The sequence below is a fragment of the Eumetopias jubatus genome, unplaced genomic scaffold (assembly GCF_037043125.1).
Source record: "Eumetopias jubatus isolate StellerSeaLion01/CBP00866 unplaced genomic scaffold, mEumJub1_p1.0 scaffold_9, whole genome shotgun sequence".
In the NCBI taxonomy this organism is placed as follows: domain Eukaryota; kingdom Metazoa; phylum Chordata; class Mammalia; order Carnivora; family Otariidae; genus Eumetopias; species Eumetopias jubatus.
The window spans coordinates 129,600,644-129,743,117 of record NW_028274815.1 but is presented as its reverse complement, the minus strand read 5'-3'; the positions used below and the strand labels follow the sequence as shown (position 1 = coordinate 129,743,117).

At 53.0% G+C, this 142,474-nt stretch overlaps 3 long non-coding RNA genes across 11 annotated transcripts; 1 reads left to right on the top strand and 2 right to left on the bottom strand.

The window, feature by feature from the left end:
* Nucleotides 1-43,625: 43,625 nt before the first annotated feature.
* LOC148163616 (uncharacterized) lies at nucleotides 43,626-47,061 on the bottom strand. 2 transcript variants are annotated; one of them, XR_015769035.1, is made up of 2 exons: nucleotides 45,549-47,061; nucleotides 43,626-45,322 (listed from the first exon to the last, which is right to left on the bottom strand). It is a non-coding gene; the product is annotated as an uncharacterized LOC148163616 (long non-coding RNA). The 2 variants fall into 2 exon arrangements; XR_015769036.1 differs by having other exon boundaries at nucleotides 45,570-47,061.
* A 229-nt stretch (nucleotides 47,062-47,290) lies between these two features.
* Nucleotides 47,291-116,561, bottom strand: LOC114225502 (uncharacterized). 8 transcript variants are annotated; one of them, XR_015769030.1, is made up of 8 exons: nucleotides 114,213-116,549; nucleotides 111,291-111,406; nucleotides 61,268-61,367; nucleotides 58,954-60,935; nucleotides 57,801-57,939; nucleotides 53,980-54,124; nucleotides 53,495-53,647; nucleotides 47,291-49,754 (listed from the first exon to the last, which is right to left on the bottom strand). It is a non-coding gene; the product is annotated as an uncharacterized LOC114225502 (long non-coding RNA). The 8 variants fall into 8 exon arrangements; XR_015769034.1 differs by having other exon boundaries at nucleotides 53,593-53,647; XR_015769033.1 differs by having other exon boundaries at nucleotides 53,593-54,124; nucleotides 114,213-116,550.
* On the top strand, nucleotides 73,412-77,651 carry LOC114225503 (uncharacterized). Its single transcript, XR_003612580.2, has 2 exons — nucleotides 73,412-73,732; nucleotides 76,875-77,651. It is a non-coding gene; the product is annotated as an uncharacterized LOC114225503 (long non-coding RNA).
* Nucleotides 116,562-142,474: the final 25,913 nt, after the last annotated feature.

Genomic DNA, 142,474 nt, shown 5'->3' with positions numbered 1-142,474 from the left:
GACAGCAGCGGGCAGCTGGAGAGGGAGCGAGCCCCCTGGGGGCCCAAATGAGACCTGACAACAGCCTTCCCGTGCAGGCATTATCAACCCATTTCACAGAGGTGGAAACTGAGGTCTGGAGAGGTAAGTAGGCCGCCGAGGCCAAAGGTTCGTGAGCACCGGCTCCTCGGAGCTGCTCTTGACCTGAACTTCTGTGACAACTCCACCCACCACTTCCTCTTGTCCTCAGAGGCAGCTGGGACCTCGACCTCTCTCACACTCTCGGCTTTGTCCTCCTGCCTTGGCATCCCCAGATGGCCCAGAGTGTGCCTCAGAAATGTTGTTGTACCAGACAGAATCTGCAAGCCCAACGGGCTATGCTGTTCCTGAATTAACCCTCCCATCCCTGGCCTGCTTCCTTATCCTATGCCAGCCAGCTGGAGGAAAACAAGAGGGCCATGAAGCCCCAGAGCACCTCCCTCACTACCAGGTGAAGCAGGTGCCAGGTGCAGGAAGGGACAGAATGGGGTCTTGGGGTCTGGAACCCCAGAGTCCCAGGTTCTCATGCCTGGCTCTGTGAGTCCGGCCATGGCACTTCCTCTCTCTGAGCCTCACTTTCTTTGTCTGTAGAATGGGCACAACCATCATAATCTCCACCCCTTTCAGCTGATGTGCAGAATAGAGAGAGCACGGGCAGGGGGCAGGTGCTCAGAAAATGACAATTGTCCTTGCTATGTGGGAGAGGTGGCTGAAAGCCTCTCCCCCAACCCCAATCCCTCAAGCCCAGTTTGGCTTCTTATGGTCAGTGGTGAGCTCCTCGTGAGGAAGCAGAGTGGGTAAGAGCATGAGCCCCAGTCTTGACTGCCTGGAGTCAAATCCTGCCTCTGCCACCTGCGAGCTGTGTGACCCCCGCTAAGTGACTTAACTTCTGTGGGCCTTAGTTTCCCCATTCCTGAAGAGAGGTAATAATAGTCCCCGTCTCTCTGACTTGTTGTGACGATCAAACGGGTTCACAGATGTAAAGGCTGGGATCCTGCCAGCACACAGTGAGAGCTAGGGAAGAGTTTGCTGCTCTTGAGACCCCGAAGGCAGAAGGGACCTGGTCTTCCGCACAATTTATAAAGGCCTCAGGGCCAGGGAAGGAGTGGAGGAGCTGGGGGAAGAATGCCATCTGACCCAGGAGGGATTCTGCAAAGCAAGATCCGTCATATTGGCAAAGGGCTTTGTGCGGGTCCCTCGAGGGAAGGGCTGCCCCACATCCGTGCTTCCGTGAGAGCCCAGCGCAGCGTTTGGCCTTCTCCATAAGGTGGAAGGATCATCCTTCCAGTTGCTCAGCCTTGAACCCTGAACTCATCCCCGATTTCTGGATTTCTGTCACATCTGGTGGAGCAGCGTGGCCTGTCAGCTCTACTTTCTGAACAAATCCAGAACGCGAGGCTCTGGACTTCTCCTCTCCCCACGGCCACGGCCACGGCCACACCCTGGGCCCGGTCATTATCTCCTACGGCCTGGACCGTCGCAGATACCTCCTCCGTGACTGTGGCCCTTCCCTCCTTGCCCCTGCAGTCCAATGCTCCACACGCAGCTAGAGTGGGTCTTTCAGAACCTAGAACCTAGGCCACGCCTTCCTCTGCGCAGGACCCTGCACAGTTCCCCGCACAGTTCCCTGCACAGTTCCCTGCACAGTTCCCTGCACAGTTCCCATCTGCCCTAGAGAAAAGCCCGAGGCCCTCCAATGACGTGCAAGGCTCGGCCCCTCGACCCTCTGCCTTCACTGCTTCCCACGAAACCCCTCACTCGGGCCGCCCCAGCCACACTGGCCCTCTCCTCATCCTCACACAGGCCAAGCACAATCTCAGGGCCTTGGCACCTGCTCCTTCCTCCGCAGGGGACGCTCTTCCTCCAGATAGCCCCCTTGCTCCCTCCCGCATTACCCATTAATGTGGAGCCTGCTCTCCACCTCCCAAATGTCAGCTCCACAAGGACAGGGGCTGGTCTCCATGCCTTGTTCATTGTCGCGTGTCAACACACCCAGGCAACCAATAAATAGGGGTGAACGTGTCACCTTCGCCGCTGCTGGAGAATGACAGCCGGAGGCCAGGAGAGGCCGGGACCACAACAGGCTCTGGCAGCCGGCTGGGCTGGAGAGGCTGGGGGCCCACTGGGGGTGGGGGTGGGGCAGGAATGGTCCCTCCCGGATGGAGCGGAGATGATGGGATGGGGACGAGATTGGGGGGGAGGACGGAGCCCTGCTACCTGGCCTGAGGGTCTGGAAGGATGGAGCTGCCACTGAGTGGGAGGGGGAGCCGGGGGGAGGGGCAGGTTTTGATCGGGGACGTGTCAGCTGAGAGCTGGCTCTCAGGCTTTGCTGAGGCCTGGCCACTGTCCCCGGGGCTCAGGAGCCAGCGGAGTGAGACACTGAGCCCCCGACTTCTTGGCACTTTCCCGAGAACTTGAATGCCAGAGCTGCCACAGACTCACCAGGAAGCCTTGAACCACCGCGTGCCATCTCTCCCCGGCCTCGCTTTTCCCATCTGTCAATGGGATGACAATCCCTCCTCCCAAGGCTCTGGTGAGACCCAGTGATCTAATGCCTCTGAAGCGCCTGGCACCTGGTGGGCACTTGACCAGAGCTCATTTGTCCCCTGTCCAGCCCCCAGGCTGGCTGCCCCCCAGGGGACTGTGCTGTGAGCATTATTTTTAACTGTGGCTCCAGCAAGCTGGGCAGTGGCTCTGAAGGCCGCGGGAAGACCACAGGGTGAGCAACATCCCAGCTCCCTCGATGCCAGGAGGCCGTGGCGTGGAAACATCAGGGGAGGCCACCCTGGGCCCAGGCTTTGGTAACCCTTTATATGGAATTATGTCATGTCACCCGGTGCTGTTTATAAACAGCACTGACCTTTCCCAAGCAGGGGACTGGGGGAGGGGGCTGCAGCCCAGTCTCCCCGCCCCTCACCCTCAGCCCGAGCTGGTGGGGTTCCCTCCCATCAGCCCTCATTCACAGAGCAAACTTGGGGCGGCTGGCCTCTGGCCAGACTTGGCCTGCTTGTTTCAACACCTCTGAGCATTTTGCAGCTGACCAGCCCTGGGGTATTTTTAAACGCTGGCCTCGGCCAACCTCTTTGTCACATTCCAGTCGGGGCTTGGATTTAGTGCATGTCCCAGTTTAGGGTAGTCCGGGGGTGATGGCAGGGGGGCAGGATTCGTTGACAACAAACATTTAACAAAATTCCAGGACCTGTGGTCCTACTGTGTGCCGGGCCTTGTAGCAGGAATGGAGAGGCACCAGGTGACCTCACTCACAGAGCCTGTTCTCAAGGTGGTCCTAGTTTGTCGAGGACGCTGTGACTGAGGCTAAGTGGAGGCTAAGACAGCAATGACACCTCAGATGTCCACAGGGCCCAGCAGGTTACGTAAATGAGTGAAGGGGGACCTGCGGGAGGTGACAGGGAGGGGTGGGAGATGCCGTGGACCTATCGGAAGGGGGAGCCTCCCCCTCAGTTCCGGCCTCTGTCAGCGCGAGAGACTCAAGACCAGTATGCCCAGACCTTCTGACTTTCCCAAAGATGCTGCAAACCTAGGTTTATGTGGACTTTCCTGCAAACATTTCTTGACTTTCAAATGTTGGCAACAAATTTTTTTTTAATGTTGAAAACATTCTGAGAGCCAAATGAAACCCGTTTGTGGGCTGGACTCAGCCTACAGAGTCAAGTAGATGGAGGCAAACAATTTGTGCTTTCTGATACAAACAGATGCATTAGAAAAGGCTCAACAAACTCAGACTGAGCACCTGCTCTGAGCTTCCTCTACTATTCCAGGCCCCGGGGAAACAGCGGGAAACAGGATGGACAACATCCCTGTCCTCGCTGCTTTATTTCCAGGGCTGTGCCCGAGCCGGCTTGTACTGGCTTGTGAATCCTGCAAGCTGGTTGTTAGACACAGCCATCATTAGGAATTAAATTACATGAACTTACAATTAAATAAATTATAATCAAAAACAAAGGTAACAACTACTCAAACTTATCACTCTCTAATTGTTTCATTATTGTCTATATTCTCAAGCTTATTCACATCTATTGCATCTATTATATCATACAATATCACGCTGTTAATATGATGGAAAGAGTATATAATGGCCAGGGCGCTGCGCATCTCCCCTCAACTCCAAGTTCAGTGAATTCATGTTGAAATTGGTCATGGTGGGAGTATTTACACCAAAAATTGGCAAAGGTAAAATCAGAGCTCCCCCTTGCTGAGAGCCAGTTGTTAAACATTTAGCAGCAGAACAGATTAAGACAAATATACTGATAATATGTAATATGTCAGATGCCTACGATGAAGGAAAATAAAGTAGGTAGAGGGTTTGGTGGTGATGCAGGAGAGTATTTTAGATGGGCAGGCCAGGAGGAGATGATACTCGAGCAGAGACCTGAATAAAGTGAGAGAATGAGTCAGACAGATATCTGGCAGGAGGAGGTTCAGGCAAAAAGAACAGCAAGTTTCGGCCTGGGGACAGGTACAAGCTTGCTAGTTTGGGACAGGGAGGAGGCAAGAGTGGCAGGAACAGAGTGAGGGAGGGAGGGTAGGGATGAAGCTGGGGAGGTAGGCAAAGGTCAGATCATACGAGGTCTTATAGGCCACGGTGAGGAGGATGATTTTTACTTTAAGGGAGATAGGAGATCTAGAGGGTTTTGAGCAGGGGAATGGCAGACGTAATTTATCTTTTAAACAGTTTCCTCTGACTGTGGTGGGTGGAGTGGAACAAAGCTGGAAGCTGGGAGAGTAGGGAGGAGGCCACGATCACATTCCAGGCAGGTGAGGAGGGTGGCTATAAAGGTGACAAGGATTCAGAATGTGTTTGGCAGTCAAATCAATAGGACTTCTGATGAATGGGATGTGTGGGGTGAGGGAACAGGGAGTCAGATATGCTCCCCAGGTTTTGGCCTGAGCGCCTGTGTTTGTCGGGGGCGGGGGGCACCATCTCCTGAGATGAGACCAGAAGGCGGGACCAGGACCTAGGAGGGGAATCGGGGGGCTCTGTTTTGTGATGTTTGAAGGGGGTGGTACCCAGGTGGAGGTGTCAACTGGCCAGTTGGGCACTGGAGTCCGGAGCACAAGGTAGTTCTAGAAGCAGTGTCTTTCTCTTGCTACAGCAACCCCAAGCCAGGGGAAACGCTGCTGGGGGTTGAGGAGGGTTCTGGGAAGGCCTTACACTGAAGAAGTTGTAAAGTTTAAGGAGAGGCATCTGGCAGGTGGAGAATGGAGGAATAGCATTCTGCAGGAGGGAACAGCAAGGCCAAAGGCCAAGTATAACCTTTTTGTAGAATGGTGTGGGAGGGGAGGCCAGGGTGGGAGAGGAGGCTAGCGAGGCAGAAGAGCAGATCTGGGAAAGGACTGTTTGCTCTACCAAAGGAGGCTGGAGGGTGCCCTCAGGGTGCTGGGGTGAATTGTGAGCAGGTGTAGGCCACAGAGAGCACCTTAGGAAGGAAACACTTCATCCCCTTCGGCCCTTACTTAACGTTGCATGGGATTCAGAGCCTCCCGCGCCCCGCTCCCAGCATACACAGCAAAACCCCCTCCTAGTCAGCCGGAGCCTTGGCCAACCCGCCAGTGTCTTGGAGAATTTATGCCAACGAGCCAGGAAAACAAAACAACCCTGAGGGGAGGGAGGAGGGTTAAAAAAATATTCCGGAACCTTTGGTTTCTGGATTCCCATCATGCGGAAGGACCAGAAGTTCACTTCCCAGGACTGACCAAGGTGACCAAGCACGGCAGGGAGCTCGGGTGTTTACAGGACCTTTGCGACCATCTCTGGGAAGAGGCACTGGGGTCAAGGGGTCTGGCCCTGGGACTTGGGGCCCGCCCTGTCCCCATTTCGGGTCTGAGTTCAAGGCAGGCTTTTCTGCCACGTACTTGCTGTGTGATCTTGGGCAAGTCATTGGTCTTTCTGAGCCTCAATTTTCTTATCCAGTGGGATAAGGGCTAATAATGGCATCTATAACCCTGTCACTCACCTGCGCCCAGCGATTACTAGGGATGAAGTTGAGATAACATAGGTCGATAATCGAGCCCAGGGCCTAGCTCATGCTACTCTCCTGATAAATGTCAGCTGTCAATCATTATTTGTAATGCTATTATTCATTATCGAGCGCTTATTTATGCCAGGCTTTGAGCTGCACGCACTACCTCATTTAAGCCTCATTCCCTCCCTGGGAGTGAGGATTATTATCAATTCCATTTTACACACAGGGAAACAGAGCCTTGGAGAGTGGACCAGGCTTGGCGAGTTAAAATTGCTAGTGGGGGACACAGCTGGAATTGGAACTTATATCTGCCCTCAAAATGTGTTCGTGTGTTCGTTCTGGGTTCTGTCTCCTGTGAATCAAACCAGGCTCCAGAATTTGGGGAAAGAGTAGTCCGTGTGACCCTCAGCATCCATCCACACCAGTGGGCGCCCCTGCCTTTCCCAGAGCCAGCCAGCTCAGACCACACACATGTCCTAGGGTGTAGACAGGACACGAATGATGGCTGCCCCAGGGCAGCAAAGGGCCTGGAGAAGCAGAGCCCTAGGCCAGCCTGAGGCCTTCCTCTTGAATCAGGAGTCCAGCCGGGCACCCGCGGCCCATCAATAAACGTGCCCCAAAATAGCTTGCTGGGCCCGGCCAGGACAGAAGACCAGGACGTCCTGTTCCCACTGGCTCTGGCCGGAGAGTGACCGTGTACTTGGCCTTCCCCATTGGAGGCTATTGGAAGGGAGGGCAGAGCTCATCCTGCCTGAGGACTCATGGGAATAAGCTGGGCACCAAACCTCCCGACCTGGGCACCGTGGGGCTTCCGGAAGGCACTGCTGGTGAGGGAGATGGCTTCGGGGGCTGGGGGGGGGGGGGTTGGACTGGGCCTCTCCTCTTAGTAGGCCGCTTCCCGGGCCGTTCAGAGCGCGGACGCCAGCCTCACGAGCTGTCAGGGTGCCCTCTGGGCTTCATCCGCATCACCGACTTAGCGCTCACACCCGCCCCGGAGGGGGCTCCCGTGTCCCTCCTTTCCAGATGGGGAAACCCTGGCTCACCCACCCAGATGCACACAGCCAGTTACACAGCCGCCCCAGGATTTAAACCCGGTTATGTGTCCCGTTGCAACTACAACACACTATGGGAAACTCAGTGGCTTAAAACAACACAAATGGTCGGAAGTCCCAAATGGGTCTCACGTGGCTAAAATCCAGGTGTCAGCAGGGCTGTGTTCCTTCCGGAGGCTCTGCTCCTTGCCTTCTCCAGCTTCCAGAGGCCACAGTCCTCGGCTCTGACCTCTGTTCTGTTGACACATCAACTTCTCTGACTGGGGACCTTCCTGCCTCCCTCTTAAAAGGACCCGGTGATGACGTGGGCCCTACGGGATCACCCAGGTTGATCTCCCATCCTAAGACCCTTAACTTTATCCCATCTGCAAAGTCCCCTTTGCTGTGTAAGATCACATTTTCCCAGGTCCTGGGGATCAGGACGTGGACATCTTTGTGGAACCCTCATTCCACCTACCATGAACCCCGAACCCACCCTTTTGGGCTTTGCCTGAGAGCACTCCAGGCTGCAGGGCCAAGAGTGGGCCGAGGAGACGTAGCGTGGTGGTCGGAAGAGTGGGTAGCCTGGGTCTCTCCGAAGTAAGCCTGGGGCCCTTATGGGAGAAGGTTCCTGGGCGAGAGACGGCAGGCCCAGAGACGATGAAGTGGGCCAGCCTGGGACATGGGGACCCGGGGGGGGGGCGGTACCCAGAACACTACTCCCACTGACTGGTGCCAAAGGAGAAGTAGGCCCAGGTGGCCAGAGCTGTTGACTTTCCAAAAGAATCTGGAAATCCTGGGTTTAGGTGACATCTCCAATTTTTAGGAGTCAGCAAATGATACCAAATTGAGAGGGGGCAAGCCCCTACTCACATGTATATACACACGCTGTGCATGAGGTCACACAGAACACGTCTGAGGCCAGACGGGACCCATAGGCTGTGAATTCCTGACCTCAGGCCCTGCCCGGGGAAGGAAGGCATGTCCTCGCTGAGGGGAGGAGAGGCTGGGACATCTGTGCGGGAGCCAGACGGAGCTCCCCGGCCTGCTCTGCCAGGTGGCGGAAGCCTGGACAGAGGGTAGTCAAGAAAGGGACAGCGGGCTTCAGCAAAGAGCAGGGGCAGACAGAAGCCAGAAGACTTGAGCTCCACTTCCGGCCGTGACCCCCGGCAGTCAGGTGGGCTGTGTGGCCTGGGACAGGTTACCTGGCCTCTCGGTGCACTCCCCAGAGTCACACATTCTGGTCTATGAGCCAGGTGCCATTCTGGCCCCAGGGACTCAGCACCGCGCAAAGCAGGGCAAGCACCTGCCTCCTGTGGCCGTGGATGGGCCACTGATGTGGAATGAGCCTGGGGCTTACTGAGGAGGAACTGAAAACCATCCAGTTCCTCCACTGACCCCTGGTTTCCCTGCCTTGCCCTTAGTGTGAGGCTAACGGAAGACTTTCACTCATTCATTGAGCACCAACTCAATGTCCTATAGTCTATCCTCAAAACCTCTGAGGCTGGTGTTACTGGCCCCATGTCACAGGTGGAGATGCCGTGGCCAAGACACACAGGCCACATTCGCCAGACTTGGGAAGGAGCCTCTGCCCCAGAAACTATTCTCTTGGCCCCTGTGCCTTAGGCCTCAGCTATTTATCAGTCCTGGGGAAGCTCTTAGGGTCACTGGCCGGGGCAACCTTGCAGGTAACATGAAGGAAGTGTCCTCTGTCCGCTAAACTTTGTTCTGAATTTGCCTCTTTCCAACTTCAAACAGGCGCCAAGTCCCGACCTTGTTGACCAAAGGCCCTTGGTGCCTTTAGAGATTTCAAACAACTGGTCATCTTTCAGCCTTCTGGACTTGAGACCTGGGCAGTTTTCAGCCTCTGCACCCGAGGCTGGGCTGACTCCCTGAAAGCCATTTTTTTTTAAAGATTTTATTTATTCATTTGAGAGAGAGAGAGAGAGAGAGAGAGAGGACAAGCAGAGGGAATGGTGGAGGGAGAGGGAGAGGCAGACTCCCTGCTGAGCAGGGATTCCCTCCGGAGGGCTCGATCCGGGGACCTGGGGATCATGACCTGAGCCCAGGGCAGACGCCTAACTGACTGAGCCACCCAGGCGCCCCTCCCTAAACCGTTTTAAAATAACAGTGGCCAAGGACAGGACCTACTGTGCGCCAGGCACTCGACAGACACGGGCTCACTTAACCTTTCACAAGCCTGTGGGGCGGACGACTAGGACGGCTGAGGGAGCTGAGAGGCTGGGTGGGATGAAGTCACGTGCCCAAAGCCACACGAGCCTAAGTAGGACGGATCCAAAGCCACCCTGGGAGCCCTTGGGTGGGGAGAGGTTTCTGCTCTTCACCAAGAACCTCACCCTCCTTGTACCCACTTCACCGGCAGGGCGAATGCCTGAGAGCTGCAGTTTTCACTAATCCCCTGTTTGCGGGCTGCTTCCTGGACTGGGGGCCAGGTTGCTAACGTGTTCAGGGGGTCCCTTTCCAAGCCCCTTCTCTCGTCTCGTAAGTGGGCTTCCGTGGTGGGGAAATCCTGTCCATTCCCCGCCCCCCGCCCCCCCCATGGAGTCTCCTTTGTGGGGGAAGGCGACAAGGGAATTGATGGGGACGCCTTGGGCAGGTTTTGGGGTCCCTGATTCTAAACGCCCAGGGAAAAGCTGGCAGGAGGGTGGGTGGGGAGTTGCCCAATTCAAATTTGGCCAGTTCTTACCAGCTCCAGAGTTCTAGCAGGCGGTGGAATCAAAGGAGCCCCCGGCTGTTTATTTCCCCCCTCTCCTTTTTGGAACAAGGAGATCAAAGCAAATCCTCTGCTCTGCCCACCTCCTCCCTCCTTTTTCCTTCTCTCTCTCTCGCAAGCCTGAGAACCAAGAATCCCAGAGCTGAGAAGGTTTCCCCGGCGCAGCTTTGCCCTGAGCCCTGGGCCGAGCATTTCATGGGAACAATGGCACAGGTCGTGCAGATGATGAAGCGACAGCTCGTACTAACCCCACTGGCAGAGGACAAAACAGAGACCCTGGAGCCACTCTTCACAGGTGGCTCAAGCCTCTCTGACTCCCAGCTCAACACTCTTAACAGCTCCTCGAGCCACATTCCTCCTCTAGATTTGTATTTCCGCCTCGAAAAGTGAGCACAAAGGTACCTAACAGCAGAAATCCAGCTTCCCAGGAATGTTCCCTGGACCTCTCTGCTGTGCCCAGACCCGAGTTCAGGGGCCCCAAACTCCAGTGACCTCAGGGCCCGGGCAAGACACATGGATGATTGAAGGTGGTCAGGTGGGAGACAGTAGGGAGGGGTGGGGACTCTGGTGAATCATAAAGGCCCCGAGTTTCGACTCAGCACCAGCCCATGGCTGTCTTGGGAAAAGGAGGGCCCATTGTTGCCAGGGTTTTCAGGCAAGTCAGAACTCCAGAGGTTTCATGTGAAATCTCTGGATTTTTTAAAATATGGCGTAAGACAGAATTCTATTTTATTTTTTTTATTTTTTATTTTTTAAGATTTTATTTATTTGACAGAGGCACAGCGAGAGAGGGAACACAAGCAGGGGGAGTGGGAGAGGGAGAAGCAGGGAGCCCGACGCGGGGCTCGATCACAGGACCCTGGGATCACGACCTCAGCTGAAGGCAGACGCTTAACAACTGAGCCACCCAGGTGCCCCAGGATTCTATTTTACTTTAGTAATAAATAAACTGATACTGTACTATGCTGGCACCCTGGATTAAATATTCTATTTTTCCCAGCGAGTTGAAATACTGCCTTTGCCATAGTCCTTCCCACCCTTCTTCTATTTCATATTTTCTTTGGAAGCCCCGACATTAGTTTATCCAATGAAAAGACCCCATGGGCCACTACTTGAAATTGCATTAAGTTGATATGTGTTGGCACATTTGTCGTCATTAAGGATGTGGAATCTTCCTGTCTTAGTCTCATCTTATTTTGTGCCCCTTAGGAAGATGCTTTAGTTTTCTTCCAAAGTTGATTTTCAAGTGATGGCAAAATTCCAAGCTGTTGGAATTGCACGGGCCAAGGAACACCTCCTGTGGGCTGCGTTTGGCCTGGGGGGGCTCCCTGTTGCCCCCCTGAGATTCAGGGCGGCCTCACCCCATGCGGGAGACTCAGCATGCTGTCATTCAGTGATAACCCTGTCCCAGGCGGAGAGATCTCCAGGGCCAGGCAACTCTGGGCAGTCTGGGCTGAGAAAGTCTGGGATGTTCGCCGTTTGACCCACCCTGTGGGAAGGCAGGGCACCCACTTCCTTCACTCACGGCCAGATAAGCCTGTGGAGTCTCCCACCAGCTCATTTTTGACCAACACTGAAAATAATAAATGGAACCTAACCCAGATGGTTTGCTTTTTAAAAATCAGATTTATTTTTTAAAAGATTTTATTTGAGAGAGCGCGTGCGCATGAGCATGGGGGGGTGGAGAGGGAGAAGCAGACACCCTGCAGAGCAGGGAGCCCTATGTGGGGCCCGATCCCAGGACCCTGGGATCATGACCTGAGCCACCCAGGCGCCCCTAAAAAGTGAATTTTAAAAAATATTAGAAAATACAGTCAATTGATTGGGGAATGTCTCTCAAGGCCAACTGGGGCCAGGCACTGCCCAAGGAGCTGTGGACGGGGCACATGGGACCGGCTCCTGCTTTGTGGGTCTTACGGTCTAGCGGGGAACACAGATGAGAAACCCAGAACCACGAAAAGCCAAGGCACATCGCAGTGATGACTGATGCATGAAGAGACGAAGAAAGTTTACAGGATCAAGACAGACCAGAGGACCACTGTAGACAGGGGCTTGCAGATGCCTCTCAGCAGAGGTGACATTTTGCTAAGACCTGAATGATGGAAAAGAGGCAGCTGTGACACCCAGGAAAACCACTGTGACATTTGGGCATCTATAACTGCCAACTTTTTCACCTAGCTATATTTTTGTATATTACGTACATAAAAATGTACTTAATTTCTATTTTACATGTTTATATTTTCCAGAAAAACGAAAGTGGCCACACATCGTGTTCTATAACCACCTTCTTTTCCCACTTGGAGCCTCAATTTCCCTGCCTGGAAACCAGAGAAGATCTTCCTAACTACCCCTGGTGAGGGTGAAGATCACCCTGAGTAAGTGGCCTCTACAGCTCATGTGACTGATCCCAAGATTAGCCATTGTCGGTATTTTAAAAATCACTTTTCAGTGGCAGCTCTGAGAGGTAGAGATTATCACTTCCATTTTGCAAGGGAGAGTTTAAGGCTCGGAGGCCCCAAACGTGGAAGGCTGAGATGTGACGCCGCTTGGGAGCCGGCAGCACGTCATTCCTCGGCCCCCCGGCCCCCGCCCCCCGGCCCTCAGAGCAAAACCTCAGCCAGACATTGCCCCTTCCTCCCCAGAAAGGAAGTTGAGACTGAAACCAGAGGCTTCTTTTTGGTGGTTGTTGTTTTTTTCCTCTGCGTGATGTTGTTCATTTTTATGAGCATCACACTTATCTGATGTCGCAGGTTTGGGGAACCCAAACCGCAAACACAAATATGCCGTGTTATTCTTTTAAGGATTGTGCAGCAAGATAAGGGAGTTTGGTGCTGGGGGATACCACGCAGGGTTTGTTTCTGCAGAATTGGGAGTGGCAGGGTTTGCTCTCTGGTTCAGTCGTCAGCATCTTTGGGGGGAGCTTGGTCACTGGTCACCCGGGCCACACTGCGTGTGCTGAGAATGCATGCCTTGCCCAGCACTAGCCAGAACAGCCAGGCTGTGGGCACAGGGGAAGCCCAGTGACAGCACCAACACCCAGCATCAGCATCTCCTGAGGATGCTGCAGAAAAGCCTGGTGGCCTGGCGTACCTGGGGCTCGGGCATGCTGCTGGTGTCCATCTTGGTAGATTCTGAGTTAACCTGAAGATCCTGTTTGGTTTTCCTGTGCCTTTTTTTTTTTTTTTTTTTTTCCTGTGCTTTTTGAGAACCACACTCAGACACCTGAATCCCCTCTCTGACCTAAGCGTCACCGGGCCTACAAAACCTTGCTTCCTGCTTTTCTGCCCAGGCCCCCAGGCAGACTGTTATCCACACGCAGCCAGAGGGATCCTGTGAAAACCTAAGTCAGGTCACGCCCGTCCTCGGCTCAAAACCCTCCTGTGGTTCCCTTCTCACTCAGGGTCAAAGCCAAATCCTTCCTGTGGCCTACCAGGCCTCTGTCTGCCTGGTCTTCCCTCCCTTCCTCTGCCTGCTCCTCCTTCATCTCTCCCGCACATTGCACTGGCCCCCACCAAGCCCCTTTGCCTCAGGGCCTTTGCACTTGCTGTCTTCTTGCTTCCTTCACTGAAATACCTCTTATCAGGGAGGCCATGCCTAACCCCCACCACAAGTGTCTTTCTCAAAATAACTGTTTTCTTATCCCACCTAATTTTTCTTGCTAGCTCTTTGTTACTGCCCAACATCTTAGATATTTATTCTTTTGTTTATTATCCTTTTGTGTTTCTCTGGTGCCTGGAAACTGCCTGGTGCATTGAGTAAGCTCCATAATTTCTTTTTTTGTGTGAATAAATGCAAGAATCTTGGGGCCAACCACTTCACACCAAAGGGGTTAGCTCAGATCACAGGACAATGAGAATCATAAAGGACTTTTAAACCGGGGACTTACATGATCACTTGGTGTAGGAACGATCACTACAGCTTCTGAGAAAGGCCACATGCCCTGAGTGTGAGGCGTGCCCCGTGCGTGGGCCACCAGATAGATGGTGTGGAATACAGACTTCATATCAATGCCTCCCTGGTGGGGATGTCTCAGGGATTAAACCAGATGCTTTGTGTGTGAGGCTTAGCCCCACGCTTGGCATGTGGTTAAGCACAAGCAAATGGTCACTAGAAGTACCAGCTGTAGTGAGCCAGGGAGCGTGCAGACAAGAGGATTAGCTGACATCCAGGTTCCTGGACTGAGCAATGGCCAGGAGGAGAATGCATGAGATTGGAAACAAAGGAGGAGGAAGTCTGGGGGTGGGCTTGACGTCACGGGTACCAGGGTCAGAGCAGGAGAAAGGATTGGGGGTTCTGCGAAGGGTCTAAGGGAAGGCGTCCAGTTGGCAGGGGGACTCGGCAGAGAGGCCTGGTGTGGAGGTATCGATCTGGAGATTCTTGGTGCAAAGGTGGGGACTGAAGGCTTGAGAATGGCCCTGAGTCAGAGATGGGGTGCAGAGAAGGAGCCGAGGCGGGGAGGGAATCCTGAGGGACTCCCAACGTCCCTCCTCTGCTCAGGGCTTCCATCCTGAGACTGCACTGATCTCCTCAGGCTGGAGAGGGAGCCCCCTCCTCGAGCACGCCGGCTGACGGTCCCTCAAATTAAAGAGGATCTTCTCGGCCAGGAGAAGAGCCGACAGGGCTTGAGGACTCCGCAACATCAGCCACACCTCTGTTAACCAGAACTCTTCTGTCCCGTCCTCGCCTCAACTCCCGGCGATCTCATCTCCAGTCCCACTACTAGTATCCGTCACCCACAGCTACAATCAGGCTGCGTAACAAACGAGCCCGAACCGTTTATTCTCTTGAATATGGAATGGCTCCCGGTCAGCTGACCCAGGGTGGGCTTGGCCAGGCGGCCCTGCTGGTCTCGGCCGGACCCGTTCCCAGAGCGCTGTTCGGCGGGAGGTCAGCAGACCCGGGCTGGCCTGGCTGGTGTGGCTCTGCTCCACACGTCTCTCATCTTTCTCTGGGACCCGTGGGCCATCCTGGGTGTGTCAGGTGACGGTGGCAGAAGAACAGGAATCAGGTGGGAGCACGCAAGTTCTCCTATTAAAGCCTAGTCGCCGACGGACGAACGGTCACTTTCATCTCACTGGATTGGCCAAAGCAAGTCACGTGGCTGAACTCAAGGGGGGATATGCTCCGCCCTTCTGTGGGAGGGGCCACAGGTCTCCTGTCAAGAGGCGTGGATACAGGGAAGGGCCAAGAATGGGTTTCTCTTTGTTCTCCCTTCTCTCCCTCAAGAATATTCATCTTCAAGATCCCCCTCCCCAGCCCGATGAGATAAATCAAGTCTCGGGACAAGCCCACACACTGCTGATGGTAGTGTAGAAAAAGAGAAAAAACACACGGCCCTGATAACATCATTGAATCTTTGAGCTAACAAGCCTTACACGACTTGTGCCCACTCGATACCCACTTTCCCTTGTGTCTTTGTTTACGGAACTCTGGTTGTATTTGGGGTGGCAGGGGTCAGCTGAAAGCACCCACTCTTCTAGACTCCCTCGCACCTGGGAGTGGTCATGTGATCCTGGTATGACCCAAATTTGGCAAGAGGGGTTCCTGGGAAAGATTTTAAAAGAGAGACCAACATGGTGGGCATGCTGCTCGCCTCTTGACCCTTCTTCCTGCCTGTAATGCAGATATCAGCTGGAGGTGGAGTGGCCATCTTGCAGCCTTGACCAACCATGAGGACAAGAGGGCTGAGCAGAAAGTGGGAAAGAACCTGGGCCTCCAGTGGTATCACTGAGTCACTCAGCCCTGGGTGCCTACCCCTGGATTTCTAGTACAGGAGACTGACTAATGGTCAGGTTTTGTGTTACTTGCAGCTGAATGCATGCCTGATGGACCCACCACACTGTTTCTGGTTTCTGACCATATGAGATGCATTTTCTTAATGATTAAGCCAATTTGCTTTGGGTTTTCCTGTATTGCATTTGAATGCATCTTAATGAATATCTGAGTTTTGCAGTGAGTTGACTTCTGATAAACTGAGATATGCCTGATCTTGGACTTGGGTGAAATGGGGGGCAAGGGGGGCCACTCTTGTTCTCCCTGGGAAATCAGATGGTGAGACAGAGGCAGTATGATTTCCTGGGATCTTTCTGCTAGGACCAAAAGGACTAAGGACTCAGGGCCTTCTTCCACGTTAGGTATCTGTGGAGAGTTCTGACTAATGAAGGTGGTTGGATTTTTGGGTTTGAAGAGGGAGGCTAAGGTTCCAGGGGGCAGATTTACCACCTGAGGCTCTCGGCCAGAGCTGGGTCTGCCTGACTGTGGGACTGTCTTCTCTTTCTCCTTCCTGGGCTCCTGTCTTCTCATCAGTGGAATGGGATTACTCAAGATCAAAGCTTTGCAAACATTTCATTTCAAAGTAGGTAAAACCCTTTTATAGCCGAACCTTGACTTGTTGTCCAACCCATAAAAAAAGATAAAAGAGAAATTGCTCAGAGTAAGGCAGGTCAGGAAGCCTGCAGCCTCCTCCCCAGGCCCCAGGGCCCACAGGCACCTCGCTGCAATCCTGGGCTCGCCCTGAGGCTTTTAGGAAGCACCAGCTGAGGTTATCCCAAGGCCTTTGGAAAACCCTGAATCAAAGAGGGGAGTCTCTGATCTTGCAAACATCCCTCAAACGTCTTGCAGAAGACAGGCACACACTCGGCAACAGAAAACCAAACTTTCCAATGGTGCAAAAGGACAAGGAGCAGAGTCACCTCCCTCCCATCTCTGACTCACCGGCCTCCTGCCTCCCCCAGAGATGGTCTGTGCTCTTGCAGCAAATATGGACGTGTATTGCCCCCTCGCTCCTTAAAACACATGCGCGCGCACACACTGTGGTGTTCTAGAATCACTATTTGCATCTTGTGTTTCTCTGTTAACATTACATCTTGGTGGTTTTTCCAAATCCGTGCTCAGAAATCTGCTTCATTCACTTCATTGGTTGCATGATATTAGAATACTATTTCATGTACATGGCTAAAAGTCCCCTATTTTTGGGTATTCAGGTTGTTTCCAGGCTTTTACCACACCAAAGACCCCACAATGAAGCTCCCTAGGTCCGTATATGTGCGTCTTGGTGCATCTGTGTTATTTTAGACACTTGGTTTCTCTCTCTCTCTCTCTCTTTTTTTTTTTTGCTTATTAGCATTTTCAAATTTTTATTCCATGAATATGTTCCATTTGTATAATAATTAAAAAGATATGTTTACAGGCCCAGGCCTCCAACTTCAGCCAAGTTAGATAAACAGCCCCACGCATAAGCACAATTCGGAAAGAACAAAAATGGGCCTCTGCCACCGAGGCCTGTTTGGCTGGGAGGTTGTGCTTCTAGAGAGTCGTGTGTCAAGGCCCAGCCCTGCCTGCCGCGGCGCACCCTGCAGAACAGGGTTGGGGTTCGAGACCTAACCATGCCATCAACTTGCCAGGTGACTCCAGGCAAATCACTAAGCCCGGCTGGGCCATCAGAAGGGTGTTTACTGCATGCCAGGCTCTGAGCTAAGGTTGATATGGTGTCTGGGGACATTGGTGTTATCCCTACTTCTCAGATGAAGAAAAAAAGACTCAGGGGGGATGAAGCACTTGCCAGTTTCCTCTAGGTCAGTCAGGGAATCACCATCCATCCAGCCCAGGGGCCCGTCCTGATTCCTCCCACCTCCCCTGAAAATATCAAATCATCCTAAAGCACCAGCAGCTCTATCCTCAAAATATAGCCCTGTCTCTCACCAAATCCTCACTGTGGCCTTTAAGACCCTCCGTGATCTGCCCCCACCAGCTTTACAATGCCATTCTCATCCCTGACCCTCTCTGCCCCATCACACACAGCTGCATTCTCAACCACAGGGCCTTTGCACTTGCTGTGTTCCCCTCTTTAGCTGCAGGTCTAGGCCCAGGTTGAGACAAGTGAGATGCCCAGGGTGAAAAGTTTAAGGAAGCACTCACTCTTAAGTGCCAACCTGCCCTTGAACGAGACCGAGAGCGAGTGTCCCCTTACATTCTGCTCACTGGGTCACTCCCTGGCATCACCCTCACCCAGCACTGCTTCCCAGACATGGTTCTTCTCATCCACGGGGTCTTGGCTTAAGTGACCTCCCCTGCTCAGAGAGACCTCCTTGACCATCTTAGTGAATGCTGTCCCCATTACCATCTGGCCTACTGCATTGTCTTGTTTCCTTCATGGCTCTTATCACAAAAGTGACTGTTTTGTGCCCATCTCTGTCCCCTGGGTTAGAAGCTCTATTGAGGGTAGGGACTGTGTTTGCCTCCTTCTCAGAATGTCTCCCCAGTGCCCGGCACTGTGCCAGCATTCAAGAGATACTCCATATATGTGTGGGATGAGTGAACGAATGAGCTGGCCAGCCCTGAAGCACGATTCGAACCCAGGTTGGCCTGATTCTAAAGTCAGTCCTCCCGTCCGTGACTGAGAAACACGGAGTTTAGATCCAATCGGCCAGGGGACCCTTGACTGTGGCCTGTGTCACAGCCTGTCCTGTATGTCTCAAGGACAGGCTGCCTAAGGAAACTTCGGGCGGGGAGGAGCTTGGCCAAGTGGAGGGGACTGCTCTCAGCTTCAGGCCTTCCTTCACGGGGCCAGCTGTGCCCCCCCGCCCTGCCCTGCCCTGTCCCATTCTAGTTTTTATTTTTAGCGGCAAGTTTTTGGGCACGGAGAACTCTCCTTAGGAAAAGTCCAACAAGAGGATGAGGGAGGCGGTTTTGAAATCCGGTGGGAAAGTAGGTCAGGCCGGGTTGCTGGCCGGGGTCCAGACGATAAGGCCTCGGTGGAAGTTTAATAACGTGAGTGGCCGTATCCATGACATAATTCATAACTGAGAGGAAATGACAATTAAGGAGCAATTGTGCAACGCGGGACAAGCCTCCTTCGCAGCTCATAAAAGCAGAGGAGGAAGAGGCAACGCTGTCATATTCTGGGGCCACTTGGGGCTCAGCCTCTGCATCGGGGGGTTCACACCCATCTACCCTTCCCTCTTTCAGGCCTCAGGGAACTGGGAGGAGACAATAAGCACATACTATGTGAGCAGATGGGCTCAGGGCTGGGGTGAGAGCCACGAAGCTGGAGTCTTGCTGTGGCTGAGAGATTCGGACACAGCTGCACCATTTTGATGTTACCTTGTCAAAATGGAGAATCGCTTTGATTATTGAATAAACTGTACAACAGACACCCCTGATCCTTATTCCATCTCCCTCCTCCCCACTCCAGTTACTATGGATTTTCATTTCTCCTTTATACATTCTCTATTTTTTTATCTTTCCATGAGCACTCTTTGCTTTTATAACCAGTTACACACACACACACACACACACACACACACACACACACACACACACACCAGGATATCCACCCGGGCGCGTTTTTCCTCCTTGAACAAATCAGGTATGTGCCCACCCCAGGGCCTTTGCACTTGCTATGCCCTCTACTTAGAATGCTTTTCCCCCCAAAACATCCACAGGGCTCACCTCTCAGCTCCTTCAAGTCTTTGCTCAAATGTCATATTCCCATTGACGTCTTAGCTGACCAACCTTTTAAAAACAGCAAACCCATCTGGTGTTCTCTACCTCTCCTGTTTTATTTTTATCTGTAGCACATACTACCAATCAACCCTCTCCATCTGCTGTTCACTTATTTTATGGTCTATTTGGTCCTCAGTATATTAGCACCACAAGCAAAGGGATTTTGATCTGTCTTGTTCGCCGCTGCATCCCCAGAGCCAGGAACCATGCCTGGAACACTGTGGGTGCTCAGGAAATAATGGTGAATGAAGGAAGGAAGGAATGTTCGCTATGATTCCTGGCTTATTAAAAAGGCTGACAATGTGCTGGTTTGGTTTGGAAGGCTGCCTTAAAATGGTCCCCAGGTCAAGCCCTTCCTGGACGCTGCTGGTGGGATGAGGAGTTGAAGCAATCGGGGCTGGGGCTGTTGGCCCAGGTGTTTGCAGCTGACATTCGGTCCGAGCGGTCGGAGGGTCCTGTGAAGATTTTATCTCCTCCCTCCTCCCCGGGAGCTCTTTGGCCACTTCAGATAAGATTCTAAATGCATCGATCCGCTGACCCCGCCCATCTACGAACAGTCTCACGCGACAGCACAAGCCTCTGTACGCACAAGGGGTTCTATGCAGAGCGCGTCACAATAGTGCACATGCACGCACACACACTCAGTGCTCCCCCACACACTCAGACACACCTGACCTGGAGGTCCAGACCCTGCGACACACGCTCACATATGCATGCAATTATGCACACTCATTTTGTTATTCACACACGCAAACACACGCTTACATGCTCAAACGTGTTTGTACACACAGCACACAGATACCTACTCACACCCACACCCACATGAACACACATACACGTGCTTGCTCGCCCTCTTAAAGCTGTACATTCACACTCTCACATGCGCTTAGACGTGCAGCCACCCCCACCCGCATGCACACACTCTGGCGTCCCACCCCCCGGCCCCCACCAGCATCCGCAGCCGGGTTCCCGGCCCTTCCTGAAGGTGGAGCCCTGGGGAGCCAATCCTCAGCTGTATTTTGAGAAGTGGGACAGACCGCTGGCCCTGACCCCAGTCCACCTTGGATCTCCCCATGCTGACCCCGCACTGCCAGGAAGCCACCCAGCGTGGGCAAACCGGGTTGGGGCCAGCTCCGTAAGCAGCGGGTGTGTGATGCCCACATCAGCCCTGACTGTGCCGCCTCGGGGCACGTCTGCCTGGCTCATCTGTGCCCAGGGCACCCGCCCACTTCCTCCCCATCAGAGGGCAGGCTGGTCCTGCTGACATCAGGCGGTTTCTGGGCCTGCCTGGCACCCAAAACAGAGGAAGGAAGCAATCTTCCCCAGCCGCGGGGGCCAACTGGAGGAGCCCGGGGCGCGCGCGGTGCCCTGGGCCCCGCTGTGGCCGGGCTGCCCGCCCCTCGGTTCGGAGGACGGGGCTCTCTGAATTAGCCCCCAGAGGTTGCGAGCACCTCCCCTGGCGTCCGTGAGAACAGCGACAACAGTGACTGATACTCATGGAGCTCTTCCCGTGTGTCAACCACCGCTCCGACTCCCCGTGGCCTATCTCATTAAATGCCCACCACAGCCCTACTGGTGCTCGCAGCATCCCAGCTTACACAGAAATGAGGCACAGAGAGGAGTGGGGACTGGCCACGGAGAAGGATCTGATCCCCCACTCTCCATCCCCCGCATCCCCGCCGCGGCTTGCACGTGTGTTATTTCTTTGGTTTGCTTGCTTGTTTTTGTGAGCCTCCAATACCCATGGCCTTGCACAGTGCATCTGTCTGAATCTCGGCAACGATCTCACGAGCTGGGCACCAGTATTAGCCCCATTTAAGAGAAGAGGAAACTGAGGCTTAAGTGACCCTACTGGGGCGGACAGCAAGGAAGGGGCAGAGCGGGGTTTGTCTCTGGGTCTGAGGGCTCTCTCTGTGATGTCAGGTCATCCCTCTACCAGGACGGGGGAGGGGAATGGGGGCTGACGGGGGCCTCGGTGGCCATAGAATGTCAGAGAAATAATAATAATAATACATTTATGACGACACCACTTTTGTTACTTTTCAAAATAGTGGGAAATAACGAACCTGCCCTAAAATCCATAGACATTTATGGGTTCCAGTCAATGAGTTCTGACAGATGCACTCGAGACTCAACCCCCTAAAACAAGATACAAACACTGCTACAACGAGGCTTCCCCAGGCTCCTTCCCAGGCGACGCTCGTCACCCATAGCCCCAGGTCACCACCAATCCGAGCGCCGCCAGCCCTGGGGTATGTGGGGCGGGTTCTGTCTCATCCAGAGTTTCAGAGTGAACCATGCGGTGTGGGCTCTTTGTATCTGGCATCTTCCAAGCAACATGACACCTGCAAGGTTCCCCCCTCTGCTGCAAGGATCCACAGTTAGTGTCCTTTATGGCTGAGTGGCGTCCTCCCCAGGAGAGCCTTCCCTGGCTTGCTTATCCAGCCTGCAGGGGAGCGCGTCTGGGTTTCTGACTGTTGCGAACATCCATGCACACTGAGCACCTACTTTGGGCCAATTGCGGTCCCGACCCAATGTCCTTTGCAGGCACCGTGTCTGGTAATCTCCACGCCAGGTAGATGCCACTGTCTGCACTTGGGGGCAGGAGGAAACATGGGCTCAGGGCAAGAAACCCAGAGACACACAGCTCACTGCGGCCAGGGTGGGATAGGAACACCGGGCAAGGGGCAGAAGGTGACAGGCAGGCAACCCCTGGGAACGCATGTTTAGTGGAAAGTGAGCTGGAGCAACCACAGGGATATCAGCAGACTGCCTTTATTAGGCACCCACTATGTTTCTGGGCATGGATCCACCCATTCAGTCCTCCCAACAGCCTCTGTTATCCTGTATCTCCACTGGAGAAACTAAGGCACAAGGAGGATGAGTCATAGCTCCAGAGTCACATAGCTACTGAGGAGCGGAGCTCAATCACTCAGGCGATCAAGTCCTTTAACCAGAAGGCTATGCGGCCACAGTAGTCCTCCTATTTGGTGAGTGCCCCTAGTGGGGCTGGCTCAGGTCCTGGGCTACCCCGGAGGCATTTCCACTCACAATTACCTCCCCTCCTGTCGGGGAGCTCCCCCGGACCGGGAAGTTCAGGATCCAAGGGCCTGGAGCTGGGAGTGCAAGCGGAAAGGTTGAAGGTCAAGAGCGGGACTCTAAAGTTTATTTATTTTTTTTTAGTAATCTCTACACCTAGCGTGGGGCTTGAACCTACGACCCTGAGATCAAGAGTCACATGTTCCGACTGAGCCAGCCAGGCGCCCCAAGAGCAAGACTCTAAATAATAGCCTCTGAATCGGGCTGTGCCGTTCGCCGGCTGTGTGACCTTTGATCAGTCGCTTAACCTCTCTGAGCTTCCTTTCCTTATCTGTAAAATCAAAGATGATGGCGATGACGACCTCAGGAGGATGCAGTGAGTACAGCATGGTATTATTAGAGCTGACATTTACCTACATTTTCCTCCACGGTAGCCTTGCAAAGCACACGCTGTTTAATCCCCATTTTACAGATGAAGACACTGTGTCTCTAAATATCGTCCCCATGGCAAAAATCTCCACACATACATCTTCTGCCAGGATGTCTCACCTGAACTCAGGCTTGACTATCCAGCTGCCACTCAACATGCCTAATCAACAACTCAGACATCCAGGTAAGAAATAGAACTTCTTACCCTCCCACACGACCCCGCCCTTCCTGCAGCCTTCTTGGCTCTGGAAAACGCCACCTCTATCTTTCTGGGGGCTCGGGCCAAACCCTTGAGTGTCCTCACCGACTTCTCTGTGTCTCTAACCCCCAAACCCCCTTCATCCCATCCATCAGTCTTCAGAAGGCAGCCCCACCCGGGCGTGAGTCACCCAGTGCTTACGTGGATTATGACATTGCCTTCCAAACTATCTCCCCCTTTCTGCCATTTCTCCCTAACCAAAGGAAGTCAGATCGTGTCTCTTCTCTGTTCAACACCCTCCTGGGGCTCCCAGAGTGTTACCCAGAGTAAAAGACAAGGTCCTGACAGTGGTCCCTAGGTCCTGCCTGGTCGGCCCCCACCTTGACTCTCTGACCACTCCCCTCCAGCCACACTGGCCAGCTCCCTACCCCTGGAACTTACCAGGCAGGCTGCAGCCCCAGGGCCTTTGTACTTGCTATTCCTTTTGCCTGAGACTCTCTTCCCAAGAGATAACAACATGGCTCCTCTCTCACTTCCTTCGGGTCTTCACTCAGATGTGAATGTATCCAGGAGCTTCCCTGACAACCCCATTGCAATGAATAAGCCCCTTTCACCAGCACTCCTTGCCCCCCTTTCTCTCCAGGGCATCCGTCACCAACTGACATGTGGAATTTTAAGTTTTGTTAATATCGTCATCATGACCAGTTTTGAAGTCTCTGCCCACTGTGCTGTACAAGGGTGGGATTGCTCTGGAATGTCCATGGCAGCACCCTCAGCACCTCCATGTCTGGTTCGAAGAGCCTGCTCAATAAATATTTGTCAGATGCACGAAGGGGGATCAGAAGGGGTTAACTGACCTCCCAGGCCATCAGGTTAGGACATGTTATAGCCAGGATTGAACCCGGGGTCCATGTCCCAAACTGTGTCCTTAATCTCCCAAGGCCTGGTTCCCAAGTCAGCACCCCAGAGATGCTGGGTGGCTGTCAGTGCCATGATTTTTAGGGCGATGTGCCCATCCTTCCCCACCCACAAGGGAAGACTAGGGTGCAAAAGGGAGAGGTCAGGCTGACTGTGGCCTCCAGCCAGTAGGAGGTGACTCATCAACCCCATGATGACAGGTGACATTCCATCCTCTTCCCTAGGGGACTTTGGCCCGAGATAAAGGGAGCCCTGCTTCTGGGAAGCAGGAGGACAAACTGGTGGGAGAGGTGGCTGGGCCGCTGCTTGGGGGATTGCATGCCTCAGCCGGGGGGGGCCACAGGGTCCAGGGATGAAGTGGGGACAGCCCAGGTTAGATTGGCCAGATGGATTCCCGAGCCTCCCTTCCAAGATCAGAGATGTGGAGTCCTCTTACCAGGAAAATGGAGCGAAATTTCCCCTGTGAAGTCAGCACCCAGCCTCTACGTCAGGCACCCAGGGGGAAAGCGTCTTGGCGACCTTCCATTTACCCCCAGCATTTTTGCATGGGTCAGAAGGACTTGAGCCAGTCGGCACACACATCTTGAAAAGGAATTTCAAGGGGCCCCAGACTCTAGCCAGATAGGCTATATTTGATATAGATCTTAGTTTTTAAAAATCCTAACCATACAAATAATACTTGAATGCAGTTCGTTGCAAAAAAGCGCAAGCAACACACTTCCTACTATAGGTTTCCTGCCTCCCTAGGATTGCCTTTGGCCTCAAGTAACAAATAACAGTGGTTTTGCCAGCAGGAGATTCCATGTTTCTTGTCTGAAAGGAATTCCAGAGGTGGATTCATTTAGGGACATCATCAATGAGCAGCTTCCCAGTCTCCCACGTTGATACATGACTTTCAAGCCCATAGCTCAAGTGGGCTGCTTCCCTGTCTGGCATTGTCCACTCAGCCCAGGCAAGAGGACAGGGAAGGGGCGAAGGGCGTGCCAACCGAGGCCCCGCTTTGATCAAGACATGGTAGCTTTTCCAAAGTTTCACGTGGTAAATTTCCAGTCACTTCTCATTGACCAGAATCAGGTCACGTGGCTACCCCCTTGTACTCGCGTGCCTGCAAGAGGAGTTGGGGAGGTGATTCGTTTGCTTGAACCCATTGCCATCCCCTTCAGAATCAGGGTCCTATTAGGGAGAAAACGGGGTGGTGGATGATGGGCAAGCACCATTGGATCTGCCTCGGATTTGCTCTGTGTTAACTGCATGGGGACAGGCTATAAATGTGGTTTGTACCTTGCTTTTTTTTTCACCTAACAATAGGCGTTTAGAGATTTACCTTATCCTAACGTTGATCTGCTGTGTAGTATTCCATGGGATGGATGTACCACAGTTGATTTACCTAATCCCATGTTCATGGAAATTTAGCTTTTCCCCCCAAAATGTTCACCATTCTAAGCAATGCCTCAGTGGATGTTGGCCTCATGCAGCACTCTTGATGCCCAGATGCGTTGTTACAAAACTAGAACGCTCAGGTAGAGAAGCGTGTCCATTTAAAATCCTGGAAGTGTTCCCAAATCAACACCAGGGTTTTGCCAGTTTATACTCCCTTTGACTGTGTACTGAGAGGACCTGCTTCCTGCACACTCACCAGCCAGGATATTGTCACTAAGATTCTTTTTTTCCCATTGAGATGGGGGTAAAAAAATCATTCTTGTCACAATTTGCATTTCCATGATTAGTATGGAGGTACTATCTGATTATCATATTATGTACTTATCATATTATCATTTATGTATTGGTTATCTGTATTTTCTGATGTATTAATTTGCCTTTTTTTTTTTTGAGAGAGAGAGAGAGGGAGCAGGGGGAGGATCAGAGGGGGAGGGAGAGAGAGAATCGTAAGCAGACTCCACACTGAGCGCGGAGTCCTACATGGGGCTTGATCCCACGACCCTGAGATCATGACCTGAGCTGAAATCAAGAGTCGGATGCTTAACCGACTGAGCCACCCCGATGCTCTTTCTGTTAATTTGCCTTTTTAAATCATCTGGTCATTGTTTTCTATTGAGCTGTTGTTTTCCTTCCTGATAGGCATGAGACCTTTTTTATTCTAGCTATATAAAATCTTTTTTCAAAAAATCAACTTTATTCAGGTATAGTTTATGTACAATAAACTGCATCCGTTTAAGGCAGGGTTTCTCAGTCTTGGCACAATGGACATTTTGGGTTTGATACTATTTTGGGGGCCTGCTGTGCATCATGGGATACTGTCAGCATCCTTGGCTTCTACCCCTAGGTGCCATTAGCCTGTCCCCTGCCCGTCATGACAACCACAAACGTTTCAGGACGTTGGTAAATCCCTCCTGGGGGGCAAAGTCATCCTTGGTTGGAAGCTCTCATTTCAAGTGCACAGCTGTTGAGCTCTGAGAGATGTGTGCCCCCAAGAACCTACTACTACCTTCAGGAACTTCATATTTAGGTAGCAAATATGTCCCTCAGCCCGAGGCTTGGCTTCAAATCCAAGACCTGCCCCTTCCTATTGGAATGACCCCAGTAGCGTTGCTACGTGACTCTGAAACCTCAGTTTCCCCAGCTGTGAAATGGGGATGATAATTCTGACCAGGCAGTGATTTGTGATAGTTGAAGGACCAATGCTGTGGCTGACACGTAGGAGCTGCTCAAAAATGCTAATTCCCCTGTCCTTCTGCACTAAGTACGTATTCATCTAGTCAGTGCATACTCCCTGAGCACCTGCTACGCGCCAGGCCCTTTGCTAGACTCTGGACACAGTGGAGACCAAGACAGCCAGGGTCTCTGTGCTCAGCTCGGGGAGAGAGACAGTAAATGAGCAAACAAAGGATGCGTGAGAGCGATGTTTGTAAAATGGTCTTATGATGCTGCTGATCGGTGCCAAGCCATCAGTCAGATGATGCAGTGATGCAGCCGCCTGGGTGAGCCGTGGCTTTTTGGGGAGAGCGAGAGGAGGAGCTGGAGCAGCAAGGAAGGGCGATCTGGGCAGAGGGAACAGCAGCATGAAGGTAGTGAAGCTGGAACCAGCCGGACACATCTGAGAAGAGCAGTGGTGGCCGGGACAGAGCCATCACGGGGAGGAACAGAGGTGAGACTCAAGGTCAGAGAGGTAAAGAGGTGGGGGCAGAACATGCAGGGCCTTGGCGACTGCGGATGAGAGTTCTGGGTTATTCTAACATGCATTGAGAAGCCACTGCACAGCTGTTAGCTGGGGAGAGACGCGAGTCCCTCATTCACCCAACGTTGAGCTCTCGCTCTGCCTCCTTACCCTGGAGGAGACACATGGGATCATGGTGTGCCAGTTCTCCAGGCCTCTGCCTGGATCTCCTCAATAGTACCCTATGAAGGACACAAATAACCAGCTTTTCTCTAGAGGGACCCAAGGCCTCAAAGCCCCATTTCCCATCCATGTCTTACACCAACCCTGAGAAGCCACTCGGGGCTATGGGTGCCTATTTGACAGATAGGAAAGCTGAGGTGAAGCTACACAGAGGGGAAGCACCAAGATGGGCCTTGAACCCAAGGCTCTTGCTGCTAAACCTGCTTCTCCTTAATCCCTCGAAGCCCTTAGGGTGGAGGGGGAGGGAAGGATGTTCTCCCCCTTCTTTAGATGCCCCATGGAGCAGGGGCTCGCGTCCACAGTGCCCGTATCAGGCAAGGCTCCTGGGCTGCCCACAGGGGAGGAGAGCCCTACCCACCCCCTCAGGAAAGCAGGGAAGGGCAAGTGCTCGGGTTTGGGCCCAAAGCCAGATAAAGCTGCGGCAAGGCAGGAAACGCGGTGGGCCCAGAGCCAGGTGGGATTAGGGTTTGGGACCTGCCCCACCTGTGGGGCACCCATGGCGCTTCCTCCTTCTGGCTATGGACTCTACACTGTTTCTGTGCCAGTGCCCGGGATTCCCTTGGCTACCCCATCAGGTGGGGTCTTGCAGCCCCAGACCCAGCATCTGTTGGGATTCTGCCGGGCCAAGCTAGCCTCACTGGCCCCCCCTGTCACCTGGACCAGGCTGGGAGTCCCAGGATCTTAGGTGCAACAGGAGCCCAGAATATGTGTGTGGAACTGAACTGGGGCGTGCCTCAGGTTCTCCAGTTTGCACTTCCAGCCTCTGCCGTTTCTTCTCGTTTGCTGTGTGCCAGGGATGTTGCTCGTGGCTGGGGATGAAACAGGGACCGCCATGCACGGTCCCCTCCCTCAGGGAGCTGGCCGCCTCGCACCAAGCAGGGAACACTGTGCTCGGTGCTGAGGGTGAGTGTGGCAGGGCCCACCAGCATCCACTGTCCTCCATCATCTTTTTCCTCAGAAGGAGAGAATTCTGGAGGGTTAGCAGGGCACATGCTGCCCAAGGAGTGGTTATACTTCTCAGCCTCCTTTGCAGTTAGGTGGAGTCCTATGACTAAGTTCTGGCCAAGGGAATGTAAGTAGAAGTGATGTGAACCCACTTCTGGGTCCTGCCCTTAAAAGTAACGACACTTTCTCTCTTCCTGCTGAGCGGAACGTGGACGTGTGATGGAGGGGCTTGGGAGCCATTCTGGACCTCACTTGGAGGCTGTGGAGGGCAGAGAACTAGATCGAAAGAACCAGCGTTTCTAGAATGAACTTGCAGAGCTAAAGCAACTCACCAACCTTGAACCTTCCACCTCCATGCTGGAAATGATGTTCTGTCCCATCGAGCCACTGCCGATCTCCATCATAGTGGCTCAGATGGTAGCCTGCCCGATATGGAGGAGCAAACACATGTTGTTGGGAGGGCCTCAGAGGTGTTTAACCTGGCCTTGCGCGGATAGGTGTGGAGAGCTTCCTAGAGGAGGCAACTTTTAAATGAAGTCTTGACAATGAGGAGGAGGATTTTTCTAGACAAAATTTCCAGGCAGAGACATAGCATCTGGGCAAATCTAAAGGGGTGAGGGAGAACACGGGGCTTTCAAGGCACCTAAAGAAGCTGAGGGTGGCTGGAGTGTAGAGAGGAGGCACGGGGGCAGAAGAAGATGGGGCGGGGGCGGTGCAGGATCCACTCCCAAGGGCCTGGAAAAGCCACATTAAAGCATTTGGATTTAGGCCTGAAGGTACAGGGGAGCCATGGGAGGCTCGAGGCAGGAGGGGGAGGTGATTTGAAAGCTCTCTCTGGCGATGGGGTGAGGAATGGATTTTTTTTTCGTTTATTTGAAAAAGCTGAAGCTCTGCGATGTGCCAGGCACTGAGGATTATCAGTGAACAAAACAGACTTGGTTCCTACCGCGTGGAGTTTGCAGCCTGGTGGGGTGAGGCATGAGTCACATAATCGCACACATAAATACGAAGTGTGGTATGGTCAAGGCAGGGAGGTGTGCAAGGCTGTGAGGGAACGCAATGTGGGGGGGTACCTGGAGGAGTGAGGGGAGCTTCCCTGAGAAAGGTGATGGGGACCAGCGGCGGGAAGAATTCCAGGCAGAGGGAAGAGCGCAGAGGGCAGCACGGGGAACAGGGAGGGGCAGGCGGAAGATGATGGCAGACGTGGAGACAGTCAAGCGCAGATGGTGAGAGAGAGCAGGGAGTCTCGAGGGCCAGCCAGCTTCCAGCTTGAGCGAGGTGGCCGACAACAGAGGCTGAGGACGGGGAAGTGATTTGAAGAGAAGACCCTGAGTGCAAATATGGCGTGTTGGACTTGACATCCCTATGGGCCATCCAAAGTGGAGATGGTGAGCCAGTGGTTGGATACAGGGGTCTGGTGCACAGAGGGGCTCCCTGGTCAGTTGTGCTGCCCTCCCAGGCCAGAGCTTGCCAAGTGCTGGCCTTTGGGGCACGTAATATATGCCAGGAACTATTCTTCTGGTAGACACAGTGATTGCCCACTCACATCCTCTTTGCTGGCAGGATCCAGTTTTGCTGGATGTGCATCTATCCAGGGTCTCGGGGGCAGGGGCCATGCCCCTCCCCAGCCTCAGAGTGAGTTAGAATGGGTCTGAGCCAGTTGTGGGAATTCTCACTTCTCTCACCAGTGGTTGGTTTGGAATTGGGCACGTGACGTAATCTTGGCCAATGAGAAGTCTGCAGGGGGGCTTCTGGGAATGATCTTCTTCCTCATAAAAGGAGACCCACGGCAGGAGGAGGAGATGCCCCTCCTCCTCTTTGCTTGATGCTCTTAGGTCTGTATGTGATGCCTGGAGCTGTAGCAGCTACCTTGAAACCATAAGGACACACATCCATAAAGTGCTAGGTGGGAAATGGAAAGAATGTGAGTTTTTGTTGACACCTTCCAATTAAACAACCTTTTTAGATAAAATTATGAATCTCCCTTCCCCTGTTTCTTCTTTTTCTTTTTGCTTCTCCGAAGGTGACTGACAGCAGTGGCTGATTTAGTTATGCTGCTAATTTACTTCCAAAGTTTTGTTTAGCACCTTAGAAATATCTTTTCTTAACGTTTCTTTTTCGCCACCTTTAGGCAAGCGTTCTATTCCTTGTGGCTGAACTCATTCTGATTGATAAAGTGCTTCATTATGCATTCTCTCGTGTAACCCTCTCAATGACCCTCTGAGATCGACACTACTATTGTAGCCCATTTTACAAAAACAAGAAACAGAGGCTCAGGGCAGGTGAGTGAGGTTCCCAAGATCACAAGTTACACAGCTGGGATTTGAGTCCAGGCTGGTCTGATTGGAGAGTGCAACTGGGCTAATGCTACACTCTCCTTTTAAAAGTCTTTCCCTTAACATGTTTTAGTAGGAAGCCATAGCTCTGTTCTTATTTTTCCCTGGAAAACTGTGATTATGGTTGGTGGGAAATTTAGAGTGGGCTGCGTTTCTCTGTACATAGTTAATGGCTTTGATTATATGTTTCTGGCTTCTTCATTCTGAGAAAGGCAACCATTGGTTGTACAATATAATCAAATCATTTCTTATGTAAACAGCCGTCTGGCACAGAGTCAGCGGCAGTTCCATCGGCGGGAAGGTGAAAATGAAACTGTGCTCCCAGCTCCGGAAAGCAATCTGCTATTCAGCAGGAAAAGATCAAGGGTTAATGACACGGAGTTGGGCAAAGGCTGCTCTGTGGCTCTGAGCATTATCAGGAGGCGGGAACAAAGAATGGTTGTTAAATGGGTTTGTTACAAAAGTTATTTCCTAATGTAATTCATGAAATGCTTGCCAGAACATTAGGCACATCCTTCGAAAGCACAAGGGAACAAAAAAAAAAAAAAAGAAAGAAGAAAGAAAGAAAGAAAAAAGAAAGGAAGGAAGAAAAGAAGGCTTCTAATGTCAACAGTTATAAAACTCTTAGAAAGGGTTAATATCTTTAATATACAAAGAGTTCTTGCAAAACAATAAGAAAAGGTACACACCTTATTATAAAATGGACTATTCACAAATAAAGAAATACAAAAGGCAGGCAATCCTATGAAGGCAAGATCCACCCTGTCAGTAATCAAGGAAAGGGAAATAAAAGCTGCAATGATATGTCATTTTCCACCTATCAAATTGGCATAGAATGGCAGTGTGCACCATGACATCCAACGGGCAGGAATTTCAAAGCAACCCAGAAATTTAGCTTTGGGGCATTTACCCTGAGGATATGATGGGCCAAACATCCTCCATGGACAAGGGTGTTCCTTATAGCAATGTTTATAACAGTGAAGAACTGGGGGAAGAAACCCAAAATGCTACACTATGGAGGACTCGCTAAGAAAACTTAATTAAATACTATATTAAAAATTAAATTGCATTAAATAAATATGAAAATTGTATTACATTGTCATAAAGTACTAATAAAAATGGCAATCTAGAAAAATGCCACAACGTATGGTAGAGAAAAAAATGCTCACACGCACATTCTAATTTGTACTAAGTTGTGCGTGCTTTGGCACATGTTATCAAAGAGAGTGTTCTACAGGAGGTTTACTGAAATGTCAGCAGTGTTTATTTCTGGGTGGTAGGATTTTCAGTAATTTGTCCTTTAAGTCAGACTTTCTCAGCCTTGGCACTATTGACACTTGGAGCCAGATAATGTTTTGTTTCAAGGGACTGTCCTGGGATACTTAGCAGCATCTCTGGCCTCTCCCCACCAGATGCCGGCAGCACCCCCACCCCCAAAAAAACAACGCAAACTGCATCCAGACATTACCACGGGTCTCCTAAGGAGCAAAACCACTCTCCGTTGAAAACCACTGTTTCAAATACTTTTCTACATTATTTAAATATTTTAGCAGCAAGCACGTATTGTTATCATAATCAGAAAAACAAACAGTTTTAAAAAACATTCGGTAAAGTCATTTGTGGCTTTGTGAATTGGCTGTGGGTTCGGTCGATGGAATTCAATCAGAGAGCAGAAAAATCTGTTATCTTGCCTTTGATACAAGGTTCTGGTGAAATATCTAGACATTGGCAACGTTTTCCCTGGACTGGGAAATTTGTTCTTCACTCAAAGAACAAATTCTCCAGATTTTAATATAATTAAGCTCCGGGAGTGGGTGTTTTGACTCTCTTGCCCCCTTCTCTTGGTGACTACTCTAATTTGAGAGAGTAGCCACACCTCGCATGCAGCCCTCCTTTTGAGGGGAGCTAACTCTCTCTGGCTCCAAACATAAGCTAATTTTCTAAATCTCACCGTCCAACTGTGGCTACTGTGTCAGGGATGGACACGGAACCAGTTTGGTCCCTTGAGTCTAGAGGACACTCAGTGTTATGGGCTTCTGGAAAAGATGCATTCCAAGTACTCTTAAAAGCCACTCAAAGAGATCTTCTTCATCTTAACAGAATGAGGCCTGGAATTGCTGTACCCATTTTAACACCATGAAGAAAACCAGCTAGAGGAAAAAAATCAACACACAGGATCACACAACTGGGTGAAACACAGAGGAAAAGAGCTAGAGCCCTGATCGAACCACTCCTGAAGCTCATTTTTTTGCTAGGCTTTTGTTTATGGGAGCCAATACATTTCCTTTATAGTTAAGTTGGTCTGAGCTGAGTTTCTATTACTTGCAGGCCCAAACAATCTGTTACAGCCCCCTTTGATGCCCCCCCAACTTATTTCATGTCATTTCAGCAAATGCTTTGGACACTTACAGGAGGCCAGGCCCAATGCCCTGATCCTGGAGGAGCAAAGACGACACAGTCCCATCCCTGCCGAACATGCTGTATGGCTGGAGGGCAGGGATGGAGAAAGGCGAACAAATAGGCAGGGCAACTTGTGTTCTGATGACAGGGACACAGGGACACAGCCCAGGCATGGGGTGGGGAGAGGAAATCCTGGCTGAGCCCATCTTAAAGGGAGAGCGGGGAGAGGGAGCAGGGTGTTTGGACAGAAGGAGCAGTGGGTTTGCCAGGCTGGACGTTTGAGATTTTACTGGGGCTCAGGGCAGGGAACCACTTAAAGGAAGAAAAGAGCTGCTGGGGGAGGGGATGTGACCCCCAAAGACTGTAGGGGACCCGGTACGAAGAGGGCCCAGGTAGAAGAACCCTGCAGCTTTGGAGTGTGGACCCCTGCCTCCCCTATCCCTGGTGCAAACCAGCTCTTATTGGAGAAGGTGGGGGCTTGGGGAGTCAGCACTTCACAAAACCCAGCTTTTCCATATTCCAAGGATGGAAAGACCAACAAATCACTAAAGATGACACTTCATGCCTAATATTCTTTCAACAGCATTCAGTGCACACAAGCACTACTAAGGTGGAAGGCAAAAATTAACCTGGACTCATGGCCTGGTAGGAGACAGATAATCACCTAATGACTCTAAAAAATGTAAACTTCAGCCGTGCTCTGGGGTGTCTGATAGGGGTGTTTGACATTCCAGGAAGGTCAGGGAAGGCTTTCTGGAAGATGTAACACTTGAGCTGAGAGCCGAAGGATGAGGGGGTTCTCCGGGCAAAGCCAGGGAAGACGGGGTTTTAGGCAGAAGGAACGGCTAGTGCAAAGGCCCTGTGGCAGGATGGAGTATATGAGGATGAAGGACTGATATTTGAATAAGCCCTTTGCCTTTACCCTGTGCTTTTCATGGGTCCTGGCAGCAAGCATGTATGTTATCATGCTGTCTGGTAGGCCTTGTTATTCCCATTTAACAGATGAGGAAACTGAGGTATAGAGAAGCAAAGTGACCCACCCAAGGACACACAGTCAACCAAAGGCTTTCTGTCTGATGGAATGTTTTTCTTCTTCGGGAATTCAGCCGTTTTCAAAGCGTGGTCAAGGATCTCTGGGGGTTCCCAAGACCCTTTCAGGGATTTCACATGATGATTTGCCTTTTTCACGCTCATCTCATGTGAGGATGAAGAGTTTGAAAAGTTCACTGATAGGTATTTAGATTCCATATTTAAGTGAAATTTCAGAAACCGCCACTGGTAAGTATTGGTGTAGCGTCAAAGAAGAATATCACGATATTACAGCGTCCCCCGTTTCCAGCAGACGCAACTCTGACGATCCAGGTGTCTCCTCTTAGGCCAACCATTCGGGAAAGTTGCAAAATGTGAATGGGGCCACTAATGCCACTTTTCCTGCTACGTTTTTTTATTTTGAAATATATAGCTATTTACTATAAAAATATGCTAATTATATTAACATGGACTGGATTTATTACTTTTTGAAGTGAGTAAAATATTTTATAAATTTCTTAGTTTTACCTTCCAATGTGGATATCGATTGATATAATCCACTCGAACAAAAGCTCCTTGGGTCTTCGCTCAAAAGGGATCCTGAGACCAAAATGTTCGGGAATGCTGCATTAACTGATCCTTCCTCCCTCTCCTCTGCGCTCCCTGCCCACCCTGCCCACCCCGCCCCCGGCCCAGCGCGGGCCCCTCCCCCACATGAGGCAGCCCAGCCAGTTTGGGCTCAGTGCCTCCTGGGAAGGGATGGGACACTAAAGCAGAAATCCCAGGAGGCTTCCTGGCTTTGGAGTTTCAAAAGCCAAGGGGAGCAGGAAGGACTCGTATTTGTGAAAAACAGCGTCTTGCAGAGAGCAAGCCTCCTCCGTCTAGAGCCAGAGGCAGATTCCGGGGCTGGGGCAGAGAGGAGAGGGGGCAGTGTGGCCAAGGCCTGGGATTGAGCTCAAGGAGGCCAGCACCTCAGTAGGAACGACTTCTCTGGGATTCTGGGAAGGCAGGCTCCAGCCAGCCCCTAGGAGTGGCCAGGAAACAGCCAAGGGACCCGGGGACACAGGCTGTGGGGAAGGGACAGCCACAGCACCGCATGGGGCCTCATAGGTGAGAACTAGCCCATCCCAGACCCATGGCCCTACCCTACTCCCGTCCCCAACACCTCGGCCTCACGAAAGGACAGGAACCCAGGAGAAGTAGGGAAGGGGTGACGGGAAGGAAAAGGAAAGAATTGATCCCCCGATGAAGTTTCCACCAGCCTGACAGAATGATGGCACAAAATGGAAATTAAGTTCCACTTGCAAAAAAACTACAAAATCCATCCAGCTTCACAGTTTGTGAACTGGAAAAACCCCACTTGTGTGAAGTGTGACAGCTGGGCCAGCCCTCTTTCTCTTTGGGCATCAGAGAGGTTGTGTCACTTGCTCACGCTGCACAGCAGGAAGGGGCCGAGCTGGAATTTGCACTCGGGCCTGTCTCTCGCCCCCAGGCCCTTGACCACCAAGCTCTGCTGCTGAGGGAGGTTGTTCATCCCCCAGGCCTGGGCAGCCTCTGCCAGAGTGCGGGGCTCAGAGCCTGAGGCCGGCCTGGGGTTGTGACCCCCGGGATTGCAGGTTTGGACCCCACGGGGCCCTCAGGTGGGGCAGAGGGCTGGTTGTCAGCGTCAGGCGTGCAGGGGCGAGGCCAGGCCCTCTTGCCCAGACCTTGCCCCGGGGTGCCCCCTCTGCCTCCTGAGCACCCGGGAGGGGTGGGTGAGGCCAGCAGGACGGGTTCTTCAAGGTTCTCTGCCTGAGCTGGTGGTTTCCTGCACCCTCATGTTCTTCCTGGAGAGAAAGACACAAAGATGCCCCAGAAATGGGCCCCGAGAGGTCAAGAATTGGCCAGGGGTCACACAGAATGTTGTGGGGAGAGCCAAGGCTGCGCCTGAGGGAGGCTTGAGGGGAAGCAGAGACCCTGGGGGGCAGAGGTGGGTCCCCAGGAGGATGCAGGGGCCAGGTTCCAGGTGGGTTTCTGACCTAGGCTACTTGGCCATTGTCCCTGATGCTCCCCCTCTTGCCACCCACATCCAAGCCATTGTAACTGTCAGTTTTATGCTTTAAATATTTCTCAGACTGGACCCCATCTCCTCACCTCCAGGCCCCCTCCCTCCCACCCACCCGAGGCCAGGCCACTGTCCTCTCCCACGGGACTGCGGCAATCGCCTCTTCCCTGCTCCAACCCTCACCCAACGACAGTCCCTTCTCCTCATGCAGCCAGAAAGATCCTGATCTCACCCAAGTCGTATCCAGTGCTTCCTCCCCCTACAACCTTCCATGGCTCTCAACTCACTCAGGGAAAAATACGAGCTCTTCACGGCGGCCACAGGCCCCTGCCCAGCCTCCCGTCTCAGAGCCATGGCCCACCACGACCACCACCAGCCCCCTCTGGCCCGTGGCCGCAGCCACATGAAACAACGGGCAATTCTCAACGCCCTTCGCTCTGTCCAGCCTCCAGACTTTGGCACATTCTGTGTCCTCAAACTGGAGCCCTGTTTGCGCTGTTTTTTATTCTTTTTTTAAGTCGAAGTGAAATTCACATAACACGAAATGAAGCATTTTCAAGGGCCAGTGACAGTACCTTCACAATACTGTTCAATCATCACTCTAACACTTCATCTTTTTAGTTGCCTAGATGTTACCTTCCAGAATGTTCCCTCCCCCAGGAAGCCCATCGAGACTCCACCTTCCCATATTTTGGCTTCAATGCCTCCTTGTGTTTCCCCACTGCAGCTTTGACCTGAAAGGGTTGTATTTGCCTCCATGTATCTGTGTCTCCCTCCAGAGTGCGAGCTGGCTGGACGCCAGAACCACGTCTGATTCTTTTCAGTGTCTCTGGCACCTACACATTGTGTGGCCTTGGACTAACCAGCTGCCACGATGAAAGGGGACAGAGAAGGGGTGGGGCCAGGGACTCGGTGACAGACAGAACAGACACTGTGCCCATCCCTGTGGAGCGGACGTCCCCCCCACCCCACCCCACCCCGCCGCCAGGGGAACACAAGCTGAGACCTGACAACTTCAAGATAGCATCACCAGGTCTCTGATGGCAAATCAGGGAGCACCTACGGGACTCCTGACCCGGCCTGGGGCTGGGAAGGCTCCCTGTGGGTGGCGTCTAAAGGGACCTGAGGTACAGAGAGGGGTGAACGGGATGAGGGGGGAGGGCCGGGCAGGAATATTCCCGAAAGAGACAACAACACGGACAGAAGCTGAGCCCAGTGGTTCCCAACCAGGTTGATTTTGCTCCCCTGGGGAGTTTGGCAAAGTCTGGAGATATTATTGGTTATCTGGAGGTGGGGGTGGAGGTCAGGGGTGCTGCTCAACACCCCCCAGAGCACAGGGCAGACCCCACCACAGAGAATATTCCCATCCCAGGTCGAGCGACCCTGGCCTACCTGCCGGCCCTCAGGGGAACTCGCTGAGTCTGGCGGGAGTGAGGGTACAGGGAGAGCTCAAAGAGAGGGAGGAAGGAGGGTCAGGCAGCAGCAGCCTCATCGGGGCTTTGCATAAGGGGACTGGAGGCTTGCAGGGGTGTGAGTGTTTGGGGGGGGGTGGTGCTGGGGTGTTGAGATTCCAGGCAGAGAGGATTTAGGCGGGAGAGGACCTTGCCGAGATTCAGGGTTCAGAAAGCTCCCTCTGGCCACACTGTGGACTGGACTTTAGGGGTGCCATAGTGGAATGTGGGAAAAATAGGTTTTCTTTAGTGCTGCGGAGTCAGGGAGGGCCTCCCTGAGAGGGTGACGTTTGAGCCAAGAATGAGGTAGTTGTGCAGTCTAGGGGCTGAGAAACCTAGGCAAACATGCATAGCAAGTGCAAAGGCCCTGAGGTGGGGACCAGCTGGGTGGGTTCTGGAAACAGGGTGGCTGAAGGGGAGAGATTGGTGGGAAATGCTATGTGGGGCCTTGGGGGCTGTGACAAGGACTTGGGGGTTATTCTAAGAGCCGACAGGAGCACTCGGGGGCTTTTTCACCAGAGGCGGGACATACTATACCTTGGGTTCTAACAGGATCCCTCTGACTGTGTGGAGAATGGATCACAGGGGTGATGGCAGAAGCAGGGAGACCAAGGGGGGAACCACTGCAGTGCTCCAGGTGAGCAGCGATGGGGCTGTGCCCAGTGGAGGCAGGGAGACAGAACGAGTTATTTAGGAGGTTCGATGTCGGATGAGAAGCAGAGCAGCGGGAGTGGCTCAGAAAGTCCTAGCTTGTTAAAGGGCCTGGATATGGATCCCCCATGGGTGTTTCTGGGTGCCCTGAGGGCCGCACCTCCCACCCCTTCCTGAGCTGTTCCACCCTTTCCATGGGTGCTCATAACTCCAGCACCTGCCAGGAGCCGGCCCAGGGCACGTGCCTGCAGGATTTTCTCAACGCTCCAGCCCTATCGGGCCCCTCACACTGGCTTCTTAAATAAAAGTCCAAAGAGGAAACGTCCCATGTTCCAAAGCCAGCTCTCAGAAGCACGGCTTTCTGCTGTCTGACAGGCCCGGGTTCGGATCCTGCCTCTACCATCACACCCAGCTGTGTGGCCTTGGGCAGGTCCTTCATGGCTCAGAGCCTCGGCTCCTCATCTGTCAAGAGGGCACAACATCCTCCTCCTCCTCCATCCTCCCTCCGAAGGTTGGTGTGAATTCCAAAATAAGATAACCTGGGGAAGGTCCCTGGCACATAGCTGGAGTGTTCAAGAACTGTCAGTGAACACTATTAGCACAATGTTATTATCCGGGCACAGAAAAGCATTCACTTTAAAAGCTCCCCTCCCCAGCTGGAAGGGCTGGTTCGAGCTTCAAATCACCAGAGACATTGGAACTGACGCGGGCCCACAAATAGAGGCCAGTGCAAAGCTCCCAGGAGGACAAACCATGGGGATGTTACCGTCACAATTGACAGCTGGCGAAAAACTGTGGTTTTCGAGGTGCTGCTGAGGAAAGGGGAGGGCTTTGGACCTGCAGCAGCCCAGCGCCGAACCCCTCCCTCATGCAGATGCTGTGGGACCTGGGGCACGTTCCCGAGCTTCTCAGAGCCTCAGTCTCCCCATCAGCCAAGTGGGAACTCTAAGCCCCTGCCGAGGTTGCTGGGAGGCAGAACTATACCCTCTCTGCTCTGCTCTCCAGACACGGGCAGTGACAAGCCTGCGGGGACAGCATCCCGGCCCCTTTGAGAACCAAGGGCTACTCCGTGTCAGGCGCTTGCCACTAGTGTCTCGTCGATGCTCACACCGTCCCTTCATCTCCTTCTCGCTGCAGACGAGGACGTGGAGCCCCAGCACCGAGGCCATACCAAGCGTGGCACCCTCCCTGTCAAGGTACCCCTCTCAGCCCTCAAAGACAGTCACAGGGACCTGTCATCCCACCCAGGAAGTGGGGTCAGATGGTGGCAGATTCACGGGCGTCTGTTGCATAATTAAGTGAGGGTGAAAAACGTTTGTCATTAAACAAGGGAACCAGGACATCGTCAGCCCCCACAACAGCTGGGATGGCTCAGGAAGGGGAGGCTGCCCTTCTAGCAGCCTGGAAGATTCTGCCTGGGCTGCGTCTACAGAGGTCCCAGCCCCCCCCCGCCCCCCTCCCCGTGCCTTCCCCACACACCCCCAGCACCACCTCTGAACTGCATGGCCTTGGGTCTGACCCTTCTTCTCTCTGAGCGTTGGCTACCCAGCCAGCAGCAAAAGCAGGGTCTGTCCCCGTTCTGTCTCCCCAGTTCCCACCTCAGGGCCTTTGCACTTGCCATTCTCCCTGATGGAAGGGTGTTTTCCACACCTAGACCTTCCCAGGGAGACCCCTTTTCCTCCTTCTGGACACAGTTCAGATGCCTCTCTTCCTAGAGTCCTCTCAACTGCCCTGTCACTGTCCTGTCACCCAGTTCTGTTTTCTCCAGAGCACTCACCATCCAAGATCATCTTGTTCATCTCCGTGTTGACTCATCTGTCGCCTGTCCTAGAGCTGGAATGTCAGCTCCAGAGGACAGGGAGCTTGTCGCGTTCACTGCTATGTCCACAATACCTAGTTCAGTGCCCGGCACATAATAGGTGCTCACTAGGTATTTGTTAAATAAACAAAGGCCCCCATGTCACTTTGTCTCCTTCTGTTTCACTCTCTAGTCCACAACTGTGGGGCCATTTTATAGATGAGAAAAACTGAGGTGGGTGAAAAGGGACACACCTCGCCAGGGACAGCCTCCACATCGAAAGTACTGCATGACAGCCATCGAGCCTCATCTCATAATCCACGGTTCGGGGACTCTAAAGCCAGGCCGACCGGGTCAAATCTCAGCTCTGCCACTCCCTGGCTGGGTGGCCTTAGACCAGTGACTATTCCTCTCTGGACCTCAGTTTCCTCATCTGTGAAAAACGGGATGGTTATACTTAACTCCCAGGGTTATTGTTGCAAGGGTCAAATGAGTTAATACGTAAAAAGTGTTGAGGCTAGTGGTATCCAATAAATGTCAGATACAGTGTCCCATAAAATATTTGTTGAATTAAGGAGGTGTGATAATTGTCCCATTTCACAGGCAGGGAAACTGAGACACGGGGAGGTGAAGCTAATTAGGCAATGGAACTGGGTATCAAGTCCATGTTTTTCCAACTCTAAAGGCCGCCCTTGTGCAAAGAAGGTAACGCTAGCCAGAAGCTGGCCTCAGGCCTCCCAGATGATGGAAGACCAATACTGCCTGCCAGCCCCCATTTCCTGTAAGGAGCCCCTCCCCACCATTCCCAGTCCATGGGGTTTGAGTGGGGCTGACCCCACTTCCAGCTTCAAGGATAGTCACATGATCTTTGTCACCAAACCCTATGGTCACAGAACCTGGCCATGGGTCATAGAGTTTGGTTCAGAAATGGCTACATAATCCAACCCAAGCCAATGAGATCCAGTCCTGGGACTTTCGTAGGAATAATTGAGAAAGAGCACTCACTTTTTCTGGGTAGTAGCAGTAATATTAATAGTAGTAATAAAATAATAGCTAATATTATAGAGCATAAGGTGTGTTAGGTGCTGTTTAGAACTTCACATATATTAATTAACTCAATCTTCCAGAGAGACAGAGAAAACTGATGATATCATTCAAACACCTGGATCCAGCTATGCCTGAAGCAAGTATACCCCTGGATTTTTTTTTTTTTTTTAACATGACCCAATAAATTCTCTTTTGCTTAAACTGGTTTGAGTTAGGTTTCTGTCCCTTAGAACCGAGAGAGCCCTGACTAACCCACCTGCCTTCCGGACATTATCTAAGCTTCTGTCTCTCCATCATTACTGAAGCCAGGGTGGCACGCCCATTAACTGTTTTATGCCCATAGCTGACTCACAGGTTTCCGCTCTAGTACTTGGTCCATCCTGCCCATACAGAGGCTTGCAGGTCTGCCCCCTTTCCCACGCACCCCAAGCCGAAGAGTGGGTGTGCAGATGTGTATGCACACCCTCGTTCCAGGAAGGTGCTCTATGGGGTTTGCTTCGCCCCAGAACAGACCTCATTATTAGTGTGATGACTATTAATAAAGAGTCCCAGTTTCCGCGCCAGGCCGGCTGCTTTGCATACATGGTGATCTCACCCAGTCCTCCCAACAACCCTCCGAGGCAGGCTTGTCATCCCCATTTTAAAAATGAGGAAGGTGAGGATCCAAGAAGCCAGGCCTGAGTCACACAGATCCTGAGCAGCAGAGTCTGCCTTCTCAAACGCCAGAGCTGGGCCCCCTCCAGGACATGGGGTCTGCTTACCCTGCTGTTTGAGCTCCAGGTCAACTGGGTATATAACACAAATGTTGAATCTACACGAATGGAGAACACACACACGCAGGTATTGTAGAGGTGTGGGATCTCGAAGTCTGCAGATGTGTGTAATATATGTGTAGACTCCATGCATGTGTATAGTGTATGTGTAAAACTAAGTGAGTGTCCATGTCTGTATGTGTAGCATCTACATGTGTGTTGAGTGTGAGCGTGTGTGTGTGTGTGTGTGTGTGTGTGTGTGTGTGTCTCACATGCGTGTAGAATCTCCTTGGTTCGTCCCATACAGCAGGAGGCAGTTGGGTGATCAGAGAAAATAGTGACCACGTCTTCCCACCTCTATGGTTACTGCACCAGGCCAGCCACTGTCCCCTCCCCTCTGGACTACTGCAGTTGCCTCCTCCCTGGCTTCCTTGCTTCTGCCCCTTCCCTGAACCCAGGGTCCATTCTCTGTCTTGGGCCAGAGGGATCCTATTAGAACCTAGATCAGATCAGGGCCTCCTGTGCTCAGAACCCTCCACGGTCCCAGGTGAGTTGGAGTAAAGCCAAAGTCCTCACAGGGGTACATAAAACTCTGCCTGGTCTGGCCCCTGTGATCTCCCTGACAGTATCAATCTCCCTCTTTGCACCTAGCCTCAGGACCTTTGCACTTGCAGTTCCTCTGCCTCAGATATGACTTCACTCAAGGGTCAGCTAAGTGTCACCACCCCAGAGAGACCTTCCCTGATCACCCAGTTGCTCCAGCTTCTCATCCTGCTTTGATGGGCTCAAGATCATCCCCACGCAGCATTCTGTGCTGGGCTATTGCTTGTCGGCCCATTGCCGGGCCTTCCACTAGGAGCTCACCTCCACCAGTGCAGAGACCTTGCCCCCCCCCCCCCGCCCCCATGACCACTTAGCACAGGAAGTCCTGGTGCCTGGCGCACAGGATGTCCTCAGCCAGTAGCCAATGGGCCACAAACCAAGCCAGGATTCAGGTCAGCCTTTGCCTTGTCAAATCTCCTTGCTGACCATACACAGGCCTCTCCCCACCACTGTCTTCTCTCCTCAGCCCCTCCCTGAGCCGGAGGCCTCCTGTCTGGCTCCCAGAAAAGGCTCAGATTCCCACACAGGGCCTCTCAGGTCTCTCCCAACCCTACAGTCCTGGCCTGACTATGTAGCGTTCTATTCCTTCAGGTCCACGGGGTCAGAGAGCGACGGCTCAACAGGCCTCCCCACCTGACCTCCCCTTTTGGGGCCACCACCACCTTCCTAATGCTCACAACGGTCTCCACTCTGCCCACACAGGTGAGACAGGGAGAAGGCAAGGGGCAGGAAAGCAGCCCCCCTGCCCTGCCAGGCCCATGCACCGGAGTCCAGAACCCTCACGGAGGGATACAATGGAAGATGCCGGGCCTGGTCTTTGGAGCTGACCTGAACCACCGGCTTACGCTACTCCATTTCCTGGCCGTTTAACAAACAGAAGCTTTCTCTGTTTGCATTTAACGGTTTATGTTTAAAAGGAGCAAAAAAGGGAAGTGGCAGGAGCAACTCCCCCATCCTAGGGCATTTATCGATGCTGAGCCCAGGTGGGAAATTCTGCCTTCCAGGGCAGTCCCTCATGCTCTTCAGGAACCCGTGTTCTGGATAGCCGAACGTCTGGATAACGGAGGATGACCTCCTTAACCAGGGAGCTGAGAAGTGCAGCCTGTGGTTGACTCTGACCTGCTGAGGAGCTCTGTGAGGCCAACACTTGCTTTTTCTGTTTTTCAAGCTTTAAAAAAAAAATTTTTTTTTTAAGTCATCTCTGCACCCAACGTGGGGCTCAAACTCACGACCCCGAGATCAAGAGTCACGTGCTCTACTGACCGAGCCTGCCAGGCGCCCCAACACTTTCTTATTTTAACAGCTTTATGGAGATATAATTCACATACCACACAATTCACCCCTTTAAAAAAGTGTACAAGTCAATGGTTTTTTAATATCTTCACAGAGTGGTGCAACCATTACCACAATCTATTTCCCTCCCCAAAATACCCCAGGTCCATTTACAGTCACTTCCCATTTCCCCTCACTCCTACCCCTGGTGACTACTGATCCACTTTAGATCAGTTCATATACATGGAAGCATACATTATCCAGCCATTCTTGTCTGCCTGCTTTCACTTAACAGAATGCTTTCAAGGCGCAGCCACACTGTGGCTGAACCAGTGCTTTACTCCTTTTTGTTGCTACGTAGTATTCCGTCGTACGGCGACACACGTTTTACCCTCCATCGGTTGATGGACACTTGGGTTGTTTTTGCCGTTTGGCTGTTATGACTAGTGTTGCCAAGAACATCCATGTGCACATGTTTGTTCAGATGTAGGTGTTCAATTCTGGGTACACGCTTGCAAGTGGCATTCTGGGTCATGTGGTAACCGTGTTGAACCTTCTGGGAAACGGCCGGACTGTTTTTTCCAAAGCGGCTGCACCATTGTACCCTGCCACCAGCAGTGTGTGTGCCTTCCAGTCAGTCCACAGGCTCGCCAACGCTTGCCACTGTTCATCTTTTTGATTATAGCCATTCTAGGAGGTGTGGGGTGATAGGCCGGTGCTTTTTCTCAATTAGCCAGAAACATTTAAAAACTGGGAGAGCTGAGGGGTGCCTGGGCGGCGCAGTCGGTTAAGGGACCGACTCTTGGTTTCAGCTCAGGTCATGATCTCAGGGTCATGAGTTCGAGCCCCACATGGGGCTCCACGCTCAGCAGGGAGTCTGCTTCTCTCCCTCTCACTCTGCCCTTCCCTCCCACACTCTCTCACTCTCTCTCAAATCAATCAATCAATCAATCAATCAATCAATCTTTAAGAAAAATTGGTAGAACTGATGTAAAGATCTGGATTTCTGGCTTCTCTTGGCAATAGCTCCTGGTGCGAGTGGGGCCCATTCGCAGAGGGAGCTGGGTCACCACCATCCCCAGGCCACCGTAGTCCTCCTCCAGCTGCCCACCTCATCGAGAGGGCCTTGGGCCTCTCTGCCAGTGAGGTCTGTAACACTCTCTGAGCCCAGCTGAGGTTTGCAAAGATGATGAACGGTCATCGTTTGGCCTTTCTGGAGTCATCTTCCCTCACGCCAACCAGGAGGTTAGCTGTGAGTGTGGGTCATGGTATTCCACCCAGACGGGCTGTATCCTCGTGATGACCCTGGAAGGATTCATTGTCCCTATTTCCAGATGTGGAGATAGGCTCCCAGAGGAGAGGGGACAGGACTGCCCTAGGTCACATGCTGGTGGGGACCAAGGCTGGGATCTGGGGTCAGAGGTCTGACCCCACAGCCCTGTGTTCTCCTGCGACATCACAAGCTCCCTCAAAGTCCTCTGGCCCTTCTCCCCACACCCAACACCTACCTTTACCTTTGCAGGGGAGGCCTTGGGGGAAGATCTCTTTCTTGAAAGAATTACATTAAAAAGCCTAGAAAGGCCACAGTGTTCCCAGCTCAGAGTCTCACCAGTTCTGATCTTACAGGTATGAGCAGTCTCGGTTTCACGTGTCAGGCCTTCGACTGACTGACCGTCCTCAGGGGTCCGTGGGCTCCGGGCGGCAGGGCCCTTCCCTGCACACTGACTTCCACGGGCCCGGTACAAAGCACCGGCGGACGCAGACTCTGCTACGGGAATATCTGTTTGATAGAAATAAGTGAACCGATGATACCTTCTAAAAAGGAATTCCCCATTTTTTTTGCTTCTTATTTTTCTACAGAGGTGTTTTGTTAAATATCTAACTAAACGTGGTTGAATTTCTATACCAGACAGCTTGGGTTCAAATCATGACTCCTTCGCTTATGAACTAGCTAGCCTCTCTGGGTCTCATTTTCCTCATCCAGAAAATGGGGAGAAGCACCATACCTATCTTGACTGTTAACACACCTAAGTGCTCAGGACGCCACTAGGTTTGGTAGCCAACCATCACCAACACCATCGTCAGCATTTCTGTTTTCATCTGTGAACCAGGCCAGGGGCTTACAGGACCAAGGTCAAGGGAGGTTCGATGCTGGGGTGACTCAGGTTCCGGGCTGCATCATGGAGGGTTCACAGGAAGGGCCATGGTGAAATGACCAGGAACTGAGTGTTCCATGGCATGAGGGGAAGTGAATGAATGGCGGTTAGCATGAGCTGGAAAACACACACTCACCTGAGTTGCTCAATCCATCTGGTGACGGCAAGGCCCCCTGTCCCCCTGGGGGAGTCGGGTGCGGGATCTGGGGCCGGAAGGGGCTCAGGGTGCAGTGTGGAGGTGCTGGGGAGTCTGGCTGCATGAGGAAGGAGGCCCAAGCCTGAACACTGGAGGCTCTGGAGCATGTAGTAAGACCCCCAAGGCCTCGAGGGGAAGGTCCTCAAGCCGCGGTGACACTGCGGGGTCTTTGAAGAAGGAGTGAATGCTGCCTCTGCTGTTCATGGCTTCAGACCAGGGTGTTCCTCAGCCTCCCGCCTTCCTGGAACCCCTCTCCTTTCCTCTCAAGATGGGGAGCCTGGAGTCTCCCCCACCTCAGCAGCAGAGGTGGCTCATGCTTCTTACAGCTTCATTACCTGCTTTGGTTGCATCCTTTCTTTCCACCTTAGTCTCCCCTCTGGAGGCTGCCAGTCTCGTTCTGCACCTGCCACCCACACTGGGTCAGCAGAGTTCCTCTGTCCCTTTCCCCAAGGAATAACAACAACAGCAGTAATAGTAATAGCTCACGTTTGTTGAGCACTGACCATGCACCTGTTACTGTAATGGAAATAATTCATTTAATCTTCATAACACCCTGTGAAATAGGTGGTCCCATGACCATCCCCAGTTCACAGACGGGGAAACTGAGGCCCAGAGAGGCCAAGTTTGAGTGTCATGGAGAAGCTGATAGGTGGTCTCTTGGGAGTCCTCCTGCCTGAGCCCTGCGGACATTGCCAGGCCACAGAATGTGTCTGACAGCCAGATGAGGATCTGTGTGTCCAACCTCCCTGGCAGTGAAAGTGACCTCTACTCAGGAGGCAGGTGGGAAATGTCGAGAGCAATTTGGAAACAACAGCTTATCTACAGGATTTGGCACATTGGTGCAATGCTCTTGGTTGTAAGGAATAAGAACCCAACCTAAAGAGGCTTTAAGAACAAGGAAACTTATTATCTCATGGACCCTTGGAAGCGATGGGGAATCAGGGACTGGTTAATTCAGCAGCTTAGTGACATCAGCAAAGACCCGGGTCTCGGGACTTAGGCTTTGCCCTCCAACTGGTTTTCTTCATTCACTCAAATTGGCTGCCATTGCTCCAAACATCATGACCTCTCCCCCAACCAACACTAGAGAGAAAAGAGCCTGTTTCTTTTTTTTCCCCTTTAAGAACTTTCATATATATATATATATATATATATTTTTTTTTTTTTTTTTTTTAGAGGGAGAGAGACAGAGAGAGGGCACATGAGCAGGGGGAGGAGCAGAGGGAGAGGGACAAGCAGACTCCGTGATGAGTGCCAGCCCCACACCGGGCTCGATCTCACGACCCCAAGATCATGACCTGAGCCAAAATCAAGAGTCGGATGCTTAGCCGACTGAGCCACCCAGGCACCCCTAAATTTTTTTTTAATGTTGGTATCACTGGAAACTCCACAAATGTTGTTTTATAAATACTCTTTTTTATTGTAGTGACAGCATTTAACATGAGATCTTTTTCACAGATTTTTAAGTGTGCGATACAATGTTGTTAACTATAGACATGATGTACAACAGATCTCTAGACCTTAATTCATCTTGCATAACCAAAACTTTATACCTGTTGAATAGCAACTCCCATTTCCCAATCCCCCAGCCCCTGTGAACCACCATTCTACTCTCTGCTTCTGTGAGTTCCACTATTTTAGATACTTCACATAAGTGGAATCGTACAGTAATTGTCCTTCTGTGACTGGCTTACTTCACTTAGCATAATGATCCAGCAATCCCGCTTCTGGGTATTTATCCAAAAGAATTGAAATCAGGATCTCTTCAAGAGATATCTGCACTCCCCTGTTCACAGCAGCTAAGATGTAGAAACAACCTAAGTGTCCATTGGCACATGAATGGATAAAGAAAATGTGGTCTTTACATACAATGGAGTATTTTTCCATCTTAAAAAGGAAGGAAATCCCACATTATGGTTAATGAAATAAGCCGCTGACTCTCTTGAAGAGCAAGGAACCCTTTCCCGGAAGCCCCCAGCAGATTCCCCAGAGGGTATCACGGGGCCAGAATTTCGTTCCACGTGCAGCCTAAGCCAATCACCGGCAAGGGCAAAGGGGTCACTGTGATTGGCTTAAAACAACTGGAACTGGCCACGCCCCACCCCACCCCGGCCCCCGGAACTTGACGGAAGCCCATCTTCTCTGAGTCTATGGGATGGTGGGCAGGGAGGGCCTGAGCAAAATGCATTCAGTAGGAAGGAGGATTTGGGAGGAACGACCGAAACAAGGAGTAGCTAGCTCATTACAGGATCAGCACATCCACCTCGTGCTATCTGGACCCTCGTGCTTCTGTCTTTGTTTCTGTGTTTTTGTTAACCTGATTCTCCCTCCCCTCATAAATTCTGCAAGCTCCCCTGTTCCTCCAATAAATTCCCCTCCCAGCTAAGCTGGCCAGATGTGATACCCACCCCCCGCCTCCAACATCATCCTCAGCCCGTTATCACCACCTTATGATTGCTGGTATATATCCAGCGCTTGCCACATGCCAGGTCTGGTGCAAAGTGCTTTCCTTAAACCAGCGGTGAGTTTACCCCACAGGAGACATGTGGCAATGTCTGAAGACATCTGTGCTTGTCACAGCTCCAGGCATGGGTGCTACTTGCATCTAGTGGGTAAAGAAATGAGGGTTCTGCTCAACTATCCTACAGGGCACAGGATGGCCCCGGGACAAAGAATGATCCGCCCCACAAATGCCGATAGTGCGGAGATTGAGAAAACCTCTCCTAACCAATTCTGGAGGAAGAAATTCTGATTAGGGCACTTCACAGAGAAGTTCTGCTCCAGAATGCCCTTTATGTCCAGGTTTGAAAAACTTGCCTGACATTATCAAGCAAAGAATGGTCAAGAAGCATCCTCTGCGTGCCAAGGCCCCTGCTGAGCAGCCATCGGGCTGAAGGCCTGGCCTTAAAATGAGCCCATTTTACTTCTTTAGGTTATTCTATTTGCCCCCCTGCCTTGTTTCAGAAGTTGCTCAAGGCAGCTAGAACCAGTGATCATTACTCGCGTCATCCAAGAGTGAGGAAAGAAACAAGCACATCAGCTCCGTGGGTAAAGATTCAGAGCAGTTCCTCGAGAGGTAATTTCACACAGGGCCACGCAGAGAGGGCTAAGCAGTGAGATGGCAAGAGATAGATTGTGAAGAAAGCTCATGTCTTTGTCAGGAATTCTTGCAATTCAAGCAATGGAAACCTAACCCAAAAAAGCTTTAAAAGAGAGAATGAGAGAGAAAAATATCTTGGCTTATATCACTAAGAAGTTCAGGGTTATTCTCCTTCAGGTACAGCTGGATCCAGGAGCAGCAATGATGTTTTTGGTACTTGAGCTGTGTCCATCTCTCAGCTCCACTTTGCCTTATATTGGCTGTATTTTCAGACACTCTTTGCTATTGTGATGACACAGAAGCCACTGTTGCTCCAGGCTGATATCACATTAGCTCAGCCATCTCAAGGCAACGACGTCTTCTCTTCTTTTCCAGAGAATTGGGTTCTGTTGGCTTTGATTGGATCGGTGTCCATCCGTGAACCAATCACTGTGGCCAGGGGCCTGGGAGGTTCTGATCGGCCAGGCCTGGGTCCTGAGTCTACCCCTGGGGATGGGGTCAGCTCACCTGATACACACAGACCAAGAAGGTAGAGATACCCCAAGGAAACTCGCAGCCTCTTCTCCAGCAGAGAGGGCAAATGGGTGCTGGGTGGGTCCAGAGCACTGCAAATGCAGCATCTAACAGTTCGCTCGCCAGATCTAACCAGGATCTGCTCGGGGCCTGGCATCGAGCCCAGAAATGAATCTGGCACCTTTCTGCCCTCTGGGAGGAGGCCAAGATATAAATAAGTGAAATTCAAAGCGCCGTGTGATATGTCCTGGGAGAAAGAAACAAACAAAAGGCTATCGACACTGGAGGCACGGCCTCTAAAGTCATCCCTGCGGTGGGATGAGAAAGGGCACCAGGTGGCAGGAATGGCACGAGCAAGGCTGAGGAGGTGGGCAGGGACAGGGCGTGCTGGAGGAGCCCAGGGTGGTCTGCTTCACTGGCCAGGAGGGGGGTGAGGCTGCAGAGGTCAGGGGAGATGGCTCAGGGCCAGGCTAACCCAGCCCAGGTGTTTGGACTTTATCCAGGTGCCAGGGAGCCATCAATGGTTCTAGAGCAGAAGAGAGACAGGGGCTAGAGTTGTGCCTTCTGAAAATGAACTCGACGGATGTGGAAGAGGAAACAGGGACAGGCTGGGAGGGCAACTGAGCAGCTGCTGCAGTTTTCCTGGGGCAGGTGCTGGGCATCTGGACCAGGACAAAGGCAGTGGCAAGGTGCAGGCCCAGGCAGCGGCTTTCCTTTTCCACCTCCAAAACACCCCAACTCAGCACCCCCTGCACTGAGCACAGCCCCTGCTCCCCAGGACTGCGCCTTCCCCCTCGTCCCCATTACAGAAAATGGTCCCACCAGCCTCCCGGTTATGAGACCAGAAACCCCGGAGTCGTCCCAGACTCCTCTCCTTCCCCTGCCAGGGCCCCCAGCAGGCAACACTGTAACTCCCACTTTCAAAATACGCCCTAGGGGGCGCCTGGGTGGCTCAGTCGTTAAGCGTCTGCCTTCGGCTCAGGTCATGATCCCAGGGTCCTGGGATCAAGCCCCGCATCAGGCTCCCTGTTCGGCGGGAGGCCTGCTTCTCCCTCTCCTGCTCCCCCTGCTTGTGTTCCCTCTCTCTGTGTGTCTCTCTCTCTGTCAAATAAATAAAATCTTAAAAAAAAACCAAACAAACAAACAAAACAAAATACGCCCTGGATGCCATTTCTCGCCATGTCCGTGCCAGCACTCTGGGCCAGGTTGCTCATTCCTGATCCCCATCCCCACCCTCATTGCCACCCCCCCCCAACCAGTGTATTCTCCCCAGCGCAGCCACAGGGATCCTCTAAAAGGACAATGCTTCTTTTGTGACATGAATTAAAAAGGCGGTTCCTGCACTGTCCTGCTCAGAGCCCTCCAGTGGGTCTTCATCACCTTTAAAAGGAACTCCAAGATTCCCTGGCCTGGAGGCCTTTTCGTTGTCCCCCGGGGGCAGGGCACACAGTAGGTGCTCAATAAATGTGGGGAGAATGGAGGACCGGAAGACAGAGGCCTGAACCCTGGCAGTTGCTTGCGGACAGAACAGGGGTCTGTGGGCAGATGTCAAGTTACCCAGTTACGCTGAACAAGCCCCCAGAGGCCCGCTGGGCCCCGAGGAAGGGAACACAGAGACCCCCTCCCCCGCCCTACTGCCCACATTTACAGAGCAGCCCCGGAGCCTGCTCCACGCCCCCAGCCAGGCCAGGGTGTCAGGGGCAAAGGAGGAAGGAAGCGAGAGGACAGAGCAAGCTTGTTCTTTGCCTGGGCCCCGATCCCCTTCTCCAGCTCCTGGCTCTCCCCAGGAAGTCAGGGACACAGAGCCAATGAGCAGGTGGCAGGAAGCCGGACGCAGGAGCTTGGGGGACCACCACACTACCTAATCAGGCTCCAAGCCTCTACTTTCATTCTTTCTTAGAAAGATGGGATGGTCAGAAAGCCGCCTCCTCGACAAACATGTTGGACTTGACAAACACCTACCCACATGATTCCTTGTGCCCGCGGCAGTACACTGCGGCTAGGGTTAGCAGCCGGCTTTGCCCCTGGCCCTGAGAGTTCTAGTCGCTATTGTTGACAGAGGGGTGGGAATCCCGGGGGTGGTGCAATGGGGGTGGTCAGGCTCCAATACTGAGGGATGTCCTGAGAGAGCAGAGACCGTTGAAGCCTCTGGATAAGCCATGGCCAGTTGGGGAAACTGAGTCACGGATCCCTCGCAGGGGCACGAAACCACCAGCTCATAGCACCTGCCAGAGCCAACCTGTCTTCAAACCCTGGAGACTAAAGACAGGAGACATCCGGCACAGGGAGGGCTAAGCAGATCTAGAAGGGAAGAACAACATGCAGAAAATGGAATGGCGACCCCAATTCCCAAAGCGGGCTGACTGGGCTCTCATGCTTCCACATTCCCCACCCCTGGACCACTCCCCAGGGAAGACTAATGAGACTCAGGTTCCACTTATTATGTGTCAGGCCCTGTTCCAGCATTTTACATGTATTACCTGGTTTCATTCACTCAGTAAAAATTCACTGAGCACCGACCACGTGCAGGACACTAGTCTAGACCTTAGTACCGAGCAAACCCAGACTTCCTGCTTTCATGGAAGTTCCACAGCCAATAAATATAACATGGGGTGTGTTCGCAGGTGGCAAGGGTGTTGGAGAAAGAGAAAGCAGATATGGATAGGTTATCAGTGGCACACTTTAGAGGTCAGTATGAACGCTGGCCCCATTTTGTAGATGAGGAAAGTGGAACACAGAGAGACTCTGTGACTTGCTCAAGGTCACACAGCTTTTAAGTGGCAGAGACAGGATTTGGAGCCACGCCCTCTGGCTCCAGAGTCCCGGTTCCTGAGAAGAGGAGGATGCCAGGTCCTCTGTCTTTAGCGCAGACACCCCCAGAGCATCGGGACAGGAAGGGACTTGGGGGAGGGGTGGGCAGGCAAGGTGAGGAGAATGCGAGCCGGCTCTGGCATTGGGCCCGCTCCCACACTTCCAGCCTTGGAAGGCATTTCTCCTTCCTGGGTCTCAGTTTTCACCTCTGCAAAATGGGGAGTTGGGCAATTCCTGCTGGAGTGCAGGCACCCTGAGGTCACGGGCGTGGGACTGCTTCGTGAAATGCACCATGGTAGCCCCGCCAACAGCGTTTATGCTTGCCCCCCAGTCCACTCTCCACCCACAGCCAGAGGCATCTCCACCAAACTCCACCAGACCTGGTCGCTCCCGATGCAAGCCCTCCCTCCAGCTCCATCTTACTCCGAAGGACGGTCCCGTGGCGTCCCCCCATCGCTCGCTCTGCTGCAGCGGCCCTGCTCCCCAGCAGCTCCTGCTCAGCCCCCCGCCTTCTCCTGCCTCCTGGCTTTTGTGCAGGCTGGCTCCTCCATCCGAAAGCCCTTTCCTCGCTGGGCCTCACCCGAAGCCAATGCTCTGTAGTCCCGTTGGCGTCAAGACCCTCCAGAGACAGACCCAGACAGGCCCACTCAACACACCGGAGCACGCAACCAAAACTCTACGGAGACGGGGCTAACACAGAGGCAGATACAGAAAACGGGCGGCTACACACGGGGAGACATACCCTGGCGGACGCAATAGACACCAAAAGCCACAAGGCTGCTCAGACACACCACCGCAGTGTGCAAGACGTGTGTGGGCCCATTCAGAGACAGTGTGAGCAACACACACCCCTCTGTGCGCGCACACACACACGCACACACCTCCCTCGGGCGCCCGGAACAGCCCCACACCAAGTGTCCTGGGACAGGGACCGCCCGCAGCCAGCCATGGCGGCAAGGTGTCCTGGAGAACAATGGCCCCCTCCCCCACCCGCCGCACAGACACAAGGAGCCATTGTCAGCCTGGCTGGCCTGGCAGCTGTCCCTGCGTGTGGGGGCGGAAGGCAGGAGGCTCCCCAGGCCCACTCGCTCCCACCTGCCCACCCAGGGACCCTGCCTCCTCCCGAGCCTCCTGCCTGGTCCTGCAGACCTCGAGGGGCTTAGCTCGCTGGCCCACCTTCTTTCCCCTTGGGGTGGATGAAAGCTCTTCCAGGCGCAGGATTACAAGGGGCAGGGCTTGGTGGTCCAAAGTGTGGAACGTAGATCCAAACCCACCTGTCGTGTGATGTTGAGCACGTGACTTCGCCTCTCCGGGCCTCGGTTTTCGTGACTGTAAAAGGAGATAATGCTACCTGCGACTTCACGGGGTGGGTAGGATCATACGTGGCAGGGCACACAAAATGCCGAGGCAAGCGGGCAGCCCGAGACCTGGGAGGCCTGGGCTCCAGGGCCAACCCTGTCACTTCCTTGCCGTGAGGCCTCGAGCGCTGGACAGCCCCTCTCTGCACTGTGGTCTTCTCATCGTGGGAGGCGGATGACCACCGTCCCTCCCTCCGAGGACGCCCGTTCCGTGAAACCCTCACACAGGAGGCCCACGACAGGCCTGCACACAGTAGGCACTCAAACAGCACTGGCCATGATCATTATCTTACGTGGACTTACTTGTTTGTTCATTTATCCCTTCTTTTCGTTCATGTGACCAGTATTTTCTGCGAACCTCCTAGGTGCTGTGACTGGTGCTAAGTCACCCAGAAGTTGCTCCGTTCCTCTAGGCCGCAGTGGGCCCCCACAGGTGTTTGTTGACCGACTGAGGGAGAGAAGGCAATTCAGTCACCATCAGCATCGCCAGGGACCCCCCGAGTGTCCTGGGTCAGGTCAGGTGGCCTAGGTCAGCCTCGCAGGGGCTTGTGACCTCGGATGAGAGCTCTTTGTCTGTAAAAACAGGCACAGGACCGCCGAGCCCTGCTCCACACGCAAGGCTGTGCTGAGGTCAAAGCCAGGCGGAAAGAGGGGAAGTGCCACTCCGTGAGTCACGATGTTGCCGGGGCCCGGTTCCCTCGCACCCTTAGGTCTCTATTCCCGTGGAGCTGCCCCCAGGCCGCTGTCCCACCTTCTAATCCCTGTTGCCACCCTGGGATCAGTTTCATCAATCAGGACACTCTCAGCACTGACTTCAGATTGTACATGTATTGATGTGTCCGGTTTATTATCTCCCCCTAAACCAGGGTTTCTCAGGGCGCCTGGGTGGCTCAGTTGGTTGAGTGACTGCCTTTGGCTCAGGTCACGATCCTGGAGTCCCGGGATCGAGTCCCGCATCGGGTTCCCTGCTCAGCGAGGAGTCTGCTTCTCCCTCTGACCCTCTTCCCTCTCGTGCTCTCTCTCTCTCATTCTCTCTCTCTCAAATCAATAAATAAAATCTTTAAACCAGGGTTTCTCGATCTTGGACGTTGGGGCCAGATCATTCCTGGTCGTGAAGCGCCGTCCTGTGCCCTTCAGGAATCATCTAGCAGCTCCCCTGGCTTCGACCAATGAGATGCCCTCCCCCACGTCACTGTGACACCATGGATGCGTCTCAGCAGTGCCGAAGGTCCCTGGGGAAGGAAACAGTGCCCAGCTGAGAGGGGTTGGCCTCGATAACCAGCTCCAGGAGGGCAGGGACTTTGAGCTCTTTGGTTTCCTGCTATATTCTCCGGTGCATACAGTACGCATTCAACACATACTTGTCAAGTGAATCTTGAACAGATGAATTCCATGGACATGTGCTGTTCCCCTTTCCTGGAATGCTTTTCCACTCCTTTGTCTGGTGAACTCCTATTCGTGCATCAAGATCCTAGTAGGCAGCATATATTAGGAAAGCGGGCTGAGCGGGGACTGGGGTGAAGAGGAGAGGACCTACTATGTGCCGCTCTGAACGTGGGCACCCCCAGCCCATTCCCGCCTTTCTCTGCCCTGCAGGGATGTGGCCCCAGTCTAGCTAGATCTTCTCATTTTTCTTTTTTTTTTAATTTTTTTATTGTTATGTTAATCACCATACATTACATCATTAGTTCTTGATGTAGTGTTCCATGATTCATTGTTTGTGCATAACACCCAGTGCTCCACGCAGAACGTGCCCTCGTTAATACCCATCACCAGGCTAACCCATCCCCCCACCCGCCTCCCCTCCAGAACCCCCAGTTTGTTTTTCAGAGTCCATCGTCTCTCATGGTTCGTCTCCCCCTCCGACTTACTCCCCTTCATTCTTCCCCTCCTGCTATCTTCTTCTTTTTCTTTTTTCTTAACATATGTTGCATTATTTGTTTCAGAAGTACAGATCTGTGATTCAACAGTCTTTTTTTTTTAATTTTTTTATTGTTATGTTAATCACCATATATTACATCATTAGTTTTTGATGCAGTGTTCCATGATTCATTGTTTGTTCATAACACCCAGTGCTCCATGCAGAACGTGCCCTCCTCAATACCCATCACCAGGCTAACCCATCCCCCCACCCCCCTCCCCTCTAGAACCCTCAGTTTGTTTTTCAGAGTCCATCGTCTCTCATGGTTCGTCTCCCCCTCTGACATACTCCCCTTTTCTTCCTCTCCTGTTATCTTCTTCTTTTTCTTTTTTCTTAAAATATGTTGCGTTATTTGTTTCAGAAGTACAGATCTATGATTCAACAGTCTTGCACAACTCACAGCGCTCACCATAGCACATACCCTCCCCAATGTCTATCACCCAGCCACCCCATCCCTCCCACCCCCCACCACTCCAGCAACCCTCAGTTTGTTTCCTGAGATTAAGAATTCCTCATATCAGTGAGGTCATGTGATACATGTCTTTCTCTGATTGACTTATTTCACTCAGCATAACACCCTCCAGTTCCAGCCACGTCGTTGCAAATGGCAAGATCTCATTCCTTTTGATGGCTGCATAATACTCCATTGTGTATATATACCACTTCTTCTTTATCCATTCATCTGTCGATGGACATCTTGGCTCTTTCCACAGTTTGGCTATTGTGGACATTGCTGCTATAAACATTGGGGTGCACATACCCCTTCGGGTCCCTACATTTGTACCTTTGTGGTAAATACCCAGTAGTGCAATCGCTGGATCGTATGGTAGCTCTAATTTCAACTGTTTGAGGAACCTCCATACTGTTTTCCAGAGGGGTTGCACCGGCTTGCGTTCCCACCAACAGTGTAGGAGGGTTCCCCTTTCTCCGCATCCCCGCCAACATTTGTCGTTCCCTGACTTGTTAATTTTAGCCATTCTGACTGGTGTGAGGTGGTATCTCATTGAGGTTTTGATTTGTATTTCCCTGATGCCGAGCGATGTTGAGCACTTTTTCATGTGTCTGTTGGCCATTTGGATGTCTTCTTTGGAAAAATGTCTGTTCGTGTCTTCTGCCCATTTCTTGATTGGAGTATTTGTTCTTCGGGTGTTGAGTTTGATAAGTTCTAGAGGGGGGAGGGTCAGAGGGAGAAGCAGACTTCCTGCTGAGCAGGAAGCCCGATGCGGGACTCGATCCCGGGACTCCAGGATCATGACCTGAGCCGAAGGCAGTTGCTTAACCAACTGAGCCACCCAGGCGCCCCTAGATCTTCTCATTTTTCAAGTGAAGCTGGAGAAAATGGATTTTATGTGAAATCTCCTTGTCTTTCAAATGTTGGCAACTGATACACATTTTTAAAAACATTTCAAAGGCCAAACCAAACATAACCCTGGACTGGATTTGGCCTGTGGGCAGCCTGTCAGCAAGGTCTGCTCTAGGCCGCATAATGGGTACGGTCACCTTCGAGTATGCTAAAGGGTTAGCAGACTGTCCTCCCGAGAGTCTCACTTGCATCCCCTTTGCTGTAGCAGTTGTGGGAGGGGCCCTCAGACAGCCAAGGCAACTCTGATGGGCAAAGAGGCAAAACCTCCAGCTCCAGGTGAGACCCACAGGCAAAGGCCCAGCCCACCCTAGACTAGACTTTGTGGCTCCCAAATTCCTAAATGCCAGGCCTAGGGAAGACCACACTCATGTCAGGCCTGTTCCTCCCCAGACTACTTAGCCTCTCTCAGAAGTAAAAGCAGGGAAACCAAGGCAGGGCGGGGCTTCGTGGGGACCTTGGCTGATAGTCTGTTGGGCAGGCTCCGAGGGAGCCAGGAGACAGACTTCTCTGGAAAGTCCCTCTTGTCCAGGAACTGGCTGGGTGCCGGGGAGAGAGGACACCCGAGTCCCCTGGTCTCTGAGGCTCCGGCAGCCAGCTCCTTGAGTGTCTGCCCTTCCTGGGACAGAATGTTCCAGAAACAGAAAATTGAAAAAGCCCCTCTCTGGGAATCCTGAGCCCCCTTGATGGGAACTGTGAGACTGCTGGGCGGGGACATGAACCTGGTCCCAAGGATCAGTGTTGCCTGGAGACCCTCAATGCCGGAGCCAACTCCCCACTGCCCTCAGCCCTCTCAAGGGTCTGAAGGGCCCCATCAGCCATTTCCCTCAGCCTGATACTAACCAGCCAGCCCAGTTCGTATCCATCATTCAGGAGGCCGAGAGCCCCACAGACAAGACTTCAAAGCCTCTTCCTGCTGTGTGAGCTGAGGCAGATCATTGGGCTGTCAGGACTTGGTTCTGTATCTGTAAAAGGCATCCTTCTATGGCAGGAAGTCAATGAGCACATGGCACAGGATTGGTGCCAGGAAGGGAGAAAAGGAAGTAATGTTTAGTGAGCAAGTACTCTGTGCTGGTGCCGAACCATCTATGTACATCTCTCTTCATCCTCCCCGTATAAACCTGCACTTGTTCAGTCAACAGACCTTTGGGGAGCTTCTACCATGTGTCAGGCTCCAAAGAGTACATGGAGAATAACAGAACTGAACTCTGTGTCCTTGGAGCTCAGGGTCTGGAGGGTGGGGAGTAACAAACTTCCAAAATTATAATGTTAAGTTGTTGGGGGAAATCAAAGCCCGGTAAAAGGATAAAGAGTAAAAGCGGTTTAAAAGAGGAGGTCAGAGCAGGCCTCCTGGGGGCATTTAAACAGAGACCTGAATAGGGTAAAGGAGAGGTATCTGGGGGGAAGGGTGTTACAGAAAGAAGGAACAGCAAGTGCAAAGGCCCTGAGGCAGGGGTGTATTTAGCATGTTTGGTGGAATAACAAGGAACTCAGTTTAGCCAGAGGGGAGGGAATGAGCGAGAATAGAGGGAGATGAGGTTGTAAGGGGGAGTGGAGAGCAGATCATGTGGGACCTGAGTAGGCCACAGGGAAGATGGGTTTTTCTTTTTCTGCCAAGTGAGGTGAGAGCCAACGGGAGGGTCCTGAGTAGTGGAGGGCCATGACCTGACCTGCTACTATTATCCCCATCTCAGAGATGAGGAAACTAAGGCTCAGAGAGGTGAAGTTACTTGCCCCAGGTCACAAACCCAGGAAATGGCAAAGGTGGAATTTCAACCCTTCTCTGTGTGACACCCAGAGTCTTTCCATTTCCTTGACGGGCTCTGGTTCTGGTGCGAGTCAGGGGGCCAATCAGGTGAGGGGGGAGAAGTCCTCTTAGAGCCACTCTTTGCAGTCTCCTGCCTCTCTTCCCCACTTGTGCTTTCTCCCTCGCCCTCAGCCATCCCATAGCTGTCCGGGGCCTGGGTGAGCGCCTGACATTTAAGGCCATCCCTACCCATGTGCACACTGGATTTTCGGTGATGGACAAAAGAGCCATTCAAAGGATCCCAGCATGAATGGAGGGTGGCAGGCAAGGGCCCAGGGCCTGTGGAGTAGCTGTGGTTCTGCCTGTAATTTGCAGAGTGGCCAGGGCAAGTCCCTGGCCCCCAAAGTCACCCTGGCTTGAAGGACAATCACTTTCTTTTTCTTGTAAAAGGAAGAGAAATTGTCAGCTCTTGGGTTTCACTCTGAGCTTGCCGATGTCTTTCCAGTAACTGAAGAACAAGGGGCTGGGCCCCTGCCTGGAGGCTGCCTGCGGAGGCCTTGGGGGCTGTGGTCAATGCCACCTGGCCCCCTGGCTTCACCCTGCTCTCTGCACCCCTCCCGGCTCCTGAATAATTGCGGTATTTGGTTTCCCTTCAACACCAAATGCGAAACTGTGCTGGAGGTAAGACAGAAAGGAATCTGTGTGAATCTCTGAACTGTGGTTGAAGGAAGGTATTCTTAGGCGCCTGCCTGTGAGGGTGATGAACTTCTGGTGCTAAAAGCAGAATTGCTTTTCAGTAAATGTTATTACTCAAAAGGAAGTTGTCACCGCCGCCGCCACCTCAAGCCTCTTCCAACAGCCACACTGTCTGTCGGCGTGAGGGGTCTCTCGGGGGCTCCCAGGGAAGCTCTGGCTGCTCCCGCTGACTCCCCGGCCGGCTGCCGCTGAAGCGCAAATGCCCGCTGCCTGCCTAGGCGTTGTATCGCAAGGTGCCCCCTGTTTTCTGACTCAGCATTTCAGTTTCCAGGCTCACGTGGTCTCCGCGGGGCTAAGCCCAAACGGAGGGTGGGGTGAGGGGCCCAAGCCTGAGCAGTCAGATGACTGGGTTTTGTTTTTTTTTTGTTGTTTTTGTTTTCTTTGTGGGTTTTTTGAGATCCATTGTCCATCTTGGCAACTCACCTCCCTTAATACCTGTTTCCTCTTCCCTAAAATGGGAGGTGCGGTGATGATACCCCAATGTACAGAGTCAAACACAGTAATTGACCACGGTAAGGTTATTATTAATAGTGTAAATGACTCTGGATTCAGATCATACAGACCAGGACTTCAGATCTCAGCTCCACCCTCGACGATGTGCATGATCTTGGACAAGTCCATCTGCCCCTCTGAGTCTCAGTCTCCTCCTATACAAAGTAGGGATAGGAGTAATGCCTCCTGAGCAAGATTGTAAATCAACGGGCACACCGTAGGTATGCAGCATCGGCCCCATGCCTTCTCTTGATTGCCTGAGAGAGGCTAGCCCCTGGGTTGTTGCTCCACCTGAGCAGCCTGGCCCACAGGAACCAGCTGCCTTCTTCCTTCGCAGAGAAAAGTCCGTGACCGTGACAGTATGCACTCAAGTCCAGAGGGCAGATGAGAACCAACCAGGCCAACCTCAATGCAGCCTGTCCAGTAGCTACTCTGCAGGATGGTGGGTCACCATCCCACCCTAGAGCTATCAGAAGATGCCTTGTGATCTCTTCCTCCACCTGGCACAGCCCTGAAAGGTAGCAATCACATCGGCTGAGCAGCACCTGTGGGTGAGCACTGTGCTCCGAGTGCTTCCCGTCCCCGAGCCTCCGCAGCAACCCCTCGCGGGAGGGCCTCTCAGTGCTCAGCCTCTTGCAGGTGTGGAACCCGAGGCTCAGGTAGCTGAGAGGTCTGATAGGCTGAGATTTGAAGCCAGGCTGTCCCACTGAGAAGCCACACGCTTAACCACCACACCACGTCTGATGTTTGAGTTTCTGGTGGTGCCCCCATGCCACCACAGACACAGTTAGATTCAGAAGTGCCTGGGTGTAGGGGCGCCTGAGAGGCTCAGTCGGTTAAGTGTCTGACTCTTGATTTTTAGCTCAGGTCAGGATCTCGGGGTCTTGAGATCGAGCCCCGCATCGGGTTCCGCACGCACTCGGTGGCGAGTCTGCTTGAGATTCTTTCCCTCTTCCTCTTCCTCTCCCTCTGCCCCTCCCCACCTAAAATAAATAAATAAATCTTTTTTTTAAAAAAGAAGAAGTGTGTGGGTATAAAAAATTGTATTTGTGTTCTTTATTGAATTTCTTATTTCGAGATTATTGTAGATTCACAGGCAGCCATAAGAAATAAACAGGGATCCCATGTACCCTCTCCTGGCTTCCGCCAATGAGAACACTCTGCCCAAATTACAGAACGGTAGCACCAGGGTGTGGACGTGGCTATAGCCAAGATGCAGAACATTTCCTTCACCCAAGGATCCCTCGTGCCGTGCTTTCATAGCCACACTCAGCCCCTGCTCCCGCCTCTTCCCCGGCTGCTGGCAACCACTTACCTATTCTCCATCTCTAGAGTGGTGTGAGTTCAAGAACGACACGTGAAGGGCATCATGTGGTATGGAACCCTTTGGGATCGACTGTGCTCAGCATAATTCCCTGGAGATTTAACCACATTGTTGCATGATCAACCTTTTCCTCCTTTTGGTTCCTGAGTAGCGTCCCACCGTACGGATGTACCGCCATTTCCGTAGCTATTCATTACGAAGGGTATGGGGGCGGCTTCTAGTTTTTGCTTATTAGGGATCGAACTGCCATGAACGCTTGTGTAGATAAGTTTTCATTTCTACGTCCAGGGGTGCAATTGCTGACTCATATGGTAGATTTTAAGAAATTGCCTGTTTTCTAGAACACGGTACCATTTTACACTCCCACCAGGAATGCGGGAGTGACCCAGTTTCTCCAACCCTCACCAACACTTTGCATTCTTATCATTTTTTGGTGTTGTCGGTGGAATAGATGTGTAGTAGTATCTCACTGAGGTCTTCAGCTGCATTTCCCTGATGGCTACTGACACTGAATGCCTTTGCATGTGCTCACGGGCACCTGGGTATCCCCTGCCATGAAATGTCTTCTCCTGCCTTTTGCTCATGTTCTAATTGGATTTTTTTTACTTACTGAGCTTTGAGAGTTGTGGATACCTCCTAGACACCAGTCCTCAGTCAGGTGATTCGAAAATATTTTCCCCCAGCCTGTAGCCTGTCTTTGCATCCTTCACAGGGTCTTTCACGGAGGAAAGGTTTTGATTTTGATGAGGTACCATTTATCAATTTTTCCTTTTATGAAGTGTGCTTTTGGCATTCAAGTCTAATAATTCCTTGCCTAGACTTAGATCCCGAGATTGATTTTCTCCTACTTTAAATAAAATAAATAAATGTTTTATAGTTCTATGGGCTTTTTCTTATACTTTTATGTTTTACATTTAAGTCCATGATCCACTCTGAGTTAATTGTTGTATAAGGCATGAGGGGCCTTCATTGGGCCAAGATTCTTTTCTCTTTGCCAATGGATGTTCAATTTCTCCAGCACTGTTTATGGAAAAGGTTATCCTTTTTCCAGGGAATTGCTTTTGCATGTATTTGTGTGGGTCTATTTCTGTGCCCTCTATTCTATCCCATTGACTGTGTGTCTATCCCTCTGCCAATACCACACTGTCTTGATTGCCATGGCTGTGCAGTAAGTCTTAATGTTGGGTAGAATGAGTCCTCCCACTTAGTAGAAAATTGTAAATCTTATTTTAATTTATCAATAAGTGGTGTGGCAAAGCTCTGTTCCACAACTTGTTCATTTAAAAAGAGAATACTGGAGCAGAAGTGGCCAAAGGTCCACCCAGGACTCATGTTCCACCTCTAAAGTGCAGAGGTATAGGCAAGTAGCTGCCCAGCCAGGCGACTACGTTTTCCCAGTTGGCTTTGCACCTGGGTGGAACCAGGTGACTAGTTCTGGCCAATGGAATGTGAGGGGACATGTTATGTATGTGTGTCACTCTGGGCTGATGGGTGCCTTCTCCAACCTCTCTCCTCTCTCTGGCTGGATGCTGATCCCCAGGGTAAACTTAGGAGCTACCAGATCAGCCCCCATCAGTCGAGATACCTGAGTAACTATGTGAAACAGAGCTCTTTCTCCCTGTGGCCATCCCAGTGACCAAAAATGTCTGCATTTATGAATGAAATGTTATAACACTCCTAAATTTTAAAGTTAAAGTAAGCAATACAACTTATAAAATGTCCATCCATGTACAACTTAAAACCATTTCATATACCCCTGGTACATTCACGTTTGGGAAATATATATATATAATTTTAAAGATTTATTTATTTATTCTTAGAGAGAGAACGTGCACACAAGCATGGTGCGGGTGGAGCGGGGTGGGGGGTGGCAGAGGGAGAGGGAGAGAGAATCTCGAGCAGACTGCCAGCTGAGTGCAGAGCCCCACGCTGGGCTTGATCTCATGACCCTGAGATCATGACCTGAGCCAAAATCAAGAGTCAGACACTCAACCGACTGAGCCACCCAGGCGCCCCAAGGGAAATATATATTCTAAACCCTGTGTTAGATGTTAGTTCACAGTCCTTGTACAACTAGAAAAACAGAGGCCCAGACAGGGAAGGGGTGTACCCAAGGTCACACAGCAAATCCAGGACAGAGCCCAAGTAATTCCACTAATTAAGTATAACTGATTTCCATGAAACTTTGATTCCTTCTTTTAAAGGACAGACAAGTCTGAGCGTGTCAACCCAGACTCCAAGTGGACGGTTATAAAAACAAATCATAATTAATAATTCCTTGTGAGGCAGGTCAGAGAGCTTCCGGGGCAGGGTGGCGCCTCCAAGCGCTGTTTTTGGGCAGAAGTAGTTTCAAGACTTCCTGCCTTTCAGAGGGGGTGGGGGAACAATTTAAAATAAGCCTAATAAACATGCCTTATGCAGCTATGCTCCCTGGAGTGAAGCTCTCACATCCAGAAGCCAAAAGCTCAGCCTTTATGATGTGTGGTTTGTCCGTGTGCTGAGGTTATAGGGAAAAAAAGACCACGAGGGATTTATGGGGAGAAACAACATCAGCAACAAGAATTCCTTGTGGAACTGAGTGGGTCAATTCTTTGCAGTTGTTGAACTGAGTGGGTCAAAAGGCAGCAGAGAGAGTAACTGCAGAGGAGGAAGGACGGGGGCAGCCAAGGGCTCTGGTGTCGGACTCGGAGACCCCAGTACAAGCCTGTTCTGCTATCTGAACAGCTGTGAGTCCTCAGCCATCGACTTAGCCACTCTGTGCCTCAGTTTCCCCATCTATGAAATGGGAGTTATAAAAGTCCCTACCACCTAGGGGCTATTTGAAACTAAAGTGAGATAATGCAAGTAAAGGTCTTCTCACAGGACCTGGCGCACAGTAGGCCCTCAACATAGGTTTGCCCTTGTAACATCATTACTGGAGAAATTACCCTTTGGGGAGGAAGAATTGAGACAATCATAGCCCTGTGTTCTGTGGTCCGCAGCCCCGCCTTCATATTTTTAAACATACTGGTTCCTAGGACCCACCTCAGCAATCTTGCTGCAGTGGCCTGGGGGTGGGGGTGGGCACTGGCTCACCGGGGGGCACCGGCTGGCGTGAGAAGTGTGAGAACCCCCACCTCAGGCACAGCATCGTCTTGTGGTGGGGCTCAGTCCATTTACATCATAAGGTGACAAAACATTGGTCTGCTTTTTTCCATTTTTCACTCAGTGTGGTTTGTTTTTTAAGCTCTAACCATGGGGCTGTGAGATGTCTTAGTTCATTGCTTCCAGTTGCTAATTTTTGCATCCTCCATGGTTCCCTCAGCCCCTCCCCTGGCGCGGACCCTCACCTGCCCCCTCCCCCACCACCTTCCACGGAGGACCTCATGACAAACTCTCTCCTTGAATGCCCCTGACCCAAGGGAATTTCCCTGAGACTTCACACTATCAGTAAGGTTTAACCGGGCTCCAAAAACCGAATCTGAATCTCAGGGGTGGGGCTCTAGCCGCCGAAGGCTTTCAAATGCTCTCCAAGCGATTTTGAGGAGGAGTTATAAGGACTGAGACCCACTGGCTTAACCAAAATCTCCATGGCAGAGATAGCAAGAAGCTTCAAGGGAAAAAAGAAATGCCAGGGAGCTGAAAGCATAACTTGAATCCCTCTGCCTGTACATTTCTGATAACAACCTGGCCCTTGGAGACACAGATGCAACAACCAGAGTTGAGGCCAAGAGAGTAGAACTCAGGACTTTGTGACACCAACCTGTATGTGCTTAACCTCCAAGACGTACCCCCTGCCTTCAAGTTGTTCCCTCCTCAGTGGGGCAGGCAGGGGTATAAGAGGGCAATTACGATCCACTATGATAAAGGCAAATATTAAAGTGCATGGGAGCAATGGAGTGAAGCGGTTTGCTGATTTGGGGGGAGGGGCAGGGTAAAAGATGGGTTTTGAAGGATCAATAAGAGTCTGCTAGAAAAAGATCAGGGACTAGTAAACATCTGTAGCAGATGCTGTTGGTGCCCACCCACATTCCCTAGATGCTTATTCCTACTTGCTGCAAAAAGCTCTGACTCTGCTTGAGAGATCTGGTCTGGCTGTGGCCATGTTCCTGGCCAGAAGTTCCAGAAAGTTGATGCCCCTGGAATTGGCCTTCAGTTGATGATGAATGGGGAGCTGGAGGACACATAGCCAGTTTCCTCACCCCTTGTTTGGAATAACTCTGGGGTGTATGTTCTACACTGGCTCCTAGAGCCCCCCCGTGGGTTTGAGGTTCAGTTGCCCACAGTGGCGACCAGATGGAAAACACGATTTATTTGCTTCTTCCCTGTTTCCCTTACCCACCTTGCTATTATGGGTGCTTCCTGGGATTACCTCCCAAATATACTCCTTGCTCTTGATCCTGTCTCAGGGTCTGTCTGGGGGAGAACTCCTCGCTCTTGATCCTGTCTCAGGGTCTGTCAGGGGGAGAACGACCAAGGCATCATCCTTGGTAGAAAAGAAGCCTGTGTAAAGGCAGACAGGGGCAGGAAACCACGTGATATGGGCAGAAAATCACTAATAGCTCAGGGCATGGGGTGAAATTAGGCGGAGAGGCTGAAGAAGCCAGAGACATAGGCAGGAAGCAGCCGCGTGGGCCTCAGCTGCCACACCCAGGTCCCAGACTTCTTCCATGTTCTCTGCTCGGGCTGCAGGAACTGGGCTCCAGAGCACGCAGGACAACATGCTCATGGCGGAGGTTCCTCAAGGATGTCCTGGTGAGGTTGGCAGGCTTGAGGGTACCAAATTCTCCAGTCATTGCTGCAGTGACCCACTAGCCTTTGAGTTTATTTGACTAAGATCCAGTTCTGCCCTGGACAAAGGCAACAGGGAAACTGACAAAAGGCCACTGTCTTTGATTGGCAGAGACAAGCCAGCTGGGTAAGAGCCACCCATCCGGTTTGGTTTCCAACTGGGAGTGCTAACTAGTCTTAGTTTCCTCCTCTGTGCAAGGGGGATTGTGATGGCAGCACCCTCACAGGACCATTGTAGCACCCAGCGAGGGCCCCTTCTCTCGTCCCCTGCCGTGGGGACAATCTGGGGGACAAGAAGAAACACTGACCCACGCTGTCTGCAGAGAACCCGGAGCCAATTTCACCTCGTAGCTGCCCACCACCTCCAAAACCACAGTCTTTCCAGCAGACTCTGGGGTTTGCCCAGGTAGGAACCATCTCTGTGCCTTGGCCACAGTGCCCGCACCACACCCCCATCATGCCCAGCTCCACGGTGGACCCCAAGAGCCCCAGGGCCCAACTTGACAGGTTAAGCCTCAAAGTTAAGTTGCAGTAACTCACTTGCCAGCTGACTCGCCAGCAACTTCCTGCCCTGGGCTGTAGAGGAACTAGGCAGGGGAGGGAGAACAAAGGCTTTTGTTTACCCAGCCTCAGAGAAAGGCAAGAAACAGTGACTCCTGCCCAATCCCGTGGAAGCCCCCAGAGCTGCCTGCTCAGGATTAGAGCTAGAGGAAGCAAGTCAGAACAGCCAAGTGGGAGACCCAGTGCCGGACTCCTCCCACAGAGCCCAAGAAATGTCCACCCATCCACCCATCCATTCCTCCATCCATCACCCATCCACCCATTATCCATCTATCCATCCATTCCTCCATCCATCACCCATCCACCCATTATCCATCTACCCATCCATTCATCCATCCATCACCCATCCATCCATTATCCATCTACCCATCCATTCCTCCATCCATTACCCATCCACCCATTATCCATCTATCCATCCATTCCTCCATCCATCACCCATCCACCCATTATCCATCTACCCATCCATTCATCCATCCATCACCCATCCATCCATTATCCATCTACCCATCCATTCATCCATCCATCACCCATCCATCCATTATCCATCTACCCATCCATTCCTCCATCCATTACCCATCCACCCATTATCCATCCATCCATCCATTCCTCCATCCATCACCCATCCACCCATTATCCATCTATCCATCCATCACCTATCCATCCACCCATCACCCATCTATTCATCCATCCATCCATCCATTCCACAAGCACATATTGAGCATTATGAGGGGCAAGCCCTGCGTTGGGCACTGGGAAAAGAGCTGCAAATAAAGTCCCTGCTCTCAAGGGGCTGATATTCCGGGAAGGGAGATGGACAGTAAACATTATACATGCACTATAATGACAGAGAAGGTGAGAAGTGCTAAGCAGAGAAATAAATCAAGATAGGAAGAGTTAATGCAGGGCTACTGTCAATGGAGTGGTCCAGGAAGGCAAGAGAGAAGTGATGGACCAGATCTGGTGGGGAAACAGCAAGTGCAAAGGCCCTGGGCAGGAACTGGGATTGGCATGTTGGAGCAATAGCCTAGAGGCCAGTCAAGGCTTCATGAAGAGAGGGAAGCGGGTGGAGGGGAATAGGGGGATAAATCTGGACAGGTACTGGGAGCAGGGAGACCTAGCTCGAGCTCTGGCTCTGTGTAGTCAGGGAATGGCTCCTTTCCCTCTCTAGACCTCGGAGTTCCCATCTATATAATGAAGGCCTAGGTAGGATCATCTCTTCCCATCTGGGGCTCTGTCATCTAAAAAAGATGTCCTTCCTCTTGCCTTGAAAGCTAGAGGAACAGGATCTGGACTCTTCACCAAGGGTAAAGAACACAGGCTCTGGAGTCAGGTATTGAATGTCTTTGAGCCTCAGTGCTTCCAGTCATAAAATGGGAATAATGATAGCCTCTCACAGGCTCTTACCAGGAGTTGATGGGATGGTACAGGGAAAGTGTCTATTCTGGGCACCCTCCCTGGATGTTCTTATAATTTGGTAAGACAGTGGTGGTAAATTTTGCTGACCCTCCAGCTCAGAGACAAAGAGTGTGAGGCCCTCAGATGGCCCTCTGCAGTGCTGCCAGCCTTGGCTTACAGGGCGAGGCTGGCCCAAGCCTAGGGGCTGGGTCTCCACTGCTCAGTTCAAATCATAGGGAGATTGCTGGAGAGGAGTATGGATAAGGCCCTTCAAGCAGCTTGGAGGCCTCCATCCTGGACAGGCAGCTCAGCACCAGCACAAAGCTCTGCTTGGGGCAGGCAGCAGAGGTTCCCATCTGGCTCCACCATGTCTATGCTGTGGCCTTGGGCTGTCCTTTTCCCTCTCTAGGCCTCAATTTCCAAGTCAGAAGCATTGCTATCCCATTTGATGTGTTCCAACCTCAGGGCCTTTGCACTTGCTGAGTTGGCCACCTCTTTCCAAAGCCAGCTCCTTCTCCTCCTTTAGGACTCAGCTCAAATGTCACCTCAGAGAGGGTTTCTCTGACCACCCAATCCAACAAAACCCCATGTCCACATTCATTCTTTGTCTCTGTACCTGGTTTACCTAGCTTCAGAATACTCCTTAAAACTCTCTGAAATTAGCTTCTCATTTCTTTATTTACTTCTTTTTTGCCAGACTCCTCCCACAATAGTGTCAGCTCCACAAGGATAGAGATTGCAGAGATTGCCCATCTTACCCACTGCATCTCCAGCAACTTGCACATAGCAGGTGTTCAGGAAATATTTGGTGAATGAATAATGGGGATTTAATGATTCCTTTGTTTTTCTCTAAAAGTTTTCCCACTTAAAATTAATTTCAATTACATGACTAACACTTTAATTACACTCTCCAAATTTTTCTTTACTATGATAACTTACGGTTAAAATTCCCTTTGACCTCCATCCTGGATACTCCCCCAGGGCGGCCATATAACAGGTTTGGTTTGCATCCTTCCAGACTTATTTCTGTGCATTTACACACCACTGTTATGGACATTGGGGGTGTCTGTGTGTAGGTATGCATGTGTGTGTGCACAAGTCTGTGTGTATGCGTGTGGACAAATGGTGGATCAGACAGGGCTCAGAGTAGGACTCAAAATAAACAACTCTGAGTAATTGGGATGGTTCAATTTTATGTGTCCCCCTAGCTAGGCTACGGTTGCTTGTCATAGTTTAGACCAGTGTTCAGTCAAAACACTAGTCTAAATGTTGCTGGGAAGGTGTTCTGTAGATGTAATTAACATTTACACTTAACTAACTTTAAATAAAGGAAATTACCAACAGTTATGTGGGTGAGCCTCATCCAAACATTTGACAGCCCCGAGAGCAAAAACTGAGGTTTCCTGGAGAAGGAATTCTGCCTCTAGAATCTAACCTAGAAATCCTGCCTGAGTTTGCAGCCTGCTGGCCCGGCCTACAAATTTCAGACTTGCCAGCTTCCACAATTGCGTGAGCCAGTTCCTTAATTCCTTCCTTGATTTTGTTTCCCTGGAGAACCCTGGCTGATATCGTCATTTACACAGCGAAATAATCTATTAAAAGGAGTTTTGGGGGGAAAGGACAATCAGTACAATAGACCAAAAGGGCAAAGACTTGAACATTTCACAAAAAGACTTAACAAATGACCAATAAACAGGCAAAGGTGCTTAATTAACATCATTAATTGTCAAAGAAATGCCAATTACAGCCACAGTGGGATACCACTATACACTCACTAGGATGGTTAAAGTGGAAAAGATGGAAAAATGCCAAGAGCCGATGATGACACGGAGCATCCAGAAGGAACTCCTATGCATGACCGGGAGAAATGCAAAATGGTAGAGGCCTTCAGAAACAGGCAGTTTCCGATAATGTGAGACATGCATTTACCATGTAACCCAGCAACAGGTTTATACCCAACAGTAATGCAGGCAGATGTTCACAAAAAGGCCAAGAATGTTCAGAGCAGCCCTATTCATAAATAGCCCCTAACTAGAAAATAATCACATACCCTTCAGTAGGAGAGTGCATGGATGAACTGAGTCACATCCGGACAATGGAATATTGCCCAGCAATGAGAATGAATGATCTGCAACTGTATGCAACAACATGAATGGATCTCAAAGACATTAACATGAAGAGATAGGAGCCAGACACAAACACATACAGCTTGATTCCACTTATGTTAAGTACTAGAAGTAGACCCACCACCCTTGGTTACCCTTGGGGAAGTCATGGCTGGAAGAAGGCACAAAGGGGCCTAGAATGTCCTGTTTCTTGATGTGGGGTTGGTCACACGGTTGTGCCCCCTTAGGAAGATCCGCCAAGTTATCACTCATGACCTGTGCATTTTTCTGTATGTAGGTATGCTATACTTGAGGGAAAGTTCAAATTAAAATAGGAGATTTGGGGAGGCCAGGAGGGTTGGAGAACCAGGTTTCAAGGTCAGCAGGGACAGTGCCCCAAATCATAAATTCTGGGTCAGGTAAGACATCTCTGCTCCCAATGGACTGTCCCTTTTTCCAAGTCTGGGTGGGCCTGCCTGATTGATGGAACCTGGGTCACATGAGCAATCCCTAGATACAAGGGAGGTTGGGAAGAGTGAGCATCTAGCAGGTCTACCATCAGTGGTAGAGGAGGGCGGGCTCTGCCTCAAAAGACAGGGAGTCCTCAGACCACTGCAAGGTGCTTCACCCTTCCCTAATCAATGGATATTTAAGTTGTTTCCAACAACCATTTTGGCATATACCCGTTGTGCCTGATGTTTCTCTAAGGGAGATGCCAAAGGATGGAACTGCTGAGTTCTAGAAAATATGACTTTACGGTTCTATTGGACGTTGTAGAACTGTCTTCTTGAGAGGCACTTTGTACTCCTCCCAGCAGCGGTATGTGACTTGTGGCCGTCTCCCCCACGGTCCCCTGAACGCTTTACATTATCTACTCTTTTATTTTTGTCAGCCTGAGAAGTGGAAAATGTTATCTAATAATTTTTTAAATTTGCATTTGCCTGATTACCATCAAGGTTGACCATCTTACATGTTTGCCATGTATATTTTGTTTTCTGTAAATTGCCCGTTCCCCTCCACCACCCCATTATTCTAGTGGATTGGGTTTTTTTTTTTTCTTATTGTTCAGCAGACGTTTTATGTATTATGGAAATAAGTCATTTGTCTACATTTATGTTGCAAATATTTTTACCCAGGTTGTCATTTATCTTTTAACTTTGGAGTGACCACATGCTGTTCCCCTAGGCTGACAACTTGTCTGAGTCTGGGAAATAGATGTTGAGGGGAAGGAGTTGCGGATAAAGAGCAAAGGGGATCTTTCTGCCCTTTCCCCATTTTGTTCCCACTAGCCCTGAGAACATTTTGTAACATCTCTGCCAGTCATCCTTTCATTTCCTTGTTCTTGTCACCAATAGGAAATAGTATTAGAACCCTAGCCATAGGACTTCCTAACTTTCACTTTATGACTTTTTTTTTTTCCTAACAAGAAGTTTATAGAACTTGGTGTAGAAAAGAACCATTCCCAGGGCCCTTAGCATTCTCAGTGTCCCTGGTGGGGAAGCAGCGAGGCTGAGCACCACTCACAGGTGTCATTAATTTATTGACCTTATGAATAAAAGAATTAGATTAATCTCAGGAATTTGCAAACCGTTTCAGAAGCTGCCAATAGTGGGCAAATGGGTAAATGGCGCCTAGGGCATGTGGTGAGCAAATGGCCTGGAGGTGAAACTGGGCAATGATTGAAATTATCCTTGAAAATCCTTTATGTTGCTCATAAATGGGCAAGAGAAGATGGTTTGGTGAATAGAAATACATGTGCAATGCACAAAGTCAAGGGTCGGCAAACTACAGCCCTTGGGCCAAATCTCACCCTCCACCTGTTTTTGTACATAAATTTTATTGGCAAACTGCCACCCCCGTTAGTTTCATATTATCTGTGGCTGTTTTCCAGCTACCACAGCCGAGCTGAGCCATTGCAACAGAGACCACATGGCCCACAAAGCCTAAAACATGTATTATCTGGCCCTTTACAGAAAAAGTTTACCAACCCCTGAATTAAGTAACAAAAAAGCCATAGCCAAGTTAAATTTTTATAGTATTTTTAGATAGAGAGATTAAAAAACGATTAAAATAATATTTGGCCAGCCATGTATAGCTGAGTCTTCCTGACTTAAATGCTACTGCCTAGCTCAGGAATCTTAGCAAGTCACTCTGTGCCTATCAACCTCAATTTTCTCATCTGCAAAATGGGGGCAATGACAGCATGGCCCTCACGGGGTTGTGTGAGTATTAAGTGAGTAAAGAAGATTCTTACAACAGTGCCTGGCACATAGTGAGTGCTCTATAACTATTTACTATTATTATCCTCATTGCTGCACACAGACAAGTCTGGATCGGTATTGTGACACTGGGACCTCCCATCTGTGTGACCGAGAGCACATGGCTTCCTTTCCCTGGGACTCACCCGCCCCCTCCATAAGTGGGATCATAATGGTTCCCATCACCTGGAATTGCTGTGAGGGCTGCGCTCAGCACAGCATCTGGCACACGGTAGGCATTCAGTGCATGGTAGCTATTATTGCCACCGTTCCCACTATTCCGACTTCCTTTCTGACCCCAAAGCCTCTGCGCTGTCTGGAGCTCAGTTCTCCTCCCACTGTGAAAGGCAGGTCCTGACTCTTGGACCCGCTGTGTACCAATACTGACTGTTCCACCCAGAGGCTGTTTATTTAACTGTCCTCTTAAGTAACTCCCCAGGCATCAAAGGGCTGTTTACAAACCCCACAATTAGCCTTCCTGGAATAACAAATAAACAGAAACCTAATTAGGCATGTTTCTCCTGGCTCAAGAGACAGTGATCTGAAGGCTTGGGCATAGCGGCCATCAGTTAAATAAACATTCGTGGGATGTGTGGATGAACGATGTGTGGAGCGACAGATGGATGTGTGGATGAATGTATGGGTGGATGGGTGAGTAGGTAGGTGGATGGATGGATGGATGGATGGATGGATGGATGGATGGATGAATAAATAAAAGGATAGAATGTGGGAGGGACAGAAAAATGGGTAGGCAGATGAATAGAAGGATAGGTGGTTGGAAGTGTGGATGGACAGATGGAAGGGTGAACGGAAGAGCTAGATGGAATAATGGACAGATGGGTGGGTAGATGTCTGGATGGTGGATGAGTGGGTGGATGGCTCTATGAGCAGATGGATGAATAAATGAATGGATGGGTGGGTGGGTGGCGGTTAGTGGGATGCTGGAGAGAGGCGGTGATGAGAACTGAAGTTCTAGGCTCTTTCTGGCCTCTGGGTCCTGCCCTGCTCTTCACTGAGATGCTAGGTCACCACCCAGTAGAAGGGACTCTGGCCTATGGCGTCAGAATAATCCTGGGTTTGAATTCAGGCTCTGCCACATCCTAGCTCTGTGAACTTGAGCAAATCCTGCTACTCTCTGGGCCACAGTCTCCTCCTCTGTAAAATGGATGTTGGTAACTGTTGCGCCACGGGGCTGCTCTGAAGCTGTTTGTGGATGGCCCAGACTTCACCTGGACGGAGGAACATGAGGACCAGCCTGCGCTGGTGGCAGGAAGGGCCACTGACACAGAACCCCAGGGCTGGCATCCCTCCCCTGTTCCCCGGATTCCAGCCTCAAGGGCCCCCACTCCGTTCTCCTGATCTGGCGGGTGAGTTTGCCATCCAGACTGCCTAGACTCAAATCCTTCTTCTGCTAACCAGCTGGAAATCTTGGGCTAGTTGCTAACCACTCCATGCCTCGGGGAAATGAAAGTCTCTACCTCAGAAGATGACTGTGATGGTTGAATGAGTTCATATCATAAAGTGTGTAGGACAGTGCCTGACCCGCAGCACACATGGTGACTCCATATTATTGGTGCATAATAGCTGTTATTAGTAGGGTAACAGTATTAATTAGTATTAGTTCTCCCACTACCCCCTTTCCCCTTCTGGCCCAGAGCAATCTCTAACGTTTCCCAGCAGGAGACAGCCCTCAGGCTGGGCTGGAAAGGAACAGAAGGGCTCCCGGCAAGAAGGCCACTGCCGGCCAAAGCGCAGTTTGGGCAAAGGGGCAGAGTGGGAAAGCTCCCTGGGAGCAGAGGGCTGGAGTGTCTCTGGCCAGAGGGAGGTGTGACTTCCAGTGGCAGAGGCTGGGCGGGGTGAGGTGAGTCAGTGCTTGGCCCAGCCAGGCCCTCACAGCGCTGTTTCCCATCAAGGGGCGGGGCGGGGCGGCTGCGGCTCTCTCTGGCCGGGGGTGAGGGTCTGAGTCAGCCCAAGTCAGGTAAGTGGAGGAGGACTTGGGGCTTTCCCATGGGCACCCTGGAAGCCCGTGTGAGCAGGTCAGGGCCACCTCCCATGGCAAGTAAGCAGAGGCCTCGGCACGAGATAGAGCCTGGGTGCTGCCTGCCTCCACAGTTGGCCCCGGGCCACAGGTCCAGAAAGAGGCCTGGGAGCCTCTCCTCTGCCTGAGACTGGGGGGTGGGGCCCAGAAACCCAGCCGTGGTCCTTTCCTCAGGGAGGAAGCGAGCTCTGGAGTCCAAGAAAATCTGGGCAGCCAGGGAAAGCCTGCCCTGAACAGGGGGCATTTGAACCAAGGCCTGAAGGAGGTGAGGAAGTGAGCAGTGGGTGACATCCGGGGAAGAGTGTCCTCAGCACAGGGAATTTGCAGGCACAAAGGCCTGGAGGTGGAGGCCTGGAGTTTTAGAACAACAGCAAGGAGACTATCGTGCCTGGAGCCAAGACGAGGGAGATTAGGGGTTGGTGAGGGCTGGGGGAGTTACAGGGAATGGGCAGACAAAGCAGGGCCTTCTGGGCCATGGGGAGCACTTTGGTTTTTACTCTGGACGAGGTGGGGGCCCTGGCAACGTTCTGAGCCGGGGAAGGACAGGATCTGACTTAGGTTCTAATGAGATCCGTCTGGCTGTGTGTGGAGAATGGACTGGGGGTGGGGGGGATAGGGCAGAAGCCAGGAAACCAGGGAGGAGGTGACTGCAATAGTCCAGCTGAGCAATGAAGGGGGGACTGGACCAGGGTAAGGGCAGCGGAGCTTGAGAGAAACAGGCAGGGTTCTAGGAATTCCTTCGGGCATCAGTCAACAGGCCGTTCTGGGGAACCTACTGTTTGTGAGCCCCGTGTGTGAACTATGGATACAGAGATCCTGAAGGCCAAGCCCTTGCTTACGGTTCAGGAAACAGGAGACAAACAGATGCAATTATGGTGTGTTCAGTGCTTGACCGACTCGGCCCCAGGCCCTGTCCACAGACTTTCTATGTGGTTACTCAATCTCGTGAAATAAGAACAATCATGAACACCCATTTTAAAGACGAGGAAGCTGAGACCCTCGTGGAGAGGTTACACAACATGCCCAAAGTTAGGAGACTCTGCTCTGCTGGGAAGCAGCTGGTCTGGGTGTCGCACCTGGGTCCGAAGGGCTGCAGGGCTGGGCCCACCTGATTGCTCTGGTCACCTGCGGGGCCTCTGGAATCAGGAGGCCTTCCTGCAGAGGGGAGGCTTGGCCTGAGTTCCCAGGGATGGGCAGCATTCTGTCAGTGAGCAGAGAGGCCATTCCAGGCCTGGGCACGGCACAAACCCAGGCCAGGAGGTGAGACGGATCCTCTTAAGCCCGGGACTTCCACACCTCACTTAAAAGGCATCTTTAAAGACATGAGTACTTTTTATTAAGTAAACTTGATTTTTTTTTTTTTTTTTGGCTTGGTTGGTTTTTTAAAAACAATTTACTGAGGTAAAATCCACGTAACGTCAAATCAACCATTTCAAAGTGAACAATTCAGAGGCATTTGGTACGTTCACGATGTGGTGCAACCACCACCTCTAACTAGTTGTGAAACATTTTCGTCACCCCAAAAGGAGACCCCGCACCCATCATGCAATTGCTCCCAGTCTGCTTTCTGCCTCCATGGATTCATCTACTCTGGATGCTTCATCCTTCTTATAGCGTGTGTCAGTAAAATGATTTTTATTTGTATTTATTTATTTTTTTATGGATTTTGTTTGTTTATTTATTTATTTGAGAGAGAGAGAGAGCAGGTGAGGGTCAGAGGGAGAAGCAGGCTCCCCGCTGAGCAGGGAGCCCGATGCGGGGCCCGATCCCGGGACTCCAGGATCATGACCTGAGCCGAAGGCAGACGCTTCACTGACTGAGCCACCCAGGTGCCCCAGTAAAATGATTTTTAAATGATTTGTATTACAACCAGAAAGGGAAAACAAGTATTCATTTCTACAGACGGAAAGTAACCTTAAAAACAATGATCACGAAACAGCATGATTAAATTCTAGCTGGATCCTGTGGCGGGCCGAGGGCTCTGGGTTGAGGTCTGCTCTGCCTCGTAAAGGCAGGTGAGCAAGCTCTGCGTAAGCGGCAAGGCCCACTAGCATCCACACAAGGCTCTCTCTGCCGGCTACTCAGAAGAATCAAAGAGAACTGCAGAGGGAAGGAAATCCTTGGGGCCCCCTGTTACCCAACTCATCTTGAACTGGGGCTTCTGACATTTCCGGGGTAGACATGGGCCGTGTGGGGTCCCCGAGGGTGAGTCTCCCCAGTGCCCCTGCAGGTGGATCAGAGGAGAGGGCCAATGACGGGGACCCTAATGGGAAGCCAGTGCCCCAGCCCAGACGTAATCCGAAGATCCAAGCTAATGAATGTTGCCCTCTTTCCAAAGCCTTTCGCATCCATGAGGCGGCATAGGCAGCAGCCAGGTCGGTTTTTGGACTCTCGATGTATTTACTCACGGCTATGCCCATGCCATACTATGCCTTTGTCTGCACCAACAAGTCCTCCTCTTTCTTTTTCAGAACTGTCTTGCCCATTTTGGCAAATTTACTCCTTCCTGGGACTTTAGAACATACCCTTTGAACAGAGAGGCCTAGAGATGACAGACCGTGAGTCACAAAGGGCTTCACGCTTCCTGGCCCATTTCCAGGACTCCCAGGGGCACAGGGCCACGTCGGGGTGGGTGCGAGGCAGGCAAGCTGGGAGGAGTTGCGGGGGTCTCTTCACCCCCCTGAACACACCCATGTTGGTGGGTCCTGAAGGCGACGAGACATGTCTGCTTTTTAAATGCCCTCAAAAACAGCGTTCGCCAAACTCAATTTGCTTTTACAATTTTTCTTTAAACCTAGTTTTAGAGGAAACATTTTTGCCTCTGCTTTAAATGAACAGCCGGTCTTAAGGGTGAGGTATTTGCTGCCCGGGCTCCGCCCATCTCCCCTCCCACAGACCAAATTCCAGCCGCGAAGCACCTGTCCTTCACCTGCGGGCTCCGCCCACCTGCGGCAGGCTGGAGGTGCTGGGAATGAACACTCCCGGGAGGCGCCCTCAACTCTGGACTGGCAGGAGAGGATGTCTACATTCCTGGGCTCCGTCTCCACCCTTTCCCCCACCCCCAGGGGGAAGAGCTCAGAGGTGCACGGTCTCCACCAGAGGTCCACAGCAGAGTGAGCCCTGGCTGCCCATGGTGGTCGCTTGCTCGATGACACTCGGCATTGACTGCCCTCCTCCCTCACGTCCCTCCTTCCCCACCGGTGTTTTCGGGGGGTCACCTCCCAAATAAAGCATCTGACTTCAACGAATTCTCTTCGGGATCTGCTTCTAGGGGAACCCAACCCAAGGCACTTGCTGGAAATCCAAAGATATTCAGCAGATTAGACAAAGAAGTGAGACAAAGCCGGACACCACTGCTGCTGATGGCTTGACACTGGCTCTGCCTCTCTGTTTCTTAAAAAGAAAGAACAGGGTGTAGAAAGGTGGGAAAGACACACAGGCCTCACATGGAGACTTTCCTTCCCGCGGCAGAACGAGGAGGACAGGAAGGGAGCTGAGATGAGTCTCATGATGAGATGATGAGTTTCCACGCAGGGTGGCTGCACCCCACATGGCTACCTCCAGGCCCTTCTGTGGTCCACGGCTCGGGAGGTCCTGGGAACAACAGGCCAGCTCCGAGGCTGGTGGAACACCCCCCCAAGCTGGGCAGCTGGCAGGACACAAGCCTGGAGGACCCAGTGGACCGCACCCAGCACTGGGCTGGGCACAGGGGCCAGATGGGGGCCAGGAGAAGGACCTGTGGTCCCACTCTGAAAGAGCCCAGAGGGCTATTAGCCTGACACAAGAGCTGATGGGCTCGACTCTGCTTGGAGTGCGTCTTGGGAAGGGAGAGCTCATGCACTCATTCGTTCATGCACTCATTCATTCACCAAATATTTATTGAGGACCTACTATGTGTGGGCACTGTGCCAGGCACTGCAGAGCTAGATGGCCAGGCCAAAATCCTTTATGGTACTGACCCTCTAGTCGGGGATACAGGCAAAAAACCAAGTGAACGCAGAAAAAAATTCTGAAATGAGAGTCTTTGGTGCTACAAAGAAAAAACAGAATGATACAATAAAAAGTAGTTGGGGAGAAGGCTTTTGATGGTATGGCCTGGGAGGGTCGCTGAGGAGGGGTCATTTAAGCTCAGAACTGAATGTGGAGAAGCAGCCACTCATGCAAAGAGATAGAGAAAGGGGGTTCGAGAGAGGGAACAGCAAGTGCAAAGGCCCGGGGGTGGGAATGAGTTTGGTGTGTCGGAGGAACAGAAGCAGACTGATGTGCTGGAGTGAAAGGAAAGGAGGAAGAGTAATGGGAGGTCGGGTGAAGTGGTCACTGGGGCCAGGGAAGAGCAAAGAGCTGCCTGGCAAGTATTTGTGGGATCAATGAGTCACTCAGAGATGGCATCCATGGGCACTGGATGGGGAGCTAAGAGGGGAGATGAAGGTGTTGGGTTTGGGACGTTTTTTCCTCTTGCTGTCTTTGTCAGTGGGAGAGAAGGCCAAGGAGGATGACCTTGGTTTGCATGGGGCCGGCCCAGAATGCAGCTGCGAGGGGCTACTTCACTGGGGCAGATCTTGCTGATGTCAACCAGTCAAATCAGCAAACTCATCTTTGGCACCTCGTAACAGTGTCTACTTGACGAGGCACTATTTATCGGGAATCTATGCACCAGGGTCTGTGCAACCCCATCAGAAGCTACCAGATATATTCCTTCCCAGGAAGACACCCAGAAAAATAGAAAATTTCCCAAAAACATATAGAAAATTTCAATGCAACGTGGTACGGCAAGGGCCAGACAGAGGAAGGGTTATTCGAGTTGGCTTTTGAAGGATAAAGAGTAACCCGCTGGACAGAAATCATCACCAAAGGGATTCCTCTTGCGCATCACTGTATCCCAGCACCTAAGTAAGACACAGCCTGGCACGTGGTGTGTGCTTACTCGATATTTGCTGGTGAAATGAATCGGAGCTGCCCACATTTCAGTTATTTAAGTAACTGCCTTCATGATTTTTTTTAAAAGATTCATTCATTTTTTTTTTTATTTTTCTAAGATTTTATTTATTTGACAGAGAGAGAGACACAGCGAGAGAGGGAACACAAGCAGGGGGCGTGGGGGAGGGAGAAGCAGGCTTCCCGCGGAGCAGGGAGCCCGATGCGGGGCTCGATCCCAGGACCCTGGGATCATGACCTGAGCCGAAGGCAGACGCTTAGCGACTGAGCCACCCAGGTGCCCCTCATTTATTTATTTTAGGGAGAGAGAGCACGAGTGGGAGGGGCAGAGGGAGAGGGAGAGAGAATCTCAAGCAAACTCCACGCTGAGCGTGGAGCCTGACACAGGGCTCGAACTCACGACCCTGAGATCACAACCTGAGCCAAAACCAAGAGTCGAACACTTAACCAACTGTGCCACCCAGGCACCCCTGCCCTCATGATTTCTGTTCAGTCTGCCTTCCAATTCTGCCATTACTTCATATTTTTCTTCATGTTGACTTACTTTTTTATTTAAATACATTTACTTTAAAAGGAAACACTTTCTATTACCCTTGAAAAAAAAAGAACACCTGCCACAAATCAAAGATAACCAGAAAAATCATCACAGTGAAAACAAGACAATGTTATTCCCCCATCTGTTAAGAGAACAAAAAGACAAGCCCATAGAGAGGAAATATTTGCAAATCACATATGTGACAGAGGCCTGAGTTGCATCTAAAATGTATAAAGAACTCTCCAAATCCATTAATAAGAAAAAAACATCTGATTTTTTAAATGGACAGAAAGTGTGAACAGACATGACACCAAAGAAAATAAACAAACAACAAATAAGCACATAAAAGATGCCCAACATCGGGGCGCCTGGGTGGCTCAGTCGGTTAGGCATCTGCCTTTGGCTCAGGTCATGATCCTGGGGTCCTGGGATCGAGTCCCGCATCGGGCTCCCTGCTCAGCGGGGAGCCTGCTTCTCCCTCTGCCCTCCCCTCTGCTTGTGCACTCTTGCTCTGTGTGTCAAATAAACAAAATCTTTAAAAAAAAAAAAAAAGATGCTCAACATCATTCATGATTAGGGAAATTCAAGTTAATAGTACAATGACATACCAGTATACACTTACTAGAATGGCTAAAATTAAAAACAAACAAACAAACAAAACCAAAAACCCTGACAATACCAAGTTCTGGTGAAGATGGGAAGCGACCGAACCTTTCCTACATTGCTGGTGGGAATGCAGTCTGTCACTCTGTCCAGGCGCCCTCGACAACAATGACATGGGGACTGACGTGTCCCTGGCCAGTGAGGAGAACACTCGAGTGTCGGAGGCAGCATGCCCGCAGGGCACAGCAGACATGAAAGCATGGACGTGTGAAGGCTCAGCTCCAAAAACACGGGGGCCCACATTTAGCTGGGGCAGTGAGGGAGTAGCTGGATTCAATTTTGTCTTTTTTGTCTCTGTGTCCCCTGGCACCCAGCACACAGCTGGTCCATGGTTAGCCCTCACTAACGAGTCACCCCTGTGGGCTTCTGCACCAGGCTTCTGTTCCCTCTGCAGGGGATACCCCCCCTTCTCCTACCTTGACCACCGACTTACTCCTCCACTCACCTCGGGTGCCTCCTCCGTCTCCTCCCTGTTCTTGAGGGACCCCTGCTCCGCGGTCACCATGCATGCTATATATTTTCTGCCTGGAATCTCTTCCCTTCCCGCCGCCCCCCCCACCAACCCATCCTCTGGGTCAGTCAGAACCTCCTGTGTGCGAGTGACGAAAACCAGCCCAACTGTTTTCAGCCAATAGCGGCTGATAAAACTAAAAAGCCCAAGGGTGTCCAATTTCAGGTGTGGCTGGCTCCAGGGGTTCAAACCCTAGCCGGCTCTGTGTTGATCTCTCTCTGGCAGCCTCTTTCCCCCTGTAATGTCCTCTGATGCCCCGGGCTGTCACTCCCTCACTCTCAATCCAATGGGAAAATTGCATCTCCTTCACAAAGAGTTCCCAGCAACCCAAATCCCAGGATCCAGTTTCACAGGACAAGCTCAGGTACAACTCCACCTCTGTGCTAATCGCTGGAGCCAGACCTGGTCACGGGCCCACTCCTGGAAACGGGGTCCTGGGGTACCCCACCCAAACCTCAGGGACTGAGATGTGGGAAAAGGAGGTTCTCCAGCAGGAGACTGGGATGCTATTACCTGAAAATGACCTGTTCATAAACTTCCCACCTTCTGCCGGCAAACCTTAGCTCATCCTGGCATGCTGTGTGACCTCAGGCTAACCCCTTCCCCTCTCTGGGCCTCATGTTCCTCCTCTGGAAAATGGGCAGGAGGCCGTATAAATATTCCAACATTCCAGAATTCTGGGACAGCTTCCAGAACTGGCGGCTGCTCCCAAAATCCCAGGAACCTTCCGGTACTTCTGGGGACGGAAGTGGAGTGTCAGCCTGAGCCATCCTGGGCCCCCTGGCCTGGGAACATGCTTAGAAGATGACAATTGGGCTCCCTTCGGCCCAAATTCCACTGCTGTGGTGGCCATGCCAAGGAAAACAAGTCCAAGAACCAGGCATTAAAGGTGAGCATATTTGATGAGTTTTAAGATGACAAATTATTTACACAGGTGTGGGAACCATCCCCTGCACCCTGGTTTCTTTCCTCTCTCTTCCTCCCCTTTCCAAATTCTTTCCCCCAAGGGCGCTGACAGACGTGCCAAGGGAGGGGGGTGGCTGGTCATGGGGATCTGCCCAGAGAGAGCCCAGCAACCCAAGGCAGCAGGGGAGGGCCAGAGCAACAGCAGAGAGGCCTTGCTCTCCCTCACCCTCCCTCTTGCTCTCAAGCCCCGTGACCTGGGGAGATACGAAGCTGAGGTCCTGGGAATGTCAAAACTACCTGAGCCCTTCTACAGAGTGATGCCCGGTTCATCCTTAGTTACGGGAGTTCGAGACCTACATTGGATGTAGGGATTACTTAAAATCTTTTAAAAAATTTTTTTAATTAAAAAAAAAAACTAAAACAAAAAACAGAACGAGGGGGAGGGGAACAAAGCTCACAGGGTCACACAGCCAGTTAGTAGCTGACCTTGGAGTCAGTAAGGGGAGAAGTGGAGAAAGCGTTCCTTTCTTTCTTTTTTTTTTTAATTTTTTTATTGTTATGTTAATCACCATACATTACATCATTAGTTTTTGATGTAGTGTTCCACGATTCATTGTTTGTGCATAACACCCAGTGCTCCATGCAGAATGTGCCCTCTTTAATACCCGTCACCAGGCTAACCCATCCCCCTACCCTCCTCCCCGAAAGCGTTCCTTTCTTAAGCACCTGCTGTGTGCCTGACAGTGAGCTGAGCCCTGGGAAGACACGGTGAATGAAGCAGACAAAAGCCCCTGGCCTGGTGGGGCTGAAAAGGAAACAAACAACGAAAATACTGAGTTGCCTTCACAGATGCTTTAAGAAAATAAAACAGGGTTTAAAAAAAATTAAAAATTAAAAAAAAAAATTCCAAAAATAAATAAATAAAGTACCATTCAGTATTAAAAAAAACAACAGGGTGAGGGGTTGGGTTGGGGGGAGGGCACTCTAGGTTGAGGAGGTGACATTTGAGCTGAGGAAGATGAGCAGGAGCCAGCCGTGGGGAGACTGAGGGAAGGACATTCCAGGCAGATGGCATTGCACATGCAAAGGCCCTGAGGTTGGAAGTGGCTTGAGGGTTCAAGGAACAGTGAGGCCAGTGTGGCCAGAGCAAGGGGAGGGAGAGGAGATGGATCAGAGGTAGGCTCCAGGCTTTTTGCTTCGGACAAACCCGCAGAGTGGGTAGGGTCACTCTCTTTTTACTGAGGAGGAAACGGGCCCAGAGAAAGGCAGCGGCTTGCTCAGGGCCACACAACAGAGCCAGATGTCAGCTCCTTGCTTCGGCCCCATGCCCATGCTCCTGTGCTTCGGAGAGGCAAGGGAGCAGGGATAAGGAGGGCCCAGGACCTACAGGCTTCTCAGCTGCAGCTCAGCCCTCGGGAGGAGGGGCACCTGGGGGCAGGCCCTCGGCTCGACTGTGGGAAGAAAGTGGAGACTGGTTTGGGCTGCTGAGTAATGAGGGTACCACAGGCTCCCAGGCCTCAATGAGCTCTGCCTCAGTTTACCCACCTGTAAAAGAAAAATGGGTTTAATAACATGTCTGCCTCCAGTGCCAACTTCAGAGAGGTGCTCTGAGGGTTAATTACTGCCTGGCAATTCTGGAGCCTTGATGAAAGGTGAGGGGAAGTGGGCGCTATTAACCCGGGCAGGTAATTACTTACAGCCTGGGGGAGGACGAGAGGGGTCGCACCTGGTTCTGATTCAACCCCAGGCTCCTTTCCGGATGTGCAGGGGCCCGGCATGCCACAGGCATCTGCCTCTGACCCCCTCCTGCGCCGGCGGGGTGGGGGCTGTGAGCGGTCATGAGCCACACAGGCTGGAGTTCAATCACATCTCTGCCAATTCCCGATCCCCTGGCGGGAGACGCGTGCAATGCTACTCCCCTCTCGGGGCCTTGGCTTCTTCATCTGTACAATGGGGGTAAGAACCTGGCCTATCCCTCGGGGACTGTGTTCTCTCTCACACGTGCACAGATGTTGTGCCACCTGCCCATTTCACCTCCCCCGGCTTGCCTCGGTTGGAGAGAAAAAGTGACATGTCCAGCCCCAGTCACCCATGCTGTCAGCCATCCTGGCCCCCATGACCTGATGGGAAAGGGTGAGGAGCTTTTCTAGAAATAAACAAAGGATATTTTAAAACACCCTTGGAGATACTGATTAGGCCTCATGTTGCCCTCCCCACAGGGGGCCCCCAAATCAGGTTCTAAGTGCCTCCAGCCCCTGAAGCCCACCCCTTCTCCCTTCCCTCTTTGGTGGCTCCTGGGTCTTGATCTCTGCCCCCACACCACACACACGGACACGCATGCACACATACACGCACACACACTCACACATGCGCACGCATGTGCGGCCTACCTCTTGGTCGAGCTGTAAACACAGAGCCTGTTCCTCGGTGACCCTGCCTGTTTCTTCTGTTACAGGGGTCAGCCCTGGGCTGGGGAGGGGGGGGTGAGGACAGATACGGAAGCTGGAGCCCCCTCTCCCTCCAAGAGGCAGCATCATGCCCATGTCACAGGTGGGGACCCTGAGGCCCTGAGATGCAAACGCCAAAGCCCCGAGCCAGCAAGAGGCAAGGGAGGCTCACGCTCGGGACTGACCCAGGTCCTCGGCTTCCCTGTGGCCACCTGACCCAAAGCCCTCTGGGCTTCGCCCCCCGCTTAAGGGAGGGAATCAGAGTCCTAGCTGTGGCCTCAGCACAGGGGCCTGCCCTCTGCGGTGATCCTGGGCCTGAGGCCCCTGGATGGGAAGAGGCCAGGTCCTTGCTAGAAGCTGGGATGGCAGCTGCCCCTGCAGGTACAAGTTGGGCCCCCGGGAGCATCACATTTACAAAGAGCCTCAGGTCCAGAGAGCTAGTCCAGGGCTAAGGGCCTGCACCCACCCTACCAAGCTCCCCTTGTACCCTTCACCCCACTCCCCATCCTCCAGCCACACTGGAGGCCTAGCCGAACCCCAAGCGCCCTGATTCCGGTCGCCTAGCCTTTGCACCTGGAATGCTGGCCCTTTAGACCTTCACACACTGGCTTCTTCTCTTCGTTCAGGTCTCTGGTCAAACGTCACCTCCTCAGAGGGGCCTCCCCAGCCTCTGTCCTTCACACTCTCGGCTTTACTTCCTTCAGATCCCTGACCATTCTGACAGACTCTCCTGATTTGCTCAACTGCGATACAAACTCCAGGAGAACAGAAGGGCTCTTCTCTGTTTTAGCACTGTTGGATCTCCAGGAGCTGGTGGAGCGCCTGGAACACAGTGGTGTTCAATAAACGTTTGCTGAGGTCATGAAGACGTTTTTAAAAGACAAGAATAGGGGCGCCTGGGTGGCTCAGTCGGTTAAGCGTCTGCCTTCAGCTCAGGTCACGATCCCAGGGTCCTGGGATCGAGCCCCACGTCGGGCTCCCTGCTCAGTGCGGAGCCTGCTTCTCCCTCTTCTTCCCACTCCTGCTCTCTCACGCTATCTCTGTCTCTCTCAAATAAATAAATAAATAACATCTTAAAAAAATAAAAAATAAAATAAAAGCTAAGAATAATTCGTATCATGAGAGGAGGGGTGGAAGCTCCAGGGGAGATGTCGCCCTAAGGACTGACTGATCCCTCCAGGGTCTTAGCGTGTCACCAGGCGCATGATCACAACAACAGTCCTGACACTGATCAGGCGCTAACTGTGCCAGGCCCGGTACACAGACCTCACCCAGCCCTCGCGGCGACCCCCTGAGGCCAGTCCTATGATCACCCCACCCCCCCGCCCCACTCTCAAGAACGTAGCTTAGACAGGTAAAGGGACTCCCTCCGGGCCACCACGAACATCACACCCTAGTCCTCCCCACCCCACGAATCCTGGCGTAGCCCAGAGAGGTTGTGTGTCCTGTCCGACCCCCCCAGCTGGGCAGCAGCCTGGAGAGATAACCCCCGGCTCCCTGGCAGCGGCCCACAGGGAGGGAGGGCAGGCTTGGCGGCTGTCCTGCCCCAGGAACGCTGGGCAGCCAGGAGTTTCTCTCTGCAGACTTACTGTACATGATTCAGCGCCAGCCCCAGTTGTGAAATCTGGGAATCTTGTGGGCAAGGCCAGGCCCGGGGGACGGCTGTCTGGGAAAAAGAGGCCGGGAAGGGGTTAAGGGGGGCGGCGGGCCCTTCCCCGGGGAGGCACAGGGCCAGGCCCGGCAGAGAGCATGCCATTAGCACGGGGCTGGCCACCTCCTGCGGCCAGTCCCTGACATCACAGCTGCGTCAGCACAGCCTGCCCCAGCCCCCCCACTTCCTTCCCTCCCTCAGCCTGCGTCCCCAGCCTCACTGTCCTCTCTGGATAAAAACGGACAGCACCCAACCTTCCCTCCTGGGAGGGAGGGCCGCACAGGGAGAGGGAGGTGTCAAACATTACCGGGCATAGGGAGGCACTTAAGGGATAGGTGGGGTGGGTTTGAGCCCAACCCTAAGCCTATGAGCCGGACCGAGCGGGCAGGAGGGCGCCGTATCCACTGCAGAGAAGAGGGGGAGGGCTCGCGGGGGCCGGGGGGGCTTGCCCACGTTCACCCAGTCGCAGGGTCACAGTCCCTTGCAAAGCTCACGTGACCGTGTCAGTGCTCCTCGGCTTTTCACTGAAAGCACGTGCGCCTCTCGCCACCCCGCTGGGTTGCAGCGGGTGTCCGGAGGCTGGAACGTTCTTGCTCATCTCGTTTATTTTGTTAAGTTTGATGAAACCGAATGGGCATTTGCTTGACTAGAGGGACAACAGAAAGATTTCAGAGGGACCCTTCATAGAGCCACGGCGGTGGCTTACGGTATTGAATTACATAAAGTCTATATTTGAAACTTTTAAAAAGTCACTGAGCGCCTTCCCTGCCCCAGGCACTGTTGACACAAATGAGACTCACTCAATCCTCAAGAAAACGCCACGAGGGCAGCGGTGTTATCACTCCACCTCACAGAGGGGGAAACTGAGGCACAGGGCGGTAAGTGACAGGCCTGAGGCCACGCGGCTGGTAAATGGCAGTAATAATAATAGGACTGGCAGCCGCCGACACTGATGAGGCGCTAACTCCGTGTGCTGTTTATCTCACCTCCCGGGTTTCTCTTATCAATCTAGGAGGTGAATACTCTATTCTCCCCTTTCACAGAGGAGGAAACCGAGGGGTCGATTTGCCCAGATAGCACAGCTACTAGGCGGTAGGGTGGGGATTTGAACCCCAGCCTTCCGCCTCTGTCCCCACCTAGGCACAGAGCTGGATACACAGTGAGTGCTTGGGTAACTCTCGAGCAACCCGGTTGGAGATGCCCGGGGCTGCCAAGGGCATCCCTCCCCCAAGATATCCCTGGCATCGGCTCAGGACCATCCTGTGTGGGCCTGCACGGCTGGTTAAAGATGTGAGGTCACATCGTCTCCGGGACACCACGACTCCCGCTCCCACAGCCCCCGAAATCATAGATACCATCGCTGGAGCCACGGGTGAGAGGATTCATTACCCTCCCCACTTTACGGGGCAGAAAAACCGAGGCCCGGAAACTTGCTCAAAGTCACACAGCAGATGCGCGGGCTACAGCCCTGTTTTTACCTCCTGCACCTGCCCTTAGCTGGCGGAGGTCCTGGAGTGTGTTTGAGGAGGAAGGAGGAGAGACTGGCCATCCCCTGCCCCTCCTTGGGAATAGGACTTCCTCTCTCCCTCCCATTTTCCTAATGAGACTGAGCTGCACATGAGCTAGGTCACAAAGAGGAGCAAGAAGGGCATTCCTGGCAGCACGCACAGCATGGGAAAGGAGAGACAGCTCCTGGAGCAGTGGAGGCAGAATATCTAGTTAGGCTGGGGTGGAAAGATTGAGGGACTGGGAGTGGGGAGCGATGAGGCCAGGGTCAGGTGAGGGTCCCTGCCCTCACGTCCTCCCTCCCTCCCTCCCTCCCTGTGCTCCAATCATACCAGCCTCCTCCCTACCTCAGGGCCTTTGCACTGGCTGTTCCTACTGCCTGGAAATCTCTTCCCCTGATGGCACCCTCCCTCACCTCCTACAGATTGTTGCCCAGATGCCACCTGCTCAGTGAGGCTGTCCCTGACCCATTTATTTAAATCCCAAGCATGCCCCATCTCCTTTTCCAGCTTTCTTTCTTTCATTTGATTATTTATCTTTCTTTGATTATTTCAAATATAATATACAACTTATTTCTCTTCTTTATTGTTTGCTGACCCCAGAGAAGTGAGAACTCCATGGGGACAGAGACCTTTGACTGTCCCATGTCTTGCTATGTCCCAGTGCCTGACATTAGGAAGTGCTCAATAAGTACTGGTTGAATGAATGGATTCTTTTTCCCCTCAGAGTAATTTAGTGAGGGCTTAGCTGGACCAGAGCTTACAACCTTCGCTTCAGAATCCAGATAGAGAAGTGACTTGCCCAAGGTCATCCAATTCACAAGAGACAGGTCTATAGGGCCCCAAAGTCTATGATTTTTTTCCATCCATTCTAGGCTGCCCCTCTGGCATTTAGGCACCGCCCCCCCCATCAGCCACATTACCACGACTGGGCCTCTCCTTGGCTCCCACTTAATCTGGAGGCTCAGAGAGGTAAAGTGACCTGCCCAAGTTCACACAGCAGCTAAAGGTGTGAATTCAGGTCTTTCCACTTCTGTGTTTTGGCTACTTTCTGCTTTCCAGTCTCTCTCCCCTCCTCCTTCCCTCTGGAAATATGAGGCCTGCTGTGTGCAGCCCTGACATACACCACATCCCCAGGCTTGGCTCCACCACCACCCTGGCTGGGTCGAAAGCACAGCGCCTGGTCCCACATGCCTCAGGGATGAGCTACAGAGAGTGTGACCAGGCCCAGCTGACACATCTCAGAGCAGATGTGGGTCTGCCTCCCACGGGTCCAGCTGGCCCCAGCCAAGCCTCAGCCCATCCCCCACCCCCAGGGTGTGGTGCTGGGCCTTGTGGGGCAAGGGGAAGAAGAGAACAGTGGCCCCGAGGCGTCACATGAGGCACAGATGAGGGGGCTCAGGGCTGGAGCCAGGGCCAAGGCCCTGGTGGTGTGGAGGAACGAGAGACTGGCTCCGGGGTTGAAAACACAAGGTCAACAGGGGCCAGGCATGGATTTTAAATAAATAAAGCAGGCCAGGGTCCGACGACAAATAACTACTATTCCTTGACCTCAGTTTTAGAGAGACAAGAGGGAGTGGTGGGGACTGGGGCACATGCCCTGTCTCAGCTGAGTTTGGCCCCCCAGAAATGAGGACCGCGCACAATCGGATCTTCAGATCCTCTGATTTTCCCAGGGGAGCTAGAAACAGGTTCTTACAAAACAACTACAGATTTTTTTTAACGTTGGCTCCATTCATTAAAAAATTCTTGTGGGCCAAATGAAGCCCACCCGGGGGCCAGGTTCAGTCCCCTGGGCCCGGCCTGCCTCATAGAGTAGCCAGAGAAGCACCCGATCACAGCCCAATCCTGAGTCAGGATCTGAGGGTCGGACTGCGGCCAGGACCTGGCTCCAGCTTCTTGGAGGGACTTCGGAGAAGGTTCTTGTCGTCTGGCCCCTTCCTTCATGCCAGGGGGGATGAGCCTCCCTCTCCCGCCCCAACCCGCCCACTCCAGCTGGCTGTAGGGGGAGGGGGCCCCGGCGGGACTGAGGTCTCCTTTCCCACATGGGACACAGCTGTGGATGTGTTTGCCAGGCGGATCCTAATTTCTCTCTCCCGTCCCCCATGTCCCTGCAACACCAGGAAGGAGGTGATTCCTTCTGTGCTCTGGATCAGCCCCCAAAGCCCTGCCTTCAGCAGCCTGCTTATGGCCCTGCTCCACCCTTGTGCTCCAAGCTGCATGCTTCCACAGGCATCCCCGAATCTTTATCACATCCCTCAGTGACCAATTTCCAGGTGAGGAAACTGAGGCTCAGGGAGGGGAAATGTCTGGCCCAGGGCCCTGCACCAAGCATGCAGAGGGGTGCACTCAAACTCAGGCCTCACACACTTGACCATGGGAGCTTCACCCCATCTCTTCCTGCTAGAACTCAGCCCGGGCTCAGCTCGGCCCCTGTGCTTCCTCCTGGTTTATCTGACCAGCATCCAGGCCCCAGGCCAGGCGCTGGATATTCAGAAATGAACAAGTAGGGTTTGTCTCAAGATCCCTCACAGTGTTCGTTGAATGAATATTTCATTCATTCCCTGGGAATCTCATTTTCCCGAAAGTCGTGGGCCCCCGTCCACGGCCAGTCTGTTTGTCTCAGCCCTGGCATCTCATTTCTCTCACCACAGGTCTGCATGCTTCCCCGATGCCTGCTCCTGGAAGGCCCCCAGGACACTTCCCAATCAATGCACCCAAAGTGAACTCAGCAGCATCCCCCAACGGCTCTCCTGCCCCCACCTCCTCATAGGAGGGCCCACCCATCTGCCCAATGGCCAAAGCCAGACCCCAAGCATCATCCAAAATGCCCCCCCCACCACACTCTCAACCCAAATGGTCCCCAGGACCAGGGAGTATCAGCCTCAATGGCCTTCAGATCTGTCTGCCACTCACCTCCCGGGTGACAACACCTGCCTCCTCACTGGTCACTCTAGGTTGGCACTCTCTCACCCCCCAATCCAGCTACCAGATGTAGCTCCCATCACCTTCAGAAGGAAACCCAAACCCCGTGGTCAGCCTTAAAACCCCAGCTTGGTCTAGCAACCTCTCCCCTGTGCCCTAGCCGTTCCAACCAGCCTGCACCATGTCTCCAATATGCTGTGTACTCTCTCATCAAGTCTTTGCACGGGCTCTTCCTTCTGCCTGGAGTGTTTTTCCCTCCCCCACCCCATCTCTTGTCTGCTTGTTCCAAAAATGCCCTTCAGGATTTGGCTTAAGTGTCATGGGCTTCATAAACCTTGCCTGATCCCCTAAGCCTGGTTTAGGTTTCCCTTGGGGTCTGACAGCCCTTCCCTCCCAGCGTCCCCCTCCCCCGTGTGTGAGCCAGACTCCAGCTGCAGGAACCAGAAACCCCTCTAGGTATGGAATCCAGGGGCGCCTGGGTGGCTCAGTCGTTTAAGTGTCCAGCTCTTGGTTTCGGCTCAGGTCGTGATCTCAGAATTGTGAGATCGAGTCCCGCACCAGGCTCTGCCCTCAACGGGGAGTCAGCTTAAGATTCTCTCTCTCCTTTGCCCTTCCCCCCACTCGCACTTGCTCTCTTTCTCTCTCTCTCAAATAGATAAATAAATCTTAAAAAAAAAAAAAAAAAAGATGGAATCCAGGGTGCTAACAAAGCCACCAGAAGGGCTGGAGGGGCTCCAGAACGACATGGCAGAGCTGGCCCTGCGGGCGGCCACCAGCTCAGCCAGTCAGGATGGCGGGGAGTCAGGAGGCAACCACGGGAACTGCTGGTTTTGAGAATACACCACTGAGCAGTGATCCAAAGAGCAGGAGGTCACTGACACCATCTCTAGACTCCTCCACACTGGTAACCAGGCAGGGTATGTTGCTGCAAGAAAATGCCACCCATGACCGTGTTCGCCCGCAGAGAGAGAGCCAAGGTGAAACCAAGATGGCCCCAATTTCACCAGATTCCTGAAATTCACAGGAGAGCATCTGGCGGGTGGGACCCAAGGAGCATGCAGAATCGGCCTGTAAAGGAGGCTGCAAAATGAGGCCTGCAGCTTTCCAGTCTCTGCAGCCTCCAGCCAGAAGGCCATGCCCTTGTAAATGGCCAATGGGCCCTCAATGTGATGTGTCAGGACTCTCCGCTGCAGCCCGGGCACCGTGTTGAGTGTATCCCCTGTTCACTTGTCGGTCTTTCCTCCCAGACGGTGAGCACTTTTAAGGGACACGATGGTGCCTCCGATACCCCTGGCTCGCCAGCATTTTTTTTGAGCAGTTACTATGTGCTGAACACTGAGCTATGTGCTTTTTATACTGATTCACCTTTTACCCACCCAATAGGGTGGGGATTATGGCTGTCCCTATTTTATACATGAAGAGGAGGCCCAGAGATGTGAGGTGACTTTCCTAAGATTACTCAGTAATTATTGGAGATGAAATGAAAAATGAGATCTGACTTCGAGCTCCAAACACTTGCCTCTATGAAAGGCAGATTTGTCTTCTTGCAGGCATCCAGGAAAGTCACAGAAATGCTGTGCAATGAACAAATGAAGGCACAAGTGACCCCTCCACTGGGACACCTGCTGTCCCCACCCCAGCTGGCTTCATCCCTCTGGGTCGGGTTTCCTCTCCAAGGTCATGGACTGCACTGCACCGAGACACCTCACCTAGGGTCTAGAGGTGGCTGCTAGGCTTGAGGACCGCTGCCTTCTTCAAATTTCCAGCAATATTTTGGGTCTATGTACAATTTTCTAGAGCTAGGGTTTGTTGTTTTCAAAACTTTCAAACTCCAAAACCTGGATAAACTGCTGCACTGGGGAGAGATACGGGGATCTTTCTGCCATTCTAACCTCAGTTCAGACCTTATGACATTGCATGCATTCACTCATGCATGCACCCACTCTCCCATCCACCCATTCATCCCTTCCTCCATCCACTCACTCAGCCATCCACACATCAATTCATCCATACATCCACTCACTCATCTACTCATCCATCCATACAATCCATCCATCCATCCACTATCCCATCCATCCATCTGTCCACTCACTCAACCACCCACTCACTCATCCATGCATTCAACCATCCATCCATGCATTCAACCATCCATCCATGCATTCAACCATCCATCCATGCATTCAACCATCCATCCATGCATTCAACCATCCATCCATGCATTCAACCATCCATCCATGCATTCAACCATCCATCCATCCATCCATCCATCAACCCACCCATCCATTCATTCATGGAATCACCAATCCATCTATTCATTTATCCCTTTATGTGTTTACTCACCTAGCCATCCATTAACTTATCCATCCTTTCATTTATTAATTTATTTACTCATTTAATTATATGTTTATCTATTCATTCACCATCAATAATTCACAGATTCAGCCATGAAATCATCCACACCAGCCGTGTCATAACTCACCATCCATCATCCATTTATTTATTCAACCATCCATCCATCATCCATCTATCCATTTATCCACTGATTTCTTTATTCATCCATCCTTCCCTCCATCCCTCCATCCATCTACCCATCCATTACTTCAATTGTTTATCATTTCATTCATCGATTCATCTACCTTCCATTTATCTGTCTCTTCGTCCATTTTGTCCACCCATGTATTCAGCCATCAAATCATCCATTCCACCATCTACCCACCCATCAAATCATCACCCATCCTTCCACCCATTAAATTCTCCATCCACTCATTCTGTTTCCTGTACCAGAACCAAGAGATGAATCACAGCTGGTCCCTCCCAAGAGAAGCTCACAGTCTAGCGATGGGAACAGATAGTTACAACTCAAGGTGGAAAATCTTAAGAGGTCAAAGGGAGCTCTAGGCAAGTGCCCCCAGAGGAAACGACTCAAGTCCATTTGGGATTCAGAAGTCTCCTTGGGGGAGGTGGCATCCAAACCAGGATTCATAGAGACAGGAAAACAGTGGACAGGAAAGACAGAAACACAGAGAACAAGTTCTCTTAGATATCTCAAAGGGTGACTCAGAGCACCTATCTACCAAGATGTTCACTGAGCTTAAGACATTAAAGACTCTGATAAGTCCTGCAGCAAACATTAACATTGTTAAACTCAGTAATTCCCAGACTCATTGGACCATGGAACTCTGTCCCCACATCACTCCTGTTAATATCTCAGGGAATCTGTGTCCTTCAGAACCCCAGTTGAGAAATGCTGGCCTGGTCAAAACTCCTTGTTTTCATAAACAAGAAAACAAAATTCCACAAAACAGTCTCTGCCCTCAAAAACTGTTCCATCTGGAGGTAAGATGCAATATTTGTGCCCAGGACTCTTGTTTAATCCCCAGAGCTGAGCACAGTGCCCGGCACACAGTAGGTGTTCAATAAGCATTTGTCAAAAGAATGTTGTTGAAGGAGTCATTCCAAAACGACCCCTGGTTCTCAAGCTCTCCCTGTTCCCCAGTGACTCCTGTGTGGCCTCAGCCAACTCCACAGACCCCAGCCTCAGTTTTTCAGTCTAGGAATGAGCAATGACATCTTCTTGGGCAGGACCGACGAAGGAAGCTCACGCGCACGCTTGGCATCTGCTGCAGGCTCTGTCCCACGGTGTAGTTCTGTCCAGCCTGCTACTTTCTCACCCCAGCTGGCTGAGTTTCCAGCCAACGATGGAGGTGAGACCTAGAGGCCTCTGGGCCTCGTTGAGCCTTTGTGGCGGAGGCTGGTACCTGGAAACCGCCTGAGTAATCCCATGGCGTCCCTGCCCAGCCTGATGGGGCATGAACTGGAAATTCCCTATAATATTCGCTAATTAAATGATTCCTCCCCCCTCCTCCGCCTCCTTTTACAGCGGCCTCCTGCTCTCCCTTACTCAGCTCCCAGAGCACCTCCAGAAACCTCTGCAAAGGAGTCCAACTGGTTTGGGGAGGACCGGCTGGCCACCTCCCCTTCCTGCCACCTACCTGCCTGCCCACTGCCGCTACTGGGGCCCAGGACGTGGGGCCTGCTGGGAGGTGTGGGCTGTGCAGTTCTAGAACACTGCGCCGGATGCCCACGCCAGATAAAGGGGCCAGTTAAGTGCCTCCTCAGCCCAAGCCCAACCCTTGTGCAATCCACATCTTTGTTCCACAGAGACAGCCACAGGGATGAGCGGATGTGCTTATCTGATGGGGCCATGAAGCTTCCAGATCATTCCAGGGACTGTTTTTGATAGTCAGTCCTTGGGCTCCTCACTGCCATGCAACTGTGACTGCCCTTTCCCCACTTGGACACATCCCCATCCTCCTGCCAGCTAGCCAGTCAACACTTATTAGGCATTTCCTCTGTGCCCAGCCCTGTGCTGGGTGCTGGGGACATAGAGACAAGCAAGTCTCTCCCCCTGTGGACCTCCGGGCGAGCGGGGCAGACACCAAAAAAAAAAAAAAAAAAAAAAAAAAAAAATTGGTTGCAACAACATGGGTGAACCTCATAATCATTATGCTGAGGGAAAGAAGCACAACAAAGGTTAAATATGCTATATGTTTCCACTTACAGAAAATTCTAGAGAACACAGACGGACCTGCAACAACCGAAAGCCTACTGTGGTTGCCTGGCGATGGGAGTGGGGAGGTGGGGGGTAGGAGGAATGAATGATAAAAGGACACAAGGAAACCTGTGGAGGGGACAGATCTGTTCCACCACCTTGGCTGTGCTGGTGGTTTCTTGAGTGCGTACATGTGTCAAAACGCATCAAAATGCACACTAGGATATGTGCCAGTTATTGTATGTCTGTCCCTGTTATACAAAGATAATTGTGAGGTGGTGTGATCAGTGCAGCAATGGGAAACCTCAGGAAGGGCATGGGAGGACTGGGAAGGCAATCAGGGAAGGCTTCCTGGAGAAGGAGACTAGTGAGCAAAATTCTGAAGACGAAAATGAGTTACATATGGAAAGAAGAGAGTGGTGTTAAGTTCCAGATGGCCTGAGCTCAAATCCTGACTCCTCTGCTTTCAGGCTGTACAACTCTGGGCAAGAGACTGTACCTCTCTGAGACTCAGCTCCCTCATCTGTAAAATGGACCCCACAATAGTATTTATCCCATAGGGCTGATGGGGGATTTAAATTATGGAAAGCACTTAGCCTGGTATCCAGCGGTCACAGCATCAACACTGCAAGAAGGGGCAGTGATGTGAACAACAGTGAGGGAGTCAGAATGGCTTCATCAGAGAGGGAGGGAGAGGCTGCAGGGGCCAGGGCTGTAGGATGCCTGGGCCATGGTGAGGGCTGGAGCTGTCTCCAGAGGCCTGGGATGTCAAGAAAGAACTGAAAACAGGGGAGTTTCATGATCAAGGCTGTTCTTCTATCAAGGTCACATTAATTAATTCATTGATTGATTGATTGAATTTACAGTGGGGAAACTGAGGCTCCAACAGAGGATTAGGCCGAGATCCTGTGAAATCACAGAGCTTGAAGGGGAGTGGTTTCTCATTCATCTAAACCTCTCTGCGACCCGGGGAGCAGATGAAGGACTGCTATCTGGGTCTGCTTGCATGCCTTCAGTGATGGGAAACTCACTATCTCAACTGTTGGGCAGTTCTATCTGTAGGGCTTAATTAAGAGGCCTCTCAAATTGGCCACAGCTCCTCCCCCTGGCCCTGCCCAGACACCAACTGCTCCCTTGGCCAGAGTCACACTGAGAGGAGCCCAGTGGACGGGGGAGGAAGTGGAAAGAGATATGAGCGATGACAGAGGCGTCCCGGGTGCTACCACCAACTCCCCACCACGAGGCTCAGGGACATACCCTCTCCTCCTCTGTGCTTCGCTTTCCCTATGTGCAACCCGGAGACTTTCCTGCTCCACAGTCTCCTTCCAGCTGCTCTCAGAAGTAGATCTGGCTCTGCCAGGGCGCCTGGTGGGGGCCAGGGCGGGCACAGGGGTTCACCAGTCCTGCCCATCCACTCCCATATGGGGGTCAGGGTCGACTTCAGGGCAGGCGGGCCAGGCTCTGTCTGGGGATAAAGGCAGGCGCCCCAGGGTGCAGCCAGCTTAATAACAGGCTGCAGGAGCCAGGGGGTTTGAACCCGGGAGAAGAGGTTCAAACACAAATTGAGCAGCCCACGTTCCTGTCTGTGGGTCTAAAAGCTGATCGTTCCCACACCCAGCGGGCCTGGCCCCTACTCTCTTCAAACCCATTCACCCCGGGGGTGCCCCATCTGTATGTCTGCCAGGTGCCAAACTTCTCGTACTCAGAATAAGATCCACACTCCTGACCCTGGCCCATGAGTTCTGGCTCTGCCCATACATGACCCTGCCTCCTACCCGCTCTCTTCAGTCACTCTTCTACCTAGGGCCCCCCTAATGCTCTGCGAACATGCCAGGCCGGTGCTGCCTCAGGGCCTTTGCACTTGCTGTTGCTCCCGCCCAGAACTCTCTTCCTCCAGATCTTGCCATGGCTGCTCATCCCTTAGGCCTCAGCTCTCAGGTTACCTCCTCAGAGGGGCCCTCCCTGCCCTCACCCTGTTGCTCCCTCTGTCTTCATCCTGCCTTATTTTCCTCCCCAAAAGGCTTCATTGGAATTTCTTGTCCCCCTGGTTTGGCATCTGTCTCTCCGTGGATTTGGAGCCTTAGATGGCAGAGCCTAGGGCTGGCCCAGCACTGGGTCTGACGTCACGAGCACAGCTTGGCGCCCACCTATTAGTGTCAGGTAAACGAACAAGTGAAATGGGTGTTGGAGATTTTGACCCAGTCTGGGGGCCGTCAGTGCTTCATCTACATGGACCCTCTCACCTCCTCATGGACGGGCTGGAGGGAGGCCTAGACTGGTTCCCTGTGCCCTTGTACACACCCGCACATGTGAGTGTGTGCACACGCATGCACGCACGCACACACACACACCACCAGCACCACCACCAGCACCCTCTACCCTGTCCTCCACATCAGCCCTTGGCACCCAAACGTCTCAACTTTCCCTCCTTTAACCAGGCGCCAGCTGGCCCAATGCCAACTCCTCTCCCCCGACCTGCCTGCCCGCCCCGGGCACCAGACTCATAAAGGATGAGGAAGGGCCTGGGGTGGGCTGGCTGGGTGCCATGTGAACGCAGCCCCTGGGGCCCTCACCTCCCCCTGTGTTTCCAGACACCTGTGTAATGAGTGTCATTACTGGGGACCCGCCAGGCAGGCCCCGGCTTGCCCCCCCGCCACCCAGGCTGCGATCATTGCTGGGGATGGGGTGCAGGGAGTGTGGGGGGCAAAGGGGTGGTGGGGAAGTCTCTGCCATCCCTGGCCCCAAAGCTCAGCCCTGGGTTTCTGGATCAGCACAGAGCTTCCCAACTTCCATGCAGACTCCCAAGCCTCAGGTCCCTATCATAGTCCAAGCTGGGCTCAGAAGGGGACGGGGGAGGGGAAACACTTCAGTACCTACTATGCACCTACTTGGTGCTAAGAGCTGGTATTGTCACTTCCCACATCAGACACCATCTTGTCCACTCACCTGCCATCTGCCGGCCTACAGTCTCTCTCCCTTATTTGAGCCCAAGCATGGGGAACGCTTCCTGAGCACCTACTGTGCCCCCGACTCCGTGCTAAACACATCACAGGTATCAACTCATGTGTCCTTACAGCAGCCCTATGAGGTGGGTACTATAACTAGTCCATGTTACAGATAAGGCTCAGAGAGGTCAAGTAACTTGCCCAAGGTCACATGGTTGATGAGCGGTGGGAGAGGAGCTACCCCAGGCCATCGGGCTCCCGAGTCGTGTTCTTAACTCAAATACCACCTCTCCCCTCAGAGCAAGGTTTTCGTCACTGCTGTGTCCCCAGCACTGAGCCTAGTGCCTGGCACATAGTAGGTGCTCAAAAAATAGTGAATGAATGACTGAATGAGTGAATGAAAGAATGATCTCACAGAGCTCTGACAATATCTTTCCAGGTGATATTTGCAGCGGAGGAAACCAAGGCCCAGGAGAGTGAGGAGGGGAGACAGGTGCCCATCTTGGTGTCCATAGGGTCCAGCCCAGGCCCGGCACACAGGAGGCCTTCAGAATGAAACCCCAGCTCCTCCCCCTCGGCTCCGAGGCCTCCCAGGATCGGGATCCTTAGCACATCCCCCATCACCTCTCCCTTCTACATGCTGTTCCCTCTACCCAGACCACTCTTCCAGCACCTTGCCCCCCAACCTCGGCTTAGAGGGCACTCCTCTGCCCGGAAGCTTGCAGCACTTTGGGCTGCAGGGCCCCATTCTGCTGACCCATGAGCCCTCTAGTCCTCAACCCGTGGTCTCACTTCCCTCTCCTTTGGGGCGGTTGTCCTGCACTGGCCATCCGGCCACCCTGGGTTTCATCCCCACCCTGCCGCTGACCTCCTGGGTGAACTTGGCCTGGGCCATAGTTAGCTCATCTGTCAGATGGGTAGAAAATTTGAATGTCAGAGTATGTGAAGGCTTGCTGTCCGTCAAATTGGGTCACATCAGTGCCCTCCCGACTCAGATCCTGCCAGTGGCACTCAGCCCACAAATAGGGATTTGATCTCAGCCCTGTTGACCTCTCCAGCATCATCTCCTGTCACTCGCCGCCACCCCTCACCTCCCCCCCGCCCCCCGCCCCGGTTCTGTTCAACCACCTGGCCTCCTACATTTCCTGGAATATTCCAAGCCCAAACCCACCCCAGGGCCTTTGCCCTTGTTGTTCCCCCTGCTGAAAATCCCTTCCCCTGGGGTCCATTCCTTCTCCTCCTTTAGATGTCTCTCCTCACTACCTCCTCAGAGAAACCCTCTCTGATCCACGCAGCTCCAAAACATCCCTACTTATCTCTGCCGTGGCCTTCTCCCTGCCTGAAACGGTCTTATCTGTTCATGGGTTTGCTTGCTAATCTCCTGTGTCCTCCACGGGAATGCAGGCAGAGACCTTGCTCGCCACTCTGTTCCCTGGAGTCTGGTATACAGTAGGTGCTCAAGCAATGGTTGTAACCTGAAGGGAAGATCATCAAAGTGCTGCCCTTCCCCTGCCTACCCCCACCCCCAGCCCGAAGTTCGGGGACTGGGAACCAGGTGGCTCCCTCTGAGCCCCAGAGCCTGTCTGGTTCCCAGCCCCATAAAAACCACCACTCTCACTTTGCCCTTGGGCAGCAAAGAGCGAAGGAGGCAGGCGCGGGGCCCAGAGACTGACCCCAACATGGCTTCCGAGACCTAGGCCCGGAGAAGATGCGGACCGTGACCATCAGTGTTCATGGGGCACTTTCTGCAGGCCCAGGAGCTGTTGGAACACTACAGACAGCGCTCATGGCCACGCTGCAATGTCAGGATCACCACAGTGACCCTTTGCCAGTGAAGAAACCGAGGCGTAGCAGGGTGCAGCTGCATGCTCCAGCCGAGCAGCCAGGGAAAGGCACAGTCAGAATTCGAACCCAGCTCTGCCGGGCACCAAAGTCCGTGTGTGCGCTCACCCACCCTTGTCAGCCCACGGATATCGCCTGAGCGCTATATGCCAGGCACTGGTTCTGAGCACTGGTCCTTGAAGCCGACTGGTACTGAGACCGCAGGCACGGTACTCAGCCCCTCTGGGCCTGTTTCCCCAGCTGTGGAATAGACCGCGTGGCCCCTCCCTGTCGAATTGTTGAGGAATTGGAAGGAGGTCGCCTGAGGTCAAAAAAAGCTGCTGGGATTCAGTGCGGCCCGCGTGGTTGCATGCCCTTGCTCCCCTCTGAGCCTCAGTTTCCCCATGTGGCATTCGTTGTTTCATTAGGGTTGTCGTAAGACTAGGATGAGATATTTGCCCAGTGCCTAGAACACCGTAAGCGCTTAATAAGTGTTTACAGTTATTTACTCCAGTTCTCTGGGCCTTGCTTTCCCCATCTGTAACCCCAGAGGGCAGCCCTGATCACCCACGACCTCTTCTAGGTCACTGGGGCAGAAGCCTGGGGGTCCTGGGGTGGCCCCGCCGGGGAGAGGAGGTCCTGGGGTGGGGGAGGGCGGCAGGGTGGCTGGGATCAGGGAGCTGAAGGAGGCCGGGTTGACTCACCGGCCAGCCGGGCTTGAGGGCTGGGCCGCGGCCCCCCACGCGCCCCTCTGGGCCCGGCCCCGCGCCCAAAAGTGCTGTGTCATGCTCTGTCATGTGGCTCCGGGTCATTAATACCCGAGTTCTGGGAAGCTTGGGCTGAGTTCCCGGAAGGGGTCAGTCAGTTCAGTAAACAGATTGGCTGGTTGGTCGTCAGAGCTGAGCCGGGCGGGCCTGCAGCTCAGGAGGCCGGAGGTGGGGCCTGGTGGCCACAGGGGACACAGGAACTGCCCCCATCCCTGTGCAGGGCAGGCACCTCCCAGGACAGCCTGGCCCAGGCTCTGCAGATGAAAGGGGAAACTGAGGCTCAGAGAGGGCAAGGCACTTGCCAGAGGCCACACAGTGAGTCCAGAGTTCAAACCCAGATCTCTGGACTCGTCATCCAGTGCTCTCGGCGTCTGTCTGACTGAAGGGTAGGAGGCTCTGCATCCTCCTTACCCCCAAATCCTAACCTAGACCCTAAGGCCAGTTGACTGGATGAAGTCAGAAACACAAGGAAGGCCATTTGGGAAGGAAGCAAGTTTGGAAGGATATCGGGCTGTCCCCTGGGGTAGGTCCTAGAGTAATAACACTTAGCATTTCCTGAGCACCTACTCTATCCTCAGGCACATGAGTGCCACTGAGGGCACTACTCTAAATGTCTGACATTAAGTCGCTCACTCACTTATTTATTTATTTAAAGATTTTATTTATTTATTTGACAGAGAGAGACACTGCGAGAGAGGTAACACAAGCAGGGGGAGTCGGAGAGGGAGAAGCAGGCTTCCCGCTGAACAGGGAGCCCAACGCGGGGCTCGAGCTCAGGACCCCGGGATCACAACCTGAGCCGAAGGCAGACGCTTAACGACTGAGCCACCCAGGCGCCCCTAAGTCACTCATTTAATAGGCAGCCACCTTCACACAAATAATCCCAGCCATCATTTTTAAAGCACCTACTAAGTGCCACACACTGAGCTGGGTGATTGATATGCACCACCACTGATCTTCGCATGGACCCCATCCAGGTACACACTGTCCTCACCCCCATTTATCAGACAAGGAAACAGAGGCCTGGGAAGGCAGGCAGCTGTGTCATCTGGTGGCAAGAGAGGGGGCTCCAGAGTCAAGTGGCCCTGGGGATGCAGACCCTGGCTCCACCCATTCTATTTGTGTGATGTCACGGAAGTGACTCTACCGCTCAGAGCCTCAGTTTACCCCCTAATAGGGATGACTCTGGTACTCAGGTCACAGGGAGCTAGACCTGGCAGGAGCACATGAGGGTCATTACAGAGCAGAGGTTAGAACATGGACTTGGGACTCAGGCAGGTCTGGGTTCCAATCCTACTGTGTGACCTCAGGTAGGGAGCATAACCCCTCTGGGCCTCCATGTCCTCTGTAAGATGGGCATCATAACACCTCCCCGATGCTGCCGATGGGAGGAAGAGCTGGGCATTCCGCAGGCACTCAACATAGGTGACTTATTCTGATATTTCACCTAAGATGATTCCACTGGGGTGAGGGGAAGCAGCCCTAGGCCACAGATAGAAGGACAAGGCATCCACACTCTCTGCCACCCTTCTGGACCCACGAGCAATTTAAACAGAGGAGGTCAGCTCCTCATTCTTCTTCACACTCTCCGCTCTTGGGCCTGGCTGTGCTCCTGACAGGTCTCAGCTTTGCCCTTTGGTTCTTGTAGTGCCTCTTGCCATCGCTAGCCCCAGCCCCGGTTCCCTTGGTCCAGGCCCCCACCCCATGATTCCCACCTTCACACCTGCACACACAGGGCCCTCCACCTGGCATGCCCTCACTTACCCTAACCCATCTGCCTGGTCTATATTTCACCCATCCTTTGCCACTGGGGTTAAAAACCGCCTCCTCCAGGGAGCCTGCCCTGATCCTCCCTGCTGAAAGCACACTCTCTCGGATTCTCTCTAAACCTCACTTATCCCTTTCTATCATTATACGTCAGCTATTTTTGCACACGTCACCTCAAATTTTGGCTGCTGTGAGGTGGAAAATTTGCAAGGGAGATTTGGAAAATAAATGTTTTTGCCTTTAAAACACTTAAAGAAACCTGCTAAATCGAAATGAATAAATCTTTCATTAATCCACTCAAACTTCACAACTCAGTATTAAATTCCTAATACAGTATTTACGAAAATTTTCGTGCCGTTTGAAAACAAACTGCAAACGAGAATGTTCCTTGTTGGGCAAACACTCCCTGGTGTACGTGGGGATTGCCAAGAACCCAAAGTCAGTGGTAAAATAAATGAGCTGCTTGTTGCCAAACAATTTCGGAAGTGAAATTATTAATATTATTGAAGTCCTTTTGTGATTTTTCCAGTCCTGCTTTTGGTCTGGCCTTTTCGCGGATTTCCTGGTAACACACACCCATTATCCCCTTCCCTCCTGGTTCCATCCCTTCTTATCTCCCTCCTTCTCCTCGAAAACAGTCTTCCGTAGTCCCACCTCCACGCCCTTGCTCACACTCCCCCACCTCCTGGAATGCCCTCTCCTCTTTTTGAGTCGGCAGCTGACCCTTCTTCAGAGTGGAGTCCAGGCCCCACCTCCGTCCCTGAGGGCTCACGGCCCCGCCTGACCCAGGGGAGGCCGCCCTCCTCGGCAGCAGCTCCCCCTCCGGTTCTCCTCCGGGGCGCCCCTCATCTGCAAGATGAGAGAGCTGGAGGGGGACAGGGATGTCAAACGCATGGCCCTCAGGGCAAATCTCTCTATTCGTAGATTTCCCCAACACTGAAAACTCCAGAAAAGTCAATCCAGATTTATAGCTTCTCGTGGAAAACTGGAAATCCTGGCCTTTCCACATGGCGCCGTTGGGCTGAAACCGAGCGGTGCCCACCCTTGAGACAGGCCTGCCCCTCTTTCCAGCCACGTCACCATCTGCACTGCTTGCCTGGTCCTGGAGTTTGCAGTCCTTGCACTGGAGCAGGGGTCCCAAGGCTTCCTTCAGTCTCAGAATCCCTTCTTGAAACACCCTGGGTGGACGGACTCCCTCTCCCTCTCGCTCTCCAGGGGCAATTCAACAAATCCTGCTCACCTCACCTTCAAAACAGGCTCAGAACCCAAGGGCTTCTCCTCTCTTCCGTCCCTCCACTCCCTCGCCCTCCCTGGAATGCTTACAGCCTGCTCTCCTCATTCTAAGCTAGAGGAATCCTGTTAGACCAATAGTTCCCAACTGGGGGCGATTTTGCACCCCAGGGCACATTTGACAATGTCTGCGGGTATTTTTAGTTGTCACAACTGGGTGGAGGGAGAAGCGCCACTGGCTTCCAGTGGGGAGAGGCCAGAGATGCTGCCCAGCCTCCTGCAATGCCCAGGACAGCCCCCACAACACAGAACCAGCTGGCTGACTGTCCAGAGTGCCCAGGCAGGGAAAGCCTGGGTCGGAGCCTAAGTCAGACCCTGCCCCTCCTAAGTCACAACCCTCCAGGGGCTCCCACTTCACTTGCAATAAAATCCAAACTCCTCCTCCCGGGCCCCAACAGCCCTGAGTGATCTGGGCCCTGCTGGCCTCCCCCCTGCTCACTGGGCCAGATCGCTCTTCTTATCTTTCCTCAACAATGCAAAATTTTTCCCACCTCAGGGCATTTGCATCTTCTCTTCCCACCATCTGGAACACTCTGCCCCAGATGTCTGCAGGACTGGTCCCCTCACTTTCCTCCAGCCTCCTGTTCCTTCTGTGACGGGCAATGTGACACTGCAACGCCTATACTTCTCGTCCCCCTTCGCCCCCTTCATTGATCTCACCATCCGATAAGCTCTTTCACTCATTTGTTTCTTGATTGTCTCCCCTGCTAAAATATAAGTGCCACAAAGGCAGGGAGTTTGCTTGTTTTGTTCCCTTATGCGCTTGGCACCTGACAGATGCTCAATAAATATCTACCGAGGGGCCTGGGTCTACCAGGCCCCCCATGCATTCGAATGTTAGCATTGCAGGGGCTTGGTCGACCAAGAGCCAGGATTCCTTTGTCCTAGAGGGAAGAATTCTCTGTTTCCAGGACTCCATGACCTTGAGCATCCACCGAGGTTCTGTTCCAGGCTGGTGCACTGCTGAGGGTCACCCAGGTCCTGGCTTGGAGAGAGAAAGGCCAGAGGGCAAGACAAAAGTGGAGGCAGGGACTAGGCCAGAAGGTTGGAAGGCTGAGGCCGCCGGTGGGGGTGATGGATGATGGGCCCCAGCTTGCGAGACATCCCAGGGCTTCCCAGCATTGGAGATCCTAGTACCCCTCACAGAACATGACCTGTGCCTGCCCGTGCAGGGGTCGGAAATTCTGGAGAACTCACGCGGAAGCTCAGAAAACAAAGGTAGACAATTTGGCCCAGTAAAAAGCCACATAAAGTGAATTCATCCAGAATTGGGGCCAAAATTTCAAAATGAAGATCCACCTTAAAGAAATTTGACGAGGACCCTATCTTGCAATGTCTAAAAAAAAGGTGAAAAAATATTGATTTTCCCTTCTCCTCACATATAACTATGCAAATTCTTAGGATGAACAAAGTCAATCAAGTGTTGCTGTATTTAAATATATTTAAACAAAATTGCACGACAGCAGAGTGCAATATCCTTTTCATTGCATTTGACCAACCCTAAATAATCACAGAGAGAGGCATCTCTGCAAAATTATTCAGTCTGCCCTGTGACTACCACTGGGCCCTGGTCACTGTCCCTAGAACTGGCCCGCCCACTGCAGCCTCTGGAAAGTAGAGGAAGCTGTGGCCCCACCCACCCCAGAATGGACTCCTGCGCCCCACCCCCAACATTTCCAACTTCTGATTCATAAAAGCGGCATGGATGCGCCTGATTGGTGCACACCAGTCACATGGCCTTACTCAAGCTTGGAGAGGCAGCCCTCAGCCCCTCCTTCTCCCTGGCCAGGGTCCTGCCTTCCGCCTGAGCCCCCATTCTTTAGCCCCTCACTGGCTCCTAATGTGGTCCTCCTGAGCTCATTGTCGGTGGGAGAGATGACTGAAAGCGCGATGCCCAGCCCCACGGTGACCAGGGGCACCCAGGGGGCTGTGGGAGAGCAGGGACACACTCACCATCCAGAAAGATGAGGTGAAGAAGAGGGGAGAGTATTCCAGGCAGAGGGAGCTGCTTGGCAAAGGTGTGGAGGGAGAAGGAACTCCAGCCACAGCTGGAGTGTGTGTGGGCAGGGCTGACTCTTCTAGAACCTTCTAAACCAGACGTGTCCACAGAGTTGGGTTGTTTGTTGTTTTTAATTTGATTCGTTGGCCAACATTTAAAAATCAGGACTTTTCACATGCGACCTCAGATTTCTGGCTTCTCTTGACAAATTGAAAGATCTGGGCCGAGTGCCGGCCAAGAGGCAGCTGTCCCCTGAGAAGGGCCTATTCTCTCCAGTTCATGGCAGTCGCCACCCAGCCCACCTCACTCAACATGTCACCTCCTGACCCCCAGATGTCTGAGTTTCTGACTCCCTGTTCTAAAGCTATAGCCAAGGAGGAATCGGGCCCAGAGAGTTTAAACAACACTTCCAGGGTCACACAGCACACGGATCAGGGCTACGGCCCCGGGACTCAAGACCCCCAGCCCCGCCCAGCACACTGAGCGTCTACCCCCCAGAAGCCCCCCGGACCCCACCTCAGTCCTCCAGGAGTGGCTGACCCTGGCCCCGAGCCCCCGAGGCCCAGGAGGCCGTGCTGTGGGTGCGGGGCAGCAAACTGGGGAAGGCCCTATCCTGTTTAGGTTTTGTGGTCTCGTGAGTAACTGAGTGGAAAAAAACAAGCTTGAAAAGATAACAGTTACAACGAAATTAAATCAAATCAGGCTCGTGACTCATTTATGGAGCCGTAAAAACAGAAAACAAAAACAAGCTGGCTCTGGAGAAGGGAGGCCAGGATGAGGAGGGGAGAAGTCGGGGAGGGAAAAACTAAACCAGCAGCAGCGGTGGTGGCCTCCTGGGACTGTGCATTACCCCAACCATGAGGCCCAGCGCCGGCCCCAGAGTGGCCCGGGCCCGGGGGGCTCCGGAGCCGGGACACCTGAGGTCCAGGGGAGGGGCCGCAGACCTGAGATGCCGGCCGGATGGCTGGTCTTGTCCTCCCAAACACCCCCATGAGCTGGAAACCATGAGCGCGCCGTTCTACAGACAAGGAAACTGTCACTCAGAGGGACCGAGGGACAAGCCTCGGATCACACGGCCAGGAAGCGGGAGGATGAGATTCCAACCTGGTCTCAAAGCCTCTCCGAGAGTCAGTCTTGCCATCTGGAAAACAGGCGCCTGAGTCCCAGGCCTGTTCTGGGAGCTGCCCTGGACGCCTCAGGAGCCCCAAAGGCGAGCCGCCAAGCACGGCTGCCCCTCTCTCGTCTCGCTGTCCTATTTGTGCAATAGCAGGGTCACATCAGGCCACGTCGAGGAAGGCCCAGGAGCTCGGTGGGTCTGACCCAGGGGAGCCTCAAAGCATGGCTCTGCCCATTTCCCATCAGCCTCTGCCCCCCCCCCCGGAGGGGGGGGATGTAAGAAGAGCTAGAGGTAGAGCCTGGGGGAGCCCGCCCCACAGCCCTGTGACTCCCCAGAGGTTGCCCTGACCCAGGGACGAGATGGTGTCGGCAGCGGGGAGCTGGGCCGGGCGGACAAAGCAGGAGCACAGGGCTGGTGAGAGCAGGATTTAAGGCAGCTGGGAGTGAAGGGGCACTGGGAAGCCACTGCCGAGAAGCACACCGTTCACCATGCTGGGGAGGGAGGGCTTAGCATGGCCCGGCCTGGTGCTGAGCGCTTGACATTTGTTCATTCATTCATTCAGCCACTCTGCCAAGTCTTCAGTGAGCACCTTCTTGAGCCAGGTGCCATGCTGGGGGATAGGAACATAACAATGAGCATGAGGGACAGAAATGGAGCTGCCGTCCTTGGGGCGGTAAACAAAGAAGCAAAACCATGATGTCTCAGGTAGTGATAAAAGCTACAGAGACGAACTAAGAGAGGAAGGGGGTGTCTGGGGTCAGAGGAAGCCTCGATGAGCTGTGACATTTGCGCAGAGACCTAAGGGAGGAGTGAGAGCAAGACACCTTTGGGAAGGTATAGCAGGCCCTGAGAATGGGAAGTGCAAAGGCCCTGGGGTAGGACATGCCTGGCACATTTGAGGGATAGCAAGTGGGTCGGTGTGGCAGGGATGGGGTGAATCCTCCCAACAGCCAGCAGCGCGGGTACTTCCACTATCTCCCCTTACAGAAGAGGAAATTGAGGCTCAGAGAGGGGGAAGTGACTTGCCCGGAGTCACACCATCAGGAAATGGCAGCTCAGGGAGCAGAGTACAAGTCAGGCTGTGCGTGGAGGGGGAGGTTTATGTGACAAGGCTGCGTGGCCCAGGGGTGACTCCCAGGCAGCCTGTGTCACCTGCCCGTGTCATAACCATGGATGTGGTGACTGTGTACCCCAACAAACTTACATCCTATCCTCACCAGCCTGACACTCCTGCTTTCTCTGCCTGTGTCACCTGCCCGTGTCATAACCACGGATGTGTGACTGTGTACCCCAACAAACTTACACCCTATCCTCACCAGCCGGACACTCCTGCTTTCTCTGCCCAACCCCGAGAGCCTCAGCCCTGCACTCACCCTGCCTCCCAGGCCCTCTGAGGTCTAGAGGGCACTGGGTAGCCAAGAACCCAGGAAACTCATTCATGCTAAATTTTGAGTGACTGCTAACAATCCCTGGTTTAGCCCTATGCCTGGGTTGACCTTTAACCAGGTCATAGAAGTTTTGCAGCCTCGGTTTCCCCATCTGTCAAATAATGGGCCCACTTAGGTGGTCTCCACCAGGAGTTGAAGATTCTTGGGTGCACAGAGGGACAGGGCTTCCTGAAGTCACACAGCCAGGGAGGAACGGAACCAAGATGACCCCAGCCTACTGACTGCAGGGCACTGCTTTCTCCTGGAGCTCAGCCCGCTGTCCTGTCTTCACCAACCTCTCCTCTGCCACCACCCTGAACCCCCTCACTGCTCACAGTCCCGGGCCTTTGCACATGCTATCCCCTTCTTGGGAGTACCTTTCCCCTGGGAAATCTCCTCCACTCACAAAGAACAAATAGAGCAGGATCAGGGTGCAGAGAGAGACAGTATAAAGGAGGTGGAAGATATTGATGCTGGCAAGGGAAGGGGGCTCAGAGAAGGCTGCTCTGAGGGGTGGCATCCATGCTGAGACCTGAAGGGGGAGCGAGTCATGTGAATAGGTTTCCAAGCACAGGGAATAACATGTGCAAAGGCCCGGGGTAGAAAGGTCTGAGGCTTATTAGAGGAACAGCAAGGAGGCCATTGGGTTGGGAAGGAGTAGCAGGGGGAGGGTGGGAGGAGATGAAGTCATCAGAGAGGTACAGCGTTTGCTGGGGGAGGGGATTACACAGGGCCTTGAGGACCACGGGGGTGACTTTGGCTTTTACTCTGAGCAAGGCGGGAGCCCTGGGAGGTCTCTGAGCAGGGAAGGGACAGGATCTGACTTAGGTCTAAGGGGATCATCCCCTCTGGCTGTGTGTGGAGAACAAACTGTAGGCATGAGGCCCCCAGGCTCGTGGCCTGGGCCAGCGCAGGGCAGTGAAGATGGGGGGCGGGGGGGGTTGCAATGCAATAGCTTGTGGTGAGCAATCAGATGTGGGAGCAAGTGAGAACAAAGGGTCAAGGATGACTGCCAGGTTTGGGGGTACACCTGGAGGATGGAGGAGCCAGTAACTGAGACGGGAATAGTTTTGGGAGAGGATCAGGGGTTTTTGTGGGTGAGACTCTGGTCTGGAGTCAGGGGAGATGTCCAGGTTGGAGAGATGCGTTTGAAAGTCTCCAGCATTTAGGTGAGGACAAGGGCTGTGTCTTTGGCACCTGTGCCGTCCCTCACCTTCCCTCCCCCCAGCACCAGGCTGGCCTGGCGGAGGCGTCAGGGAGCATCTCGGGGACCCTCGAATGAATCCACAAGCACGTGTATTGAGTACCTGCCGTGCTTGGGGCCAAGCCAAGCTCTTCCTTTCACAGACTCATTTCTTTCTCGCAACATCCTAAAGGGGTAGATCCCACTGGAGCCCTATGTACAGAGCTGAGAGTGAAGGAATTTGCCCAAGGTGTCCCCAGCATTGGGGAAATAAACTATTGAATTAGTTAATTTGGGAAGGCTTCCCTCAAAGAGGTACAGCAGGCAACGTGTGGGGCTGTCAGGGGAGAGCCCCCTCCATGCTTAGCAGCCACTGATCATGATGCTGGGGCTGGGGGAAGCCAGAGGTACCTGAGTCACCGACATCTCAACCCCCAAGCCAGGCGTCTGCTGCAGTGGGTCAAATACACAAGACAGGGAGAGAGACACACAGTCAAAGAGAGACAGGACAAAGACAGGGACACAGGGATCCAGGGAGACACAAAGAGAGACGGAACTCGGGAGGGGCTGACTCCTTTCCCAAACCTCCCTCCCCCAGGACCCCATCACTGACCCCATCATCCTCTCCATCACTACCATCCCCCTCCGGGGAAAGACTGAGCCTTCCCGCAGACAGTACTGGGCTGGAATCCTGGCTCAGGGGCTGCCCACCAGGTGACGTTAGACAGGTGACTCCCTCTCCCCATCTGTGAGGCAAGGCTCATTGCTACTTGAACGGCGCCCTTGGCTGCCAGATGAGGTGGAGCGGGGGGGGGCGGGGGGAGGAGCTGGTATCTGGAACCAACAAGCACCCAAGAATGCTAGGTGCCCCCCGCCCGGGGCTGAGGGGGTAGTGAGGACACACTTTCTGAGGTCAGGGCCTGTGTTCCCCAAGGGGTCATTATTCATGTCTTCGTTCTTTCACCAAAGATTTATTGAGCCCCTACTGTGTGCCAGGTGCTGTGATGGGCCCAGGGGACACAGGTAAGTGAAAAAGGCAAACAAAAGCCCCTCCCCTGGTGGAGCTGATGTTCTAGAGGGAGAGACAGACAAGCAACCGACAATTGATGCACATGCACCAGGTAGAGAGAGGGGCAGTGGCGGAAAGAAATCAGGGCACATGGGGAAGAAACGCCTCCCGGAAGGGGGCTCCTTATCACGTACTTGCTGAGTATGGGGCACTTTCACTGGATTTATCACACAGAATGTCCCTAGCAATCCAGGAGACAGGTCCTCTTCTTGTCCCCATTTCCCAGGTGAGGAAATAGACTCAGAGAGGTGAAGTGACTTGCCCAAGGTCACTTCTTGAAAGGGGCAGAGCCAGAATTTGAATGGGCCCCAAAGTCCTGGGCACAACCAGAAGCATATAATCCAAGGTGGAATGAGTCAATAGCACTCCCGCGAGATACCAGGGCAGGGGCTTGAATGCGGGACTGTCAGGCAGAGAACGAGGCTTGTGCCAGAGGCCTCAGCAGACAACAGGCTAAGGACCGAGGGATCTAGGTCCTTGGGCTCCCTGGCAGGGCCCCAGCTCCAGCACCCACCAGCAAGGCCCTAGTTAGGGTGACAACCACACCCAGGCTCAGCCTCTGGCCCGCGCCGCCTGCTGGGAACACACAGTCCTCAGGACTAGGAGGCTCAAAATAGAAAGCTCGGAACCTGGGTCAGAGCCTGGAATGCCTGGGCAGGCAGGCCGGGACTCCTGGATCAGCCCGTGTACTGCCTGGCCCCGGGGCTGGCAGGGCGACAGAATCATCAGGATTCACTGCTAGGGCCTCGGTCCCATCTGCTCCGCTCCTGAAAGTTTCGGAGGTGCCAGCTCCAGGATCTCACGAACCCAAACTCATCTCCTGTCCTGGCTCAATCTCAGACTAGCTGTGTGGCCTTGGGCCGGTCACCTACCCCGAGGGACCTCCGTGTCCTTATCTGCCAAGAACTCGTAGAGTTGTTTGTTCGGTCATTCAGCAAATGTTTGTTGAGCACGGATTACGTTCTGGGCACTGTGCTGGGCGCTGGAGCTACAACAGAGAACAAAGCAGACAAAACTCTTTCTTTTTTTTTTTTATTTTTAAGATTTATTTATTTATTTGAGAGAGAAAGAGAGAGAGAGGCGCGAGCAGGGGGAGGGGCAGAGGCAGAGGGAGAGAGAGAATCTCCAGCGGACTCCCGGCGGAGCACGGAGCCTGACCAGGGCTCGAGCTCCACGACCACAAGATCATGACCTGAGCCGAAATCAAGAGTCGGACGCTTCACCAACTGAGCCACCCGGGCGCCCCGACGCAGACAAAAATCTCATGTCCTTGTGGATAAGTAAAATCCACAGGTGTCAGATGGTGATGAGCATCCCAGGGGAACATAAAGCAGGAAAAGGGGGGGGTGCAATACTGGGTGGGGGATAGAAGTGGGGTGTCGGAGGAGGCTCCATATGAAGATGACACTTGAGCAGAAACCTGAAGAAAGGGACAGAAGGGGGCCCTGTGGACACTTGGGTGAAGAGTGTTCCGGACAGAGGGAACAGCCCGTGCAAAGGCCATGAGGCAGCACGAGCTTGGACTGTTTCGGAGACCCCGAGGAAGTCAGTACAGCTGGAAGGAGGAGTGGGGGGGGGAGGAGGAAGAGGAGGTCAGATGATGGGGGGCCTTGTGAGTCAAGGGAAGAACGTGAGGACTGATTCTCCAAGCACTCGGGGTGCAATTCAGCAGGAGAATAACACGGCTGAGCCATAGTTTTAAAGGACCCCTCTGGCTGAATGTGAGGAGGGAATTTCTGGCGGGGGGGCCTCGATGGAAGCTTCTGTGCCACGGTGGACAGGAGGCAATGGTGGCAGTGGAAGCAGACGGAAAGACTTGGAGGGCCCTGAGGGCCTCAGGAGGCCCCGCAGGAAGTTGGTGGTCAGGGAGCCCAGCCCGGGAGGCTGACTGGTTTGTCCAGCCTGAAGCCTACGGCGCCCCCACCCCCACCCTGTATGGGCCTGTGGCAGCCCCAGGGCTGGGAAACGTGCCTGGAATGTCAGCCATGAGGCCCAGGGGTCGGACAGTGCCCGTGGGACCCGCCAGTGGCCGGGCGAGCACCCCGGCCACAGCCCTGCCCACACATGGAATCTCTTGGGCCCACTGACCGGGGTAAGTGGTAATTACAGGCCCTGGAGCAGAGGGGGAGGGGACCACAAGCCAGAGCCTCCCCCACAGCCACTCCCATTTACTGAGCACCTATTTCATGCTGAGCCCTCACCACACACCATCCCATCCCCTTGGCACCCCAATCCTGTGCCGCTGGGACCTCCACGTGACCCATCCTGCAGATGAGGAAGCAGACCTGCTGACAGTCCCATAGCAGGCGTCGAGATTAGTACCCAGGACCCCAAACCGCGCTGCCAACAAACTGCTCCAGAGACTGGGGAGAGTCAGGAGAAAGCTCTAGAATGTGAATCCCCTGGGGCTTTCTCTGGGCCTCAGCCCCCTCATCTGTCCTTCATTCATTCATTCCCAAGTGTTTACTGGGACCTGCTCTGCACAGGCACCATGCTGGGAGCGCGATGTAGAGCAATGAACAACACAGACAAAACTCCCCACCCGAGTGATGGTGACATTCCAGGGGAAGAAACCAGTCAAGAAGTCAGATAAGCAAGCAGAGCAATTTTCTAGAGTAGGCTCTAAGTCCTAGGAAGAAGATGAAACAGCCTGAGCCGATGGAAGGGAGGGCTAGCCAGGGAGGGCCTCTCTGAAGGGTGACTTTGGAACCAAGGCCCGACTCACCTCATGGGGAGAGCTGGGGGGAGAGTGTTCTCCAGTCCAGAAGGGACAGCAAGTGCAAAGGCCCCGAGGCAGCAGCATAACTGGCATGTTCAGCCATAGGCAGGGGGCCAGTGAGGCTGCAGCTGAGCAGGGAAGGGGAGAGAATGGGTGGGCTGGGGTAGGAGGAGGGAATGAAGTTAGAAAGGGCTTCCGGGCAGGGGAGGTGATCCCCCAGAGCTTTGTGGGCTGCTGTGAGGACTCGGGCTTCCACTCTGAGTGCACTGGGAACCATGACGTTTCTGAGCAGGGGAGGGACAGGGTCTGTGTTGGGTTCTAAGGGAATCCCTCTGGTTTAGGAGGGCAAGAGCGGAGGCAGGGAGATGAAGAGAAGGCTGCGAGGGTCCCAGTGGGAGAAGGCAGTGCTGGCCCAGGGTGGGCCAGTGGAGGTGGACGCTTGGACACTTGGAAGAGCTCACTGACGGCCCGGCCATGGGGCAGAAGAGGGATACCCGGGTCTGGAGCTGGGCAGCCAAGTGGCTGGGGCTGCCATCACCATAGTGGAGTAGATCCCAGGTTTGTGGTGGGGGCAGGGGGCTCTTCTGGGCATGAGTTCCCACTCGGGGTAAAAGAGGGGCACCTAGTCCCCCGCATCCCTGCCTCAAGCACAGTATCAGTGGAGGGGGTCCCATGGTCAGATGGCCCCAGAATCTATGAACCCAGAAATGAGGTGCTGTCGACCTGTGAGAGCCCTGCAGACACAGCTCCCATGACCAGCTCAACCTCAGCCCAGAGTGAGCAAACTCACTGCTCTTTGCTCTGCTCTGAGCATCCCGCCAGGCTCCCTAGAATTCTAGAGGGTAGGGGGTCGGGAGAGGAACAAGGTTGTATGTCCTTTCCAACCATGTGCCTCCCCTGCCAGCCAAACGGGGCTGAGGAAGACTCACGGCCAGCTCTTCCCTCCACATCTGCATCCAGCCTGTTCCCTTTTGCCCTCTTCCCTGCCTACCCTACCCCTGGACTCCGGCTGCTTGCCCCCCGCCTGCTCCCGAAGCCTTCAGAGATGGCACCCAGCATCCCTCGTGGGACTTACAGCTGGGAACTTGGCTCCGGTCCCCGTGACGCCAAACTCCCCGTCCATCTCATCATCACTTGGTTCTCCGATTCGAAGTTCCTGTTTCACAGATGGAGGAACTGAGGTTCTAAGAGAAGGGGCAGGTTCCCAAGGTCACAGACAAGGCAGTGGCAGCGCCAGGATTTAAACTCAGGTCTAATTCCAAAGCTCTTAACCCCCACACGGTACAGATGCTGGCTTAGGTGGGCAAAGACAAGGCTTGGAGTACAAGCATTTTATTTGGGAGGTGATCCCAGAAACGCCAGTGGGGAATGAGGAAGTGAAACAGGAAGGGAGGTGAAAAGGTCGCCTCTGTGGGCTCAGCATCCAGGAACTGCTGTGAGAAGGAGCAGAACACGTGTCTGCATTGTCCCAGCGCATCTACGTGCCCACTCCCCCGCTCCCCCGGCTAGGGTCTCTCACGTCTGCCCCACACTCTGCAGCCTGAGTGACTCAGGACCACAGCCACACGTGTGCCCCCCCAGGTAGACACGGAGAGGACCTGGGACTGTGACCTTCCCAGAGGTGTCTTCCGTCCCTCTCTCTTCCCACGCTGCTTCTGACCCAAAAACAGAAGGCTGAGAAACCAGAGCTGGTACAGATGGGAAAACTGAGGACCAGAGGGGCCACCCACATGCCACGGGCTGCTCGGTGGGAGAGCGGCCGAACGGACCTCCCTTCTGGGCCACCTGTCTTCTGGAACAGTACTGGCCCCGGGTCATAGACAATGACCCGCAGGACGCGGCTGAGCTGTGTGACTGCGGGCCGGCCCCTCCTCTTCTCAGAGCCTCGGTGTCCTCCTCTGAAGAAAGGGATCATTAAGACAATACAACAACAAAAAACTACCTCCCAAGATTTTTGTGGGGATTCGCTGGGACACTAGATCTAAAGGGCTTAGAACAGCACATGGCAAACAGCAGGTGCTCGCATAAATGTTGGTGTTTAGAGGAAGCCATGCCCGGCGCACAGAAGGCGCGCAGTGAAGGTGCGCCTCTTTGTCATTAGAGTTGTCATCGTGGCTTAGGGCCTGTTCCATAACAGCCCGAGCCCAGGCGGTCCCCCAACAGGGACACGATGCTGGCTGAGTGACCTCCCCAATTTCCTGGGTCCCCCAGCCTCTTGCTTAAGGCTGCTGAACTTGGGAGAAACAGAGGAGGAGGAGGAAGGGGCCGGGGCCTAGGCCAGGCCTGCTAGCGCTAACTGCGGGCAGTGACCCCGCCGGAGAGGCCCCTATTCACCCGTCCACCCATCCGCCAGAGCCGCCTGCCCATTCCACGCAGGGGACGCCTCGTCTTGCACAAGACAGGAAGAGGGAGGCCCGGGGTGGTGGCGGGTGACGCCAGGACCCCATGTCCACCCGCTGCAGACAGGATGGGCAAGGGAGGCCCCAGCCAGGCTTCCTGTGTGCTGAGTGCACTGGGCAGAAAGGAGAAGTGGTGTCCGGGGTCACAGGGAGATCCGGGCAGTGCCTCCTGCTCCCCGGCCCAACTGTTCCACCCGATGTCCCTGATGCAGGGGCCCAGAGTTGAAATCCCACCTCTGCCATCTCCCAGCTGCGTGACTTTGGACAACGCAGCTCAGGGCCTCTGAGTCCAGGCCCTGCTGGAGAACAGGGAGGCCGTTCCTCCAAGCCTCCCAGCCCCTTGGGGGTATGTCACCACCGTGCCCATTTGACTGATGAAGAACCCAAAGCCACAGGCTGTTTTCAAGCAGCATCTATTATACTTGAAGATTTAGGGGCACGATGTGGGAGGATAGCTCTGAGGACCCAGTGCATGCTGGAGGCACAGTGATGAAGCCAATGTGCTCTCCTATCCGAAGTCCTGGGCCCCCAGCAGCCATTTACTAATCAATTATGACTCTCTCTCCAAGGAGTCCAGAACCCTGCTCAAGATAGCTCTCCAGCCACTGTCCGATCAAGCACCTGACACCCGAGGAAGTAAGGAGAGTACGTCTGCTTGCTCCATCCCAGCACCAGGCTGGATCAGAGAAACGCTCCCAAGAAAGAGGCTGCCTTCTGGCAAGCTACCTTCGGATAGTTCTTCTAGAATCAGGGACCCCGAAACAAATCTACTCCTGCCCGCCCAGACTCTCAAGGCCCCCGCCTTGGGGACAAACCTGATCTGAAGAAGGCATCTCCCCAGCAGGGTTGCCAAGTGGTATATGAAGAGCCCATAAGGCAGAAGCGGCATACTGGGGGGACCACAGTGGCAGAGTAACTAAGTAACTGAGAAGAGGCTGGGTCCAGGCTGGGGCGGGGAGGGAGCCAGGAGGGGCACAGGCCAGGTCCCCGGCACGCTGCGGGCTCCACCAGCGGCTCCAGGGAAAATCCAGTGACCCAGAGCCCCACGGGGGGGGGATGGTGTGAAAGGAAAAATGAAACTGAATGCAGAGCCCTGGGCCTCCCGCCAGCCCCTGGCCATCCAGCTCTGGTTCACTGCCCCCACCCTGGTCCAAGCCACCGTCGCCGCTCACCTGGAAACCCGCAGTCGTTTCCAAGCCGCTCTCCCTGCTTCACCCTTGTCCCCAACACAACCTCCCCACGTGGCAGGCGGAGGGATCAAAAGTGTAACCCTGACCAAGTCACTGCCCTGATTCAACAGCCCCCCACCCCCGTGACCTCCCCTCACATTTAGGATAAAATCCACATGACCATGCCTGGCCCCTGCCCCGGATACCTGGCCCCTGCCCCCGCCAACGCCACCTCTTTCTCTTCCCATCACTCACCTCCCCAGAAATATAAACGTCTTCCTGTTCCGAAAATGAGTCCACCCCGATTCCCACCTCCAGACCTTTGCTTGCTGTTCCCTCCACCTGTAACAGTTCCCCCCTCTTTTCCCTTGGTGGCTGTGTCTCAATTAGTCAGGTCTCCATAAATGCCACCTCCACTCAGAGCCCCCCCCAAGCCCCTGCCAGGGGGGTTCCCCTGTTACCCACCCCCTCACTGGACCCCTCTGCTTATGTCTCTATAGCATGTATCCGTGTCCGGAAGGACCTCCTTATTTGTACGTTTGTCTCTCTCTCTCACCGGAATGCCAGCTCCACAAGGGCAAGCATCATATCCACCCTGGTCACTATTATGGCCCTAGCACCTGGCACACAGTAGGTGCTCAAAAGATGTTTGTGGAAAGAGACTGAGAGGAAACGGCTTCAGTCGTGTAGGGGGTTCTCACTGGGATCTCCCCAGGCCATATTCGCAGTCCTTCCCCGGGAATGAGAGGTCGGTCCCCCTGGGGTGCCAGGCCCCAGCCTGCGCATGCTGCTGGCAAGAATTCTGAGACCAGTGGGAAAGATGATTGATTCGTGATGTCTGCCACAGGGCAGGCAGGATGGTGGGGCGTCTGCAGGCACGTACGTCTGGTTTGCTCATCGCTGTCTCCGCAACACCGGGACAAGGCCTGGCACACAGCGGGTGCTCAATAAATATTTGTTGAAGGTCAAATACATGGGTTCTTTATCTAATTGGCTACTCCCTTCAGGAAGAAAACACCTTTAGTGCATTCAACCAACAACCATTGGCCAGCCCTTCAGTGAGGCCCACCGTGTGCTAATCCTGAGAACAGGCAAGGGAGAGGTTCTGATTCTCTAGTTGGAAGGAAGAGATGAAGGAAGCCCAGCTAATGAGGCTCGATCACAAGGTCACCCAGCTGGGTTCAGCTGACCAGAAAGTTCTTCAAGATCCCAGTCTGTCATGCCTCCCCAGGGCATCCCTAGCCCCCTCCCTAGGGTTCAGGGGATGAGGACAGGCAGCCTCTACTTCCCTTTTGGGGCATGCCACAGGGCTGTGGTTCAACGGAAGCAGGGCCCCTGCCCATCCCAGGCGCGGGCCTCTGAGGGCCTCACCCTCCCCATTCCCAACCCAGACTCTTCCCAGCTGACTATGGGGCGTCGGTTCTCCGTTCCTCTTTTCTCTGGGCAGGAGGAAGTGGGTGGGGTCATGGGAAGATCCGGAGACTCAGTTTCCTCGTCTGACAAGTGGGTTCAACTCCTGGCACCTTCAAAAGCTGGTCTTCAGAAGTGGTGGAGATTCAAAGAGACCATTCATGAAAGATGCTGAGCCAGGGCATGCCAGGTAGTCAGGTGAGAAGGCAGAGGCAGGCAGAGATGCCTCATGACCCCATCTCCCTGCTCAGACTTTCCCAAGGCTCTCCATTGCTCTCTGCATAAGACCAGCCTGCTCTCCCTCTGTGGAGCCTGTCCAGCCCAGCCCTCAGCCTTCCCTACTCCCCACTCACCCCTCACCTCACAGCTCCAGCTACAGGGTCTTTTAGATTCACCTACTCCTCTGTTCTGTCCCACCACCAGGGCCTTTGCACTTGCTGTGCCCACTTGCTGGAACATTTGTTCCTTCCTTTCTCATCTACTTGGCCTCTATCACCCTTCAGTTCTCAGCTCGGCAGCTTCTAGGAAGTCTTTCTGACCTCCCCAATCACATCAGCCCTCCTGCCCGTTGTAGGCCCTCGTCACTTTGTACTTCTCAGTCACAAATTGCCATTTCTGAGAGTGATTTGGCTAATGTCCATCCCCCATAGTGGACTATGAGCAGCTTGTGGGCAGGGATCGTCGCCTCCCCAGCACCTGGCACAGAGTAGGTGCTTCATTAACATTTGCTGAATGAATGAGTGATAAACTCAGAATGAATAGTGCAATGGACACATCATGCCCCCAGACACTCCCTCTCACATCCTGCTCTGGCCTTGTGCCCTGTGCCACCCCTTGCCTGCCCAGACCCCCTCCCCCAGGATGGCTGCTTCAGCTACCCTGCTCCTCGTCCCCAAAGCACGACCTCCCTCACCTCTCACAGCCTTATTTTCCTGGATGGAAACCAGAGACATGGACCTTGATCATGGGCTGGGTTCCCCCGAGCCTGGTATTCTAAGGATGGGTCTTGGGGTCACCCTGGAGAAGAGGTCAAGGCCAGGAAGCCTCCATCCCCGATATCAACTAGAATAGCAGCCCCCCCCCCCCAATTATGTTATACTCAGGGCAGTCACAACTTAGGTACTTTGACAGGAATTCGGTTATACATGCTCGGGAAAAAATAAAAAGACAGCCTCAGAGAGAAAAGAGCCAATTGATGGTGGATATGCCAGGAGGGGGAGGTATGGGTTAGCGGTTCCCCCACAGTCTCAGTCTGCTCAGATGCAACCCTGTTTCCACATCGTGGCCCCCGGAACACAAGCTAGGGCTCCCTTGAGCGGGACCCAACACAGGAGGGATTGGTGGGCTGAATTTATGGAAACCATACATCCGCCTCAGTTGGGGAGGGCTGTGTCCTTCCTGTGGAATCCCCAAGGGGAACTTGGCCGTGGTCAATTTCCACCTTACAAGCCAGCTTTAGAGCCTGCACTTGGGAGACGCGGGCCACTGCACTGGGATCTTCTGTTGAACAATGGGTACCACCTCTCAGAAAAAAAGAAAAAATTCAAACCATCGGACAAGATGTCCCCACAGGGAGCACTGAAGGTGGGCTGAAAATTCCTACAGTCCATTCCTGCCCAGTGTCACCTCCGGGCTCCTGAAGGCCCTGTTGCCTTCTGTTCTGGACAAGGTGGAGGTTCAGAGATCCTCTCCCCACTGCCTGGGACCCTCCCCTGCCCCGAGGTCCAGGCAGCACCCCGGACCCTCAGCCAGGAGTCACCTCCAGACCCAGACATAGTCTCCACGGCCATCTCTGGGAGGTTATCTTGCCAAGACTGTTGCCAAGCACAGTGTTTTGTGCACCACCTGTGTGCCGGGCCCTGTGCTGAATAAGACTCTAGCTCCTTGCTAGCGCTCACCTTCAGGGTGGGCACATGACACTGAGCAAATGAGCACATAAATAGAGGATGACAAGTGCGCAGCAGAAAAATGAATGAGGGCCGGGATGGAGAATGAGGGAAGGGCTGCAGTAGGGGCTGGTCTGGGAGGGCTCTGTGCAGAGCACAGGCCCAAGTGAGGAGAGGGAGCAGGTCACGGAAAGACCCAGGAGAACAGTGTTCCAAGCAGAGGGAACAACAAGGGCAAAGGTGGGGAAAGTGCGGGGGGAAATCGTGGGGTGTTGTTTAAGAAGGAGTGAATGTCAGCACGGCCAGAGGAAGGGTGGAGGGGCGGGGAGGAGAGGGGCCCAACCTGCAGAGGCCCCTGAGATGGGGAGGACTTGGCTTTCCTGGAGGCAGGTGGGAGCCACGGGAGGGCTCTGAGCAGGGCAGCAGTGTGAATGACTGAGGGTCCGGGAGGACCCCTCAAGGGGTAAGAACGGCGGCAGAGGAGGGGAGGCAGGTCAGATTCTGGACACGGGTGGAAGGTAAGGCCGATGGGGTTGGAGAGAGCAGAGTGGAAAACAACTCCAGGGTCCGAGACCTGCTGGGTGGATGGCAGCACCATTCTCTGAGCCGGGGAGCGGAGGGGGACATGGCGGTTAAGTGACACCCACGTCTCTGGAGGAGGAAGAGGCTGGGCTCAGGCAGTCCAGGAACAAGGGACCCCATGCGGCTGGCTCACCAGGCATGGGCAGGTGAAAGCAGAAGAGGGCTCCACCTCACCTCAAGGGCCACTTGTGAGGCCCAAGGAGGACCAGGCAGGGAGGAAGAGGAGAACCAGAGAGCTGGCATCTGGAGGCCTGGGAAGATGGTGTTCACCACCAAGAGAACAAGCCAGAGAAGGTTCGGCACATCCAGGCCTACCGGCGCGGTCTAGAGGGGAAATGAATGTCAGCAAGGGCTGGAACTGGTGGCCGGCCTGGCTGTGGCCCCATCACCCTCAGAGCCATATTTCTTTGGGGGCAACCACAGAGGCTGAGTCCTGATGGATCTAAGTCAGCCATGGGAACTCCTTTCTGGCTTAAAGGTGGACATGTGACTCCATTGTCACCCTGTCACAGGGAAGTCTACTGGGACATTTAGGAAATATTTTCCTGCTTGATAAAAGAGTGAGTTTCTGGATGAGAAAAATCCCTTTTCTGCCCACCCCCTTCCCTTCCTAATTAAGATGTGGTTATGTGGGATGTGACATCTGGTGCCACAGCAGCCACTGGGGCCCATGAAGAAAAGAACAGTGAAGAGATACCAACCTAGAACCCAGATAGCGGATCCCAGAACAGTCCCATATCCCGACTTCTTGTTCTAAGATTTAATTCAATGTCTTCACTGTTCCAGGCATGGAAGATGAGCCTAATTGGGACAAAAGGAAACTGGGAATGAACCCTGAGACAGGGAAGAAAATAGAGAGGGGGTGGGAATGAGGAGGCTGAAAAAGGGTCTCTCATTTATTTATTTTTGAGATTTTATTTATTCATTTGACAGAGGGGGAGAGAGAGAGCGAACATAAGCAGGGGGAGCTGCAGGCAGAGGGAGAGGGAGAAGCAGGCTCCCTGCCGGGAAGGGAGCCCAACGCAGAGTTCGATCCGGGGACTCTGGGATCATGACCTGAGACGAAGGCAGATGCTTAACTGACTGAGCCACCCAGGTGCCCCTAAAAAGGAATCTTTTAGAGAGGATTTCATTTGGGGCAGCAAACTCCTGGGGGAAAAAACGGTGTGGCCTTGCAGACTCTCAAATCTTCACCTAGAAGTCTAGGATGCCGTGGATAGTCACACCTAATGTACAGATGGGGAGACTGAGGCCAGGGGAAGTCAGTAGTGGCCCAAGGCCACACAGCAGAGCAGACTGGCTCGTGCATCCAGCTGTGCCGATTACCTCCCATGAAGTTCCTTGGGCCCTTCTGAGCCTTGGCTGCTCATCTGCCAAGAGGGATGTGAACGGCAGGTGGCCGTCCCAAGGTGTTGTGAGTCTCAGGGATCCCTGAGGCACTCAGCAAACTGGCTGAGAAGTGGTGAACACTCAGAACCATCGAGGCACAGGGCCTGGGTGCATGGCAGGCTCCACAGGGGTGAGTTCCTGTGTCTGCAAACAGCAGATGCTCCATGAAGGGTGCGCCTCCTCTATGGCAGGCACATTGCCAGTCCTGGCCATAACATTGACTCCTGTAATCTCCAAGAGGCCTCATCCACTCCCCAGCTCCTGGCTCCCCAGGCCCCATGTTCAGTGAGCCACCGTTAGGGAGCACTGACTCCCCACTGTGACCTCACTGCGTTCCCTCCACCTCTGCTTGCATGCCTCTTGGGACAGGCAGCTCACTATTCCCCAGAGAGTCCAGGGGCCTCCCCTGACAAAATTCTTTGTCTCTGTGTGGCCCTAGGCAAGTGCCGAAGGCCTCTCCGGGCCTCCCTTTCCATGTGTGTAAAAGGGCATTCACGACAGTCCCGCCTCCGAGGCTGGTGGTGAGGATCCAGGAAGGCCCTAGCTGCAGTGTGTGGTCTACTGTCCCGGAGCAGCATGAAGTCTGGTGATTAGCCATTATTGCTCCCCGCGGCTGACCCTGCTTCCTGCCTCCCACCTCCCGCCGGAGCCCTGGGTCTGTCAGGTTTGGGAGTCAAGGTGTCAGGAGTGTCCCTAGGTCCCGACCCAGGAGCTAGAGGAGAGGAAAGGAGTGCTGAGGCTCCCGGCCCACAGCCTAGCCCTGCGGCCCCTGGCTCCGACTCCCACCCCACCCGCGGCCACCACCGTCTCTGAGGACCCATTGTTCCTTTCTGGCTCCACTCCAGGGTCCTGGCCCTGCCCAGGCTCCCATTTCCCTCTAGTACCCCACCATCCCCAGGGCTCAGGCCTCCCTACAAGAGGGTGCCAGGTATGGCAGCAACTGAGCCATGGGAACGCAAGTTCGAATCCCTGCTCTGCCACGTCCCATCTGTGTGACCTTAGCACTTCACCTCCCTGTGCCTCGGTTTCCTCATTTGTGAAGTGGGGTGACAGGACCTCACAGAGCTGTACTGAGCATTCTATGAGTTTGGGGGTGGCAAAGTGCCCGGCATGTAGGAAGCCTCAGGGGACACTAGTCCCACGTCCTCTGCTCCCCCAGGCCTAGAGGACAGAGCCAGGAAGAGCAGATGCAGGGGTGGGGAGGGTGCCACTGGCCATGAAGCTGGGGTGCCATGAGCAGGGCACTGGATGAGGAGTCCAAGGCCAGGGCCCTGGCTCCGACCCTGCTGTGTGACCTCTGGCAGGCTGCAGACATCTCTGGGCCCCAGAACGAGGGAAAGAAGAGGCTGAGATCTTCTGCTCTCCGTAGGAAGCGGGGGAAGGGGCGGGGGGCTTGGAGCCAAGTTTTCTTTTCATTTTTTTCTTTTTAGCACAAAGGGCTTGAATGAAAACCAGCTGAAGGGACAGAGAATCCTATTGTGAAGGCACCTGAGATTCCTGGGCAAGCGGAAGGGGCAGCATTCTGGGTGTTGGGCTGGGCAAACAGAAGCCAGGGTATCAGCCAGAGACAGGCAGGGGGCAGCTTGGTTGGGGGTCTCCTACCCCTCCCTCAGGGTGCTAGCCTGGGCGTCCAGGGCCCTCCCTCGGGCATCTCCTGCTCAGCCACAGTTTCTATGTGCAGACATGGGTAGACCATCTTGCCCCTGTTTCGCCATCTGGAAAACGGGTACAGTAACAGTACTTTCCCTCTAGGTAGGAGCAGGTATGTTGTTACAGTCTCAGCGCAGGCTCCTCCATCCGACAGGCTTGGGTCTGATAGTGGCTCTGCCACTCACTTGTGTGACTTGGGGTAAGCCACTTTAACCTCTCTGTGCCTCAGTTTCCCCAGCTGGGAGACGGAAACACCAACAATACTAGCCTGCTGGGCAGACGGACCGAAATGACTCAACATGGAGCCTGGAGCGTGGCAAATAAGTAACAGTTATTACCGTTGTTTTTCTTCTTACTGTCACATGAGCTCGACCTGCTGAGGCCCCCCTCGGAAGAAAGAAAGCCCTCTTTCTTCTGAGTACTCATTCCCCTCAACAATTCCATCATGTATTTCCTGGGCACCCACTATGGGCCAGTCTTGGTGAAGCCAACATTCTGGGAGAAGAAAGATGTTAAAGTCAGGACTTGTGTGTGAAAGGCTTGCTCAGCAATACCATCCACCCAAAGCCTGGCCACCCATGGCGGCTCCGCACTGGATTCTTGCTGGGCTCTGGGGATGCAGCCCTCATCTGGGTGAGGGTGGGAGACTAGCACGGGGAAGAGGCAACAGCCCGTGATGGAGGGTGCCCCAGGTGGCCTCAGGAGCCAGAGGAGGTCAAGGTGGGCTTCCTGTAGGAAGCGATTATGAATAACAATATGTATTGAGTATTATTATGGGCCAGGCACTGTTCTTTTCACAACAACCCTTCACAGGAGGTTTTCTTCTCACACACTCATTCTGTGGGTAAGAGTCTGAGACCAGGGAGGTCAAGTAGCCTGCCGGGGGTCACACAGCAAAGACACGATGGAGCTGAAATTCAAACCCCACAGTCTGAGTCCCTGCACTGCTCCCCAGACAGTGCTCTCCAACCTCCACAGGCCCCTGCCCATCTCCCCCGGCCGAAATCATCTGAAGCTTCATCCTCCTACCTTCCAGGGGTCCTGAAGGCCGGAGCCCTTCACATAGGGAGGAAGGGGTGGGGGTAGCCGACAGGTGTCCCGAGCACAAACTCCTCAGAGGCAGAGCCTGGCCCTTGTCATCCCAGTAAACGGAAGGAGGGGACAGACATTTTTTGAGGCCTCCCTGCACCCCCGCTCACTTGATTCTCATAATAACTCCCAAGGAGGTCAGCACTGGGTAATCCTCATTTCCAGAGGAGAAGCTTGAGGCAAGGAGGCTCGGAGGCCCATTTGATTCCAGACCCTGCTGAAGAAATGAAGGGGGCAGCCGCCAAAGTGACTCACGGAGCCTCAGTTTGACCCTTTGTGAAATGGGGATGACCCAGGTCCCACCTCTCGGGACTTCGGGGAGGAGCGAGGTGCAAACGGACCTGTTCCCCAGGGGCCTGGCCGGCTGTTCTCACCGCCACTATTATTGTTATGGTGGTGCCACACCCCGGCAGGCCTGTGAACCCCTGCAGTTCTTCCTGTAACGAAACCCGCCTGCCCGTGAGACCTCAGCGAGGGGCCCTGATCGCTCACTTAATTATAATCTTTGGGGAAAGGAGAACACCCCCCTTGAGCTGCTGGAGAAGCCACTGGCGTGGCTGCAGCCTGTGGGGGGTAACCTGATGCCCCTCGGCCAACCCGGCTCCCAGGTCTTTGTCTCGGTCCTGCCCAGATTACTCTATTTTTCCAACCCCAAACCAGGGCTGGCATGAACTCAATGCTCAGCATTGTCCTGGGACCAGGCCCTCCCAGGGCCCCCGGGGCCAGGCCTCATCCTTCCTCCAGCTGGGGATCCGGCCCCCAGGAGGCGTCTCCCGGGAAATCAGAAACCCAGCAGGGCCAGCTGGGGCAGCCTCCCGTGTACCGGGTCCTAGGCTGCTTGCCTGTCACCTCATCAAACCTTTACCACTTCGCTGCAGGGAGGGGCCCGCTGTGTGCCCATTTTCCAGAGGGAGAGACTGAGGCCCGGGGAGTCAGATGCCCACCCTGGTTGATGTAGGTAGAATTGGCAGAGCCCAGGCCAGGCTGAATCAGGATGCCTCCCCCGAACCGAGTCTGGGTACCCCAGACCTGTAGCTGGAACCACACATCAGGGGATTTCCAGGGCAGTTATGCCCCTTCGGCGGGAGGTCCTCCAGGGATCTTCACAGCGTAGAGATGGAAGAAAGCTGGATCATGAGGCAGAAGGCAACACGGCTAAGGGCTCAGATTTCCACAGCAGCTGCTCCAGGTTCAAGTCCAGTTCTGGGCCCTGCCTTGCACAAAGCCTTGCTCCTCTCTGAACCCCTGTCTGAAGCTATAAAACTAGGTGGGGAGGGGAATCAGGCCATCAGCTGGGTGAAACACTTAGCAGGTACTAAGTGCTCCATTAACAGGAGCTTACAAACCAGAGCTTGAAAATGGCAAAAGTTATTGGCAGGCACGCAGCAGCTGGGAAAAGAGAACCCAGACAGCAGGAGAGCCCTCCTGCCCCGTGTCACCCACATCCGGGGCCAGAGCTGAACACTGAGCAGCACCATGGGCTACCATGGATGCCCACCCACCACTCCAGGTGGGGCAAACTGGTGACACACTCTCCTTTGCTCCCTCTAGATCACCACCTTCCCCAGCCTAATCTGTGCCTCGGAGGCTGACCTGGAGGGATGCCACCAACCCTGCCCTGAGCTTCCTGTGGGGTTCCCTGAATGGAGGAGATGGGAGGGCTGGGGGAGCCTGACAGCCCCCTCCGTGCTGTGCCCCCAGCCCCCAGGCTGGAGCTGTCCTTCTTGAAGTTCTTAGCTCCTGCCAGGGGGGGGGCCTCTCCCTGCACCCCATCCCTGCAAACATCTGCTCCCCACTGATGCTGGCCCCACTCTGCACCTTTCCTTTGTTGGTTCCCTTAACCCTGCCCACACCTTCGAAAAGAGTCACTTTATTCAATTTTCCCTGAGGTATCTGGTTTGAGAGGTCTGTTTCCTGCCACACCCCGACGACGACAGATCCGAAATCAATAAGGTAAAATGTTAGGATTTGACTGAGCAGCTGATGGGGATCTAAGGCTCCTTATAACCATCTCCTGTGATGTTCCAGGTGGCTGTGGGCCTTCCTAAAAGAAGAATGAGCGGGGGAGACAAAGCAGGTTCGGCAGCCAGGAGGCTCAACCAGGACCCTGGGTGAGGGCCCTGAGGTCAGTGGAGGTCAAGGGGTCCATCCCCCAGTCTGGCCACTTCTCCATCCTGGGTCCCTTATCCTACCTTTCCTCTTGGCTCAGCACCTCCCTGCAGGAAATGGGAACCACATGCAGGAGATCATTGCAGAGGGGCCCCCAAGCAGGACCACTGCACCCCCACAAGGAAGGTTCTGGCTCCTACTCAGGTCCCAGCCAGAGAACGGGCAACACTGAGGAAATTTGGCTCCAATGGGACCTCGCAGTAGGGGGGGCCTGGGGGGTGGGGACACCCTGGAGAACACCCACTCCCCCAGGTTCCCTTCTAGTCCAACCTCATTTCCCCCATCTGATCAGGCTCCTGCCCAGCCCTTCTTGCAGAGAAGAGTTTGGGGGGGTTTCTGTTGTTGTTTTGGGGGTTTCGTGGTTTTTTTTTTTTACATCTACATACACGATTACTCAATCTGTAACTTGTCACACATGCCTAAATGGAATCATTTTGTGTGCACTGTTTTCATTTGGCATCTGGCCTTCTTTTTTCTCTTTTCCTTTCTGCAAAAGCCTTCTCTCTCCCCATGTTGACAGTTGAGAATGGGTTTTTACATATTTTTCTGTAAGCATGAAAATCCCATACAGACTATGCCTGGACAAGGGATCTCTTTATCTGTCATTTCTTTTACAAATCAGGACCACATTGTACACCCTTTCCAGCATCTTGCTTTTCTCATGTAAGAATCTCCGCACAAACAGGAATTCGCCTTGATTGTTCACAGCAGCAGTATTCACAATTGCCAAAAGGTGCAAACAACCTAAATGCCCATCAACAGATTAATGGATAAACATAATGTGGCCTATCCACACAATAGAACATTATTTGGCCATAAAAAGGAATGAAGTACTGACTAATACATGCTAATTAAAAGAAGCCAGACCGGAAAGGTCATATATTGTATGATCCCATTTATAGGAAATATCCGAAATAGATAAACCCAATAGACACAGGAAGCAGACTAGTGGCCATGGGGGGGGCGGCTGGGGCAGCCGGGTGAGGAGTGGCGTGTTTAGTGGGTACAGGGTCTATTTAGAGGTTGATGAAAATGTTTTGGAACTAAATAGAGGTGGTGGTTACACTGCAAATGTACTCATATCGCCAAATTGCCCACTTCAAAGTGGTTAACTACTTAATGACTAATTAAAATGGTTAATTTTTCATTATGTGAATTTCACTTCAATTTTTTTAAAACTATGAAAAATATAAATGTATATATTCTCCTCCTTTTTAAAACAAAGGGAGAAGACTATGTACACTGTACCCTACTTTGAACTCTTTCAACTAAAAATAAATCCTAGAGAAAAAGATGCCTCTGTAATAAAGATTGTTTAAAAACATACAAAGAAGCTGAGCCACACAAGTCACCTGGGAAAACTGTGAACCATTCTTTTCAATAGCTGCATAATAGTCCATGGTGTGGACAGACCAGAATGGTGTCACCCATTTCCCCAAGATGATGCATGGTGAGTTTTCATTTTGGCTTTTTTTTGGGGGGGGGCGAGAAGGGGGGAGTCTCTTTTCACATGTAGGCACTAAGCACTTTACAAACAGGGTTTTATTTTGCCCTTACTCAATCCCATATTTTCTCCCATTTTTCAGATGGGAAAACCAAGGCCCAGAGAGGAAAAGGTCAGGAAGTGACTGAGCCAGAACTCCAAAGCCAGGCCTGTCTGACCCCAGAGCCACATAGCCCTGGGCCCACTCCTTGCTGGGAACACAGCAGGGAGCCACAGTGACCCAGGCGCCTGCCCTGGGGGAGCTGACATTTTAGTGGGAGACAAGACAGGAAATAAGATGAACCAGGAACCTACGTGGCCTATTCCAGGGAGTCAAGATTATAGGGAGAAATAAAGGCAGGAAGGGAGAAAAGGGGTAGCAGGGAGATTAGATTTTTAAATATAGCAGTCAGGGAGGGCATCCTGGGAAAGGGACATTTGGGCAAAGATCCAAAAGAGGTGAGGGAGGGAGTCCTGTAGCTTTCATCCATTTGGGAGAACAGTGTTCAGAGCAGAGGGAACAGCAAGGGCAAAGACCCAGAGGCAGGGAGCTACAAGGAGCTGGGTGTTGCCGGGGCAGGAAGGAAAGAGGCAAGGTCAGACCACAGAGGGCTCGTAGCCCAGCCACCTCTGAGTAACACGAGGCCACGAAAGGGTTTGGAGCATCAGACTGGGGACTAGATTTCGGTTTTGAAAAGCTCCCTCTGGCTCTCCAGGAAGGGTGGGGGAAGAGGAGAGCAGTCGGTGGGGGCCCAGGCAGGGGGCCGTTGTCATGGAGATGGAGAGAAGCTGTCTGATGGTGGAGGGCTGGTCTGGGGGAGAGGGAGAGGCCCTGCCCACCTCCCCTCCACTATGCACCCTTGAATTTAGTCCCCCTTGGAGGAAGCCAACTCTCAATCTCCACAAAGTACCAAGAGGGGAAGGAGAACTTTGCTAATTCACAGGCCTGGGCTTCCCAACTTCCTTCCAGGGGAAACCTGAGCTCAAATAATGGGGTAGGGAGCCTCATGGAGGCTGAGAGCAAACAAATAAAGTAATACAACGGTGATAAATGATAAAAAGTTGGTTAACAGAGTGACCTCACTTGGGGGGGTGTCATCAGGGAAGGTTTCCTGAAAGAGGTGGTGTTTGAGCCAGAATCAGAATCAGAAATAGGAATTTAACCAGGCCAAGGACAGAAGGAAGAACATCTCCAACAGAAGGAATAGCACCTGCCAAAGCCCTGAGACTAGAGGCAGCCTAGTGAGTTCGAGCCTCTAACAGGAGGCCCGGCCAGGCAGAAAGGGCCCTGTGTGCCAAGCCCAGGGCAGACAGTGGCCTAAGCCAGGAACACACCCATTCCAGGCCCACACATGGTCAGCTTCTGGCAAGAACTGTTTCTGCTGCCAGGGAGGTTGCAGCGGTGAAGTTCCCCCACCCATAAACTTCTCTGAGCTTCACCGCAAGCCAATAAAATAATAAGCATATTTGGAAGAGAAATAAAGGAAGTCCCAGAAATTGTTAACACTCTTTGTAGAGACAAGGAAATCGGGGCACAGAGAGCGGAGAGGTTATAACTTGGAGGAGTCACGCCGCGAGAAGGTTGCTAAGAGCTTCCAGCCTCCCAGCTCGCTTCCCGCTCTCACGGGACCAACTCTGTCACACCGGGAGGGGTCCTCATGGGGTAGATGGCAGCTACGGAGGCGGAAAAGTGTCCTGCAGCTGGAGCCAGCCCGGGGCCCATGGAGGCGAGGGCAGGGGATGACAGACGGGAGGACGGACACACAGAGGAGAGACAGACAGAGAGGGATGGCGAAACAAAGAGGGACGGGGAAGAGAAAGAGACAGAGACGGAGGAGAGAGAGACAAAGAGAGGGACAAGAGCAACACAGCAGGAGGGACACACAGCAGGGCCTGGTCCGGGGCAGGCGGCTCCCGGAGCCCCGGAGGCTTGAGCTCTCCATTGCTGGAATTTCAAGAACTGTGCAAAGACTCCAATGCCTGACTTTAAAGCACTAGTGCTCACTCATTCACCAAGCACTCATTGAGCACCTACTGCATACCGCACACCAACACTGTTCCAGGCCCCGGGGCACAGCCCCCAGACCCAGCCGGCCCTCCTGGGACTGACACGCTGAGTGGACAGGGGCAGTTGCCCAGTGAGCAGACCCATGAACATGTTTCTTCAAACAGCGATAGAGGGCTTGGCGGCTGGAGACAGGGAGCTTGCACGCAGGTGTGGCAGGAGGCCCACTCCTGCAGGTGGGCAGGCAGGTTGCTGGGGGTCGGGCTGACCCCACGAGAGGAGGGGAGAAACCGCCTGCTTAGGGGGCAGGACAGCAGTCAAAGAGCAGGAGACCTTCCTGGGGCAGCAAGGAGGCCAGTGGCCTGGAACCGAGGCAGTGACGAGGCCAGGGGCAGGTGAGCTCAGGAGGTGATGGGGTCAGTCATGCCGGGCCTCGTAGGGCCTCTCAGTCGGGGGCCTGGTCCGACTTCGTTCTAAGGGCTCCTCTGGCTGTGTGTGGACAACTGGCAGAGGGGCTCTGGGTGTAAGCCAGGGAGCCCAGGGAGGAGGTGACCCAGTGGTCACGGCAGGAGACAACGGGGCTGGACCAGGGGAGGTGGGAGATGGGAAGGAGCCCAGAAGCTCTGCTCTGGAGACAGTGAGGGGTCTTCAGGTGGAACCAGCGCCCACCTTTAAGACCTTCATTCTCAAGCACTCCATGAGCCCCGCCCCCATTCTTCTGACCCAGTGAGCTGTGCCCCTGGCCCCTCTGTAGCCCAGACGCCAGAGACCTCACACATTCTCAATGGCCCCGAAAAGAGACTTCCCAAATTTGGATGCTTCCTTCTGCTGAAGAGTCTGCAGGGGGAAAAGAACAGAGGAAGGGAGGGGAGGGGAGGGAAAAGAAGGGGGCGAGGAAGAGGCGCCTTCCTCTAGCCACAGACACAGGCACGCCCCACATTCACCTTCCCCAAACCACAGCACGATTCGTAAAAGAAAGGCACTCCACTGGAGGTGTTCGCGAACACTAGAGTGGTGATCACTTTGCAGTAGATAAGTGTATCAACTCAACAGGTCGTACACCTTAAATACCACAGTGTTATATGCCGATTATATCTCAAGAAAGCTGGAAAAGACAAAGAAAGCCACTCCACAGTGGACAAGGGCCCCAGGGTCCATTGCCTCTTTAGGAAACTTTGGGAGTAAGTGATTCATTCTGACCAGAAATGATAATAATATCAGTCACTGCTCCTGCATACCAGCAACATGCCAAAGGCTTCCCAGATATTATTTCTATTTTTATAAATTGTCATTGTGTATTTGGATTACAAAATTAAGAGACTCATTGTAAAAAAAAAAAGAGAGAGAGAGAGAGAGAGAGAAGAGAGAGGAGGGGAGAGGGATGTGGAAAAGGGAAGGAGAGGAATTCTAACCTTGTAGAAACATGTAACTCAGGCTTTTTCAGTCACGCTGGCCTTCTCTTTGCCCCTCGAACACTCCAGGCCCACGCCTGCCTCAGGGCCTTTGCACTTGCTGTTCCTTCTGCCTGGAATGCTCTTACCTCAGACAGCCAGCCCCACAGCTCCCTCCCTGCTCACAGAGACGCCTTCCCTGACCAAGCAGCAGCCCCTCTGTCATGCCCATGATTGTTCTTCACAGAACTTCGTGCTCCCTGACACTATACTGGTTTACAGTCTGTCGGGCACCACTAGATTGTCAGCTCCGCGATGGCAGGCATTTTCATCTGCTTTGTTCGCCGCTGTATCCTCAGTGTTCTGAACAACTCCTGGCACACAGTAGGTATTCAGTAGTGAATGAAGAAATTAATAAGTACCAGCATGAATAAAATGTCTCCTGGGGGGAGCTAGACCAGGGAGGCCACAGCTGAGGTCTTCCACGTGTCTGGCATACAGCAGGTATGTGCAGAATGAACGGATGGATGGCGGCGGGGGGGCATCAGGAACCAAGAGGTACTGAAGCAAAGGAAGAAAGAGGGGGAACTCTGTATCCAGGAGCCCTGAGTGCCTGTCCTGTCCTCAGCCCACCCCATATGTGAGCTCCCTTCATCCTCATAACAACACCATGAGGTAGGATTTAAGCCCATTTTCCAAAGGAGGACACGGAGGCTGAGTGGAGAGAAATGTTTTTTCCCAGGTCCCACAGCCAGGAAGGGGCAGGGCTGGCATTGAAAATCAGTCATGTCTGCCTCCAAAGGCAGGCCTCCAAGCTGAGTGCCCCTGGCCCATTCACGCTGTCCACAGCAGCTGAGCACCTACTGTGCGCCAGGCACGGGGCTGAACCAGCTGGTGGGAATGTGAGCTCGGGGCTGCCAGGTTTTCAGCGCTTGTAAGATGGGCTGGGTGTCCACGTGTTCATAGGAAATCTCTTGCTCTTCAATACTAGAACCAAATCAAAATTCTAGAAGACACTGTGCAAGCTAAAGAAAGCATATCTGAGGGCTCCTAGTTTGAGACCCTTGGCCTAGGCTTGGGATTTCAGGAACATGGACGTCATTGAGGGTGGTGCAGGCAAAAAAGACTTCCTGGAGGAGGTGAAACTAGGCTGCTTTGGGCCTGAGGAGGCTGGGACGGGCCTGGGAGGAGGGGCCAGGCTTGCGCTGCCTCAGGCCACACTGGGGGTCAGGGCAGGCTCCTGTCCAGGACTCCCTGAAGAGGTCCAGCAGGTGAGGCCAGACTGACACCAGGAACATCTCACGGGCTGCCTGCCCGCTCCCTGCACCCATGCTTCCTTTCCACCCTCCTTTGCCCCTCTGGGATCTGCGCTGCCTAGGGCATGTTTCCCAGAAAACTCTGTCCCTGCAAATTTCCCATGGGGCCAGCTGGAGGGAGGTACTGAGAATGGCCCAGCATGGTGGCCGGGGAAACTGGTAAGGGCGAATGCCCGAGCTCTTTCATCTGTCAGTCATTAGAGACAACGGAACCTCAAGCAGAAAATGTCTGAGATCCAAAACACGAATGTACTGGCTTCCAAGGAAATCATGACATTTAAGTGAGGTATCTTTGAAATGTAATACTATGTCAACAAGTCAGCTGTGAGGTAACATTTGGGGTTTTTTTCTTTCTTTCTTCTTTTTTCAGTTGTGTTTAAGTTTTATTAATGATGTAGGTGCGTTTAATGTTTGGTATGATTGAGGGTGGGTTTGAAACTTACTTCATCACTTACTGGCTGGGAGACTTTGGGCAATATGCTTACCTTCTCTGTGCCTTTATGTGCCTCATCGGTAAAATGGGGTGAAGGGGAGTAACCAGGACCCGGGGCCAGTGTAAAGATGATGCCCATTAAACAGACAGAACTCAACCATCATGAGCGCTCAGTAAGTGGTAGCTATAATTATGGTTATCAATATGGTGACACACCACTATTTCAAATCACATTATAAAACATAACAGATCCTGGAGACACCAGGATGAACTCATGTTTGGCTAAATACAGGTACAGGTGGATACATAAAAAAATATTTATAGACCGGTGCATATACATGGGTTAATATGCACACATAACTTTCTTCGCTCTGTCAGCTAAGAAGGCCTAAAAGAAATGCCACCCCACTAGTCATGGGCACACCCGGCCCCAGAGCTTGGTTTCTAATACCATTCTCCCGTAGAAGAAGCCACTGCTCCACATGGAGAAATGGCTGATTCTAAGACTGGCGCAGGAAACATACAAGATGAGCCCGGAGCATCCTGTGGTGCCAGAGATAAGAAAGTGCTCAAAACAAAAGCCAAACAAAACACTAACCAAAAACACCAACATTGACGGGAGCACTCCAAGGGGCAACTGAAAGAGTTCCCAGTGGTCAAAGCTGGAACAACCTGAGCAACAAAATACAGTAGTGTTGAATTATAACCCAACGTATAAATAAAATAAATATCCTTGAGTCCCTACTGATACAAGCAAAACTGAATCGCAGAGTGACTTCCTTCCAAAGAGGATACTATGAAAAGGGGAAAACAGAGTAACTTTTACCATGGAGGAAACTAACAAACACTACCTGAGCCAGGTGACCAAGGTCAACACCCACAGTGATACATCATGTTGATAGGACGTACCCTTGATATGATATGATAAAAATGGCACTTTCCTCCTGAGAACTTCCTCCCCGGACCATAGGAAAAACATCAGTGTATTCCAACAGAGCAGCAGCTTACCAAAAATCTGACCAGCACTCCTCAAAACTGTCAAGGTCATGGAAAACAAGGCAAGTCTGAGAAACTGTCACAGCCAAGAGGAGGCTAAAGGAACATGGTAACTAAATGCAATGCGGAATCTTGAGTGGGACCCTGTACCAGACAAAGGACGTCAGTAAAACCTAAGGACATCTGAATAAACCGCGGACTTTGTTCACCGTAACGCCTCGACACCAGTGCCTTCATTGTAACAAACGCACTGCACTAATGCTAAAGAGTTAATCATGGGAGACACTGGCTGTAGGGTGCCATCTTCTCCATTTTTCTGCAAATCTAAAACTGTTCTAAAAAATAAAGTCTACTCTTCGAAACTCATTGCTTTTTCCAGTCTGCCTATTCCACCCCGTACTCTTAGAGTCCGTGGAATGGCTCTCTCCGCACCTGGCTGCCACCTCTTCGGCATCAGCACCTTCATTGTGCGGCCGTCCATTCTGAGTCCCCGACCTCAGGTTTCCAGGTCACAGCGTGCTCATCCGCAGGCTGATGGGAAGTGGCGCTCTGTGAAAATCGTTGTGTGTGGAAATTGTGTCTTGAGCCAAAGGATCTATTCTCCTGACATGGGAGTAGTTCCCGGGTTATTCATCCTGTAGATGCTTGTCGTTTACGTCAATAGCCAGCATTGCCACTGGGGGGTTAACCCTCGGGGATCATTACTAATTCTAAGTGAAATTCTTCCTTCCCTGCAACTTTATGATCTCCAGGCACCTAACAAGGCACTGAGCATAATGTGAATAAGTTACTTCCCCCGCTGTGCCTCAGTTTCCCTATCTGCCTTCCTCTGCCCCTGCTTCTAGGCAGCGGTCCATAGGAGAGATGGTCTGAAGGCTCCACCAGGATGGCCTCCGAAGCAGAGGGTAGATTATCTGGGTCAAAATGCCAGTGGTGACACCAAGAAATTCTTCAGGAGAGTGAGGGGGTGGGCCCCACATCTCCAGACCCCTGTCCCAGGCCTCCTCCCTGGCCCGGAGGGCAGCTGACTCTGTCTGGGAGGAAAGAACAAAGGTGAAGCGCATGGCAAGACACCCATTTCTCAGAAAGTCTGGGGCCTGGGTTCAAGTCCCGCATCTGCCTCTGAGTCATAGTGTCACCTTTGGCCACTCACTTCCCCTCGTCTGGACCTCAGGTTCCTCATCTGGGAGTCAGGGGGTTGGACCAGCTGATCTCCCAAGCCTTCCCCAGTTGACACAGTGCTGTTGAAATCAGGGCTGGTGATGTTATGCTCCCCCCCCGCCCCCCTCAACCCCCCAACAAAAGAACCGAAGGCCAGACGCTGTGGCCACATGCGCAACTAACAAACACATTTGCATCTTACACACTGTGTTTGCACCTCACAGATGGCAGTGACCTGTTCCCTTTGTATTTCTTTACACAAGAAAGTAGGCAGGGGAGGGGCGTGCAGGTGCTTTTCTTTCAGGAGCCTGATCCAAAGTGCCCAAGCTCTGGGCTGGAAGTGAATCACCATGAGTTTGCACTTCGTATATTGTAGTCATTCAGAACTCTGGTCTTTGTTTATAATTATCACCGTTGGAATGAAATTCCAAGTCCTCACCTCTGCCTCCCTCTCTTTCCAACCCTCTCCTTCTCCCTCACCCTGTGCCCTCCGTGGTGGCGGCCCTGTGAACCCACCTCACTTGTTCCTACCTCAGGGCCTTGGCCTCTGCCGTTCCCTGCACCTTCAATACCCTTCTTTTAGGCCGCAGCTGCTTCTCGGGGAGGCCCTCTCCAGCCCCCCTCCTTAAAGAAGTGCCCAGTTACTCTCTATCACACCTCCCTGCTTCATTTCCTTTTTCCTTCTAAGCCTTTACCATGGTCAGAAATGATGCCGTTTTCTTCCTTGTTCCCTTGTTCACTGTCCCTCCGTCCAAAGGCAGAGATTTTGTCTGTTTTGTTCTGTGACGGGCCCCTAACACTCTACCCAGGACCTGACACACAGTAGGGTCTCAGGAAATCTGGTGAAATGAAGGAGCGGACAAAGACTCATAAATCCTCAGCAGCTGCCCTAATCTGTAGCTACAACAGCTGGGGTTATTGAGCACCTACTATGTGCTGGCGGTGGTGCTACTGTTTCATCCCTGGGGCGGGTAGTTTTATGGTCTCCATTTTGCAGATAAGACCAAGTTTTCAGACTTCAGAGCCTCAAAGGATAGAGCAGCTTTGAGCCCAGTCTGAGAACTCCAGGTCTGGGCTCCTTCCACCCTGCCAGGTTCCTCAGTGACAGAGAAGCAGGGAGGGGGGCCCCGCCCCCACGCACCCGCACCCCTCATCTAAGGCAGAACCTTCTGAACACCTCCCTGTCCCCGCCGCCTGGTGGAGCCCCTGGGGCCAGGCTGGGAACCGGGTGTGCAGGTAGTCTGCCTGTGTGCCAGGGAGTTCTAAGAACAGGCTTGGAGAGCAAAGGGTCTGAACCAGCCCAGTGTGAGGGTGATGTGGGCCCACTTCTCAGTGTTCACTGGGGCATAGAGGGTACCAGCAGGCACTGGGGCTCAGGTCCCCACCTGCCTTCCCCTGGGGGTAGGGCCACCCCCCAAGGCTCTGGCCTAGCTAGCTGTTGCTCAGTTTCATGCTCTCAGCCCGAAAAAGGTCAAATCATTCCACACGCCTTCTCCAAGCAGCCCAGGCCTGGAGCTAGGGGATGCCAGGCACCGAGCTAACTGGGGCTCCCAGGACCTACCCCCAAGAGGCCCCCAGCCAGGGTGGGCAGGGAGGTGGCAGGTAAACAATAACCAAAAGGCAGCCTGTAAGTCTTGAGTGCAGACCCCTCCCCTCTTTAAATACTTGCTAGTTGTGTGTCCTTGGGCAAGTCTCTTCACCTCTCTGGACCTTCATTTCCTTCCTAGGAGATAATCCTGCCTCCAACTCCGGGAGAGACCCCAGCATAGTGGCTGGCAGGTGGGTGTTGCCGCTGATTCGATGGAGGCCCCCCACATTCAGTGCCTGCCCCAGGAACAGCAGACAGGAGAGAGAAGAGAGGGGAGGACAGGCTCCCCCTCCGGCTGGGGAAGCCCCCCAGTCCACCTCCCAGCACCAGAGGAAGTACCTGCCCAGCAGGGCCTGGAACAGTGCGTGGGAGTTTGGCACAGAGATGCAGAGGGAAGGGCACTCCCGGCAGAAGGCACAGCTGGGGCAAAGGGAGGGCATTCTGCCCAGTGAGCCTCCTTCTCTCCCTTGGGCCCCCGCTCAAAACCACCTTCTCAGATGGGCCCTCCAGGTCGCCTGATCTGAAGGAGCCCCTGTACCCTGCACACTGCCGCCTCAAAGCAGCAGGCTCGTTTTCCTCCTTAAACTTACAATAATCTTACCCATATGCTTATTATTTGTCTCCGCGGCCAAGTTCCCCAAGGGCAGGGACATTGTCTGTCCCAGAGTCTAGCACAGTACCTGGCAGGCAGCAGGCACCTAACAAGGCACTGAGCATGATTTGAATAAGTTACTTCCCCCACCGTGCCTCAGTTTCCCCATCTGTGAAACGAGCACCACAATGACACCCACCTCATAGGGTTGTTAAGAATTAAATAAGTTAATATTTGCAGAGCCTCTAGAATAGCTCCTGGCCTACAGTAGGTAACCTGTACTTTTTATTTTTAAATATATATTTAAATATATATATATTTTATCATATAGATAAAAACCACGATGAACAAATCAAGAGAATTACAGATGCAGAAATCACGAAGTCACCCTATTACAGATCACCCAGGTGTATCATCTGTTACACTACACCTCATGTTTACATTTCATTTCCTATTTTACTTTTCCCCAACTTTTCCTTTTGACAAATTTCAAAATCAGAGAAAGTTCAAAAGAAAAACCCAGCACAACGCATGTCTCAATTCACTAGTTGTTGACTTTTAGCTTCATGAGCTTTCCCTCTCGCTAGATAGAACAAGATGAATATTTATACTTTCATTCCCTTTTCTTGTTTCTTCTTTCTGACCGATGTGGGAGCAAGCTGAAGGCACCAAGGTAATTTATTCCTAAATTCTTCAGCTGCTGTGATTTTTTTAAAAAATCTCTCCCCCAGTGGATGTATGAATTCTCTGGAACCGATTGTAACTGATTCCCTGATTTTATAAATCTACAATTCTATAAATCTGCTAATCCATGAATCCTTGAACCTGGAAATATTGGTTCTAGAAACCAGCACCTGCTGGTTTTTGGAGTCCCCACGTGTCGCTAATCTGGGATTTCCGGCGCCCTGCCCCCATGGTTCAGTAAATCTGCAAGGCCACAAGCCTTACTGCTCTCAGTTAGATCCCACTGTCTGGCGCCTCTGAGCCCTGATTCCCACTTCCCAGAAGTGATGCCCAACAGGGAGCAAGGGGAAAACCCAGCCGCCCAAATCCCGACACAGAGCCAAGCCCCAAGGATGCCAAGAGGCACAGGGCCCTAGTCACAGGCCCAGGGGTGAGCCCCTGGCCTGGCCGCATCCAGTGGCCCCGAAGGGCCTTTTGGGTGCCCAGGCCTTCCTCAGGCCAGCGGGGTGAGGGGCAGACGGGCGGGCGGCCCCACCCCCGCTCTACTCGTGGAGCAATCCTCTGAGTCACCCCCACCTCATGACTCGCCTCCCGCCACCACTGAGGCCTGTAATTATGGCCGCCGCCTCCCCCGAGCTGGGCCTTATCGGTCCATCGGGGCAGGCCAAGGAGGGGGACGCCCGGAGGTCCCCCACAGACGCGGCGGTCCTGGAGCTCAGTGGCACGCGATCTGGGCATGCTTCTGCCATCAGTGGCAGCTAGCCACAAGCCCAGAGGTTGGCTTTCAGTTCCCAGAACCCCCACCATTCTTTCTCTGAATGGCCTCGGCTTGCACCATTCAAGCCATTTTGCTGCTAGAGTGTGCACTGATCACTCACAAGACGTTTCAAACCCGGCTAGGGAACCCACTCTGTAGGTCCCCGAGGGGCCAAGGAAGATCCAGTGGAGAGCTGTGTGTGGTCTAACCGGGAGAGCTTGCAGTGGGTGCTAGAGGAAGGAGGAAAGAAGGGACGTCGGTAGAGCGATGGGCGCCAGGGACTGGCGCTGGAGGGGAGGAGATGGTAGGCAGGTGGTAAACCTGCCCTTTACCTCTGTACTTCCTCCCCTTGTCAGCCACCCTTGACCCAGGACGAAAGAACTCTGGTTCCCCATTCTACAGATGAAGAGACTGAGGGGCTTCAGAGAAGCCCGGGACCAACTCCCATCCTCCGGGGTATGACACTGGCGATTGTGCTGATGCTGGGGGCGGGGGGTGGGGGGGGCTTTCCCTCCACCCTAAGTAGAGTGTGGAGACACCAGCAAAGGCAGTCTAGCTGCAATCAAACATCCTGAGTTCAAATCCCAACTGAACCCCTCTGTGCCTCAGTTTCCCTGACTGTCAACCGAAGACAATAACAATGCCAGCCTTACCTGGCTATAGTGAGACACCTTCTTGAGGGCACAGTGTAGGCTCTTTCCTGCCTCCTCTTGACATTGGCAGAGCCTTCCTGATAGGAGCTGATGGGAGGCAGGGAGGCAGGGAGGCCAAGATGGGCCTCAAATCAGAGAGGCTGACTCTGTGCCGCCAATCGCCTTCTCCACATACACAGGCCCCTGGGAAGCTGCAGGCTGCCCCTCCCTCCAGGGCAGGGTCCCTAGGATTAGTGCCCCCAATCCAGCACCTCATCTCAAGGGCCTGCAGCAAGGTCGGCTGCTTTGCAATTATTAATAATTTCCTCCCTCCATCCCTCCCCCAGACCGGCTCAACCAGTCTCCCCACAGGCAACAGAGCAGGCCTGACATTTGAACCAACTATTATTCTCTCACTGCTGAGAGAAGCAAGGAGGTCTGCGTCTTAATGCTGGCAGAGGGGTGGGGGGAGCCGCATGGGCCATCTCCAGGTTCCCCCCTTGATGCTGAGTTCCTGGGCACAGCAGTCAAGCTCCCCAGGACAATAGGTTCATTGCTCCTTTCCAGAACACCAGGTGAGAGAGAGAGATGAAGCCCCTGCCCAGGGGCAGACTGGAAAACCCTCCTGAACAGAGGCAGCAGTGGGAGATGGTTAAGAGTCAAACTCGGGGTCTGGACTCATGTCCTGGCTCTGCCCTTTCCTCACTGTGTGGCCTTAAACAAGTCACCTCACCTCTCTGAACCTCCATTGTCTCACCTGCAAAACGGGGTGATGAATTCTCACACTGCAGGGTCAGTGAGATTTCAAAAGCCTCAGACCCATACCCACCAAAACACATGGGAAACAGGTCTAGGGGGCCAGGATCTGGTCACACTCTGCCCTCGGAGCCCAGAGGGGCTGGGCCACAGTGCTAACCAGAGCTCTACCTGCGACAGCCCAGAGGGGCCTTGAAGCACCAAGACCTTGGAATCCAGTCCAGTCTCCAGCCGTGTCTGAAACCCGCTGGGGGGGACAGGCCAGGATCTGTATGCCCCGAGTACTCCCTGGCAGTTAGGGAGTGTGCCTGCAGCACCCAGCTCACCAGAAAGGTCCTGTGCTGCCCGAGGCACCCATGCTGGCTGCAGGGGCAGAGGGTAGCTCAGACCAGGGGGTCCTAGGGCCATGGGGAACCACTGAAGGCCTCTGAGCAGGGGCAGGACCTGAGCTGGGAAGGTCAGAGGTTGAAGTCTAACGTTCAGAGCCTTGCCAGCTATCCCTTGGCCTTTGTGAAATATTAGAACGGCCAAGAGCTCAAGCTGCCTGGTTCAAATCCAGGCTCCAATCCCTACAGCTGTGGGGCCATGAGCACGTGACTATGCTTTTCTGCACCTCAGTTTGCATCTGTAAAATGGGGGTGATAATAGCCTAGAATTCTGCGGAGTTTAAATGCAGCAATGACTTTAAAGCACTGAACACAGTACTTGGTACATAGTAGGTACTCAATAAATTGAAGTGATAGTCGGTTCTGCATCCACCAAGGTGTTTCGCTCTTCCTGCTGTCCCCTCTGCCTGGTAGGCCCATCTCCACACTTTTCATCTGAACTCCTATGTATCCCTTAAAGTCCCACATAACTGGTCTCATCACTGACCCCTCACATGTGCGCACGCACGTGCACACACACACACACACACACACACACACACGGGAAGTCCTCTCCTCTGGGCTCCCTGACACCGCACATGGGCACCTCCTCCCACAACCTGACCACACTGCAGGCAGATGAGCTGGTGCCTGTGGGGTTCACCGTTAGATCATCAGTGCCTGGCATGGAGGTGTGTGGGTAAAAGGTTCTCTCTCGCTCTTGCTCTCTCTCTTTTCCCTCTTGTATAATTTCAACCCAAGACAGACACCCCCCCCCCAACCCCAGAAACATCCCTGCAGTTTCCAGTCAAACTTTGAAAATTTCCTCAGGCCATCACCAGAGTGAAGGATGGCACCAACCCCAAAATGCAGAATTCAGGATTGAAAACCCTTCCATTAAATGTGTTATACAGATTATTTGCGGGGGGTGGGGTAGGAATGCCACGTGGCAGGGTAAGACATGTGGGGCAGCACACAGTGTGTGCTATCTGGAACAGCCTTCAAGATAAGTTGTCAAGTAAAACAGAAATAAAATGAGGAGCAGAATGGAGTATAGACCAGTAGGCTATCATTTGTGTGTGAAGGAAGGACGGGGGAAAGGACAATGTATGTATTTGTTTGTATGTACGTATATTAGCTCTGGGGCTGGAAATCAGTTAATGGTGGCTGCTTCTGGGGAGGAAAAGTTGGAGGCTGGGAGTCAGGGAGGGCGGACACTTTTCACTCCCTATCCTTTTGTACTTTTTGGATTTTAGACCATTTGCTCACAGTAGCTACTCAAAAATAAGTACATAAACAAAGTATAGGGCTTTGGAAGTCACATACTCCAACGCCAGACCCAATCTGAAACAGCAACCCTCCTCGGCACCCTGACAGGTGATGCCTCCTTGAATGCTCCTAGGGACGGGAAGCTCAGTAACTCACCAGACAGCTA